The sequence below is a fragment of the Bos indicus x Bos taurus genome, chromosome 22, assembly GCF_003369695.1.
Source record: "Bos indicus x Bos taurus breed Angus x Brahman F1 hybrid chromosome 22, Bos_hybrid_MaternalHap_v2.0, whole genome shotgun sequence".
NCBI lineage: Eukaryota > Metazoa > Chordata > Mammalia > Artiodactyla > Bovidae > Bos > Bos indicus x Bos taurus.
This window is the reverse complement of record NC_040097.1, coordinates 28,273,257-28,388,301: the sequence shown is the minus strand read 5'-3', so window position 1 is coordinate 28,388,301 and position 115,045 is coordinate 28,273,257. Positions and strand designations below refer to the sequence as shown.

At 38.1% G+C, this 115,045-nt stretch overlaps 4 protein-coding genes across 6 annotated transcripts; 3 read left to right on the top strand and 1 right to left on the bottom strand.

Annotated features, from left to right (window-relative positions):
- The first annotated feature begins 3,449 nt into the window (after window positions 1–3,449).
- On the top strand, window positions 3,450–19,967 carry LMOD3 (leiomodin 3). The gene is made up of 4 exons (XM_027522403.1): window positions 3,450–3,630; window positions 4,061–4,378; window positions 7,321–8,706; window positions 19,593–19,967. Exons 2-4 carry the CDS (start codon window positions 4,088–4,090, stop codon window positions 19,617–19,619), a joined length of 1,704 nt encoding a protein of 567 aa, XP_027378204.1. The 5' UTR covers window positions 3,450–3,630; window positions 4,061–4,087; the 3' UTR covers window positions 19,620–19,967.
- Window positions 19,968–22,641: 2,674 nt separating this feature from the next.
- On the bottom strand, window positions 22,642–44,460 carry ARL6IP5 (ADP ribosylation factor like GTPase 6 interacting protein 5). The gene is made up of 3 exons (XM_027522404.1): window positions 43,725–44,460; window positions 26,025–26,242; window positions 22,642–23,578 (listed from the first exon to the last, which is right to left on the bottom strand). The coding sequence occupies exons 1-3, from the start codon at window positions 43,898–43,900 to the stop codon at window positions 23,406–23,408; spliced, it is 567 nt and encodes a 188-aa protein (XP_027378205.1). The 5' UTR covers window positions 43,901–44,460; the 3' UTR covers window positions 22,642–23,405.
- Window positions 44,461–52,610: 8,150 nt separating this feature from the next.
- Window positions 52,611–78,309, top strand: UBA3 (ubiquitin like modifier activating enzyme 3). 3 transcript variants are annotated; one of them, XM_027523612.1, is made up of 18 exons: window positions 52,620–52,685; window positions 52,871–52,912; window positions 54,737–54,857; window positions 56,274–56,354; window positions 60,905–60,987; window positions 64,179–64,259; window positions 68,742–68,785; window positions 69,125–69,189; window positions 69,495–69,650; window positions 70,679–70,781; window positions 70,925–71,035; window positions 75,654–75,707; window positions 76,226–76,262; window positions 76,349–76,430; window positions 76,776–76,876; window positions 76,992–77,055; window positions 77,140–77,194; window positions 77,528–78,309. In XM_027523612.1, exons 1-18 carry the CDS (start codon window positions 52,666–52,668, stop codon window positions 77,614–77,616), a joined length of 1,389 nt encoding a protein of 462 aa, XP_027379413.1. In that variant the 5' UTR covers window positions 52,620–52,665; the 3' UTR covers window positions 77,617–78,309. The 3 variants fall into 3 exon arrangements, with proteins under 3 accessions (XP_027379414.1, XP_027379413.1, XP_027379412.1); XM_027523611.1 differs by having other exon boundaries at window positions 70,922–71,035; XM_027523613.1 differs by lacking the exon at window positions 52,871–52,912 and having other exon boundaries at window positions 52,611–52,685; window positions 70,922–71,035; window positions 77,528–77,876.
- A 376-nt stretch (window positions 78,310–78,685) lies between these two features.
- TMF1 (TATA element modulatory factor 1) lies at window positions 78,686–111,552 on the top strand. Its single transcript, XM_027523610.1, has 17 exons — window positions 78,686–80,456; window positions 83,409–84,610; window positions 86,817–86,920; window positions 87,554–87,680; window positions 89,968–90,073; window positions 96,457–96,599; window positions 96,843–97,009; window positions 97,295–97,451; window positions 101,164–101,256; window positions 101,951–102,107; window positions 105,527–105,719; window positions 106,554–106,623; window positions 106,851–106,943; window positions 107,799–107,900; window positions 108,176–108,328; window positions 109,670–109,795; window positions 110,340–111,552. The coding sequence occupies exons 1-17, from the start codon at window positions 80,315–80,317 to the stop codon at window positions 110,481–110,483; spliced, it is 3,279 nt and encodes a 1,092-aa protein (XP_027379411.1). The 5' UTR covers window positions 78,686–80,314; the 3' UTR covers window positions 110,484–111,552.
- The last annotated feature ends 3,493 nt before the right edge of the window (window positions 111,553–115,045 follow it).

Here is a 115,045-nt window from a genome sequence, read left to right as displayed (position 1 = left end):
TTTGAGGTAGCATGTTCTGAACCTCATCAAAGGCAAAGTTTCTAAAGGTCTCTGACCCTGATCTTTAAAATGAGTGGCTTGCAATGGTGCTGTGATTCTCATACTCATTTTTTATTTATTTGGCTGCACTGGCTGTATATTGTGGCTTGTGTGCTCTTTAGTTGCAGCATGTGGGATCTAGTTCCCTGACCAGGACTGAACCCAGGCCCCTGAATTGGGAGCATGAAGTCTTAGCCACTGGACCACCAAGGAATTCCCTCTCATACCCATTTATACACCAGAATCACTTGAAGAGCTTGCCAAAGAAATGGAGATTCCTGGACCAAACTTGAGAATTCAGATTTAGTAATTTCTAATGGGGTGGGGGTCCCAGGCACTGAATAAACCTCTGTCAGAGATTCTGATCTGTGATGTCCTGTGTGACTATAAAAGTCAGTCGGTGATCCTACAGCTTGTTGCTCTCTTGGCATCATAGGTGGATTCTGATGTGAGAAGCTGCTGAGGTGGCAGCAGCAGAACATCATTAAGCGAAAGCACAGCTAAATCATCTGTGCATCAAATGAGGCTAATTACACCAGCAAAACTCTTCCCGTCAGCATATGGATGAAGTGCACCATGGAAGCAGCTGGGAGAGATGTACCCCCTTTCCAAACTCACTCAGCAAGATGGAAGTGAGCTGAGGCAGCGTCCCTTCCTGAAGTTTCTAAATCTGCATGATCATCAAAAGCATTTGGTCACCAGAATAGTAATACGAATCTGAAAGCTTACAAGCAACAATTCAGATCATTTTCTCAGGATAGCTTCCTATTTACATGTAAATGATTTTCTATTTTCTTTATAAACGTGCTCAGTTCTGTCCAACTCTTTGCAGCAACCCCACAAGGCTCCTCTGTCCATGGGATTTCCCAGGCAAGAATACTGGAGTGGGTTGCCATTTCCTTCTCTAGACAATCTTCCCTACCTGGTGGCTGAACCCACATCTCCATTGGCAAGCAGATTCTTTTTCACTAAGAAACCTGGGAATCCTATCACAATTCCACCTAAAAGCCTCTGAGTTGCTTTCTGCAAGAGCAACAAGATTTTTAAACCATTTTTGTTTATTGCCATTAATATAATGGTTTCTGTTATGAAAGTGGCTTTTATAAAATGTATTACATTTCACAGTTGCCGTTGTTTTTCTTCAGGTGTTTCTGTGGTTATCCGTGAAATATGAAACTGGCAATATTTAACGTGTATTGAGGGTTTGCTCTGAGCCATGCACCATCCTACTTAATTTATATATTTACATCAATATCTATCTGTATCCTCATTTAATTCTCTCATTAATAACATATGGTGAATATTACTCTCAGATATCTTTTATATGATGAGGAATTAGGGGTCAGTAAGTTGCCAAACATCACACAGTTACTAAGGAGTGGAGCTGTGGTTTGAATCCAGCAGACTGATTCAAGATCTTTGGCTTTTATATCATTAATTCCCAAAGTACAAATTTTGAAAGTAATTGCAAGGATATTAGTAATTTTTAAAAGAAAAAAAAAGCTTGAATTAACTAAATAAAGTTGGGGAGTATTGGGCTAAATAAATGGGTTTCTTTCACATATTATTTCTCAGAGTCTAAAAGTTCATGTGCTTTACAAATCTCTAAAAGACAATTGCAGAATATAACATTTCCAAACCTCCTTGAACACAAAACTCTTGTTGGTACAGTCTCTTTGCGTGTGTGTGTATGCGCGCGTGCGTGTGTGTGCGTGCTTGCATGTGTGTGCGTGCTTGCATGTGTGTGCGTGCTCAGTACTGTCCAACTCTTTGTGATCACTGTTCTGCAAGCTAAGCCTCGGAAATGATGGTCTGCAAATCAGTTGTCTGTAAAGTGGTCTACCTCTCTGCCCACTGAGGCCAAGCTTTTACTTCCCTTTTACAGGACTGGGTGGAAGAGGAGGTCTCCACAAAGAGGCCAAGAGAAAGCTGCCACTGTGTATCTGTTCTTTACTTTAAAAATGATCATTCCAAGTAAATGGTAAAAGCTTTCTGGGGAAAAATGTAGCCATATATATGAAAAGCCTCTTGATCTTGGGGTGTTCGAAACAAACCATTAGGGTAGAAAGAAAATATTAGAATGTCCATTTAAAACTTCTCACATGTAATTTTTTCCATATGTTTTATTATACAGATGTCTGTATATATTTAAATTCATTTATACTTGTAAACATTATATATATTCAAGAATATATTGTTTGACAATGTATATTTTATATTTATGTATAAATATAATAATATATTATAGATGATATTGAAATAGTAACACGTGTATATAATTTGCAAATAATATACATGTATTGAGGATGGGTTATAGTAATATTGAGGGGATCACCTAGCCATACATATGAAAAGCCCTAAATTTCCTTATGTTCTTTGACTTGGTAATTATACTTCTTGGTATGTATTCGATTTATCCTAAAGGAATAAACTTGCATGTGTATAAATATTTTACTACAGGGGATATTTATTGAAGAAGTGCTGTGAGCATCAAAAACAGTCCAAATATTCAATAATTGGAGATTGGTTACATTAATTATGGAATTTCCATATAAAGAATCTTAACAGGGAGTTATTAAAAATAATGTAGTAGCAGAATATATTATTGACTAGAAAAAACACATGATTTTGTAAGTTAAAAAACAGACAGATGACAAACGATTATTGAGTTTATATGCCTGGAAGGAAGGACTGACTAGAGTGATAAACCAAAATGTTCATAGCGGTAGCTCTTAGTGGTGCAATAAGGGGAAATTTTATGCTTCCATGTGTTATCCTAAGTTTTATACAATAAATGTAAATTTTTGAGTAGGCACTATATTTATGTTTCAAAATTTGCACTTATAAAAGGTATACAGTAACAAAGTCTATTTTCCTAGTCCTGTCCCCCAGACAACCCATTTCTTTCTCCAGTAGCATCCACTAGTATTGGTTTCTTGTGTATCTTTCCAAGGATCTATTGATAAAGTTTGTATGAATATATATACATACATTGTTTTTATGTTTTATGACATAAATAATAGCATACAATACACTGCTTTGTACACATCTATTATTTCACCCATGTGGGGGGTATATCTGTAGAATACATTCCTACACACTGAAAGTATGCATTTGGTCAAAGAGAGTATGCATTTTTCATTTGGATAAATATTGCCATATTGTCCTCTGAAGTTATGAAAAAGAAAATATTTTCATAATTGCTTCCAGTACTTTAATGGTTTGAGTTTTTTTTTTAATATTTCCATTTAGATCCATTTACATTTTTATCCTGGCTTAATGGATATTTAATAAGAAAAACAAATTATTTAAAATATTAAATTCCTCACTCATAGTGAAATTCAAGTGCTGCTCATCCCCATCTGTTAGATCACAGGATCTGGATGCAAATAAGGGTATCTTGCAGAGGTTCAGCTTACGCCGTGGGTGAGTAACATAGCCAGACCTCTGCTCGCCTGTGTGCTGTTTTATCGGCTTCCAGAGTCTCATGGTAGTCAAGAGGCAAGCCTGAGAGCTTGATTTCCACCTTCAAATGAATTTTTCACTTCAATAGACCTCAAGTCGCTGTTTGGATTTTTCTTCTGAAATATTGTAAGTTGCTTTCATCATTTAAATAAGAAGTGGCCTTTCCTGCAGTACTTGGGTATGTGTATGGGCTGCATGAATTTGTATAGGAAGGAAGAGAACTAAGAATGTACTCCTGTAGAGGTTTGGGAGGCCTGGCAAACCTAAGCAGCTGTACTGAAATGTCAGATGGATTTGCACAGCTGACTCAAGCTGCTGAAGAGAGGAGCATAGTAGTTCCATAAATTGACCGTCTCCAGCCAAGCCCTGCTTAATATAGTTACGGCATGAACTTAGTTGCAGTCACCCCTAGCAGCTCAGCAAGCGCCACTGGGGTTCTTGGTGGGGAGGGAAACCTCATCAAGGTGGTATTGACCTGGGATACTTACTAACGGGGAACTTCTTGAGAGAGTTTTTTCTTTTTTTAAATCTTTGTTGATTATTTCTCCTCTTGTAGTAAGATAGAAAAGTATTGAACAGAGTCATGTCAGAACATAGCAGGAGTTCAGATCAAGAAGAAATCGATGGGGAGATTGATGAAGAAGAAATCTTGGCCACCTTGTCCCCAGAAGAGCTCAAAGAACTACAGTCGGAAATGGAGGTGATGGCCCCTGACCCCAGGCTTCCCGTGGGAATGATTCAGAAGGATCAGACCGACAAGCCACCAACAGGGAACTTCGACCATAAATCTCTCGTTGATTATATGTATTGGCAAAAGGCATCCAGACGCATGCTGGAAGACGAACGTGTTCCTCTCACCTTTGTGCCAACCAAGGTAAGTGGGGATTTGTGTACAAGGGAGAAATGGCTTCCTGGCCCGGGCTGATGCGTGTCCCTGTTGTAACTGTCTTTTCTCAAGACTCCATGTTTTGTCTTGTTTTGTTGACGTTTATACATAAATCATAATATTTAATCCTATGCCAGATCAGAACTTTCTAGAACACTTACATAGTATAATTGGGAGGGGAAAAGTGGTAATTTCTTGTAAATATCTCTTTTAAAAAATTGCTGGGGGTTTCTTGTATAGGAAAACCTGTATTCTGTAGGCATGAAATTAATATTTAATGAATTAACTCATAACCCAGAAGCATTTGTCTTTTATGCTTTTTTTTGACTCACAGGACCCTTTACGATGCTGAAGAAAGCTCTTTGTCCTCCTTCTGGCACATGTGTATATATGCACTATTTCACATACAATCTCAAGTATGTCACAGTCCCCCTCAAGTTCAGCCACATACCCTGCAATTAAACCAAGTCCAGTAACAAAAAATCCATTACCACAGTGCATTGGGTATCAGTGGTGAGTTTAGGAAGTTGATCCTATTAGGCTGTTTTAAAGATAGTACTTTCTTTAAATATGTTCCTTATATGAAAACTAGAAGTGCATATCAGCATATTTTTTTAATGTTTCACTTAAAAGTGACTTGGCAAAAAGAAAACAGAGATCCTCACAGGTAAAGTCTCTTGTAGTTATGCCTGCTGATTTATTTTTGGTAGGTACATCTTGTCACATTACCATCATACTAGCTGAAATTTTAGTAAAGTTATAAACTGATTTCATGGTCAGGAGAGTTTAAACATGTACTGCACTTAAGAAGGAGAAGGCAATGGCACCCAACTCGAGTACTCTTGCCTGGAAAATCCCATGGACAGAAGAGCCTGGTGGGGTGCAGTCCATGGGGTCGCTAAAAGTCGGACACGACTGAGCGACTTCACTTTCACTTTTCACTTTCATGCACTGGAGAAGGAAATGGCAACTCACTCCATTGTTCTTGCCCGGAGAATCCCAGGGACGGGGGAGCCTGGTGGGCTGCCGTCTGTGGGGTTGCACAGAGTCGGACACGACTGAAGTGACTTAGCAGCAGCAGCAGCAGCACTTAAGAAAATAAGTTGCTGGCTTTACCAAGTTAGAGTTTAAGGTACAATTTATAGACAGTTTACAACTCGAGTAAAAGCCAATTCTACATGAATACCAATTTCCGAGAAAAACAAACTTGGGTACTTTTTTTTTTTAATTTTGTTTTATTTTTAAACTTTACAATATTGTATTAGTTTTGCCAAATATCGAAATGGATCCGCCACAGGTAGCTTAATGGTTGGCTCCCCCTGCTGAGACAAATGGGAAATGCAGAGAAAACTTTAGGTAGTTTACATGTCAACTGTCAATTCCAACCTCTGATGTTATGAGCAGTAAAATCAAGGTCTTTCTTTAATTTTAGCCTTATATTTTATTGAAATAATATTAGTTTATAACACAGGTTTCACATATACAACATTATACGTTTCTATTTGTACATACAGTATTATTCTCAGTTGCTAAGTCATGTCTGATTCTTTGCAACCCCATGGATTGTAGCCCGCCAGGTACTCTGTCCATGAAATTTTCCAGGCTAGAATACTGGAGTGGGTTGCTATTTCCTCTTCCAGGGGATCTTCCTGACCCAAGGAGGATCGAATCCATGTCTTCTATGTCTTCTGCATTGGTAGGCGGATTCTTTATGACTGAGCCACCTGGGAAGATCCATATACAGTATACTCACCATTAAAAATGTAGTTCCCATCTGTAGCTCTATAATTGGCCCCCTTTACCCATTTCCTTCTCCACAGATTAAGTTCTTGCTCACATAAGCCTCTGGGTCAAACTGCTACACCAGCTTTCAAAATGACACCTATGAGGTACACATCCTTTATGGGAAAGTGTGTAATTAATGTGTAAACATCTAACAAACATTATTGATAAGAGGCTTTTATTTTCCTTTCCAAACTAAGCAGTTTTTTTTTTTTCTAAATCTCTGGTAATTTTGTCCCCTTTTATAGCTGGCTTTGCCTCCTAGAACTTTCCTTCCAAAGGAACTGGACTGGAAAGCCTGTGCCTGAAGTATCTGGGCAGTTTTCACAGAGCTAAGCAGACAAAAAATCAAAGACAACGGTTTTGGTATATTCCAAAATATCAAACTGCTCTCATTTCCCCCACAATATCTTTCATTTACAGGGAAATTTGTTGTGCACATTATATTAGATTGGCAAACATATTAGGTATGTAAATTTTGGTTAGGCCAATAAGGAAATTACTGTGTAACACAGAGTTATTGAATACAAAATTCCTATTCAGCTGTATACAAAACAAAGACTTCAGTGAATGGATAAATAATTCCATAAGGTTTTCAAAAATAATTTTTAACTGCTTCTGGAACTGAACACTATCTTTAAAAACAATAGAGGGTCTGAAAACAAAATTAACTGGGTTTAATTTTAATACATGGGAGGAGAAAAACACAACCAAAAAAATGTGTGTCTGTCTGTGTGCCTATAAAAATTTACCTTTATTTTGGTTGTATTTGCTTATAAAACAACTAACAAAGACATACTTTGTTTCAGAAAAAAGTCTCAGTTTAGAATTATATAAAAAGTTAAAATCCCCCCATCCCTTCCTCAGTTATCTTAGTTACCTCTCTTCCTCAAGGATAACTATTAATTTGATAAACATTACAACAGTCTGTTTCTCATATACATTTACAAACACACATATATATATAGTGTGTACATGTATACATATTCATATATACACATAAATATACATGTAAACAAAAAGAATACTATACCTAGAGCTTATTATTTTTTTCACTAAGCAATCTTTTTATTATCTTCAATAGATACTGCTCTTCTTCATATTTCTTCACTGCTACGTATTCTAACCTTTCTAAATTTCTCTTTTAGGAAAAAACTCAAGAACAGCATGAAGCGATAGGCAAAAGCAATAAAAATATGTCCCAGTATTTAAAAGAAAAACTTAACAGTGAAATCATTGCCCATAAAAGAGAATCACAGGGCAGTGACAATGTCCAAGAAACAAATAATGATGATAATGAAGATGAGGGGGAAGATGAAGAAGATGATGCAGAAGATGAAGAAGAAGATGAAGGAAAAGAAGACAGTGAAGAGAGTGATCAAACAAAAAGAGGGGAGGAAGGTGAGATAAAGGAGCAAATAAAAAATGGTGAGAACACGGGCCAACAGGTAACTAGTAAAGTAACTGAAGAACAGAAAGGCAGACCAGAGGCTCAAGACAAAATTGAGAAAAAAATATCAAAATTGGATCCCAAGAAGTTAGCTCTAGATACCAGTTTTTTGAAAGTAAGTGCAAGGCCCTCCGGAAACCAAACGGACCTGGATGGGAGCTTAAGGCGAGTGAGACAAAATGACCCTGACATGAAGGAACTCAACCTGAACAACATTGAAAACATCCCCAAAGAAATGTTGCTGGACTTTGTCAACGCAATGAAGAAAAACAAACACGTCAGAACCTTCAGTTTAGCGAACGTGGGTGCGGATGAGAACGTAGCATTCGCCTTGGCTAACATGTTGCGTGAAAATAGGAGCATTAGCACTCTCAACATAGAGTCCAATTTCATCACAGGCAAGGGCATCGTGGCCATCATGCGGTGTCTCCAGTTTAACGAGACACTCACCGAACTTCGGTTTCACAATCAGAGACATATGCTGGGCCACCACGCTGAAATGGAAATAGCCAGGCTTTTGAAAGCGAATAACACTCTCCTGAAGATGGGCTACCATTTTGAGCTTCCAGGTCCCAGAATGGTGGTAACCAATCTGCTCACCAGGAATCAGGATAGACAAAGGCAGAAAAGGCAAGAAGAACAGAAACAGCAGCAGCTCAAAGAGCAGAGGAAGTTAATTGCCATGTTGGAGAATGGGCTGGGGCTGCCCCCTGGGATGTGGGAGATGCTGGGAGGACCAATGCCGGATTCCCGGACGCAGGAGTTCCTCCAGACTCCTCCTCCTCGACCTCCCAACCCCCAAGCAGCCCCCTTCAGTCGACAAAATGAAGTGACAAAAAAACCATCGCAGCCGCCGAAGTACAGGACGGACCCCGACTCCTTCCACGTGGTGAAGCTGAAGAGGATCCAGCGCAAATCTCGGATGCCAGAAGCCAGAGAGCCACCTGAGAAAACCAATCTCAAAGATGTGATCAAAACGCTCAAACCCGTGCCGAGAAACAGGCCACCCCCGTTGGTGGAAATTACCCCCCGAGATCAGCTCTTGAACGACATTCGTCACAGTAACATCGCCTATCTTAAACCTGTAAGTAGGAGAAGGGAGAAATGGTGAACACAGGGCTACAGTAAATCTCTCCCGACTCTATTCCCTGTTCGTTTTAACACCAGGACATTCTCACTAATTGTCACTAACTGAGGGAAACCCGTCAGCATTACTGGTAGATCTAAATTATTGGTTATCCTCAAAGACACAATCTATATGACTGCTGTAACCAGGATACTAACAGCCCACATTTATGAAGCATTTAGTATGGGCCACATCCATTATATGAATTAACTCTTACAATCACCTTAACAATCCTGTAAGGTAGGTATTATTATTCTCCCTGTTTTATAAGAAGGAAATTGAGGCTTAGAGATGTTAAATAACATTTCTAGAAAAGACTCAGAAGTGGTTGAGTTGACTTTGAAATTCAGTCCTGAGCATCCCTGGTCAAGCTTTTGTTCACTCCTGCCACACAGAACTGACAAGCTGAGATCCCCAGGGAACTGCTGCAGAAATAAGTAAGAATGAGGCCTAATTAGGCCAGTCATTTGTGGATAAGTGCTTCTGTAGGGCTTTAAAAAGTTCTTTTTCAGTAGATGAGTGGATACCACCTGCTATTGCAATTATACTCTTTATATTTTAGGTAGGCGGACAATAATAAATTTAAGATTAATGTCTCCATGAATAAATGGAGCTTTAAAATATTTTACTGTTATTTCAGTTTTCTTATTATGACTCACTGTTACTACTGCTGACAGACAAAAATGTTCCATTCCTTTCAGCTTAAGTTACAGAAATAAATTTTTTTATAGTCATTACTATGAGGGGATTTATAGAGGCTGAAAGTTGTGTGTCCAATGGCCACAGGTGGTTGATAATTAACTGCATTGTTTTAAAATCTAATATGTAATTTAGCCACGATATTACATTAATAAAATAGTCAATATGTTATGCCATCAGAGAGTCACAGTTTTTTCAAGATAGTTGAACCATTTCCATGTAAGCTTGTTTTTTCCCCTGCTTTAAAGAGATTTATATTCTAAGACAATACAGGGAGTTTGCTGGCAGCCCAGTGGTTAGGATTTAGCACTCTCATAGCTGAGGGCCCAGGTTCAATCCCTGGTCCATGAACTAAGATCCTTCAAGCTGTGTTGTATGGCCTCCCGCAAAAAAAAATCCACAAATATGATTGTTACTTATTCACATATATATGTATGTCCCTTATTCCCATCCCCTAGAAATACAGAATTGACAATATTTCCTTCTTCTAAATCAAAGATGACTTTCAGCTGTGACTTAGAGGGATTCTGAGTCTTCCTGTGGCAGGGGCCAGGCTGAGAGTGCTAGAGGTCACATGAGATCGGGCCGGAGATCTCTGCCTGCCCTTGGGCACAGTATCAACACTTTCTGCACCTGCTCTTCTCCAGGCAGCCAGACCTCTGCAGGGGGTGAATCAGGGTGCTGTTTTGAGAGAGGCTAGGGCTATCACTCTGTAACCAGTTGTCAAGGCAAATCCCGGCTGCCGTGGTGGCTAGACAGTCAGAAAATAGCACTGGTCCGAAAAGAGTAAAGAGAAGTCTTTTTAAAATCTGCATTAAAGGTGGAATGTAGACTCGGAGTAGACAAAAGGATGAAGGTTAGATGATCATCTGACCCCTCTCCCTGCCTTCTGAAGGAATATGAAAAAAAAGTGAAAGTGATCAGTCATGGCCGAGTCTTTGCGACCCATGGACTGTAGCCTGCCAGGCTCCTTTGTTTGTGGAATTCTCCAGGCAGGAATACTGGAGTGGGTAGCCATTCTGTTCTCCAGGGAATCTTTTCGACCCAGGAATCAAACCCAGGTCTCCTTCATTGCAGGCAGATTCTTTATCATCTGAGTGACCAGGGAAGCCCTCGGAAGGAAGATTCTCCTGAGCAAATCTGCTTTGCCTGGAGTGGGCTGAATTTCATCATCCATTTGTAATAAATACTTGTCTAGTGCTGCCATGTGTCAGGCACCATGAGCAGTGAGTAAGACAGGTATAGTCGTAACCGCATGGAGCTTACAGTGTTGGTTTTCTCATTTTCATGGTCAAGATACTCTCTGCCTTTTAGTTAACTGAGGACACTTCAGCTTTGAGTCTAGATTCTAGAGCAAAAGGTATTAAGATAAATTCATGGTAATAATTACCAAACTGCCATACTCTAGTAAGTACTACATTTACTATTTTCAATAAGTTCTTGATTGGTATCAGTTTTAAGTTGTGTGTGTGTGTTTAATGTCCACTCAGAAAGAAAAATACATAGCAAAGTGAACTCTGATACAGTTTGTGAATGGGGGTCTTGTACATCAGTCTTTGCTTTGAAATGTCTTTTATCTATTCCATGGGATTGGCATCTTCTCCTGCTTTCAGTTGCCTGGCTTGGCTTGCAATAGACATCTCTTGACATGTATCTTAGATACAAAATACCACACAACTTCATCAGCGTGGTCCTATAAAATGCTCTGCAAGAAAAATGTGAAAATGCATCATCCAGCTGACAAAAATTCACTTGACTGACATCAGTTCGCTTGGTACTGCTGCATTTTTGTGCCTTGCTGCATACATAATAAATGTCTGCTTTAATGCTGACTCTTAGTACAGTCTCTCTTAAAAGACATTTTTTTATCTTTTTCTTTTGAAATCATTTGAAATGTGTGGAAGTTTGAAAGAGTAGAAAGAATTTTTACAGACCCAACACAATTTCTCCTATTTGCTTTGTCATCCTTTAAGGGTATTTTAAATACCTCTGCGTGTGTTTAATTCCAGCAGGACACAGCAGTGGAAGTGCTAATGGTATGAAAAGCTATACTGTGCTTGTGCGGCCGCCTGCAGCCAGCTACTATAAAACACTATTGACTGTGAGATGCTTTCTGATGTAGGGGATATGGAAACATCAGAAAACGCGCATCTTAGACTCGGTGAAATATTGTAAATGCCATCTGTGGTGAAATTTCAGGATCTCAGCAGAAAAGAGCTATTTTTGGCTGGTCAAATGAGACACAGCGACACTCACTTTAAGGAGGTAAAACTAAAGATTATGGGGGTTCCCCCTCCCCTCTTGATTGGAGGACAGAGATGTTCTTTAAACCACCCGATTTTCAAATATGAAGTTAAAATTCAATTTAGAAATCTTGTCATTCTTTCTACTGATGCTCCTACCTAAAACTCTAAATGTCCATAAACATACTTAGAACTTATTTACTCTTAAAGGAAAAAAGTTTTTTTTCTCTCATTGACTTGGAGATATTATTTTTGTATTTTCTAGAGCATAGATCATGAAATACTCAGTTTATATTTTAAATTTATGGGTTTTTTTTCCCTTTTAATGTTTATTCTCTCCCCATCACATGCTTCTGGCTTGGGATTCCAGAATTGAAGTTGCTAGCAGAAAATAAAGGACAAAATCTGTATTCTTTCTTGGCTCAAGTGCTGCCTCCTCCAAGACATTGCCTGTTTAAATCATTTTAAGAGAGATGTATTCTGTGGGCCAGGTATTGAAAACTAGAGGACTTAAAACCCAACCTGCAGGCCTATTTTGTTTGGCTGGAGTATTATTGTACAAATTATAAAATATCCCGCGATAATATCCACGTATCTGGCAGCATTTGAAACATCAGATCTAGCCACATGGGCCTGAATATGCATGGCACAAATAAGCTGAATTGGTGGTGGTTTCTCCCTTGAGATAGGTAATGGACTCTCCAGTTTTAACTCAGTCTCCACCATGCCCCACTTCCTGGAACCTGGCCTTTTTCACTCATTTGGATTGCTTATTGGACTCCTGTAGAATTTTTTAGTTTATTGTGTTGTTGTGTTTAGCTATGTTTTAAAGGACTTTGTCTTATCTAACTGAATTTATTAATCACTAATTTATTTCCCTCTGAGTTGGTAACTCTGAGTCAATATGATGCCAGCCCAAAAGAAAGATGTTAGACTGGTATAGACATATCCTTCATTGATAAATATATGATTTCCTTTCAACTTAAAAAATTTGGTGGCCTGCTCACTGCCAGCCATCCCAGATGAGTATCTGTACTTGCACTGAGATAGAAATCTCATGTGCAGAAACTATATAATTTACAGAGACCAACTGCATTTATATCATATGCAATTTTTGGAAGTGAAAGTGTCAGTTGCTCAGTTGTATCCTACTCTTTGCAACCCCATGGACTGTAGCCCACCAGGCTCCTCTGTCCATGGGGATTTTCTAGGCAAGAATACTGGAGTGGGTAGCCATTCCCTTTTCCAGGGGATCACAGGTTTGATCCCTGGGGCAGGAGGATCTCTTGGAGGAGGGCATAGCAACCCACTCCAGTATTCTTGCCTGGAAAATCCCTGTGGACAGAGGAGCCTGGCGGGCTACAGTCCATGAGGTTGCAAAGAGTCGGACACAACTGAGCAACTAACACTATGCAACCTTTCGGTTCAGTTCAGTTCAGTCGTTCAGTTGTGTCCGACTCTTTGTGACCCCATGGACTGCAGCATGCCAGGCCTCCCTGTCCATCACCAACTTCTGGAGTTTACTCAAACTCATGTCCATTGAGTTGGTCATGCCATCCAACCATCTCATCCTCTGTCATCCCCTTCTCCTCCTGCCCTCAGTCTTTCCCAGCATCAGGGTCTTTTCCAATGAGTCAACTCTTCACATCAGGTGGCCTAAGTATTGGAGTGTCAGCTTCAACATCAGTCCTTCCAGTGAATACTCAGGACTGATTTCCTTTAGGATGGACTGGTTGGATCTCCTTGCAGTCTAAGGGACTCTCAAGAGTCTTCTCCAACACCACAGTTCAAAAACATCAATTCTTCTGCACTCAGCTTTCTTTGTAGTCCAGCTCTCACATCCGTACATGACTACTGGAAAAACCATAGCCTTGACTCGACGAACCTTTGTTGGCAAAGTAATGTCTCTGCTTTTTAATATGCTGTCTACGTTGGTCATAACTATCTTCCAAGGAGCAAGAATCTTTTAATTTTATGGCTGCAGTCACCATCTGCAGTGATTTTGGAGCCCCCCAAAATAAAGTCTGACACTATTCCCACTGTTTCTCCATCTATTTGCCATGAAGTGATGGGACCAGATGCCATGATCTTCGTTTTCTGAATGTTGAGTTTTAAGCCAACTTTTTCACTCTCCTCTTTCACTTTCATCAAGAGGCTCTTAGTTCCTCTTCACTTTCTGCCATAAGGGTGGTGTCATCTGCATATCTGAGGTTATTGATATTTCTCCCAGCAATCTTGATTCCAGCTTGTGCTTCATCCAGCCCAGTGTTTCTCATGATGTATTCTGCATATAAGTTAAATAAGCAGGGTGACCATATACAGCCTTGAAGTACTCCTTTTCCTATCTGGAACCAGTCTGTTGTTCCATGTCCAGTTCTAACTGTTGCTTCCTGACTTGGATACAGATTTCTCAAGAGGCAAGTCAGGTGGTCTAGTATTCCCATCTGTTTCAGAATCTTCCAAAGTTTGTCATGATCCACACAGTCAAAGGCTTTGGCATAGTCAGCAAAGCAGAAATACATGTTTTTTTCTGGAACTCTCTTGCTTTTTTGATGATCCAGCGGATGTTAGCAATTTTATCTCTGGTTCCTCTGCCTTTTCTAAAACCAGCTTGAATATCTGGAAATTCATGGTTCATGTATTGCTGAAGCCTGGCTTGGAGAATTTTGAGCATTACTTTACTAGCATGTGAGATGAGTGCAATTGTGCGGTAGTTTGAGCATTCTTTGGCATTGCCTTTCTTTGGGATTGGAATGAAAACTGACCTTTTCCAGTCCTGTGGCCACTGCTGCATTTTCCAAATTTGCTGGCATATTGAGTGCAGCACTTTCACAGCATCATCTTTCAGGATTTGAAAGAGCTCAACTGGAATTCCATCACCTCCACTAGCTTTGTTCGTAGTGATGCTTTCTAAGGCCCACTTGACTTCACATTCCAGGATATATGGCTCTAGGTGACTGATCACACCATCGTGATTATCTGGGTCATGAAGATCTTTTTTGTACAGTTCTTCTGTGTATTCCTGCCACCTCTTCTTAATGTCTTCTGCTTCTGTTAGGTCCATACCATTTCTGTCCTTTATCGAGCCCATCTTTGCATGAAATGTTCCCTTGGTATCTCTAATTTTCTTGAAGAGATCTCTATTCTTTCCCATTCTATTGTTTTCCTGTATTTCTTTGCACTGATCACTGAAGAAGGCTTTCTTACCTCTCCTTGCTATTCTTTGGAACTCTGCATTCAGATATGTATATCTTTCCTTTTCTCCTTTGCTTTTCACATCTCTTCTTTTCCCGGCTATTTGTAAGGCCTCCTCAGATAGCCATTTTGCTTTTTTGCATTTCTTTTTCTTGGGGATGATCTTGATCCCTGTCTCCTGTACAATGTCACGAACCTCTGTCCATAGTTCATCAGGCACGCTGTCTATCAGATCTAGTCCCTTAAATCTATTTCTTACTTCCACTGTATAATCGTAAGGGATTTGATTTAGGTCATACCTGAATGGTCTAGTGGTTTTCCTTACTTTCTTCAATTTAAGTCTAAATTTGGCAATAAATAATTCATGATCTGAGCAACAGTCAGTTCCTGGTCTTGTTTTTGCTGACTGTATAGAGCTTCTCCACCTTTGGCTACAAAGAATATAATCAATCTGATCTCGGTGTTGGCCATCTGGTGATGTCCATGTGTAGAGTCTTCTCTTGTGTTGTTGAAAGAGGGTGTTTGCTATGACTGGTGCGTTGCTATGCAACCTTTGGTGCCAAACAAGACAACTGTTTTAATGCGTCCAGGTTCAGTTGCTCAGTCGTGTCCAACTCTTTGTGACCCTGTGGACTGTAGTTCACCAGGCTCTTCTGTCCATGGGATTTTCCAGGCAAGAATACTGGAGTGGTTGCCATTTCCTTCTCCAGGGGATCTTCTGACTCACTGAGCGAACCTACATGTTTGGCATCTCCTACATTGGCAGGTGGATTCCTTCACCACTGCGCCACCTGGGAAGCCCAACTGTTTTATTATTCACTTAACTTTACTTTCGGCTCACTTATGTGTATCTGGACTGGTTTCAGCCAGGTGCCTAAAGATACAATTAAGTTTTTCCTTCAGAAAGATTTCAGGATAATAATTTTCCAAGCAGCTTTGGTTAGCCAAAAGACTCTATGACACATTAGCAGTCATTATGAGTACAAAAATTTAAGATGATAGACTCCTGAGTTTTCATCACTGGCCATTTTTTCTTTGCCTCATTTATTATGTCTTATTTCTTTTGAACTAAGATTTCTAGATTCTATCCTTTTGCAATTTTCTCCTTTTCCCCATCTTATCTTCTCTGTTTCAGTTATCACATAATCTAGGACAATCTCCAAATTTCCCTTTCCCTTTAAGTCGCTCAGGGTTTTCTTAGTACCTTTATTCAAAGAAAGTGAAAGTGAAGTTGCTCAGTCATGCCCGACTCTGCGACCCCATGGGTAGTAGCCTGCACCAAGCTCCTCCGTCCATGGGATTTTCAAGGCAAGAGTACTGGAGTGGGTTGCCATTTCCTTCTCCAGGGAATCTTCCCCACCCAGGGATCGAACCCAGGTCTCTCACATTGTAGACAGACGCTTTACCATCTGAGCCACCAGGGAAATCCAATCTGTCCCTTTATTCAATCTGTCCCCAAATCAAGCTTCCCGTTTCTAGATCTGTAGTTGTTGTTTCTGGTTCCAGATTTTTCACATTATCTCCATTCTCTCATACATTCAGGTCTAAAGCCCCAAATGTTTTGTTGTTGTTGTTTGGTGCTAAGTCATGTCCAACTCTTTTGCGACTCCATGGACTGTAGCTTGCCAGGCTTCTCTGTCCGTGGAATTCTCTAGGCAAGAATACTGGAATGGCTAGCCATTCCCTTCTTCAGGGGATCTTCCCAACCCAGGGACTGAACCCTCGTCCCCTGCTTGGCTGGCAGATTCTTTATCACTGAGCCACCTGGGAACACAAAAACTCCCAGAGTTCCCTTAATTTCCTTCCTTTTTTCTGTCCATATTTTTGCCTAAACAAAACAAAACAAAATACAAGAAGAACACCAAGAACCCAAACCCAAGAGAATCTTCAAGAGTCAAGGCCAAATCTAGAATAGAGCTTGAGCAATGTTACACTCTTTATGGAGGGAGTCTCCATGGAAGAAAGCAATGTAACATTTCAAACTCATCTCAAAGGAGCATAAGTGGACCAGAATTATACAGACCAGGAGCTGCCCTTCCCTGATACCAAGTGGGAAAAAAGGAATTTTTTATGTACAACTTTTTAAAAGTCTATGATAGTGATTCTCACATTTTAGCATGTATCACAGTCACCTGGAAGATAGAATACAGATTACTGAGCCCATCTCCAGAGTTTCTGGTTCAGTAGGTCTTGGATGGGGTCTGAGAATTTGCATTTCTGACATGTTCCTTGGCAATGCTGATGCTGCTTACTTGAAGGCCGCACTTGGACACTCAAAGTTCAGTGACATCCATGGCAAACCTTATCTCCTGATGCCTCAGGTTGACAGCTCTCACAGACACAGCATTAGGTCTCCTAGTGGATTCCGAGTTCCTCAAGGTAGATCTTCCTCATCTCTGTCCTAGGCACCCACTGAGGTGTTGACCCGGAACAGGAACTCCATTTGTGTGTGCTGAATTAAATAACCCCTGCTGAAACGGGTCTTCTCATCCTGCCCAGTTGCTCCCAGCCACTGGGTGTATGTCTGTGTGTGTACACTGTGTAATACTATACACACTTAACAAAAATACTATTTTTAACAAACAAGTGAAGGGGGAACAGGGCCCCCTAACAATAATGTGAGTAGATTCTTGTTTGTTGAAAGTTTTATAATATCAGATCTAGTTATCTTTTCCTTATTTCTTTTTCAGTCTTTTGTGGTCTGCTTGGAAATGACTTTTTAAAATCTTATTTAAATATTTGCCTATCTTTTTCCCTGCTTTTGGTTTATAAAAAAATATTCCATATTATAGATGAATTAAAGGCTTGGATTTTAGAAGTAAGGAGGAAGCAAGAAGTCTGCTGTTTTAGTTCTTTGCCAAGTAGCTAACCACTGGTCAGTGACTCATTCTTTTTCCCAGTGATCTGAACTCACAACTTGGTCACATTTTAAATATGTCAGTATGTCTCTGGGTTTAGTATGTTGGGTCACTGTCATGCTCTTGAAAATATTTTTATTAATCGAGAACCCATCTATGCATATATATATATATATATATATGAAATAACCTATATTTTTTCCATTTGACAATGGAAAGAACACAGTTTTGACTCTCTGTTGCAGCTTTGCACTTAATTTAAGTAACTGGCATTATTTATTTTACTGGTGTTCTTCTCTGATGGTGTTCTCCTTGGGTGACCCCTACCAAGTTGCAGTCACACCCCTCCCCTCCTGAAAGTCTGGCACGAGGGAGGGAGAGGGACTCAGAAGCACATGGAGGACCCTATGGATTGAAGACCATGCAGGCAACAGTAGCACATCCAAGGTTCTCCCCAGTGGGCAGGGTGTTGGGAAACCTTTTTGTCCAAAAGTTGTAGGCAAAGAACTGGCTGAAGAGAGTCCATAGCAGATGTCTGCAGTGGTCTATCACATGGGCAGGTGGACATGGACAACAGGAGGAAAGATATTTTTAAGTCATTATCATACAAAATCTCAGGGTCCTTTGGGCTTTAGTCAGCTTTCTCTGAAAGTTACCTTCATGGTGGATAAGTCATTCTCCTTAGATATAACACCAATTGAAACCTATTAAGAACTTGCTTTATCTTTGAGTTGTTCCTATGAAACAAAACTCAAAGTTGATTTTCAGTCAGACTTACACTACTCTTTTGCAATTTTTTTTTAAGCCTTGGAGGAGGGTTCTCCGAATAACACTGTAAAATTTAGTGAGTGTCAAATTAGTAATACATTTTAAAAAGGAAGGACTTCCCTAGTGGCTCAGATGGTAAAGTGTCTGCCTACAATGTGGGAGACCTGGGTTCGATCCCTGGGTCAGGAAGATCCCCTGAAGAAGGAACTGGCAACCCACTCCAGTACTCTTGCTTGGAAAATCCCATGGACGGAGGAGCCTGGTAGGCTACAGTCCACAGGATCACAGAGTCGGACACGACTGAGCGACTTCACTTCACTTTAAAGAGGAAAGAACATATTTGTATGTTCTTACAGTGGTGTTTATTTGGTGGTTGAGATGAGTAATGAAATCAGGCAGGTCCAGGTTCACATCTAGCTCTGCCACTTCCTATCCTGGTGACCTGAAGCAGATTGCCTGTTCTCTCTGAGCCCATCCCCTCTTTACAAGGTGGTCGTAAGATGAAATGAGAAAATGCTTTAAAAAGAAGTGTTAGCATTGATTACCAACTTGCATCACTTAATCCTCATGGTAGCCTTGTGAATAAAATACTATGATTTTATAGCTGAGAGAATTGATGCCCAATACTATGCAACTCCCTGGAGGAGGGCATGGCAACCCATTCTAGTATTGTTGCCTGGAGAATCCCATGGACAGAGGAGACTGGTGGGCTATAGTCCACGGAGTCACAAAGAGATGTACATGACTAAAGCGACTGAGCATAGCATAGCATAGCATAGCATTATGCAACTCGTAAGTTGCATAGTGGACCAGGCAGATTCTAGCACCTGCCCTCTCTTGTTTGCATTGTAAGCTTCACCACGTGCTCAGAGCCCTTGGATCTATCCCTGTCATCAGTAGACGCCCAGTCTGTGGTGGCTGTGGTTATTGTTTTATCTTGATGGGTGGGGGGCACTCTCTGGCCAGATTTTTTAATCCACTTTATACCTTTTGAGGTATGTACATTTTGCCATTTTTGCTGTAAAACACTTGAATAACTAAGATTCATTTTTCCTCCTCTTTTCAAATGCTTAAATCACAGGTGCAGCTGCCAAAAGAACTGGCATAAGAGACAACAGAATAATCAGGGGAAGAAGGAAGTCATTTAATGACTCTGGGATTAGAACTTGACGACTGCTTCAGCCGCATACTTCTGGATCCAGGTGGTGGAACTGGGAACATTGCTAAGTGATACGAGTATTTTGTAAAAGGCAGAATACTTAGCCTGTGACAAAACAGAAGCTGAAAAGGCAGGGGGAGGAGATAAACTATCCAGGGCAACATTTTTACTTCCAGTTGGTTGGAGTGACTTAGATGAAATTTAGAGTCTTCTAGCAGAAGTTAATATTTTCATAAACCTTTATTATTGCTTTCTTCTGATAAATAACAATAAATATGATACAGGTGTTAACTATTATATTCCCAGTTTTGTTTTCTTCTTCCATCCACTCTGCTGTAATTTATCACACAGTATCTTAAAGAGAACAGAGCATGCTTCACTCTGTGGAAATGTGCAGGGTGAATTGAACTCCAGGCCTTTCAGAAGTTTTGAAATTGGATAATTTGTTCATTACCTCTTCTCTGGAGAATCAGTTGCGATTTCTGGTTTCCAGCCCTGCCTATCTTTCTGTCTTGGCCATTCCCCTGTGTGTTCGGGGGCGCTCCGGAGAGGGGTTTCATGAAGAGCAAACGCTTAAGCCACAGGACATGGAGAAAACAGTGTTTCTGGAAAAAGTAACAGGGAAAACAAACCCTGCTTATATATAAAACCTTCTGTTTGCATACATATAGAGAAAATGGGAGATAGCATGCTAGTTTTGTTTAAAACAAAGGACATTATGAATAATAGATTTACTGAGCTTTGGTTTTAGCTAAGTGTGTGTGTGTGTATATATATATATATTTATTTAGTTTAGCCTGTAAATGATCTTGATCTTGTTCTCAAAAATCTTAATGAAACTTGCTAAAGAATTAAACTTGAATTCCTTATCCTATCATTCAAGGCCCTCCATCGCCTCTTCTCGGTTTGGTAATTGTCTTCTCTGCCACAGATGCTTTATATTATTTGTTCACCTTTGTTTTTTAATCTTACTATAGTTGCTTTACAATGTTGTGTATATACTATTCTTGATAAAACTTCCTCAGGCTTTTGCTGTCTACAGAGTACCCTTAGAGACTCCACAAGAGTCTTCCAGACAACTCCATCCCCAGTGTTTGTTCTTCTTTCCAAGTTCCTCGAGGCCACAATTATCTGTTTAAGTCACTAGGTGCAAAGAATCTAGAATTTTGTACTGACATGGCATGAGACTTAGAAATCAGGAAGTCACACTTTGATGCCTTTTCTCTCTCCCTCACCTGAGCAAATAATTGGCACCTGTCTTGTTTTATATAATTATAGGCGACGCATCACAGGCAAAACAGGCTAGGAGAGAATGGACTTAATGAGAACAAACAACACAATATTTGGAAGGAGAAGTCGTGGGAAAGAAATATGATGTTTCCTTTTTTTAAAGGTAATTTAGTGGAAACAAAAGTATCTGAATTTAAAGTTATAGTTTTCAATCAAGTAACTAATTTTATTTAGACTAGTCAAAGGCTGAGAGTTTTGTTTTCTCCTACTTTGCTATTTCTTTAAAGCATCCTTGGATACAGATCCAGATGGTTTAAAAAGAGCTGCGATAAATACAACTTCTAAAGTGTCCAGCATATTCTGTATTTAAGAAGCTAAACTCTGATGGGACAGAGCACTCTGAACATGTTTAAAAGCTTAATTTATATTAGTAGTTGAAGTTCTGGAAAACTCCTATGTGTTTGCTTATACAGCAACAGTATTAATAAATAAGCGAGAAATTTTACAAAGCGTTAAAAGTGCTGAAAGGGAATTTTACTCTTAGATGTCCAAAAAAGAAAAGATGATCCAAATTCAAATTTACTGCCTCGTTACATGGGTTTTGTCAAGAGACAAGTGAAGTCATTCACATGCTTTTTTCTATTCACCCACTCCCACCCTAAACATCTTAATTGAAAAATTTAATTTTAGCATTTCCATGCTAGAATTTTCTATTATAATCCTTCCAGAAGTGACAATCAACCATTAATAATTATAATAGCTTTTTTTTTTTCATTCAAGTTGTCACCTTCTCCACATTTATTGCATTTTAGTCTGAAGAATTCACCATGTAGAAAATGGGTCTAAAATATGTATAAGCCCATGTCAGGTTTAAAAAAAGGATCCTATTAGGATTCAATTTTATTCTGACTGGAGATTAATAAATATTAAAATTTTATTAACAGTATTTGAAAACTAGCTGAGTATTTTTTGCTGCACAGAAATAGGCTCATCGTTTATAGGGTTGTCACTGAGTTTCTCAGACATTTAACACAGACAATAGTCTGAATAGTCTCACCCTGCACCCCCCAAAAAAAACTTTGATAAATTTTATTCTTCATATTTAGCTAAGGGTCCAAATTCTAGACCATGTGTGTGAAATCACAGTGATATCACTGTGCTGAAGATGAAGACTGCAGGTTGGGTGAGAAATCAAAATGCAAGAAAAATCAGGAGTGGCATATGCATTGCTTCCTCTTCTAGGATGTACAAGAGTCTCTTCAATGAGTACTGCCCCAACTGTCTGCATGCTAGGGAAATCTAAATATTTTCTATTCATCTATGAAATCACTCAGCTGGCAAGGAAAACATGTTATATTACTTATTTCAAAATACATTGGGAGTAAAAAGAAGAAAGTAACAGAAAATATAAACTCATGCTATATTAATTCTAATGTCTGGCTATAAAAACATCTAGTGGTGCCAAGTGCCATCTAAAAGTTCTGTGAACTGCAGAATCAATGATCATTTTCATTCCCATTTTTAAACGTCTGTTTGCTTGGTCATCTAGAGATGGTTTTCACATTTCAAAAGATCAGCTATTACTGTCCTCTTTCTACCCCCAAGGAATTAATAAAAATGCGTGTTCATTTCTTACCTTCTAAATGTTGCAGTTAAAAACTGAATAAAAAGAAGAAAAAGGGGAAGAAAAAAGGGAAACATTATCTTGGATATGTCTTTGTCATTATAAAAACAAAAACCATGCAATAGAAACTCATTTTATTCTGATTTTTTTTTTAACAAGCTTGTCAAGAATAATACAGGCTACAGAGCTGTAACCCCCTTAAAGAAGATGGTATTAGTTTGCAACAAATGCCTTCTAATGAAAACATTAATAGCATTTCAAAAATTTACAAAAAAGTTGATAAAATATTCTCCTAAGCAGCTAGCAGCTTTATGTTTGTAAACAAAATAGAAACAACTGCTTTATCCACTGCACATCAACCAGGAGGCAAAGTGATCAAGATCATTTTTTATTTTAAACAATAATAATAAAAGCTAAACTAATTGATACCCCACATATTATAATCCTAAGGAAGGAATATTTTTAGAGGAGGATGCTGAGGGGGATTAAAACAGGATAACATCATCTCCTTTCATAGTCTTTTCATTTATTCACATTGCCTTGATACTTTACAAACTGTTTCCTACAAAATAACCATACTGTTGCTGTGCACTCCATGATTCTTTTATTCCCCTTAAGAAATAAGGGTGATCCGTTTCCAATCAGTTTACATAAACACACTGGAGATGTCGAGCACAACAGGAGGGTGGTTTCTTTTAGTCGGAGGCCTTTTCTCTGTGACAGCAGAGATGAGGACAGGGAGGCCTCTCTGTGCACGGTGCCACGGGTGGCTGAATGGTTCGTGCACCTCCTATTTCAAAAACACAAACGGAAAAGTAGGTCTGGACAAGGGCAAACCGAACTCGACTTCTGCTGCAACCCTATCACCAGGGCAGCTCCGTTTACTCCTTCATTTTACTGATATAGTCAGAAAACTTGGTGATGGTTTCCTCCTGCTGCTCCAGGGCATCTAGGACAATCCCCATGGGTGTCCTCTTCAGACCAATTTCCTCCATTTTATTCTCCAGTTTGTTCTTGAGGTTCCGGAGCCTCAGCGACGCATGGATGAACATCACTACAGGGAAGTGAAAGGTGACGGTTAGCACCAAAGCACCCATTCTCCCGCCCCACTTCGCAACTGAAATAACAACTTTCTCCATTAGCTACAGTCCAGTCTGCTTCCCTAACAGATCCACATCCCAGCTGCTGCTGCTAAGTCGCTACAGTCGTGTCCGACTCTGTGCGACCCCAAAGATGGCAGCCCACCAGGCTCCCCCGTCCCTGGGATTCTCTAGGCAAGAACACTGGAGTGGGTTGCCATTTCCTTCTCCACATCCCACAGTGGATCCTTAAACTTTATATAAAGCTCTTTGTCAGCCTAATGGACCCAAGTCCCTGTATGGATCCTTGGACTTCACAGTATTCTTTGTGTGTGCAGGAGAATGTCGTATTCAGCAGGAAGGACCATAATCTGGCAGCCACGCTCTTCCCTTCACACATTGTTATCACTGCCTTTCAGATGCTACTTAAATACCCTGAAATTCAAAGCGAATCGATGTGATTTCAACCTACCTAAAAATGAACTTAATGCTAACCTTTTCCAGAAAAGAACTTATGCTCAGCTCAGGGGTTATCTGTATTTTGTTCCTGCAGGAGGCACACAAGTGAAGTCCTCTTAGAAGGTGCCTCCTAACGGGCAGTTTTGCACAGTGTTGGGTATAGATATCTGGATAAAAAGCTATTGCACAGTGTTGGATATAGAATGTCTGGATAAAATGCTAAGGGTTTACAGACCTTACGTAATCTGGTATTCACAGAATTTACCTGATCATTAAGAATTACCTGAGTTTGTTTGTAAGAAACAGATTTTCTCTGGCCCATCTCCTGGGCCTCCTGAACTTCTAGAACCTTTACAGGGCTGGGCTCAGGAGTCTGTATTTAAGTCAACACCTTGGGTAATCTACACCAGCACTTTTCAAACTTCTGTGTGCATACAGATCACCAGAGAGAAAGCCTGTTAGATAGGCAGATTCCCAGTCTCCAGCACCTGGAGTTGAGATTGTTGAGACCGAGGTAGGGTTCTGGAATGTAACGTTTCAGTAACCACTGTGGGTGATTTTGATGTGGGTGATTTGGGGCCCTCATTTTGAGAAGCACTCATGTGCATTCTCTCCAGAGGCTCCTAGTCAAGAGTGACCACTAGAAACATTTGAGGAGCTTTCTAAAAATACAGATTCTTTGGACAGTCCTGTGGGCCAAAGAATCAAGATCTCCACGGGATGTGGCTGAGAAACATATATGTTAAAATCATCCTGGATGATTCTCACAGTCATCAAAGTTTGGGAATCACTGACCTTGTCTAATTCCCTTCTTTTATGGATGAGTGAGCTATAGCCCACATAGGATTATTGTTGTTGTTCAGTCACTCAGTAGTGTCTGACTCTGTGACCCCATGGACCCCAGCACTCCAGGCTTCCCTGTCCTTCACTGTTTCCCAGAGTTTGCTCAAACTCATGTCCATTGAGTTGATGATGCCATCCAATTATTTCACTGTCTGTCGCCCCCTTCTCCTCCTGCCCTCAATTTTTCCCAGCATCAGGATCTTTTCCAGTGAGTCAGCTCTTCCCATATAAGACAATTGGTGCAGATCACATGGCTGGTTTCCAGCAGGTCTACGAATAGAAACCTGGACCCTTGACTCTTAACTTACGATATGTTTCATTACACTGCTCTGTTTTTTACAAACTGTATACTCAGGCAGAATCACTGAAATACTGTCTCTAGCACATAAAGAAATCCTGAAGAGTATTTCAAAAATGTCTAAATTTAATGATTCAATTATTTTATCCAGTAAGGTGTGGGATTCACATATAAATATTCTGGGGGCTTAATCGAACAAACCCGAAACAAGGAATTGTTTTATTTAGTGGAATGGCAGCACATGAAATGCTTTTAAAGATTAAAGGGATATTCCTGTCACTGAGTACACTATAATTCTAATTAGATTTCCATTGATGAGACTGGAGTTGTGTCTGTTCTCTATTTCAGGCTTCAGGTGCTTGGGAATCTCAGTCAACAGTGCACGTACACTTTAGAAAATGTCTAGTTCTCATCACTAGAATTGGAGTCCATGGTTACCTATACTCTGGGCCAACTTACAACGCTTTCGACACTAATTACAATCTTCTGAGTAAGTAAACATTCATTTCTGTGTCAGCACGGGATGCCTGGCACTGAACGGTTAAGACAAATCTGGATTCCAGTGCAGACCATGCCACTACTGTATGACTTGGGATCCGAATTTGTTTTGTTTACTGTTGTGTCCCCATAAGAGCGGCACCGAGGGGGTGCCCAGTACGTATCTGTGCCATTAATGGGCTATTCAGCCTTGATCTGCTGTTGCAGAAAACTCTTGATAGTTTTGCAGACCTGCCAACGCACCTCTCAGAAACAGGTTAGGACATTGGCACTGGATGAATGGATCGACATTGCTTGATGATATAAGGCTCAGGTTCACTTACACAGCAAAGGAAATGTGATACCAAACACAAAGACCATGACTCCCCCGAACAGGGAGATGAGGAAGTAGCTGGCTAGCATGACCACCATGACAAACGCTGTGGGGTACTGCTTCTTCATCCGACGGAGGATGTCTTTATTGTGGGCTGCCCACACGAAGCCTGTGAACACCAGCACCACCACAATGCCTCCAAGGATCATGTTGAAGGGGCTCAGGAACCTGGAATATGGAAGAAAGGAGGCGCCCAGGTCAGGAGGAGGGAAATGAAGCGGGGAGGGGAAGAGCAACAACAAAGCTTACTTACCAAGCCTTTCATCTAAGTTGTCTCATTTACTCCTCATATCCGATGAGGTCGATAGTATTAAATCACGTCTCCAAGGAAGAAACTTGGGAACAGAGGTTAGAGCACGGTGGAGGGAAAATTCACAGGGAGGCAGTGTGCTCCTACCAAACAGCCCATCACATTAGAGGCCCAGCATTTCAACAGACTAGAGCCCCTTTGTGGATGGGCTGTCTTTAGCTTTCATACATCCTGGGCTCTAGTATATAACGATTGTATTTTCCGAGCTCCAAGGGTTTATTTAAATCCTCCTAGAATCTGCCATGCTAGATGAATGTGGAGTTCAGGTCACACAGTGGGCTTCATAAGCCAGTGTGCAGTTACACTTATGTCTGGACTGTACAATAATTTTAAAAACTTCTACTTGAATCCCAATATGTGTGTGTGCATGTTTAAATGCATCAACCTTTGGGTTTCTTGCTTCTCCTGGTAACAAGAAAATCTCACAAAACTAGGCCCAGTTTCCCACGTTAGCCACTGGCTAGAGTGCCTTCTCCTTTACATAGAATAAATGCTTTCCATTTAATCTCAGCCCCCACCACTATCTACGGAATCTTTGACACAGAGGCCCCCAGTGAGCTGCCATTAACAACTGTTTTTCTAACAGCTGCCTTGCCCTGGTCTCTTACATAAGCTGCCTGGCCCATGGAGGCATTTGGGTTTATGACTCTTGGTGTTAAATAGGCCACTCTAATTCTTTCAAAGGCCCAGAGTATCATTAGGAGATGGGTTATCAACTGAGATTTCCAGGCATAAAACTTCCAGTTTCATTGTTACATGAGCCAAAGGATACACTGCTGTGAATAATGGGGGAAAGCCATTTATAAAGAGGACATGTAGATGAAGTACTTCCTAAGTGAGAATGACTGGGCATTGTAGCCCCACCCACCCCCACCCCCCAAATTCTTAAAAGACATTTGTGGTCAGCAAGTATGATGATTTACTAACTTTTTACCCTCCTAGAGGCTAATGAGCATGTTGCTTGGGAAGAACAAGGAGGGGTCAGTGTGTTATCAGCGTCACTGATTTGGAAGACAGGATAATGAAAGGTGATGCCAAGAACTGACTTTCTCTGAAACAGAACAGATGAAGTCATTTCATATTGGGATTTATATTTAGGATAAGATTCCTCTTTAAAAAATCCCTTGAAATTTTTCGCTCTGATTCTGCCCCCTGAAACAGAAAACTTATTGTACTATTTAATATTTAAATAGTTTCAAATAGGAGTGAAAGTATTGCATATCTTAAGGGGTGAAAGCAGGGACATAATTAACGTCAAACTCCTTTGAAAAAGTTAATTTCTACTAAAATGCATGGAGCTAAACAGTGGTCAAAGTAGTAGCATGTAGTTTTAAATTAAACTCTATAATAATAAGTTGCTTATTTCATTCAGAACTCTTGCAAATACTTATACCCTTCCAGGCAAAAATCTCTTCAGAATAGATAATGTAAAGAAATTAATAAAAATGCAAAGACTGAATTGTAACAGTATTCACGAGTGATATTTATGATTTATAACTTTTAGAAACAATGTATATGGCCAACAATGTACTAAATGGTGACACATATAATTATTTTCAAAAAGTCAAAGTATGCTTTATCATGTGGGAAGGCAATCATAATTGCTTAGGTAAAAGCAACAATTCTCTCTGGTAGGTGGATTTAGAACCTATGTTATATAACTCAGAAGTAGAAACTTCTACAATCAGTACCTTATTTTATGATCAGAAATAAAGTGAACATACAAAACATAAAATGTAAAGATATAAAAGTAACTGCTCCCCAGCCCCGGCCTCCCTGGTGGCTCAGATGGTAAAAAATCTGCTTGCAGTGCAGGAGACCTCAGTTTAATCCTTGGGTTGGGAAGATCCCCTGGAGGAGGGCATGGCCACCCCCTCCAGTATTCTTGCCTGGAGAATCCCATGGACCGAGGAGCCTGGCGGGGGCTACAGTCCATGGGGTCACACAGAGTTGGACACGACTTAGTGACTGAGCATGCGCACAGGCTCTCCAGCCCCACACCTCTGGCTTTGAGCAGGCCAACTACAACAATCTTGCCTTGCTTCATCTCTCCAGTGATGCTGATGCAATTTCAATTCATGAGCACAGCCAAGCTCTGCCTTCTCCCACTCAAACTCCGGTTTCCGGCTCACTGTCCAGATCCTCTTTCAACTAATCTGCCCCACCCCACCCAACTCCCGAAGCTTTCCCAACATCCAGTATATGTGCTTGCCTGCGTGTCCTCTTTCTCCCTCAGTGTTTTCATTACCTAGGTCTCTTGGCCCTTTTTTCTTTTTCACGATTCTATCTGGGGTTATACCTTCTCTCCAGCTTTGACCCTAGAATTGGTTTGGTAAAGACAAAACTGTCCTTCAAGGTCTGGGATAGGACAGGGCCAAAACAAGATCTTCTTTTGCAGGTGATGGGGAGACTGGGTGGAGAGGCTTAGAAACTCTCACAGACTAACACATTTCATTTCTAGCACCAAAACCATTATGAGAGAAATTTAAAAGACTCTAGCAGTTTTACTGGGTAATAGGATCATGGGTAGTATATTCCCATTTGCTTATTTCTATTTTCATATTTTTTCAATAGTCATATATTACTTGAAGATAAAATAATTGATATTTAAAAATAAAAGCAATGGGAGAAAGTTGCCTGAAAGAGACAAACCCTTTTACATAAACTTGATGTTGACCAAATCAATATTAACTCAAAGAACTAGAGCAGAAGTTTCAAGTTTAGGAAACTCCTTTGTATAAGCTCCAAATAGGAGATGGTTGCATGCTGATGAGTCTATGTGTATGTGTGCTAGTCACTTCAGTCATGTCCAACTCTCCGCAACCCTGTGGACCTTAGCCCACCAGGCTCTTCTGTCCATGAGATTCTCTCCAGACAAGAATACTGGAATGAGTTGTCAGTGCCTCCTCCAGGGTATGTTCCTGACCCAGGAATTGAACCCATGTCTCCTGCATTGGCAGGCAAGTTCTTTACCACTAGCGCCAGCTGGGAGGCCTGGGAGATGGTTGGTTGGTGGAAAATGTCAAAGGCCTCCATCTCAGTTCTTCCTAGAATATCTATTAAAATAATAATTCACAAAGTAGAGCATATAATAAAATGCATGCCAAGTTTTTTCTATGTTTCTCGGTACAAGTGAGGTAGACCTCTAGGCTGAAAGGCTAAATCAAGCCCAGGACAAAGAACAATGAAAAATCTAAGCTGACTCAACCAATTCCAAATGTGCTTTTCACCTGCTCCTGTTGCTCATGTTCAAGAAGAGAGAACAGCAGAAAGTCCTATAGGACTGGTTTTGGCTTACCCAATGCCCAAGCTGTGATCTATAATTAGAAACCAAAGTTACAAGCTGGAAAAAATGAACAAAGTTACTTGGAGCAGAAATGATTTTCTTCTTTATTCTGCTTAAGCGCAATTCCATTCTGAGAAATGGGAAAATGCACAGCACTCCCACTGCCCTGGCACCTCCCTGTACTTGGAGCAAAATAAAATACACAGATCATCCTCCAGAGATTAAATTCATTTTCTAGTTAGTGCAGGAGTTTTGGAAACCAGTTCTTGTTTGAAATGAGTAAAGTTTTTACTCAACAGTTTGGGTTCTTAGTGACATAAATCACCATAAAGCCCAAGGACCATTAGGATAAAACTTTCATAAATATGCCACCTAGCTTTCACGTGGACAATTGCTGTTGGATTTGATAGGTGCTATTTCATTTTGGAAGTCCATGAATGAGAAAGAGGAAGGAAGGCTGGAAGCTAGATGGAAGCAAAGGAGAGAAGGGAAGGAAGAGAGGAGGGAGAGAAGAGAGAGACTGAAGGAGAGATGGAGAGATCATGATTTTCTGTCTTTGGTGAAAACAGGACTTTCCTTTACAAATCAAAAACATTAAATATGTTTTTCTAGTGTGAGTTGAAAATATATACCTACATATATATGTATCCTGGGCTTCCCAGGTGGTGCTAGAGGTAAAGAACCTGCCTGCCAACGCAGGAGACCCAGGTTTGATCCCTGGGTTGGGAAGATCCCTTGGAGGAGGGCATGGCAACCCACTCCAGTATTCTTGCCTGGAGAATCCAATGGACAGAGGAGCCTGGCGGGTTACGGTCCATGAGGTCACAAAGAGTCAGACACAGCTGAAGCAACTTAACACATGCATATGTATTCTACTCAGTAAGAAGATAAATGACAATATCAATATGACAGATAAATGTCATAGTTAAAAATTCTAGTGGAATCACTAACAGTTGTAAAAAGGCTTAGAATTCCATCACAGAACCCTGTAGCTGACTCTTCAAAGAGGAATAAGTGCAATCCCATTACACGGATGAATAAGCTGAGACCCAGGGCAGTGAATAAACATATTTAGAGGCATCCAGGAGTAGGAAAAACAGTGCCAGTTGACACAATTCATAATATAACCCATTGTGTGTTGTTAACCAGCTCCAGGGATTTCCCCCCTCAACCTTTTAGAACCCTTTTCTTCTAGTTTGGGGTAAGCAACTAAAGGTCATTCTAGGAAATCCCTCAACATTCTCATTTGTCTCTAAAGGAAGGTAGTTATGAGCGGGTGTGGACGCAGGTCCTAAACTTACCAACGTGACTCAGTTAACTATGGCTGGAGTTTCAACACAAGTTGCTAAAAGAAAAATAAAACTCTTGGCCAACTGCAGAATTTTAGATCTAGCATGGATCTTGAAAACACATCTCATTCTACACAGAAAGCATTAGTTGCTCGGTCATGTCCGACTCTTTGCAACCTCATGGACTGTAGCCTCTGTCCATGGAATTTTCTACACAGAATTAAGGTAAGAAACAGGTAAGTTAATAAATTTGTCCTGAGGCTCCCAACTGCAGTGCTGGTGATAAAAGTTTATTCAGAGATCTTCAGATTGACTCAAAGTGCACATTTGTTAATGCCTGCCACGCTGTAATGCCAACAAGAACCAAAGAGGCAGTGAAATATTTTCTGAGCAACAGAAGCAGCTTTGCACTGCGTTCCAATTTTCTAACCCCCAAAAAGCTATTTTTGTAGTTTGGTTCCTGAGGAAGCCTGACTCACTAAGAAAGCGGGGGAACCATTTACTCACAGTGCACTTCTCTAAATTGGTGATATTTTTCTGAGGTTCTGAAACAACCAGAGGAGTCACTGCAAATATGAATCCACCCATCCATTTTCTTGCTTCCTAGTGCTCTTAGGATAAAAACAGGATTCTTTCCACACTCTACATGGCCCTGCAGGCTCGGCCCCTGCCTGCCTCTGCAGCCAGGGCCACTGCGTACCGTTGCGTAGCTGGTATCTGGGACAAGGGTGCTGAGCTGAGGTGGGAAACAGGAGCCTGAAATTCAGGCCACGCTTCACCTGCCAAACCTGTGCTTTGCCTTACACTGCCTCCGCAGGAGGAACAGACCATTTCAGTCATCAGTATGAGGGATGCCTAAGGGCTATAGCATCTCTGCCTGTCAGCTTTCTCACACCACTGCCTCCTGATTTTCCGCACCATCCACTGGGGTTTCTGTCTGTCTCTAGAGCCCACTCAACCCCTGGTCAATCCCAAGCCTAAGCACAAACCATTCTTTCTGCCCGATTCCTATCTCCTTCAAATGTCAGCTTAATCAGCTTTTCCCTAGTCTTTTGAACACATCCTAGCACCATCTGCCTCTTCTTCACAACCCCTAAGGTGATACATAACTGTGTGTGCTCAGTCACTTCAGTCATGTCCGACTCTTTGTGACCCTGTGGACTGTAGCCTGCCAGGCACTCTCTCCACAGGATTCTCCAGGACAGAATACTGGAGTGAGTTGCCATAAATTCAGTGGTGATTTGATACTTATTTGAATGAGTATCTTATGAATGTCTCTGTCTCCCACTAGAGATTAAGCACTATGAGGGCAGGGACCATGATATTTTCTCCCCAGCACTTGGCATGACACTTGGCACAGAGCAGGAATTTGATAAATGTTTGTTGAAAGAAAGAAAAAAAAAAGTAGCACATTTTCCTATTATTTAAAGTAAGCTCAGCAACTTTGTATCGTCATGAAATAAGTGATGTGAGATTTATCTTGAACAAATTGCTCTTATTCCTCACTGTACACTAAACATTACTGTAAATATAGTCCCTGCTTTTGTACCTTCACAGAGCTGTGATGAAAGGAACAAATGAAAAACTAGAAGTAGGAAAAACTCCTATGTGATATAAGAAAAGATCAGATGAGATCACAGGACCCTTGGGCTTGCTGCAAGGAAGACTCTTTTCTAAGTTCTGTCTCTAGTGCTGGCTGGGGGCCAGGAGGAGGGCAGGTAGGACAGAGGGAGATCCATCCTCCTATAGACCTGCCTACGTAGGCCCCCTTGCTCTCGGATTCCACAGATAACCCCAACCATCTTCTGTGGTTACTTCCCACAGGGCTTTCTTCCTGGCAAGAACTATCTCTGATTATAAGGTATAAACGTATTAAACGCACAAATCAGTTTTGAGTAAACGTGATCAGTGTCTCCTGTATCTCTTGATCACAGGCAGTTAACATGGGCAGAGTTTGGTCTCTTTTGTCACAGAAAGGTCAAAGTAACCTAACCTTGAGATTCTCCTAATCGACTGAATCAGCCCACAAAATTTATTGCATACTCGCTGTGTACTGAATATTTGTTACACTGTGTGTATTGGTATCATCAAACTAAACACATCCTGATGATCCACTGTCTTGGCAACAGTTGGCTTGTTAAAAGTATCCATTGTAAGATATACTTTGGGAACCTCTGGGTTTTCTTCTGTGTTTATCAAGCTCATTGCTTGTTTTATTTGTATTAAACAACAGCTTGAACCTAAGTTAGAAGCTATAAGTCTCACCTCCCACAGCCGTGAAGCTTCAAATAGTCACTATACAAGGGATTAGACTGCAGCAGATCCTTTTAAAAATATTTATTTATGTATCTGTGCCATGTGGCAGCATGCAAACTCTTAGTTGTAGCTTGTCGGATCCAGTTCCTCAACAGGGATCAAACCTGGGACCCCCACCTTGGGAGCACAGAACCCTAGCCACTGGATCACCAGGGAAGTCCCAGAAAATCCTTTTTAAACTTTTATTATGGCAAATTCTAAAGGTAAAGAGAATGGTGTAATGAACTTCATGTATACTGATCACTGCTTTCAACAATTAGGAACTCATGGTTAATCTCATAATAATGCTTTAGAACTCAAGTGGAAAGATATTTGTTTAAAAACTGTTCTTTCTGAATGCTTTTAGTTGAGGTAACTAAATTGTCACATGGCAAGTTCTTACAGCGCTGTGGAGAGAAGACAGTTGTTTGGACAAATGCTAATGAGTCTGGTGACACATAAACTCCCCTCCTACAAGCAAATCCTTCTTTATTTATCTTCCACTAACCCTGGAGAAGGAAATGACAACCCACTCCAGTATTCTTGCCTGGAGAATTTCACGGACAGAGGAGACTGGTGGGTTACAGTCTGTGGGGTCGCAAAGAGTAGGACACAAGAGACTAACACATTCACTTTCAACCCCAATTTCCGCATTCCTTTGTATTTCCTGGAGACAAGGAGGATTTCACTGATGGGATACAAGGGGTATTCATAGAAGCAGAAGCCAGAGCCTCATTCTTCCACTTGGGATAGGCTTTCTGCCTTCCAAGTGTCTCCATTTTGTGAATGCTCCCTGGGAGAAAAGACCAGGAAATCCTATCTATTTATATGGGTAAATGTTCCCAGAACTGAAAGATAGCCTACAGGTTTTGCTTAAGATCACAGACACAAAAGTGTTTCCTGAAACAAGAAGCCAAGCTCACTACAAGAGACAGGATGGATGTTCTAAATATTCTGAAGCTGAGTCATTCATTTATCCAAATCAAAAATAAAAAAGTCTAATGGCACTGCTCAATTTGGTAGATGTCCAGTTCACCTTTTAGAACTGCATTTCCTGTACAGAGCTCTCTGCCCCTAGTAAGCTGACTGAGAGCTTTTGCCCTCTTAGAAAGAGATAAAAAAAAAAAAAGATCAAAAAATAAATAAATAAATAAAAGAAAGAGATCAAAAAGAACCCCAAATCCATTTATTTATTTGCACATTTACCCAGAATCATTGTAAATCCTTACACAGGGAAAGGAGATAGAAACTACTAACACCAGTCTGGCAGCAGTAGGGGATTTTTTTTTTTTAAGGGTATATGGGGAGGTGTTGAGAAAAACAAGGTTACATACGTAGTGTCAGAGAAGATGATCTAATGAATTCTTATTTGATGAGGAATTTTCAGATTAAAATTTTACTGAGTGTTGACAGACCTCTTCAAGTTCTACATTTAGAAGAAACACATGCCCTGCCAGGGAAAGACATGGGCCAGCATGCCATGTGCAGTGCCTCAAGTGCAAATAAAAGCATGTGGGAGGGCAGGAAGAGATGAGTTCTGGGAGGACTGGGGAAGGCTGGGTGGACTTGTACTCCCACGGGTATCATCGAGGCATCCACAGTATCTGGGATGTAGCAGGTGCTCAGTAAATATCTGTCCAACTGAGTAGAAAGCATCTGAGCTGCAAGTGAGCATGGTTCCACTTAATAATCCTTTCTCCATCCACATACTCAGTGCCTCTCCCACTTTTTGACACCTGTGAGTTTTGCGATTTGGAATCATTAATGTACAGGGGAGATCAGGTTAAGTCAGGTTGAAAACGATGTGTGTTTATATATGCGTATGTTTCTGTATGCTTGCTATACTCGTATAAAAATTGATTATTATGTTTTCAGCATCATCTTGGTGCCTCTCTTGACTAAAAGTTTTAAGGGCAGGAACCACACTGTCTAATTCTCCACTGTATCTCCTAGCATAACACCTGAGATGTTGGTAAGGGATTCATTCTCTTAGTGGGATGAATAAAGGAAGCAACACAAGTGAGAGAAATGCAGAACTGGCTTTGAAGCTGAAAAATTTCAGGAAACATTTCCATTAAGTTCAGCATAAACAGATTGCAATTAATTCTATCTGCAAAGGTTTTAATACATTCCTCCCCATCCAAGGACTCTCTGATTCTCCTCTTCCTTTACCAACTAGAAACTTAAAAGGTATGAACAATCTGCCCATTTCTTAAAACCAGTTGTTGGTAGCTACCAGCCTACAACATATAATGAGACCACGCTCATTTTGAAAAAGATTACAGTTTAGTCTTTTCAGATAGATACCAGCCTTCCAAAAACTCCTTACCATCCCAAGCAACTGAAAGCAAAAAGTGGTTAACTCTAGTTTCTGCCCAGTGGTAACACCTCCATAGACCATACAGGGATGAAGTACTTCAGCTAACAAAATATGAGCTGATTCACTCACCAGCTACATTATGTTGCCTTAAAAGAGAAGCACTAATGTACATCATTAAGAATAAAGGTGCCTTTCTGGCTGGAGACACAGCAGAGGCATGTACATATTCACACAATCTGTGTGCGGTTAGTACTTCTGAGGCCACATCAGAAAATATGTGTTCTAATGGCAGGGAGTATTTGTGAGAGGGAGATAGGCATGATAATACAAATGTTGTGAGTCAGGCATGCTGTTGAATTTGGTTAATAAGGGGCTTTAGAATATATGCAATGGCTTAATGGACAAAGTATTTCAATTATACTAATAAACCAAGCTTCTATTAGCAGCTTTGGTTCAAATTAGCCTCGTGACCTTTACATCTATGAAAGCTGTGGGGTTTGATGGGATCAGTATTTTTTTTAGCTATCTTTCTTTTATTCTCTCTCTCTTTTTTTTTTTTAGTTTTTAAATTATGAGAATATGATAACATGTACAGGAAACTTGGAAAATATAGAACAAAGTTATATATGGTCCCACTATATAAGTAGCTAAATTAAGATTTTTAATTGAAATTTTAATATCAAACTCTCAAGAGTGAATAGAATGAATATACAGAGAAGTAGAAGGATACACAAGACCTGAAAAGCACCATGAACCAATTCAACATAATTAAGATTTATATAATTTTCACACAATGTTAGGATACAAATTCTCTTCAAGTTCCCTTAGACTATAAACTAGGAGACACTGGAACATATCCAGGGATATAAAACAAGGTGCAAACATTTCATGGCCTAAAGGTACTGAAATTATATAGAGTCTATTCTCTTATCACAGTGGGATTATGTTAGAAATCAATATCAAAAGATGTTTTAAAAATAGTTCCGCAGCAGCACATATTTTCAAGTTCAATGTGACATTTACCAACAGAGATCTTTGACTTGGCCATTGAAAGCCTCAAAGTTAGAAGACTGAAAAAAACACAGAGGGTGATTGCAGAGAAGAAAGCATTTAAATGAGAAAGTAATATCAAAGATACTTTAAAACCTCCAAGTATTTAGAAATTAAATGTCCATTTTTAAATGATGGGTAAGAATTGATGCTTTTGAACTATGGTGTTGGAGAAGACTCTTGAGAGTCCCTTGGATTGCAAGGAGATCCAACCAGTCCATCCTAAAGGAAATCAGTCCTGAATGTTCATTGGAAGGACTGATGCTGAAACTGAAGCTCCAATACTGTGGCCATCTGATGTGAAGAGCTGACTCATTTGAAAAGACCCTGATGCTGGGAAAGATTGAAGGCATGAGAAGGGGACAACAGAGGATGAGATGGTTGGATGGCATCACCAACTCGATGGACATGAGTTTGAGCAGGCTCCAAGAGACGGTGGGGGACAGGGAGGCCTGGCATGCTGCAGCCCATGGGGTCGCAAAGAGTTGGACATGACAGAGCGACTGAACTGAACTGAAATGATATCTAACAAGCCATAACAAGGAAAATTAGAACATATTTGTAATATAATAGGGATCAATACTTCTCAGTTTCAACTTAGGAGACATATCAGAATTACTTGGGGCATTGAAATAAAAAAAAACACAGATGCCTGAACCTAGCCAAGAACTATACACCAAGAATCTCCAAAGGTAACATCTGGGCTTATAGGTTGATTTATTTATATTTTCTTACTCTTTCCTTTAAACCAGATCAGATCAGTGTTTTTTTTTAATTGTAATGCACCTAGGACTCATCTAAGAGTTGTGTTAAAATATAGATTCTGACCCAATAGGTCTGGGATGGACCCTGAGATTCTGCATTTCTAACAGCCTCCTAGGGTAAAAAGAAAAAAAATACTGCAGTTGCATGGTCCACAGTTTGGACAGATTTCTCTAGCAAATCTTTTGGCATTCTTTTAAGCACATGGATGCCTGTCTACAACTAGACTGTATCATATACTTGGTACTTAAATTGCACATGCAATTAGGTTATGCCTTTGCTTTTCACTTTGAAAACAGAGAGAGACATCTATTGCTATAGTCAACAGAAAAAGAATATCCAGTGCTGAGACGTCTCCTGTGAAGGATGGAGAAGGTTAAGTCATGTCCTTTTCTATCTTAGACATTGTTTCTTTCTTGTTTTAAATGATGCAAAGTCATGTGCAACAGAACACACATTCCTCAGCTTGTTATTCATGCTTCTTTAACTCATTTGATCTCTTCTGGAGTGATGCCTGCATTTCAAAAGGAAACTCAGCTCTTCAAGGAAGCAAAGTTTTCTAAGTAACAGAAGTTGCAATTACTAAAGGGTAACTATCAACCTAGAAGAGTGGGACGGGGAGGGAGATGAGAGGGATGTTCAAAAGGGAGGGAATATATGTATACCTATGGCTGATTCATGTTGAGGTTTGACAGAAAACAACAAAATTCTGTAAAGCAATTATCCTTCAATTAAAAAATAAATTTTTATAAATAAAAATAAAAATGAAAATTTCTACAGTAATCATCTAATACTTCTGCTCAAGAGAATACACAAGTTGGGAGACTTCTAAACATGTCTGTAATCTAGGATTTCATAGAATAATAGCAGTTAACATTTGAGTGTTATCATTTGCTAGGCCCTAGCATCCCAGGGACGGGGGGAGCCTGGTAGGCTGCTGTCTATGGGGTCGCACAGAGTTGGACATGACTGAAGCGACTTAGCAGCAGCAGCAGCAGTGTGTTTTATATTAATGAAGTCATTTGATTCCTATTCTATAGCAGAAAAACTCCAGGGCAAGTGGACTTTTGAACAGAAAGTGGATAAAAGTAAATGCCATAAGTCTATCAAAAAATAAGACTGAGTCTGTGGAACCAGTAGAGTCTTCTAGGCAAAGCAGAAAAAGAATGATCACATAACAAATACAATAAATTAAAGCTAATGATCAAAGCTGAATAAAGCTTAAAATCCAAGCCAAATCTAATGTTTGAAAAGTCAGGAGCCAGGACCTAATGTCAAACTGCTCTGTTCTGTCCTTGTGAAACTCTGTTTTTGTAATTTATTATAAGGCAACTTGCTTTCCAGGTGGCTCAGTGGTAAAGAATCTGCCTGCCAATGCAGGAGATATGGGTTTGACCCCTAGGTTACTGGGAAGATCCCCTGGAGAAGGAAATGGCAACCTACTCCAGTTTTCTTGCCTGGGAAAACCCATGGCCAGAGGAGCCTAGTGGGCTATAGCCCACGGGGTCACAAAGAGTTGGACATGACTGAGTGACTAAACAATAGCAACAAAGATAAAGCAACTTGCATTTAGTAAAGATGATGTTGAAGAATCATCATATTTTTCTTGGCAAGAGAGCAGTGGTTCTCAATTGGGGTGATTTGGATCCCAAGGGGACATTTGGCAATGTCTGGAGACATTTTTGATTGTCACAGCTGAAGGGGAAGGCACTTTTTTCTTTTATTGCAAATTACGTTTTATGAATAAAACAAGTACAAACTAATGTATCAATATGCACATAGCAGAGAGCAAAGATGGTGCTAAGCAACCTACAATACACAGGACAGTCCCCTACAACAAAGTATTCTACCGTCCAAAATGTCAGTAGCACCCAGATGGAGAAACATTACAGAAGGGCATTTCACTGCATTTGCAAGGGCAATATGAAGTAATCAAGAGTCTGATTTTTAAACTTTGTAAAGTTGAATTTTTACACCATAGCAATCCTAACCAATACGCAGTGAGCACTTTCAGCAACACCCCCCGTTAGTCTCACTCCAGGAGCATGTTGCTGTTACGTGCTGGCTGTTGCTGTGTGCTTCGAAATAATTTATTCCATTAAGTAGGTTAAAAGTTGCCCCCACCCTCATGTTGAAACCTTATGTTCATTTATTTATGCTTTTCACTCATCAGCTAAGCATCTGCTATATTCTTGGCCTCAGGGATCCAGAGAATAAAAATAATGTTAAGCACAACAACAAGAAAACCCGCCTCACAAACAAAACCCAGTCTCTGGCCTCAAGGTGTCAAGAGCACAGAGTGATGACAAGTGAACAGACAACCTAAAACTTGTGGGGTAAGTACCAGGCAAAATATAGACACAAAAGTGGGGAGGGAGGGAGAAGGGAGACTGTCTCCTCAAAGAGATGGTACCAAAACCGAGTCCTGTAGGAGAAGCAGGGGTAGGTGAGTAAGTTGGGGACTGGTGTTTGGGTCGATGGAGCTGCTGGGGTAATGATGGTGCCTGTGTTTCTCTGTTAGTCTATGATAACACTAACAGAGATAAAAATAATAATAAAACTCCAAAATAAATTTCTTGGAGCAAACAGTAGGGTCCAGACACTGTATTAAGAAACTTGCCTATATTAACTCAGATAATCCTCACAAAAGCCCCATAACACAGGTTCCGGGAATAGTCTCATTTTACAGCTGAGGAAACTGAGGCAAAGGGTGTTTCAAGTGACCTACCCAAGGTCACATGGCTAGTGACTGGTAGTTGGGATTCAAAATTGACTTAACCAGGCTGCTGCTGCTAAGTCGCTTCAGTCGTGTCCAACTCTGTGCGACCCCATAGACGGCAGCCAACCAGGCTTCCCCGTCCCTGGGATTCTCCAGGCAAGAACACTGGAGTGGGTTGCCATTTCCTTCTCCAATGCATGAAAGTGAAAAGAGCAAGTGAAGTCATTCAGTCGTGTCCGACTGTAGCGACCCCATGGACTGCAGCCTACCAGGCTCCTCCGTCCATGGGATTTTCCAGGCAAAAGTACTGGAGTGGGGTGCCATTGCCTTCTCCGAATTAACCAGGCGCTAGTGCCTAAATTCTTAACTACTATTGTCTACTATGTGAAGAGACAGACGATATGGCAATTGCCCCTACCAGGTCTGCTAGCTAAGACTTAATTAGCTTAAGTAGGTCTGTTCAGACTTAATCTGAAAGGCAGAACAGATTCCATATATGAATGGAAGTCATATGCCTGGGAAACCATGCTATTAGGATGAAGACCAAACTTTTCTAATCATGAATTACCAGGCCATGCCTGATCAGGCCCTCACTCACAGATCTGTCTCTATCTTAAGCCTCTGAATCTCCATCTCAGTCTGGGCAGCCCCTTCAGTCGTTTTGGAGCTAGATGATATCCACTTTGTTCGCCCCCTCCATTTCTGCAATGTTCAAGAGTAGCTTCACTCTTTCCTCACCCAGGCCAGTTTTCAACATAGGAACATTCAGAGTTGAGGCTGAAGCCCTCCAACAATGACCTGATGGCCTCTCCCATGCATCAGCGGGCAGCACCACTGAAGAAGACCCTTCAAACACAATCCTTTCCCCAGGAAACACCCCAGCCGTATCTTCACACACACACACTATACCAAGATGTGATGAGAAACCATCAGATACAGGTAAAGGATCCAGGTGAACAGCCTCCAGTACTGTTCTGACCCTCCCATCTACTGACGTCACAAAAGAGAAAATTTCTCTTTAGAATGAGAAACACATTCCGGAGTCAGCTAAGCTCCCTGACCCTGAAGATATTTGTTATTTTCCAGCTTTAAGACACTCTAACCTCATGACTCAGAGGAAGGTGGAATAGTAGATAAGAGCACAAGCCTGGGATTGTGACTTTGGGCTGGTCATGTAATCTCTCTGAGCCTCAGGTTTAGTAATAATATCTCATCTCATTGGGCTGCATTATGTGGCAAAGTATCTGGCACATGCAGCACTCAATAAATGTTAGCTTTTATTATAATTAAATTATGAAGGAAGAAATGAGCAATCTGGAAAGAACTATAGGCTGTGTGTTTGCAGATGCATAGAAAACAGTTGAAGATGTCACAAAAGATTTTACTGGGGTACAAAGGAAATCCCACACTTGACATACCATCTTCAAAACAACTGACTAGCCTATATCTTTTGTAAGTTTTTAAAGATAAGGATAATAAACAATGAAATAGCTACTTTGCACTTTGACTGCCAATCTACAGCTCCTGCTTGAAAAGGGAAATGAGAAGGGCCAACATCCCAAACTGCCTGAGTTAGTGGGCTAAGACTTCACAATGAAGGAGCTATATTTAGTCAGCGGCTGCCCCTGGCATTCATAGTGAAAAATGAATGCCATCAAGGTAGCAAGGCTACTGCAGCTTCTGTCCATCTGGGCAGTATATCTTTTTGAAAAGCAAGTTTTTTTGTTTTGTTTTCTGTACATTCGATTCGTCTGTGTCAAATCTTGCCCAATATCTAAGCCTTTGGGGGGGTACCTAAAAAAAACAACAACCCTAGCTAGATCATTAGATAAGATGCCTTTACAAGGGAAAAGAAAAAGAAAACAAAACAAGAGATGTAATCCTATTTACCTATGATTTTTTTAAAGACTTTTTTTTATTGCTCTGGGAAATACACATTAAGCATGAAGCTAGGGGAAGGGTTAGAAGGCAGCTGATCCAGGCCTGTCCCACTCCAACTAATTTTAACTTGGCAGAGTGTTCAGATCCCAGTGCCCTCCTCACACCAAGCTGTTCTGAGTTCCTTAAGCAACACATCATGAGGATCTGAGTAATTGTCTACAGAACCCCACCAACGAGAGTCCTTTTCTGCAAAGGGGCAAACAGCCTGAACCACAACCAGAAATTATGGACTCCTTTTCTCTCCCCTGAGCTGGGTATCAGGTCCTACAGCTTCTCAACAACTGTCGCATTCTCTTTGGCCAGGATTCATGTGTGATGGATCTTGGTGTGCCTGAGCTTGGTACAGAGAAGTGACTCAATAAATAAGCCAAAGAACAGTAAACCAACTTCAGGAACCACCCTATTCATCCTTCCCCACACCTTCCAAGTTTAGATTTTTCCTTTCTCCCAGGCCAGCTTTCTTTTTCCCTGTGTTCAAGTTCAAACAGAAATGTCAGCCACTTCTTTAATGACAAGTGAATTCCTTTATAAAGTCTGAGGGTGGCTTTTTCTTTAAAGATGCATAGGATCAGCAAGATGTAGAATAGCACCACCCCGTCTTGCAAAACGGAGAAGGTAATGGCACCCCACTCCAGTACTCTTGCCTGGAAAATCCCATGGACGGAGGAGCCTGGTAGGCTGCAGTCCATGGGGTCGCTAGGAGTCGGACACGACTGAGCGACTTCACTTTCTCTTTTCACTTTCATGCATTGGAGAAGGAAATGGCAACCCACTCCAGTGTTCTTGCCTGGAGAATCCCAGGAACAGAGGAGCCTAGTGGGCTGCCGTCCATGGGGTCGCTAGGAGTTGGATACGACTGAAGTGACTTAGCATAGCATAGCATAGCATCTTGCAAAAATGACTGAAGCATTACTTAAAGGATGACCTACAAGAAAAAGTGGTTTCTAGAAGAGCAGGTGTTGGGTGAAATCGTATATAACACAGGACACTTAATTTTAAGACCGGGTGCGAAGATAAAGTGACCATCTCTGGCAAGTCCTGGAAGAAAAAAAAAGAGCAAAAGGGACGCCGTTTCTACACGGCAGACTTCGCCCCATACTGGGAGATGCGCCACCAGGCTACACCCACCCTTTTGCTCCCAAGCTCAGCTTTCTCGTACAATGTGGCAGGCGCTAGGCCGAGAAACCCATAAAGAGCATCGCTTCTCTGATGTCCTTTTTACACTAACACCCCAGAAGGCAAGTTCGGATCCACACCCCGGGGCCCCAAACCTTCCAGGACGGCGTCCGCCCCAGCCAGCTGCAGGGTAAGGTTACACCACTTTCCTCTTTCTTCTTATTTTTAAGAGACAGGGGAGCAACAAATAGCAACCACAGCAAAAGAGTAATCGGGAAGGAGGAAGAAAAAAAAAAAAAAAGTCATTTTTTTCTTGCTAGAGGTTGGCAATATTTCCGCACCCCCTAGGACTCCTTTCACGCTTCAGCCCGAAGCGCGGAAAAGAAAAAGGACCCCAGATTGCTGCGGCCTCGCCCTGCGAACAAGTTTCCACGGGTTTGCCCGCCTGCAGTTATCAGGGCAGGAGACCTGCGCGGAGAGCGTTTCCTCATCCCGGGATCTTGCACCCAGAGCCCCCTCCGTGCTGCCCGCGATCAGTGTCCGGGAGGGGAACCCCACTTACCCCACAACGGAAATCATCATGGCAGCCACCACTAGGTAGTTGGTCTGGTAATAGAGCAGGTTGCTCACCACACGGTTGTTCCATTTGGAAATGTCCCTGAAGTCCGGCCGGGCAAAGCGGTCAGAGCCTGGGAAGAAATCGTCCCAGGCGCGGAGAGGAGCGATATTCACGTCCATGTCTAGCGTCCCACCTTCTTGTTCTTTGCTTCTGGAATCTGACGGCGGCGGCGCGGCAAACGATCAGCTGAGCCGGGTTAAAGTTGACGAGAGGCTCTGCCTCGGTCGGCTCTACGGTTGGCGGACAGTGGAGTAAAAGAAATTGGGAGCGGACGGGCGTTTCTTCTCTTCTTTACCTCTTGATTGGTTAGCAGCAAGCGGTTGGTTACAGGAAAACAGCACCCCCCCGCCACCCTGCCCCGCCCGAAGCAGAGCAAAGTGGAGATGAACTGACAGAAAGAAACCAGCGGAAATCCTCTGGCTGAAGTGAGGTGGCAGAGCCTTCCCTGGCAGTCTGAATACAAACAACCTTCTTTAAAATACCCCTTTTGAATGTCTAACCTAGGAATGTCGTCTGGACTTTAGGGGAAATTTTTGCAGCTGTTCAGATGCACCAATCTGAGTGAAAGGGAGTGGAAGGCAACTGTAGTGTTACTGAATGATGAGCTGGTTTTGAAAGTTAAGTCGTTACTAACCTTTGCACATCCAAATGCAATTCACATGTTTTCTGTTTCACTATGAGTCACCATAAGTGAAATCAGATTGGCAGAATGGAAAAGAAATGCGTGTGTAGAGCGGAACGGCTGGTTTGCTTTTTCACTCCTCTTCTTTATTCTCCATCTTTGTTTGCTGTGGGCAAATTTATACACCTACTGTGCCGTTCTAATGAAGTGGGCAGTCAGATCACTTCAACCCTGAGCTGAGCATGTTCTGTTTGAAAGTAAGCAGTGATCTGCAGTATACTGATTGTTCTGCTCTCCAGTATTTTCTGGGCAGAAACATGGATTCCACTCCACAAGTTTTTCTTACTTTTATCCTAATTTCTGTGCACAGCTCTAAAGGAGCATAGTATTTTAATAGATAATGTGGTAGCTTGGTATCCCAGCCCAAAGAACTGCCAAGAGATGTAATAGTTGTAAATTTCCTTCTAAGGGGTTCCAAAGAGTCATCTTTTTTCAGTTAAGGGAGTGGTTGATAAAGAAACCTCCTGTTATCAAAATGCATGAGAATAAAGTATTTTGGTTAATAATAGATCATGTGATTTCTAAGATGCTAATGTCTAAGATAATGAAATCTATAAACCTGCAAGTGGTGCTGTTTTTAAAAATTGAATTCATTTTCCTTCAGTTCAGTTCAGTCCACTCGCTCAGTCGTGTCCGACTCTTTGCGACCCCATGAATCGCAGCACGCCAGGCCTCCCTGTCCATCACCAACTCCCAGAGATCACTCAGACTCACGTCCATCGAGTCAGTGATGCCATCCAGCCATCTCGTCTTCTGTCGTCCCCTTCTCCTCTTGCCCCCAATCCCTCCCAGCATCAGAGTCTTTTCCAATGAGTCAACTCTTCCAATGAGGTGGCCAAAGTACTGGAGTCTCAGCTTTAGCATCATTCCTTCCAAAGAAACCCCAGGGCTGATCTCCTTCAGAATGGACTGGTTGGATCTCCTTGCAGTCCAAGGGACTCTCAAGAGTCTTCTCCAACACCACAGTTCAAAAGCATCAATTCTTCGGCGCTCAGCCTTCTTCACAGTCCAACTATCACATCCATACATGACCACAGGAAAAACCATAGCCTTGACTAGACGGACCTTTGTTGGCAAAGTAATGTCTCTGCTTTTGAATATGCTATCTAGGTTGGTCATAACTTTCCTTCCAAGGAGTAAGCGTCTTTTAATTTCATGGCAGCAGTCACCATCTGCAGTGATTTTGGAGCCCAAAAAAATAAAGTCTAACACTGTTTCCACTGTTTCTCCATCTATTTCCCATGAAGTGATGGGACCGGATGCCATGATCTTCGTTTTCTGAATGTTGAGCTTTAAGCCAACTTTTTCACTCTCCACTTTCACTTTCATCAAGAGGCTTTTGAGTTCCTCTTCACTTTCTGCCATAAGGGTGGTGTCATCTGCATATCTGAGATTATTGATATTTCTCCCGGCAATCTTGATTCCAGCTTGTGTTTCTTCCAGTCCAGCGTTTCTCATGATGTACTCTGCATAGAAGTTAAATAAGCAGGGTGACCATATACAGCCTTGACGTACTCCTCTTCCTATCTGGAACCAGTCTGTTGTTCCATGTCCAGTTCTAACTGTTGCTTCCTGAGCTGCATACAAATTTCTCAAGAGGCAGATCAGGTGGTCTGGTATTCCCATCTCTTTCAGAATTTTCCACAGTTTATTGTGATCCACACAGTCAAAGGCTTTGGCATAGTCAGTAAAGCAGAAAAAGATGTTTTTCTGGAACTCTCTTGCTTTTTCCATGATCCAGCGGGATGTTGGCAATTTGATCTCTGGTTCCTCTGCCTTTTCTAAAACCAGCTTGAACATCTGGAAGTTCACGGTTCACATATTGCTGAAGCCTGGCTTGGAGAATTTTGAGCATTACTTTACTAGCGTGTGAGATGAGTGCAGTTGTGCAGTAGTTTGAACATTCTTTGGCATTGCCTTTCTTTGGGACTGGAATGAAAACTGACCTTTTCCAGTCCTGTGGCCACTGCTGAGTTTTCCAAATTTGCTGGCATATTGAGTGCAGCACTTTCACAGCATCATCTTTCAGGATTTGGAATAGCTCAACTGGAATTCCATCACCTCCACTAGCTTTGTTCGTAGTGATGCTTTCTAAGGCCCACTTGACTTCACATTCCAGGATGTCTGGCTCTAGGTGAGTGATCACACCATCATGATTATCTGGGTCGTGAATATCTTTTTTGTACAGTTCTTCTGTGTATTCTTGCCACCTCTTCTTAATATCTTCTGCTTCTGTTAGGTCCATACCATTTCTGTCCTTTATCGAGCCCATCTTTGCATGAAATGTTCCCTTGGTATCTCTAATTTTCCTTAGACCATTTTCCTTAGACCACCAATTTTCAAAAAAGTTGGAAAGTGATAAAATGTATGTCATACAATGTCTTGAAGACATAATTTGATTTCCCTGGATAATTCAGAAGGTACTAAGGAAATTTCAGTGACTAAGAAATTAATCCTGCTATTGGTGTTTAGAAAAGTATGGTGATTGGATAGAATTAGTGCTAAGATATAACATTCAGTTTAGTTCAGTTCAGTCACTCAGTCATCTCCAAGTCTTTGTGACCCTGACCCCATGGACTGCAGCACGCCAGGCCTCCCTGTCCATCACCAACTCCCAGAGTTTACCCAAACTCATGTCCATCTAGTCGGTGATGCCATCCAACCATCTCATCCTCTGTCATCCCCTTCTCCTCCCACCTTCGATCTTTCCCAGCATCAGGGTCTTTTCAAATGAGTCAGCTCTTCATATCAGATGGCCAAAGTACTGGAGTTTCAGTTTCAGCATCAGTCCTTCCAATGAATATTCAGGACTAATTTCCTTTAGGATGGACTGGTTTGATCTCCTTGCAGTACAAGAGACTCTCAAGAATCTTCTCCAACACCATAGTTCAAAAGCATCAAATCTTCTGCACTCAGCTTTCTTTATAGTCCAACTCTCACATCCATACATGACTAGTGGAAAAACCATAGCCTTGATGCTTTCTGAATAGTGTTTACAATGTGAACGTGTTCCTGAGCTTTCACATTTTATTGGCTCTGGAAAAATGGGAAGGTTTAAAGTTGGAGCAAAATTAGAGTCCTAGCTCCTTTGTTGCTGGTGGGTGATTTTGGAGAAATTACTTAATTTCCTCCAACCTCAGTTTCTTCATGTGTAAAGTGGGTGCAATAGGAACATCTGCCATGTAGGTGAAGATAAATAAAATAGTGGATGGGAAGTGTTTGAAGTATAGTGCTTGCTCACAGTTAGATGTTACTGTTTACTTTTTTTATTTTAAGATGCCTGATATTTTGGCAATTTAAAACATATGTTTTATTTGGCTGGGTCAGGTGTTGGTTTTGGCAGGTAGTATCTTCGATCTTCATTGCAGCACGAGTTTGTGGCATGTGGAGTCGGTAGTTATGCCATATGAAAGCTCTTTGGTTGTGGCATGTGAACTCTTTGGTTGCAGCATGTGGGATATAGTTCCCCGATCAGGATTGGAACCCAGGTCCCCTCCATTGGGAGTGTGGAGTCTTAGTCATTGGACCACCAAGGAGGTCCCTACTGTTACTGATATTAATCATAATATAGGACATGATTCATTTGTACGGTATTGACAGGGCTTTAATCTGAGTTGTTTTGTATGCTGCAATAGTGAATGTTCACTGACCCTTCTCTATCTTGTTGCAGTTTTATTTCTATGATTGTATTCCAGTAGCCTGGAGAATCCCAGGGATGGTGGGATTCCCAGAGCCTGGTGGGCTGCCGTCTATGGGGTCACACAGAGTCGGACACGACTGAAGTGACTTAGCAGCAGCAGCAGCAGACTTGATGGCAAAAAAAAGAAAAGGTTGAAAATTTCACTGTGACGCCAACAGATAAAATCTGAGTCTTTTCCAAGTGAAACAGGTGAAAAGAATGCAGTCTTGCTATGCCTTCAAGGATCTTGCTATGCAGTAGAGACTTAAATACTGGACTGTGAGTATTAGATAGAGGTGTGCCAGTGCTTGGTGCTCAGTTACAGGAAGTCAGAGGGTGTGAGAATTCCTTGGGGCTCGAGAATTTCAAGAAGCAGCGCTGTGGCCAAGCTGAGTAAATGATCTCCGTTAAGACCAATGTAGGAGCCCCAGTAGGACCCCATTAGGAGCTGTGACCAAGAACTTTTACCGTCCAGTTGCTTAGGACTGCATGACCATAAGCTGTCAAGTGTGTTAATAATATCATTACTCTTTGGTCATAGGCAATTGACATCCAGTAAATATTTGTTCAGCGTTTTTTAATTTATTTGTTTAAACTTTCAAAGAAGTTTAAAAATAAAGAAATGAAAAAAGTTGGATAGAGCTCTGTATATAGCATGATCCTTTTCTTCGTCTCTCCTAAAATAGTAACCATGCTTCTCTCTCTGGTTCAACTGTGAGAGACTTTTTTTCCCACTACACATTTCTACCTTTATCATAAAATCATTTAAAATAAAAATGAACACATATGGAATCCTTACTTTATTTCTGGCTGTTTGAAATGCTCTACTTTAGTAACAGCTCTTTGTCACTATATATTTAGGGGGATGGGATTCAACATAGAGGCCTTTCTGGGGCTTTTATGTCCAAATCTTTGCTTCTAGATAGGGCCACCCAGAGTATTGTCTGTATATAAATCATAGTGGATAATCTAAATGTTTGTTATATATCCCATTTGAAATAAGGTAAATCTGATGTAGGTTTTTCTTGCATGTCTCTGTTACTTTCATAATTGGCAAGGACAAGTGGCTATTTCTTATCAGTCACGCTGAGCCAGTGGGAGTGCCTGGTGTCATCTATCAGAATACCACCACAGTGAGTCAGGGTGTGAGTCCCAAGGCAGGAGCAGGGCCAGATGACCTCTTCCTGGGCCAACTGGCTCAGATGGTGAAGAATCTGCCTGCAATGCAGGAGACCTGGGTTTGATGCCTTGGTTGGGAAAATCCCCGGGAGAAGAGAAAGGCAACCCACTCCAGTATTCTTGCCTGGAGAATCCCATGGGTAGAAGAACCTGGCGGGCTACAGTCCATGGGGTCACAGAGAGTTGGACTCGACAGAGCAACTAACACTTTTTTCATTTTCCTGTGCCAGCAGCTTCCTATTCCTGGGCCTCAGCTTTGTCCTCATGAAATGGTAGGTTTGAACTATGTGGTCTCCAAGGTGCCCCTTGGTTTTTATCATTTGAGAGGGTTGTGATGCTCACTGCCATTAATGGAAAGGTCTCCTAAAAGCATTGCTGGAGACCCAGCACACATGAGCCTGTTTTGAAAAAGGGGTTTAACCTTAGTAGTTTCCGTCTGTAAAGGAGTTTGGGAAAAAAAAAAAAAGTTTTCGGTTGATGTTGAGACATGTGACATGGAGAGATGCTGCGGGACTGCGGGCTGTGAACTCTGTCCCTCCATTGACTGTCTGGCACTGACTTTCAGCTCAATGAATGTTATTGAATTAAACTCGATTGGGGGATAATAAAGAACAAAGAGGAAATTAAATATTATTTATTAGCAGCTACATTAACTGAGTGCTAACCAGGCTTTATGCTTTCCATTTCAGCGATTCTCAAGCTTTATTTTGCACAGAATCATCCTAGGTTTAGTGAAGGTTGCAGGTAGGGCCTCAAAATTTGCATTTGTAGCAAGTTCCCTAATGATGCTGATGTGGCTGATCAGGGACTATATTTTGAAAACATGATAGATTTCATTTAATTTCAGTCTTACAAGGTGAACATTATCATCCTCAGTTTACAAATGAAGACACAGTAGTGCCCAAAGTCTAACAGTTAATAGGTGGAGAGTTAAGGATTTAAATAAACTGTCCTTTCTGACTCAAAATCTCATTCGTGTCCTGCCCCAAGAAAGGATATATGCATGATGTATGTATGTGTGTGTGTGTGTGTGTGTGAGTGTGTGTGTATATATATATGTTTTGCTTGTCTGTTTTGAACATGGTTGTTTCTCTCTATCCAGCCATTCAGACACATAGGAACTCAGGTGCGTGTGTGTGCAGACACACACAGACACACACACACCCCTATGTATCTACCTATATGTCTGCAGATCTATCTCTGACTCTGGAAAATAGTGCAAAATTCTGTCACTGTTTATCTTTAGGTGATGAGATGCTTTGCATAGCTGTGAAAAGAAGAGAGGCGAAAAGCAAAGAAGAAAAGGAAAGATATAAACATCTGAATGCAGAGTTCCAAAGAATAGCAAGGAGAGATAAGAAAGCCTTCTTCAGCGATCAATGCAAAGAAATAGAGGAAAACAACAGAATAGGAAAGACTAGAGATCTCTTCAAGAAAATCAGAGATACCAAAGGAACATTTCATGCAAAGATGGGCTCAATAAAGGACAGAAATGGTATGGACCTAACAGAAGCAGAAGATATTAAGAAGAGATGGCAAGAATACACAGAAGAACTGTACAAAAAAGATCTTCATGACCCAGATAATCACAATGGTGTGATCACTCACCTAGAGCCAGACATCCTGGAATGTGAAGTCAAGTGGGCCTAGAAAGCATCACTATGAACAAAGCTAGTGGAGGTGATGGAATTCCAGTTGAGCTCTTTCAAATCCTGAAAGATGATGCTGTGAAAGTGCTGCACTCAATATGCCAGCAAATTTGGAAAACTCAGCAGTGGCTACAGGACTGGAAAAGGTTGGTTTTCATTCCAATCCCAAAGAAAGGCAATGCCAAAGAATGCTCAAACTACCTCACAATTGCACTCATCTCACACGCCAGTAAAGTAATGCTCAAAATTCTCCAAGCCAGGCTTCAGCAATATGTGAACCGTGAACTTCCAGATGTTCAAGCTGGTTTTAGAAAAGGCAGAGGAGCCAGAAATCAAATTGCCAACATCCACTGGATCATGGAAAAAGCAAGAGAGTTCCAGAAAAACATCTATTTCTGCTTTATTGACTATGCCAAAGCCTTTAACTGTGTGGATCACAATAAACTGTGGAAAATTCTGAAAGGGATGGGAATACCAGACCACCTGATCTGCCTCTTGAGAAATTTGTATGCAGCTCAGGAAGCAACAGTTAGAACTGGACATAGAACAACAGACTGGTTCCAGATAGGAAGAGGAGTACGTCAAGGCTGTATATTGTCACCCTGTTTATTTAACTTCTATGCAGAGTACATCATGAGAAACGCTGGACTGGAAGAAACACAAGCTGGAATCAAGATTGCTGGGAGAAATATCAATAACCTCAGATATGCAGATGACACCACCCTTATGGCAGAAAGTGAAGAGGAACTCAAAAGCCTCTTGATGAAAGTGAAAGTGGAGAGTGAAAAAGTTGGCTTAAAGCTCAACATTCAGAAAACGAAGATCATGGCATCCGGTCCCATCACTTCATGGGAAATAGATGGAGAAACAGTGGAAACAGTGTTAGACTTTATTTTTTTGGGCTCCAAAATCACTGCAGATGGTGACTGCTGCCATGAAATTAAAAGACGCTTACTCCTTGGAAGGAAAGTTATGACCAACCTAGATAGCATATTCAAAAGCAGAGACATTACTTTGCCAACAAAGGTCCGTCTAGTCAAGGCTATGGTTTTTCCTGTGGTCATGTATGGATGTGATAGTTGGACTGTGAAGAAGGCTGAGCGCCGAAGAATTGATGCTTTTGAACTGTGGTGTTGGAGAAGACTCTTGAGAGTCCCTTGGACTGCAAGGAGATCCAACCAGTCCATTCTGAAGGAGATCAGCCCTGGGTGTTCTTGGGAAGGAATGATGCTAAAGCTGAGACTCCAGTACTTTGGCCACCTCATTGGAAGAGTTGACTCATTGGAAAAGACTCTGATGCTGGGAGGGATTGGGGGCAAGAGGAGAAGGGGACGACAGAGGACGAGATGGCTGGATGGCATCACTGACTCGATGGACGTGAGTCTGAGTGAACTCCGGGAGTTGGTGATGGACAGGGAGGCCTGGCGTGCTGCGATTCATGGGGTCGCAAAGAGTCGGACACGGTTGAGCGACTGAACGGAACTGAACTGAAGACTTCTCTAAGTGTATTTAATCATGATTTTAATTACAAAGAAGCCTTTAAACCCACGGGAGCCTCGCACAGCCAGCCCCAGCAGCCCCGCTTCCTCCCGCAGTCCCCGCCCCTCTTCACCGGCCCCTCTTGGCCGGTCCCGCCCCGCCCCGCCCCCTCGCTCCTCCCACCGTGGGGGTGCCTGGGAAGAGGCGGAGAACAATATGGCGGATGGCGAGGAGCCGTAAGTACCCGGGCTCTGCAGGCGCCCCGGGCCGGGCTGGGTTGTGAGAGAGCGCGGCGGTGGGCGGTCGCCGCCTCCACCCGGGGTCCTCCCACCCTCCGCCCCGTCCCCTCGCCCCCCATCCCCTCGCGGCGCCCAATGTGTAGCGTGATGCTGACCCTTCTTTTATTCTCTCTTTCTTTTAGGGAGAAGAAAAGAAGGAGAATAGAGGAGCTGCTGGCTGAGAAGTTAGTGCTGCCGGGAGGCCGGGGCCCTCTCCGGGGGCCCCCGCCTCCCTTCACCCCAGGCCTAGGGGACCAGCCGCAGCGGGCCCGGGGGGCTGGGAGGGGGGGCACCCGGAGCGCAGGCCGCGCGGCCTCATCCCCCGACCCCCGCCCGCAGCCCCAGGGGCCCGGCGGGCCCTCCCGGTCTCTGTCTCGGGCGGGCGCTGGGCCCGGGTACCGCGCTCAGGGTCCGCGCCGGCCCGCCGGGGTGCCTGACCGAAAGGTCTTGCGGAAGGACCCTTGCGCCCCTCTCTTCCTCCATCCCAGATTGTCAGAGCCGAGACTTTGTGAGAAGGGAGTCTTATCAAAACAGATGAAACGGACGATTGGCCGTTTTTTGGCCTTTCGAAAACACTGAGACAATAGTATTTTTGCAAACTTTCGATGAGAACTTAAAGTCTGGTATCGTACTAAGCACTTCAGTCATTTTTGCAAAATCATTGGTTCTGAAAGGAGAGTGTTGCCTCCCGAGAGCTTATATTGTCCATATATTACACACCTTATTTCATATCAGATGCCTAGTTTTGTGGTAGTGAGACAGGTTTAAACGAAGTGTGTTACACCCCGGGCAGCATCACCTATTTTTTCTTCCTCCTTACTTGGGACAGGAAGAAAGTGCTCTAACAGTGGGCGTGGTGAGTTAGTCATTTCTGTGGCAGTCCCCAGTAGCAGGGCCTTAGGTATCTCAGAAAGTTGAATTTCAATCGCAAGAGGACTTGGAAGAAGTTTTGTTTCACATTTCTTCCCACCTTTCATTTCATTCCACTTTTGCTTAAAATGACAGCTACAATTTGAATGTTTACTATATACCACGTATTGTACTAAGGCCTCTATGTGGATTATCTCTATCATTTTGACGTTAAGAAGTAGCTACAGACAAGCTATAGATGAGGTTTATGGCTGTCCAGTAATCTGCTGAAGGTCACAATACTATTAATTGTGGAACCAAATCCAGCTGTGACGTCAAACCCTGTGGTCTTTATTGCTAGGCAATACTTGGTCCGTTTTGTAAAAATTGGATATTACTAAATATGTTTGAAGGTAGAAATTGTGGGGTTGTAGGAAATTTGAAAATTAAAAATAGTTATAAGGAAACCTGAGTCTTGCAATGAATAGAAAACATATTTTGTTAGAAGAGTCCCTCCTTACTAGATTGTATGTTCTAAAAGGTTTATAGATGGTATTGCCTACCTGTGACATAATTATAATCTGAAACATTGCCTGTGTTTAGTGGCAATAGAAGCCACCTTATAGTCCTAAGAGATTCTTTTTTGAAAATTAGGACCTCAGAGAAAAATGTGATGTTTCTCTCATCAGAAATAAGTTATACCTTTCAAACTTGGAAAGGACACATGAGTTATGTTAGATGTCAAGCATTAGGATTCTGGAAGTGGAGGGATTTTTTTGGTTTTTGTATTTTCTTGTAGCTTGTATTTTCTGTTCCAAGGCTCTTTATAGAATAGTTTGGGCAGTTTGCAGTGTTTAGTAAGTTCCAAATGTTTAGAAAGCCCATTTCTCGCTGATAGATCAGTATCCCAAGTTTGATTTTAGGTTATTGTAGGAACCCAGAAACATATTGATTATTTCCTCAATCTGTTCTTACCTTTACATAAACTATATAATAGCAAGAAAAGACAATAAAAGCATAAGCGTAACTACGTTGAATATTACCCTTTGTATTTGAGAAGGTCTGGTGTGGTTACCTTTTCATTTGGGGAAACCATATTAGTTGTAGGTGTGGCTTTTTCATACTGATCTTTGCAGCTGAATTTACTGTGTTCTGTGCAGAATGGCTGTTGATGGTGGGTGTGGGGACACTGGAGACTGGGAAGGTCGCTGGAACCATGTAAAGAAGTTCCTCGAGCGATCTGGACCCTTCACACACCCTGATTTCGAACCGAGCACTGAAGTGAGAAATGTTTATTTTTAAATAACTGCTCTAATAGTTTTATGTTGCAAATATAATAAGATGCTTCCTTTTTAATTTACTCTTATAATAAAAATACTAATAGAATTGTGTAAGTTATCTTGAAATAGTAAATAGAATATTTGCAACTGATTTTATCTGAATAATATTTGAGTTATTTTCACATTTTTCAAATGTAATATGTTAATTTTTAAGAGTAAAATAACTTCATAACCTCACTTAAAATTATGTTATACTTCATTTAAAATTCCAGTTTAAAATTACTTTTGAGACACACCTTTTTAATCCCTGCTATGAAAAAATTTAACTTTCATAGAGATACAGATGTGCTTGCTTAAATTTTGAAGTTTATTTGAAATGAGTATCTTTACTTAAAATTGAATATAATTAGTTTTGGAATTGAATATAATTAATTTATATATAATTACTTAGAATTCAATATAATTAATTGCCTGTTAAAAAGTATAAAAAATACGTGACTGCTGTATCATAGAGGAGTAGAATTTGGAACTGGTAGTTTTTGACTTAAAGCAAATGTTCAATTAGAGACAACTTGTTTTTTTTATTATGGGATGGGAAATATTCCTTTGCAGTACATTTTTTATCTCCTTTTATGTTGATGAAGAGATACTGTTTTGAAATAGAAGTATTGTGCTGCTCCTGAAGATAAGGTGCAGACTCTTAGGTTTGACTCGTCTTATCTGAATAACCTGAGTAATCTTGGACAAAATTGACAGTCTTCTGTATTTCTTTGGATAATCCAGCATATTTTCTCACGCTTCTGATTTTCTTTTTTTGCGGGGTTGAGGCAGGGAGCTAATAATTTAAGATTCTTGTGTTAAGTGGTTGTTTCAAATCATATTTCTGCTGATAGGCAAAAAATAAGAGTTTTACCTGTTTTTTCTTCCTGCCAACTCCTGTTTTGTAAGTGTAACGAACTCTATGGAAAAGCAGCTGTTATTGTTCTTACCCCTTTTTTTTAAAGACCTCTAGACAGCTTGTGCAGTGCTTGATCTTCAGTTCTTACAATTTTTACACTTTTCTGTTTTTAAGAAGTCAATTAAATAATTGAGTATGATGCTCTCCTTTCAAAGTTAAAAAAAGAGACAACTCTAGGCATATTTTTTCTTGTTAGAAATAGTAGCTTTTTAAATTTCAACCAATAAAACTCAATTTAGCAACATTAAAGTTGGAACTCTCAGAAATCATTAGGGTTATACAATTTCTGGTTCTACCTTGTTCATAAATTTAAATAATTTACTAATTTCAAAGGCTGCTCTTTATCTTCAGTTGCATTTTTCATGGAAACAGAGAAACTCTTTTATAGTTTGTTGCTTTTTTGATGGTACTTATGGTTTTTATGAACTAGATTTTAATATGCCTTTTCGTTCTTTACAGTCTCTCCAGTTTTTGTTAGATACATGTAAAGTTCTAGTCATTGGAGCTGGCGGCTTAGGATGTGAGCTCCTGAAAAACCTGGTAATATATATATAAAATATGTACTTTCCTTCTCTATGATAATTAAACCTTTTTCCTTTTCTGTCATTTCTTTATTATGATTGTTAACTGTTTCTCCTGAGCCTTTGTCGGATAAGTTTAGCAGGTCAAATTCCAGATAGTAATTAAAATGATGATGTAACTTAACTTTTTAAACCCTAAAGTCCTTGGCTATAAAGTAATGATTGATAGACATTTTTATTTCTCCTTTCTTCTCTTCTTTTTATCCAGCAAATTTTTGTGTTTCCTCTTGCAAAGTGCTCATTAATTCAGAGAAGTAAATAGCAAAACTGTTAATTCATATTTCACATGTGATTTCAAAGTATTTATTATTTTGTATGTCCCTTGGAATAATCCACTTAGGTGAATAGGACTCATTTTATAGAGAGTAAGACACAGGTTCAGGGATGTTAAATGACAGGTTTTTTCTGGATTATGGTGTTGTGCCTGGAATCTAATCCAGGCCATCAATTTTTAGTCAAGTATTTCACTGAACCATTGTGTCATTACATGATCTAATCATACAGTAATTTTTTTAATAACCATATGGTAGTAGACCCATAAAATATGGGAGAGCTAAACCTTTTTTTTCTAGTTTTGGTCAGTCTGTTTTAAAAGAACATCATTTCAAGAGAGGGTACTATTTAGTGAAGCTATTCCTAGGTATTGGATGGAATCCATAATTTGTTACTTAATTAGTTTCATTGACTTCTGATAACTACAAAGTAGATCTTTATAAGATTTTATCAGTTTATTTAACAAAAATGGTTAGGGGAAGATTGATTTGGAGCTGTTGTATGCTTGCCTTCTGATTAGTATGTGGAAAAGTGGAAATGGTAGAGCATACTCCTTAGAAAATGAAGCAGGTAACAGCCAGATGAAGGATCTAAATAGTCAGCCTTGGGACCTAAATTTAAATATAAATAAGCACATTACTTTTGCTAGGAAACACTAATGTCACTCCTAGTGAGACTGCAAAAACTTAATACACTTCCTGGTACTTAGTGCTATGCTTGGTTCTGTGGGCATTGCAGATCATCATGATGTATGTCCTTAGTGAATTTGAAGTATTCACACAAAATAAATAGCCGTATGTATCATATAGGGCTTACCAGATGGTACAGTGGTAAAGACTCTGCTGGTCAATGTAGGAAATGCAGGAGATGCAGGTTTGATCCCTGGGTTGGGAAGATCCCCTGGAGAAGGAAATGGCAACCCACTCCAGTATTTTGCCTGGAAAATTCCATGGACAGAGGAATCTGGTGGGCTACACTACATTCCATGGGATCACACAGAGTTGGACACGACTGAGTGCGCGTGGACACACACACACACACACAATGTGCCCTGTGAGAGAGAGAGACACATACACACATGATGTGCCCTATGAGAGAGAGAGAGACATACACACACAATGTGCCCTGTGAGAGAGAGACACACACACACACACACATGATGTGCCCTGTGAGAGAGCGAGACATACACACACACACACACACACCATGTGCCCTGTGAGAGAGAGAGACACACACACATGATGTGCCCTATGAGAGAGAGAGCGAGACATACACACACACACACCATGTGCCCTGTAAGAGAGAGAGAGACACACACACACAATGTGCCCTGTGAGAGAGAGAGACACACACACACACATGATGTGCCCTGTGAGAGAGAGAGACACACACACACACACACAAACACACACACACATGATGTGCCCTGTGAGAGATACACACACACACACACACGATGTGCCCTGTGAGAGAGAAAGCAAGACATACACACACACACACACACACACACCCCTACCATGTGCCCTGTGAGAAAGAGACACACACACACACACACACACACACACACGATGTGCCCTGTGAGAGAGACACACACACACACACATGATGTGCCCTGTGAGAGAGAGAGTGAGACATACACACACACACACACACACACACACACACACCCCATGTGCCCTGTGAGAAAGAGACACACACACACACATGATGTGCCCTGTGAGTGAGACACACACACACACCATGTGCCCTGTGAGAGAGAGAGAGACACACACACACACACACACACACACGATGTGCCCTGTGATAGGATGCCAAAACAGTACTTTATTAGATACAAATACCCTTGCAGCATAAGAACCAAAGGATTTAGGAAAGATACTGTGGTTTTCATAGGTATTGTATACACAAATCTCCTAAATAGTTAGCTTTTTCCATTTCAGAGCTGTTACTTGGAAATGTGATAGATACCAGTTTAAAATGTAAAGTAATTAGAAGTTAGATCTGAGGAGTAGTCATCAAGCAACTTCAGAAGTGGCTTGTTATTCAGTGCATTGTAATAATCTCTTACATAGAAGAAAACTGGGTTTTCAATTTTACCACTTGTTACTTTGCTTGTTTCACACATAGATAACAAGAGATATGCATGCATATTTTTTGAATTAATCGTAAGCCACCAAAGGCTCATTCTAAAATAAAGGACATGACATTAGTATTATTGATAGAGCAAATATTTATTGAACCTCTTTCTCTATATACCAGGTACAGTTTTATATGCTAAAGATATAGCCTTGAACAAAACAGGCGTTTGTATGCTGAGGGCTTTTGTTTTAGTGGAAAGAACAGACAAGTGAACTATGTTGTATGTCAGATGGTAATAAATGCTTAAATGCTGTGGAGAAAGGAAGGATGTAATATAGCCTGGCGGGAGGGGAAAGGGTTCACAAAAAGGTGCTATTTGGGCAAAAAGGTCAGCAAGAACATTCTAAGCAGAGGAAGTATCAGGTGCAAAAGCTGTGAAGTGGGAACATAACTGTTATGTTCCAGGAGGACACAGAGGTCATTGTAGCTAAAGCAGAAGTGAGGAAAAGGAATTTTCTAGGAGGATGAGATAACAAAATGAGCTTGGAGTGAGTCATGAAAGGCTTGAGGTGCTGCTGTAAGAACTTTGCCTTTTACTCCCAGTCAGAAAGTCATTGGAGGAGGTTTAAGTCTGTGAGTTGACTCCATACAACTTTAACGTGGGTCGCTGTGGCTGATGTATTAAGAAAAGTCAAGAGGAAGAACAGAGCAGAAAGCTGAGAGGCTGGTTTGAAGGTTGTTGAAGTCGCCTAGGTGAGAGGTGATAGGTAGTCCCTTAGAAGAGGGCAGTTGTACTGGAGGTGGTGAGAGGAGGTTGGATTATGGATGTTTTGAAGATTAAATCAATAGGATTTGCTGGTGGATTGGTGTGGGACATAAGAGGAGTCAAGGCTGACATGATAAGGTTTTTGCTGTGAGCAGCTGGAAAGATGGAGTTGGCTTTCACTGAAGTGAGGGGGGCTGGGTAAAGAACTGATTTGCTGGTTTGGGTCAGCAAGGGTGATTGGCTTTGGTTTTGGAAGCTGTTAAATTTCAGATATTAATATCTGTTAGACGATGGTTTACCTTACAAGATGGTCTGAAATCGCCATAAGTAACCAGAACTAGTAAGTGCAAGGGCGCCCCAAATTCTGGCCAGTAAATGAGGAGGGAAACTCTTGAGTGAGTAGTGAATGGGAAACCAATTTTTAAAAAGTGTTCAAATTCTTGTGAGTGAGGTGACCAGGTGAAGAAAGTGTTTCAAGGAGGCGAAAGGATCCGTATACCCTGCCAAATACTTGAGATGGGTCATGTCAGAGAGTAAGGGTTGGTGATGGGAGGTCACTGGTGACTGACAAGTGTGGTTTTCAGTGCAGTGAGAGCTTGTTGACAGCAAGTGCAAGAGAGGAATTTGAGAATGAAAGTATGGACAGCTCTTACTATAAAGAGGGCAGAAAAATGGTGAAATTATTACCAGGTGATTCAATTTGATTACGTAAGTAAACTGACCATGACCAGAGACGCATAATTGAGTCTTGAGACCTATTTTTTTTTTTTTAATCTGCTAGTAAGTTTGAACACCTTGTACTGTTAAACTATGTGGCATTATCATTGAAACACAAGAGTTTTGTTGCTTTTCTCTAGCTCTTTGATTGCTTGCTCTTCATTCTCCTTTTAAGGTATTTCTTCTACATGTCCAGGGTGTATATATATATGTGTGTGTGTGTGTGTGTGTGTATGTTTATAATCTTACAGTTATTTCTGATTGGCAGCATGCTTACAGTAATATAAATCTTGTAGGAATTACTTTCAACAGTATTCTAGAAAAGAATAGCAACTATAGTTAAGTAGTAAGAATAGTAAAATTAAAATATCTAGCAGCAGCAGCAGCAAAACAAACTTTAACAGATGTGTTTATGGGATTATGAAACAACCATAGAAATTTTGAGTTATTCTCTTTGGGTTATGGATTATTTAAAACTGAGTAGCTACACTTTTTTGACCTTTATAAGAACCCTGAGTTTTATATACCTTGTATGACTCTAACCATTGAATACAATTGTGCAGAACTTATTACTGAGAACTTGTAGATTTAAGACCATTGAAAAGAAATTTAAAAATTACAAATGTGATGAGCCTTTTGCTTAATTAGATTTTTTTTTTCTTTTATTTTCACAGGCCTTGTCTGGTTTTAGACAGATTCACGTTATAGACATGGACACTATAGATGTTTCCAATCTGAATAGACAATTTTTATTTAGGTGAGTTTTAATATCCTATTTTAAAATTGTGGTAATCATTCAAATTTGAGTACATTTTCAGTTTAATAAAAAACTGCTGAGAGGATAATGCTAATTTTGTTAAGAACTGTCACTCCTGTCTTAGGTAAATTTTGCAGGAAAATTTTGGGCATTATGGCAAAAATAGTTCTGTAAACAAATACATGTTTTTGTTGATTTTAAAGAAATGTCCAAAAGGTGAATGTGATCTTTGGGATGATTGTGCCTTGAAGACACCGAGTTCCACTCTTTGCCTCCTGTTGATTTCATAAAAGAACAGTAAATATATATTAGGCCCTAGTGAGATATATTGGTAGAGACTTATGAGCCAAGACTTGAGGGGTGACTCTGGGGCAGTGAAGTTATGACACAGTTTGAACTTTTTATAGAAGGTGAAATAAGATGGTGAGTTAAGGAGAAAAAACCCAGGAGCAAGTGAAATGGAACAGAGAGGGATAATTACCTTAGGTATAAGTGAAACGCAGTAAACATCTAAGAGCAACTTATGTGGAGTGACTTTAAATTCTAGAAGTAGTCCTTACATGGAGATCTGAGGAAAAGTTCGTTAATGAATAATACTATGTAGTGTTTAGGGACTTGAATGGCTTAGATAAAAGTGTGTATTTGTTACTCAAAGAATTATACGGATGGGCTTCTCTGGTGGCTCAGATGGTAAAGAATCTGCCTGCAATGTGGGAGACCTGGGTTCGATCTCTGGGTTGGAAAGATCCCCTGGAGGAAAGCCTGGCAACCCACTCCAGTATTCTTGCCGGGAGAATCTCCATGGATTGAGAAGCCTGGTGGGCTACAGTCCATGGAATCACAAAGAGTCAGACACGACTGAGGGACTAAGAATGGCACAGAGATAAGGACTTTTTTCTCTCTCTCTAGTGATCATAGAGTACTGACAAAAGGTGCTCAAGTAGTCTGAGCAGGATGCAGGATGAGGTTAGGTAGCAGAAAAGATAAAATTAACTTTGGGAAAGATCTTAAACAGGTTGAAGGGTGGGTTAAACTAAGTCAAGTTAATGAAGTATTGTAATTGTAGGGTGAACCCTACATTTAACTTTTAAGGTTTTCTTTGTATATTTTTTAAGCCCTTGATATTTCTCTTCTCTTGATAGAAAAAGTATGTGGGCCCTTTCCAGTCGGACAAATATTTAGTGTAGGACTGCTCTTGAAATGACACCACCAAATTGATTGGTTATTGATAATAAGCTATGCCCTTTAATATAGGGCTGAAATAATGATTGCAGATCATAGTGACAATGAAGATTTGTGAAGTGCTTAGGATATATTAAGTACTTTCTGAGCTCTTTATCTATACTACTTAATTTAATTTCAGAGCAAACCCCACAATAGGTTCTTGTTTTCCAGGTTAGGCCAAGATACCTTGCAAGGATGACGTGTTGTTGTTGTATAACAGTGCCATTCTTGCAAGGATGATGTGTATGAAAGGCCATTTTACTCAAAATACAGTTTTTCGGAGGAGCAATTGAATCCCCTAATTCTGGGATGGTAAAGTAGCAGTTCCCACAGAAACCATCTTAGAGTTCTTTTTTGGGGATCAATTATGAAAACACATATAATACACAGTCTGAAAGATTCTTGGAACTATTTTATCTACTCCGTATACCTAAAGAGCTCTGTCTAGGGTAGTTGGATGTAATACTGAAATCAAGTTGCTTGACTTGTGCTAGAGTCTCTTGTAATAACAAGTTTGGACAAAGAATAAAACTCTTACAAGAAGTTTTGAGTCAAAAAAGCATTCTGCCTTATTGGAGAGAAGAAATTTGACCTGTTAAAGCATTTTTTAAAATTCCTATTTTATTTATTTTTAGCATTTTATTTAGCACCAAAAACATTTTGTGTTGGGATATAGCTGATTAACAGCGTTGTCGTAGTTTCAGGTGAATAGCCAAGGGACTCAGCCATATATAGACATGCTGCTGCTGCTGCTGCTGCTAGGGCGCTTCGGTCATGTCTGACTCTGTGCGACCCCATAGACGGCAGCCCACCAGGCTCCCCCATCCCTGGGATTCTCCAGGCAAGAACACTGGAATGGGTTGCCATTTCCTTCTCCAATGCATGAAAGTGGAAAGTGAAAGTGAAGTTGCTCAGTCGTGTCCGACTCTTAGCGACCCCATGGACTGCAGCCTTCCAGGCTGCTCCGTCCATGAGATTTTCTAGGCAAGAGTACTGGAGTGGGGTGCCATTGCCTTCTCCGATACATGTTAAAAATTCCAATTTTAAATAAAAAACGATTTCTAATGTGCACAATGACTGTTTAATTTTCATTTATTTTTCAAGTGTTTACTCTGTGCTTAGCTAGGAAGGAGTACAAAGAGATAAGAGTATGGTAACTTTCTTCGTTGTTCATAGTCTGGTAGTTATGATGGACCTATGTATATAACCAAAAATCATGTTGTGAAAAAGTAGTAATGAAGTGCTTATTATGTATACCCGAGGGAGTGATTTATTCCCATGGAAGAATGAGAAAATATTAGGAAAGAAAAATATCATTCATACTGAGATTAGAAGAGAGAACTCATGTCCTGTCCTGTCTGTAATTGTGGTTATTATCTAGGAGTAACCTTTTGAGGTCTTTTATTTTTACCTTCTTGAAGATAGTGGTAACATTTGCAATTCTAGGTACTGCCTTTGAAATTATTCCTTCAAAAAACATAGTTATGGCTGCTTATAGGATTCAGCATTTACTAGTTAATTAGCATACATGGGAAGAAGGGGAAGAATGTATATGAACATTCTTGCATCTTTAGGATCCCTTGATTATTTTTCTGCCAAGACCTGCATAGTAACACCTTGAAGTTCTGGGATTCAGGGCAAAGACATGGAAATCTATGGATCTGGGATACTTTTTTCCGTCTGGGAAACATGCTGTTGTTACACTTTAACTTAAAAAAATTCATGTTTTCACTGAAATACTTAATTAGACTTGTTAGTACTTAAAAATACTTAATTTGGAATATCAACAAGGGTTTACATTTAGTGTTGAATGACTCATTATTCACCAGAAATACTTAGGTAAAAATATTCCTTCTAAATAGCCTCTAGATAAATTCACTGTGGATATTTTTATGTGTGAAAGTAGATTATGTAGATAACCTAGATTTATATCATGAATAATAATTTAAATATAATTTTTTCTGTAGGCCTAAAGATGTTGGAAGACCTAAGGCTGAAGTTGCTGCAGAATTTCTAAATGACAGAATTCCTAATTGCAATGTAGTTCCGTATCCTTTTGACAAATAAGTTACTCAATACTTAACTATTTGAAGCTTATTATTTTTATTATTATACAAGAGATGTTTAACACAGAGAATACAGATAGGCAGAAAAAATCATCAGCAGCAGTAAGCTTATTACTGACATATCTTTTGGTAACACTTTGTTTTAATGTCCTTTCAATCTTTTCTTTTCAGGTTATATAAAATGTTTTTTGCCCTAAATTAAACTTAGGTAGCAAGTACCTTCATTTATTTGCCTATTGTCTTTAATTTAAATTTCAATTGCATATGTCCTCGACTAGACTCTTAAGTTTGTAGGCTGGATACTGGTAATCTTTGTATCGCCTTACCATAGCAGGCAAAGTAAAGAGTCAGTATATTATTAATCAAATGGAAAGTGTGTCAGAATAAATATATTTTTATAAGAAACATGTTTTAAAAAAGGATTATTCACACTTTGTTGATTCCCATACCTTTAGATCCAGGGAACTTTTAGTATTTTATAGAAACTTAGGAAATGGGATTTGTTATGTTGGAAATACCACAAGATACAAAAGTTGACATACACAAATACTAGCAGTGAACACATGGAAACTGAAATTTAAACTACAGTGCCATTTATAACCACTCAAAGGAGAAATCTAACAAAATAAGTATGGGTCTTGTATGCTGAATATTGCAAAATGCAAATGAAAGAAATCAAAAGTGATCTAAATAATGGAATGATAGTGTTCAAGAACTGGATGATTCAACATAGTAAAGTTGTCACTTAGCCCCAGATTTGTGTACAATTTGTATACAAGTTTCTATCAAAATTCCTGCAAACTTTTCTGTTGCTCCAAACAGGATTATTCTAAAATGGATAGAGCTAAGGATTATCTAAGACAATACTGTGAAAGAATAAAGTTGGAGGAATCACTGGCCAATTTCAAGAGTTGTTATCCAAGTACAATAATCAAGACTGTGGTGTTGCCAAGGAGAGAGTATAGACACAGATCAGCAGGACAGAATAGAGAAACCAGAAAGAGCCACATGCAAGTATGCCCAATTTATACTTGACAGAGGTGTAAAAACAATTCTCTCTGGGAAGGACCATCTCTTCAGTAAATTGTGGTAGCAAAAAAAAAAAAAATGCATCTCAAAACTCAAATTACAAAAATAAACTCCAAGATAGATCATAGGTTAAGTATAAAATGTAAACCTGTAAACTTTGGAAGATAAGAAATAGCTTTGGGATGTAGGGTTTGATAAAAATCCATAGACCACATCAAAAGAATAATCCATAAAAGGAAAAAAAATGGTAAATTGAGTGTCATCAAAATTAAAAACTTGTGCTCTGTGAAGGATCCTGTTAGGATGACAAGATAAGCTACACACTAGGAGATACTTATGAAGTAGGTATCTGACAAAGGATTCATCAAGAATATATAAGGAACTCTCATAACAGTAAAAAGCAGTTAGAAAATGGACCAAAAATATGAAGGGATATTTCACTAAAGAAAATAGTAAAAAGCTCATGATAAGATATTCAGTATCACTAGCTTTAAGGGAGATCCAGCTTATGATCACAGTGAGATTACTACACACCTTTTAGGATAGCTGACATAAAAATAGTAGTGAATGTTTGCAAAGATACAGGAAAACTGGAAGTGTAAAATGATAGTCATCTGGAAAATAGTTTGGCTATTTTTAAAAAATTTGAATATATACTTTCCATACAACTCAGCAGTTTCATTCCTGGGCATTTACCTACCACCTGTATAAAAACTTATTCTCCAACGTTCGTAGCTTTATTTGCAAGTAGCCAAAAACTGGCAACAACTCAAACATCCATCAGTAGCTGAATTGTTAACCTGTATTACAGTTATACTGTGTATACAATATACAATTATTGTACTCAGTACAATAATACTGAGCAATAAAAAACTAACTAATGAGGTGCAGCTTGGATGGATATCAAGAGTATTATGCTAAATGAAAAGTGCTGGTCTCAAAAGATCATATACTGTATGATTGCATATAACCTTCAGATACCAAAATTACAGAGATGGAGAGCACATTAGTGATTGCCAGGGATTTGGCATGTTGGAGGGGACAGATGTGACTGTAAAGGGGCAGCTGCTGCTGCTGAGTCACTTCAGTCGTGTCCAACTCTGTGTGACCCCATAGACGGCAGCCCACCAGGCTCCCCCGTCCCTGGGATTCTCTAGGCAAGAACACTGGAGTGGGTTGCCATTTCCTTCTCCAATGCATGAAAGTGAAAAGTGAAAGGGAAGTCGCTCAGTCGTGTCTGACTCTTCGAGACCCCATGGACTGCAGCCCACCAGGCTCGTCCGTCCATGGGATTTTCCAGGCATGAGTACTGGAGTGGGGTGCCATCGCCTTCTCCGAAAGGGGCAGCAGGAGGGAGATATTTGTGGTGCTGTAAGAGTTGCGCATCTTAATTGTAGTTACACAGATCTACATGTATTTAAATGACAGAACTTAACACACACATTGTACCAGTGTCACATTTGTAATTTTGCTGTGGTACTGTAGTTTATATGATGTAACCCCTAGGGGAAACGGCATGAAAGAAATACGGGACACTGTGTACTGTCTTTGCAAAAATAAAAAGTTTAAACATGCAAATGCATGTCCTTATAGAGAGAAAGAGAAAAAAAGAGTGTGTACACTCTTTTGTCTGTCTCCCTTGTTTAGATCTGGGGAACTTTGGGTATTTTGTAGAAATCCAGGAGATGGCATTTCTTGGTCTGGCTCCTGGGTCTCCTATTTTTGTTCCGCTAATGTTTGCTCAGGTTCTCTTTTGACTTCGTTTTCTAGCATACCTCTCGTTTGCCTGGTATTCAAAAGGAATAAGGGTGTTGGTGGGTGAGGGCTAGAATTGAACATATTTCTTTATTTGTAGGACAGAATAATAATAATAAAAAAATCTAGAGCACACATACTATGTATTGTCCCTCTTTTCCATTTTGGTTTTATTATTTTTTTTTTTTCTGTGATCTTTTTAATATGTTGTTGGATTCTGATTGCTAGAATTTTGTTTAGGATTTTTGCATCTATGTTCATCAGTGATATTGGCCTGTAGTTTTCTTTTTTTGTGGGATCTTTGTCAGGTTTTGGTATTAGGGTGATGGTGGCCTCATAGAATGAGTTTGGAAGTTTACCTTCCTCTGCAATTTTCTGGAAGAGTTTGAGCAGGATAGGTGTTAGCTCTTCTCTAAATTTTTGGTAGAATTCAGCTGTGAAGCCGTCTGGACCTGGGCTTTTGTTTGCTGGAAGATTTTTGATTACAGTTTCAATTTCCGTGCTTGTGATGGGTCTGTTAAGGTTTTCTATTTCTTCCTGGTCGAGTTTTGGAAAGTTGTACTTTTCTAAGAATTTGTCCATTTCTTCCACATTGTCCATTTTATTGGCATATAATTGTTGATAATAGTCTCTTATGATCCTTTGTATTTCTGTGTTGTCTGTTGTGATCTCTCCATTTTCGTTTCTAATTTTATTGATTTGATTTTTCTCCCTCCATTTTGGTTTTAAAGCCTGCAATGGATGATTTGTTTTAGGGGAGTGTAATTTATGTGTTACTAAATGAAATTGCTCCATTAGAAACAATTAAAAAAAATGTTTTTTTGCATACTGTTTTTTGTGTACTGTTCAGATGTTAAGTACTATGATTCACACTCCTAGCTGGTTTTGAGTGGTGTTCTCTTGGCACCCTCCAGGCTGGGGAAAGCCTGCTTATATGGTCAGGTTGGGTAGAAAGAGAGAGACTTGAAGAACTGAGTTTAGTGAGAAAGGAAGAAAATTCACCCTTCCCCCCAACAAGGGGGAAAAATCAATAACAAATCATTAGCACCTGAAAAAGCTATTGGAAATATCTGTGTTTTCTAAAAATTAGTTTTGCAGTAACTTTTTTTTAATTGCCTATGTCTGACATATAAAACTAAAAATTTAAGGTGTACAGTGTATTAATCTGTGCAGTAGGTTAACTCCTAGAATTCGAATCCCCTTTGTAAGTGGGAACTATAGCATACCCGTTCCCTTCACTAAACAAATTTTTATTGCCTCTGCTTGATGCTGATGGGTGAAGACACACATTCTATTTTCCCAGAGTTTATGGTTTTACATAAGAATTGCAGCAGAGTAGAAAGTATATGGGGGGTCGCACAGAGTCAGATACGACTGAAGCGACTTAGCAGTAGCAGTACCAGCAGAAAGTATAACAGAGATACAGTTATACTGATATGGAAGCTTGGGGATGAGAGAAACTATTCTATGTCATTAGGGGAGAGGAGTGTTTAGAAAACAGTTTTTTTAGGAGGTAGGATTGTTTTCATTTTATTGGATTCCTTGAATTCCATTGCTTTGAACACTAATGATTTATGTCTTGTTTTAAATATACATTTATAATTTGATCCTGTGGCATTGTTGAATTCATCTTACAAATTAAAAATTTTTAGCAGCTTAAGTTCCTTTACTTATACTCAGACATTTCAACAAGATTCAGGATTTTAACGACACTTTCTATCGACGTAAGTTTTCCACTCGAAATTCAATTCTCACTAAATTTTTGTATTTTTTAGTTGCTCTTTACAGATGGCTAGCTATTTGATTGCTATTTCTTTATTTGCTTTCATTTCTTGGTGTTGGCTTTTCAGGAATATTGTTGACTGAAAGGATGGCAAACTTTTTAAATTCTTAGTTGGCACCATTAGCTGCGTTTTTATATGCTGTTCTGAGTAAGGATTACTCAAGGATTGGAAGCTGTATGTTTATTTTATAATGAAAAATGTTTTTTGTTTCTTAGAAATTGTGAATCATTTTGTGTGGCTGCATTTTTAAAAACTCAACTTGCATTTTTTTTCTTGTAGAATTTCATATAATTGTATGTGGACTGGACTCCATCATAGCCAGAAGATGGATAAATGGCATGCTGGTAAAAACTTAGTGTTTTTACAGTTCTCTGAAGTTCTTCCTGCTGCTCTTAACATACTAAAAATGAGACTTTGTGTCATATTTTTGAAAAATCAGGGTTTATTCAATTTTCAGTAATAGATGTAGTTCATTGTTTATTGCCAGTCATTAATTTGCAGGTTTGGATGTAAACTGCTACTAATGTAATCCCTTGTTTGGTGTATTAGTATTTAGTAATGTGATTGACTTTTAGAATTGTTGAAAGCATTCTCCCTTTTTGAATTCTTATCCCCCTCTCCTTTTAAACCCTTGAAACAATTTTCCTAGATATCTCTTCTAAATTATGAAGATGGTGTATTAGATCCAAGCTCCATTGTCCCTTTGATAGATGGGGGGACAGAAGGTTTTAAAGGAAATGCCCGGGTGATTCTGCCTGGAATGACTGCTTGTATTGAATGCACGCTGGAACTATATCCACCACAGGTAATCACAAAAGCACCCCGCATCTGTTTGATAGTATCTTGGGGTGAAATAAGGGTTGCATTATTAAGATTAGTCAATATTGAGGATTTTTACTTAGGAATAACCATATTTTAAAAGGCATGCTAAGAAGAATGGTGATGAAATACGAAATTTTGCTCTATTTAAGGAAAGATACAGACATAATGTATCTTCCCTGATGGCTCAGTGGTAAAGAATCTGCATGCAGTGCAGGAGACTTGGGTTTCATCCCTTGGTCCGGGAAGATCCGCTGGAGAAAGAAATGGCAACCTACTCCAGTATTGCCAGAAAAACTCCATGGACAGAGGAACCTGGTGGGCTCTAGTCCATGGGGTTGCAAGAATTGAACACGGTTGAGTGACTGAGCACACATATACATAGACTCAATATCATCATTTTGATACTGTTCTGTTCTCATAATTCATTTCTATTAGTTTTTTATTTAGAGAGTAAGGATCAAGGGATCAGTTAGAAAGTTATATGTTGGGATAGAGCTGTAATTTGTTTTGTTTAGTTTTTGCCTGTGTTTCAGGTATATAAAGACACCAGAGATGAGAATGATATTTCCAAAGATGAAGCTCTTTAATCTGCATTTCCACTTGAAAGGGCATTTAGAAGTCTGATTTATGAATAATTTTATTAGTTTTTATTTGAAATTTATTTGTTTTGGTTAATTTTATATCTTCAAGTTTAAATCTTAAACATAATAGGGTACTCATATTTGAGAATTTATTCACTCCTATTCTTCCCATGTTCTAACAAAGCTTAACTTTATATGTTTTTTTAAGTGTAGGGCAAACCTATTTTTTTAGAGAGATCAACCTAAGTGAAGTGACTTAGATCAGCTGTGTTAATTTCAGAAGCATTCTTAATAGTATTAAATATTTTGTTTCTGTAAATGGAAGGCTAATATGAATTATAAGAAACTTTACAAACTAGATCATAACTAGAAATTACATTTTAAAATAATTTATTTAAAATCCACTAAAAAAGGCAAACTGTGTTTTTAGGTTAATTTTCCCATGTGCACCATTGCGTCTATGCCCAGGCTACCAGAACACTGTATTGAGTATGTCAGGATATTGCAGTGGCCTAAGGAGCAGCCTTTTGGAGGTAATAAACCTAATTTCCTAATTCAGAATTACATAAGGTACTTGTCTATATTATTTATTTGGACATTTACCTTAAAAATAAGTTGATTTATGTGTACATGTTTCTGTCTTCCATTCCTTTTTTCCCCTCTTTCCTGACAGAAGGGGTTCCATTAGATGGTGATGACCCTGATCATATTCAGTGGATTTTCCAAAAAGCCCTGGAAAGAGCATCACAATATAATATTAGAGGTGTTACATATAGACTCACTCAAGGTAAGTTAGTGAATTTTCATTAATAACGATCTTAAGATGGTCCCTTTTTCAGAGGATGTGATGCTTTGGGCGAAATAATTGATAAGTGATTTCAGATAATACTGTCCCTTTGTGATTCAGTAAAGGTGCTCTGGAAATAACCATTTCCAGCTGCCCCAAATTTGTTAGAAGGAAACTGAGTTTACTAGAATTATAGCACTTTTTAACTTGGAGAAATTTAATCATTGAATCTTACTTACTTAGGCTTGGAGGAGTCCCTGAGTCATCCAGGGCAAGCCATTCTTTCACTTTATATCTTTTGCTGAAAGAGCAGCTTATCCATTTCTGGGGCAGTCATTTCACATTTGGACAGTATTGTGAAGACAGTTCTTCTATGTATTGAAGAAAAATCTCCATCTTTTTCGTGTGGGCTGGATATTGTCCCAGTATGCCATATGCTTATGCCATATGTAAATTTAATTCTCTTTCAAGTAATAGACCTTAACATATTGAACCCTCCAAATTGTTATCACTCCCATCAACCTTGCTAGTTCCTTTAACCCATCAACATGTTTCCATGACTCAAATTCCCATCATGGTATTTTCTTCTAACCATATTTCAGTTATCCATACTTTTCTGAACTATCCAGGTGAGAATGCAATGCTCTAGGATGAGTCTTAGGATACACTTCTGAGCATTGATGCAGTTTTAGAGGAGGCCAGGGTTTTGTATTGTTTGTTTGTGGTTTACATTGATGCTATACTTTTGATTCCTTCAGGTTACTGTCTGCTAAAATCTGGAAGTTTTTTTCACATATGCAATTGCTAAGCCATATCCCACTGCTACAGATTTGGCAGTTTTGGGGGATGGCATTTTTTTTTTCCTTTATATTCAAGTATAGGTCCTTTTAAGTTTATTCTTAAACTCATCCTGCTGTTTGTATATATATGTATTAGGTTGGTACAAATGTAATTACAGTTTTGAACTGTGAATTTTAAATCATTATAACTAGGGTCGAACACATCTTTATTAATCAAAATAGGAACCATTATTAATCAACACATTTTTGCCAATGAAAAATAAGTTTGTTTATTCCTATAGTATAAAAATCCATGCTTGGGGATTTGACGAACTCTTGGAAAGCGTTTTCTGCTGCCTGCTGGTTGTGGAAGCATTTTCCCTGCAGAAAGTTGTCAAGATGCTTGAAGAAGTGGTAGTCAGTTGGCGAGAGATCAGGTGAATATGGCAGATGTGGTGAAACTTCGTACCCCAGTTCGTTCAACTTTTGAAGTGTTGGTTGTGTGATATGTAGTCGAATGTCATGGAGAAAAATTGGGCCCTTTCTGTTGACCAGTGCTGGCTATAGATGCAGTTTTCAGTGCATCTCATTGATTTGCTGAGTATATGTCTCAGTAATGGTTTCACTGGGATTCTGTAGTGGATCAGATGGGCAGCAGACCCCCAATAGTGACCATGACCTTTTTTTTGGTGTGAGTTTGGCTTTGGAAAGTGCTTTGGAGCTTCCTCTCAGGGCAGCCACTGAGTTGGTTGTCACTGGTTGTCGTATAAAATCCACTTTTTGTTGTACATCACAATCCCATTGAGAAATGGTTCATTGTTGTGTAGAATAAGAGAAGATAATGCTTCAAAATGATGGTATTTTTGATTTCCAGTTAGTTCTTGAGGCACCCACTTATTGAGCCTTTTTACCTTTCCAGTTTGCTTCAAATGCCAAATGACCATAGAATGGTTGACATTGAGTTCTTTGGCAGTTTCTCATGTGGTTGTAAGAGGCTTAGCTTCGTTGATGGCTCTCAATTGTCATTGTCAACTTCCAGTGGTTGGCAATGATGCGCCTCATCTTCAAGGCTCTTGTCGCCTTTGCAGAACTTCTTGAATCACCACTGCGCTGTATCTTTGTTAGCAGTTCCTGGGTCAAATGTATTGATGTTGTGAGTTGTCTCTGCTGCTTTATGGCTCATTTTGAACTCAAATAAGAAAACTGCTCTTATTTGCTTTTTGTCTAACATCATTTCCATAGTCTAAAATGAATAGAAAATAAACAGCAAGTAATAAGTCATTTAGTAAAAAAACATAAAGTGAGAAATGCACATTAAAATGATGTATAACATACTCACATTTATTGAGAATGTATTCCAACATCAAATGGCAGATTTCAACACTGCAAAACCAGTTACTTTTGCACCAACCTAATATGTTCTTTATGCCTGTCAACTTAATGTATTCTTTTTAGCTTCATATCACTTGTTTTGATAGTATCTTTTATCTCTTTTCCAAATACTTAAAAATTTTAACTAGACTAAAGTGGCTGAGAACAGATAAAACTGAATCATGCTTCTGGTCAGGACCTTTTTAGATTTATTCCCTTCTGTTGATCATATGTTCTTGAGTACTTCATGTTTCTGTATCTTGTTTACAAGGATGTCATGAAAGACCTTTCCAGATGATCTATTGAGGCTTATCTTCCACATTCCCTTGGCTCCAAAGCTAGTAGTCATGGTAACTAAATGAGGTAGTCTTGTGACTTGTCTCAGTAACAATCCGAACACTGAGTTTTAGTGACTAATGTTTCTTAATGTATCTACTCATAGTTCACCTTTCCAAGAATTTTGTCCAAGATGATTAAGCTCACCAGAAAGAGCTTTGTCTTTTTGAAAATCTGCCATTTCTCTCCTGTAATTATTTCCTTATGTTTACTGATGTTTTAGTACTGTCATTTGAAAATTCTATTCTTACACACTACTTGTTGCATTTGTACACTCATTGTTCTAACCTGCTTTGTGTTCCTGGAGGACACCAAGCATGATCCCACCTTAGAACTTTAATAACTCTTGATCCTTACGCCTGGAATACTCTTCCTTAGATTCCCCTCAGGGTTGGTTGCCTGTCCCTCAGGTATCAACTTAACGATTTCCTGATCATACCAACTGATAATGACTTATAAACCATTCACTATTTTACCTTTTTATAATTGCTCAGAATTCACATAGCCTTATTTTCCTATATGAAGAATATTTCATCCTTACACTCTGATTCATCCCTGTTCTGGGACCTTTGCCGCTGCCATGTACACAATTGCACTTTCCCCAGGTCATTGCATGAATGGGTCTTTTTCATGGTTTAGATTTCTATTCAAATGATCACCTCCCCAAGGAGACGGTCTAATGGACTCCTCCATCACTGTAAGATATTTTTTTTTACTGCTCCTCTATACAGCACCTAGAATGGTATCTGGCATATAATCCACATTTATTTGCTGATTGTTTGAATTAACAAATGAATTCCGTTTGTCCTGATCAGGAAGTGCAAACTCATTTCTGTGTGTAGTCTTATTTATCCTTCCATACTTTTAGCAAGGCTTGGTGTATAGTTCTTAGCTTGATGTTTGAGGGCCTTGACTAAGAGTAGAGAAGCCAAATTGGAAGTGGAATCCAGATTTTTTGAGGGCTAAGAGATGTCCAGTCTTTTATTGGGCAGTGTGTCTTCAGCTTCTCACTGTTTGTGACAACCTGTTTCTCCTTCCACTACATCCTGCTCTTTGTGGTTCACTGGAGAGCTTCCAGGAATCGCCAGGAGGTTAGCTCCTCCCTATTTCCTCTTTTCTGAAATTGCACATAATGGTCAGATGGTCAGAATTAATTTTTTAAAACAGCTTTCCAGCTCCTTAACTATCTTCCTTTCACATCTTCTTAGATATTTGCCTTTTTTCTTAAGTTTGTAAAACCTGACCTGCCAACACCTAGTATCTTGGAAACACATCTTTCAGGGCTCTCTCACAGTCTGAGATAATATAGCTACTTTTATCAGAATTTTTGTTTTCTAAAATGAACAGTACAAATATAGTTAAAGAATATTTATTTTGTACCTAAAAAATGATTTTAGGTGGGGCTTTGGTCATTCCTAATCTGTGGATACTAATATGAAAAAAGTGGGGTAGAAATAGAGAACTGTGTTTAATATTTTGTATAGTCCATGTTGTAGAGTGAAACAAAGTGTTTAGGGGCAGTTTTTCTGTATGTCTTAAATTTTTGTGAATAGAATGGCTAAAACTAATAGATGAAGAAAAACTAGTTAGCTCTTACTCCTCATACTTTACTCAAACCTTACTGAGGATAGTATAGTATACTGTATCAGTTAAGACTATGTACATTAGGGCAGATCTGGGTTCATATATCACCCCTATCTCTTACAACATGTATAGCTGTGGATCTTGTTCATTTCTCGCAACCTTATTTTCCTTATCTTCAAACTCAGAGTAATAAGACTAACATGATGTTATGCAAATTCATTGAAATTTTATTTAATCTTAATACTCTTGGAGCAAAATAAACACCCGAATATTTAGGAGTTATTAATATATGATTGTCACATCTTTATATGAAACAGTGTGAAGAATTATCTTTCCTACTATAACTTAGGATTCTGAACATGCTGTTAATACAAAATAATGTGAGTGCGAAAGAAGATTGTTTCATGGTTAAACTTAAGTCTATTTTCTGACCTAAAAGCCTGAAAAATCAAGTAATGGACATGATATTTAATAATAATCGTTGTCTAATTTAAGATACCTACTTTTTAAAAAAAGGAATAACCATATTTTAATTAATATATTTTTAGGAGTAGTAAAACGAATCATTCCTGCAGTAGCGTCCACAAATGCAGTCATTGCAGGTGAGGAAAAATGGCCACTACTTAATTTTATTTCCTTCCCTTCAGATTTTCAGTACCTAAGTTGGTATTTCTGCAGCTACATGATCTTAGAAAACTAGTGTTTTGGGGATTTGATTATCTTCTTGGGTGGATGGTTGTATAATTAAGCTGCCCCCAAAACCACAAGTTACTGGACCTTGTATATATCTCATCTTACATTATTTCATACATAAAATGCTCTATAATAAGACATTTTAGTGCCATTTCTTTTTAAGCAGTATAACAGGCTACTCAATTTGAAGAAGAGGGAAGAAAACTTGTAATGTTACTTTAAAATGTTACTTTATCATTTGGATTATACAAAACAAATATAAAATGTTATATTTTCAGTTTTTAAAAATAATAGTGTTTTTGTATGTATTTTTCTATTTGTAATCAATAGCTTTGTAAATTTATCTGTTCTGATTTATAACTAACTTCTGTTTTTAAATGTCTAATTTTCATTGAGTTAAAGCATCTTTATTTTCTTTCCTCTTTAGCTGTGTGTGCCACTGAGGTTTTTAAAATAGCCACAAGGTAATGAGTTTCATTTTTAGTATGTATGTAAGTCTGTGTTTTGATCTGGCTCAGTTATATAAAAATGAACACTTTTTTCATTACAGCGCATATATTCCCCTTAATAATTACTTGGTTTTCAACGATGTAGATGGACTGTACACGTACACATTTGAAGCAGAGAGAAAGGTTAGTAGTAGTATACTAATGAAAGCTTTTTTGATTATGCATACTTTGATTTTTAAATATTAATTACTAGTTGGAAATGTGAATGAAATTTCCCACACCCTTTGTGAGTATTTTCTGACCTCCAGAACCCTATTTACTATATGTCTTTTGTAATAGAGCCTAAAATAAATACTGTGTAGTGAAATAATTTAGGAAAAATGGCCCGTTGGGAAAAGCAGGTTTAAAATATAAAAATTTGTTCATAGGAAATGAAAAACTGATGATAAAACAACTTGATTTTTATTTCATCATTATAATTACACTGTTATTGATACATGTGTCACTGTGATTTGTGTTTATGTCTAGGAAAACTGCCCAGCTTGCAGTCAGCTTCCTCAAAACATTCAGTTTTCTCCATCAGCTAAACTGCAGGAGGTTTTGGATTATCTAACCAATAGTGCTTCTCTGTAAGTGTTCAGGACTTTTGTTATGTTGTAGAAAAAAATGTGTGATTTTAAAACTTTAAAAACTAGAATTGTTTTTTTTGAAAAATGATTCTGATTTTTTTTTCTTACAATTTAGGCAGATGAAATCTCCAGCTATCACAGCCACATTAGAGGGCAAAAATAGAACACTTTACTTACAGGTGATCAGTGTTCAGTCACCTCCCCCCCCAAATTAAATTAAAAGTTTAATTTCACTTAATGTACTTTACATTATTGTTTTCTAGTCAGTAACCTCTATTGAAGAACGAACAAGGCCAAATCTCTCCAAGACATTGAAAGGTATTTTAAATGAGTGTATTTACTAATGCTAATCAATTTCTTCTGGTTTTTTTTTCAGTAAAAGTAATAAAGGCCTATTTTAGATTTCCTCTTAATGCTTTTGAATGGTAATACCATTCTAATTAATTATATCTTAAGAAACATTAATAGAATTAATTGATCTTTGAGTAGAGTTAAAAAATCTGTGTGAAATCAAATATAATATTACCTTGATTAAAGACAACTGGATTTTGATGTTTGTTCAGACCATACTTTGCTATAGTTTGTGAATGTGTTATCTCTTTTCTTGAGATGTTTTTTTTGCTTGGGTTAATTTAGCTTTTTTTCTTTTAGAATTAGGACTCGTTGATGGGCAAGAACTGGCAGTTGCTGATGTCACCACACCACAGACTGTACTATTCAAACTTCATTTTACTTCTTAAGGAAAATAAATCTGCACTTAATAGAAAACTCATGAAAATATTATACTTTGTGGATGCTAAGAAATATAACTGATGTCATTTTTAGCATTAATGTTGCTGGAATTTGACTTTTTAAAATATGAGCCACTTTTTTAACTTTATACCTTTCCCTTGAAGACAAAATTTTGGGGTTGGTGCTTGTGAGCATTTTCATTAGTAATACGGAAAATGGTGCCTGGGGAGGGAGATTAATGAGCAAATATATTGCTTCTTTTAGAGGAGGAGACAAATACCCTCTTGTATGAGAATTTGGATATGGTCAAAGAATGCATTCTTCAGTTTTCATTTGAGCACCCACTATACAAAAAGATGTCCCTTAAAAAAAATAAGAAAATTAAGTTTTAAATAACATTAAATACTGACATCTAGAGCATATGTTCAACATAGCCTACTTCTTGCTTGATTTAATATTAATTGTGGCTGTCCAAATGAATATTATTGCAAAATTACCTTGTCCATAATAATTTGTAAACGGTATATAGCTGAACACCTGTGCATGGAAATAGGAAATATTTTCATGTGTTTACCTTCAGTGCCATAGAGGCCAATATGCACATTAAAGCCAAGACATGGATGTTTAAAAGAATTTAATGTTTAAACCATTACCACTGATGCTTTCACATTATTTATTAATAAAAATCATATATTGTCTAATTTTCTCACTGAAATTTTAAAAATATATTTAGTAAGTAGTTCTGTACTGATGTAGAAATAATTTTAAAACATGTAGCGGAGTTGCTAATACAAAAATTTTATAGTACTTGAATTAGTACTTTAGCAACAATAAATACCTACTGATTTAATTTGCTCTGGCATAATAATGTAATGAAATGGAATGACTTAATTTTTATATTAGGGCCTCTTGAAATGCTTTTTCCCCCTTCCAAAAGTCTAAGGCTTAAAACAGAATTAAACACAAGTACTGAAAATGAGTTTTAGTATCTTAGTGTGGGAACATATAGTACATGTTGTTTTTGATTTTTCTGGCAGTTTTCTGTTAAATGCTTTGTGACTATGTGTCACTGGGTTAGATTTTCATTTATTTTTATTCTTTCCAGTTCTATATTGACAAGTAATTTGTTTCATTATAAAAACATGGTATAAATTCATACGATTTCCTTAAAAAGTTACACATTGAGTTTACAGGTGCTGTATACAGATTGAGCTTACAGGTGCTATATACAGGTATAACGGTAATTCTTGTGTAAGTAGCCTTGTGAGAATGTGATATTATCTTCATCTGAGAGCTGAATAGATTTAGAAATTTAGGTCATTTACCTCAAACTACACAGTTAGAAGTCTTGGAAGGGTTTCCAAGTCTAACATGACACTTCCTCAGGCTAGTTAGCTAAAGTTGTTTGAAATTACATTGAGTTATTTAGTACTACTTTGTACATTACTGAATTGTAAAGGTTTCATTATGCACATTTTTACAGAAGTTAGATAAAATTATGAGAAGATCATAACTTCTCACAGGCAGAGTTTAAATCTGGCTAAAAAATAAATAAAAATAATTCATTTATGACATGGTTCCTTGCAGTGGGGTAAAATACTCATTAGGCAAAAACAAGTGAGAGTGGGAGTGTAATTAGAATAGTGGGGACTGTGACATCCTGGAGTGAAAATTGTCAAAAGGGGCAACTGCTCCAGCTGACTGTTGCATGTTGGTGTACATATTTTTCAAAATCAGCTGGAAGTCTGGGTTTTTGTATGAAATCTTTTACATGTTGATAGAATTTTAACATGGTGGCCTAACCAAACAGCTGCTGACTAGATTAGGGAGGCCACCAATTTGATTTGTTTGATGAGCACATGCAAAAAAGGTGTGTTTTAAATAATATGCACGGTATAGAGTACTAGTCTTAATGCTAGTTTGTTTCAACTGTAGCTGAGAGTCGACCTGTATTGTGAGGAGGAGATTGTGTCTTGGTCTAATTCCTCCTTGTGGAAGATGGCTTTTTATTTTCTCGGATCAGGTGGGCCGAGTAAGGTCTTTTATACGATGAGCAGTATTTTTAGACAAACCCAAAGTTACTCTTTGAGGCCGAGTTAACACAACTGTTTAAATATTTGAGAGAAGGCTTTATGAAAGAAATGCCATAGCCAACTTCCCTATTTTTAATGGCAATGCGCTAGCTCTTAGTACGAGAGCTGTTTTACAGGAAGGAACCCACTTGAAAAAACCTGCCTATTCCTCCCTAAGGCATCAGTCTCTGCTGGTTTAGCCACAGAGTTTATCCCGGGGCGAAGAATTTTCGCTGTACGCCTGGAACCAGTTTCAATACGAAGCGTTCCGCGTTCCTCGGTAACTATAGGCGAGCCTGCATTCCCGGAAGTGACGTCAACATTCTTCAGTTCTTCCGTCTATGGGCGGAACTCCGGACTCCCGGAGTTGCCGGTTGTGTACGTGGAAGCAGCCAGCGCCTGCGCAGTTGGACCTGTCGTCTCAGCTGTGTGGGAAGCGGCGAGGGTAACATCTCGGGCTCGGGGGAGATCTTCGGGGTCATGGTTTCCCACTGACAGGGCCCGCCGAGTGGAGAAGCAGGCGAGGCTCTCCGTGCACCCTCCCCCGGGCCCCCGACCGTCGGCCTTTCCCTTGGCCTTCCCGCTCGGTGCTGCCGCTGCCACCGCCGCCAACGCCGGCGGTTGGGGAGGGGAGATGAGCTGGTTCAACGCCTCCCAGCTTTCCAGCTTCGCCAAGCAGGCCCTGTCTCAGGCCCAGAAGTCCATCGACAGGGTCCTGGACATCCAGGAAGAGGAGCCGAGCGCTTGGGCCGAGACCATTCCGTACGGAGAGCCAGGTAAGGGCGCGAGCGGCGGCGTCCCTCTATCCCGCGGGCGTCTCTCAAGAGGCCAACAGGTGAAGCGGGGGGCGGGGGGCCGGGCTCCTGCCTGTCGCTGAGCGACGGACTCCTGCGCGTCCTAGCCCCCAGCACGGCCCCGAACGCTGCTTTGGCCTCTCAGTTGAGCTTTGCTGTGGTCCCGAGGGAAAACCCAGCCCCGGGGTCCCTCCTTTCTTGTGGCCCCGGGTTGGGGGCTGACGGGGACCCGATTCCGTGCGAGTGGCCCCGCGCCCTCGCTCCACAGACCACGGAGCACAGTCCCCTCTCCCCCTCCCCCGAGCCCCGGTGCGCTGCGTGCTCCGAACCCCGGAGGAGAACCCAGTATCGAAATCGGTCCGTAGCGACGGGAAGAACAGTCGCAAACACTTGGCGAGCAGTGCGAGTTCGCAAGCGCTTCCTGTTCTCTGTTATGACCGTCTCTCCTGGGACGGCTCCTCGGGTTCAGGTGCTGCCCTGAGTGTGGTACCGAGACGCGCGGTCACTTCCTCTCGGCCACTCCACCAGGAGGAGGGTCCGTGGGGGCGCGCCCGGCGGTTGCGGCTTGCTGCGCAGTCTAGTCCATCAGAGTCCGGTCTCTTTCTCTGAGACCTTGGGCTTTATCTTTCAGGGATCTTCAGTTGTTTTTGGCGTTAAGTCTAAGGAACAGTTTATCCTTTTGGTGTGTGGCGTGAAGATTGGCCCCTCTTTCGGAGTGTGAATCTCTAAGAGAAAGAATAAATTATTCCTGACTACTTCTTTCTGGTTTGTTTCTAATTTTACATAATTGAGAAGTCAGGACCTAAATTTGAGGTACCTCATTTTAAGATGGTTTGGCTCAAGTGTTTATGTCATCATCCTGTTAACTTCAGTCCTGAATATTCATTGGAAGGACTGATGCTGAAGCTGAAACTTCAATATTTTGGCCACCTGATGCGAAGAACTGACTCACTGGAAAAGACCCTGATGCTGGGAAAGACTGAAGGCGAGAGGAGAAGGGGACGACAGAGGATGAGATGGTTGGATAGCATCACCAACTCAATGGACATGAGTTTGAGTAAACTCTGGGAGTTGGTGATGGACAGGGAGGCCTGGCGTGCTGCAGTCCATGGGGTCGCTAAGAATTGGACACGACTGAGCAACTGAACTGCGTAGGACCTTGGTGGGAGTAGCTCAACTTCCTTTTTGTCGGGCTACCCCACATATTGAATGACTAAACTTTGAAAGAGACAGAACATTAATTGTAAGGATACTTCTTTCTGTGTATCAGAAAGAAGTTCTGTTCAAGTTTACCCGGGACTTGAATCCTGTTCTGTGATTCATTTTTTTAAAAAAAATAGGTTTTCCAGAATAGGTTTAGGTTTTAGTGAAATGCTATAAATGTTCACTGATCACCTGTGTTTTACGTTGCCATCACTAAAAGATGACCAATGATTATCGCATAATCATAATCACAAGTGAATATCGCATAACTCCACGATTTGTGTAAAACTTTATCCAGCTGGGAAATTTGAGTTCTATCATTCATTGACATAATTTAATAGAGCATTTTATCTTGCTCATTCCTTTGTATCTTTAATTTTGTTTTTCACTTTTTTCCCACTGTTCTGCTGTACTGAATAAATGGATATAATACTATACCCCCAAGCTAAAGTTTCCTACATACCTCCAAAGTCATATTAAATTAGGATAGACTTTAGTTTCAGGCTTGACAGCTTTTAGGAGCTTTTAGGTACTTGTGCTCTGCCCAACAACTTCTAATTGTTCACAGTATGTGATAAATTCTGCTCAGCCACTTTTGAATTTAGAAATGGGTGACTTTTTTTCTTAAGAAATGCTTAATTTTAGCAAATATGACATTTTTGTTTATCATTGTATAAATTATGTTAAAAATAATTTAACATTATTTGTATGACTGACACAATTACTTTTTTTTAAGAAATGCTTAAAAGTATTTTAGCAAATATGCCATTTTTTATCATTGTATAAATTATGTTAAAAATAATTTAACATATTATTTGTATGACTGACACAATTACCTTTTTTGCCCAGAAGATGGTTATTTTCTTCCAGGTTTTTTTTTTTTTTTTTTAAATCCTAGTGTAAACTGCTATCTTTATCAAAAAGCAATAATTCTAAAAATGCAATTCTGAAATTCATATGAATTATTATTAATTATCAATTATTATTATTATTAACTAATTATTAACATAATTAGTTCTACTAATTATTAACATAATTTAGAGTTCAGCAAGAGAACAAAAGTTTCTCAGGGAGTGGGTTTGGAGAGTGGGATTTGGAAAGTGAGTTTGTCATTAAGTGGGTGGAAATGAGTTTGTCCTTTAGAAGTTACTGTTCCCATTAGTTTACTTTGATCTTTGATAAAGAATGTTTGTCACAAGTATTTTGGGTTCAGTGTTGAATGTTACTGTCTGTATAGCTGATAATGATGCTTTATCATTGATATTCTAAGAATAGAATTAATATGAAACTAACTATATAGAAGGTAGATTCTATTTTTCATGATTCCACATGACCTGTAAGTGAAGATACTGCCTATTATTGTGAGATGCATAGTATGTATTTTGGACTTGGCATGGATTATTAACATCTACCATTACTTTATTAATTTGTTGTAGGAGAGAATAACATACTTGTTTCTGGCATATGCCAGGTCCAGTCTTTCATGTTTGTTCCTAGTTCCTCTTGGGCAAATGCATACCAGTTTTCATCTTTATGGCCCAAAGTTAACCGATGAACTAATTAATTATGTTGTAAGTGAGGAGTGTAACAGATACAAATTATAGGTTGTACTTTGTAGAATTTTAAAAAGACGTATTTATATTGACTTACAATAATTATTGCAATTTGCATACTTTATATGTGTGTCTAAAATTTTCTTTTTTAATTTTTTTTTTTTTTTTTTTGTCAAAGGAATAAGTCCCCCTGTCAGTGGAGGATGGGATACTTCAACCTGGGGGTTAAAATCCAACACTGAACCTCAGAGTCAGCCAGTAGTCTCTCCTAAAGCAATTACAAAGCCAGTTCGGAGAACTGTGGTAGATGAATCTGAAAATTTCTTCAGTGCCTTTCTCTCTCCAGCTGATGTCCAGACCATTCAGAAGAGTCCAGTGGTATCAAAACCACCAGCTAAATCACAGCGACCAGAAGAAGAAGTGAAAAGCACCTTACAGGAGTCCTTGCACACTGGACAGTCAAGAACAACTGAAGCCACTGAGTCAAAAGTAAAGGACTCTCCTCCATGTGTATCCAAGGAAACTCTGGCAGTCAGTACTCTGTCACCTAAAACTGAGGATAAGCACGAAGAAACTGTTACTAAAGAATCTGATACGAAGGTGCCAACAGTGCATTTGAAAGTATCTGAAAGTGTTATGAATGTGAAAACAACTAGGGAAAATGTATCTAATATGTCTACACAGCCTCTCACAGCAGAAACCAAGGACATGGCTTTGGAACCTAAGGAACAAAAACATGAAGACCGACAGAGCAATACACCTTCTCCTCCTGTTAGTACCTTCTCGTCAGGTACTTCTACCACTAGTGATATTGAAGTTTTAGATCATGAAAGTGTAATAAGTGAGAGCTCAGCAAGTTCTAGACAAGAGCATACAGATTCAAAATCAAGCTTGCACTTGATGCAGACATCCTTTCAGCTTCTCTCAGCATCTGCTTGTCCTGAATATAATCGTTTAGATGATTTCCAAAAACTCACTGAGAGTTGCTGCTCATCTGATGCTTTTGAAAGAATAGACTCATTTAGTGTACAGTCATTAGATAGCCGTAGTGTCAGCGAAATCAATTCAGATGATGAACTGTCAGGCAAGGGATATGCTCTAGTACCTATTATACTTAATTCTTCAACTCCAAAGACCAAAACAATTGAATCTGTTGAAGGAAAACCTGAAGAAGCAAATGAAACATTAATTATGCCCAATGAGGAAACAGAAATGGAAGAAAGTGGACGAAGTGCAACTCCTGTTAACTGCGAACAGCCTGATATCTTGGTTTCTTCCACATCAGTAAATGAAGGACATGCTGTCTTGGCTGAGGAGGCTGAGCAGCCTGAAGCTTCAAGTCAGCCAGAGGCACCTTCTGAGAAGGAAGATGTCTGCAAGGTAACTCTAAGAAATGGAAGAGGGTTTTTTGATATGTTCTTCAGAGATTAAATCATTGGTTTATTTTTAATGTTCAGTGATGCCTAATGATTTGTCTTGATTAAAAAAGACAGGCCTTTTGCCATTTAAGTGTGGTGTTAAGGATCTTAAAGATGAAGAATTATTGACGCTATTTGAAATTTCTTCAAGGCAGCTACGGTAACATAAGTTGATATTTCAGTATAACTGAGCATAAAAAATTCCCATCATAGGCCTTTACTGTTGAGTTCTTATCACCTTAATATTGTCTTTTGCTATATATTCTTTGTCAGTTTGTAAAGGACTGTCTTCTTATGTAAACAGATGCCTTCAACTCCTTTGCAGATAGAAGAGCACAAGCAAATCTAAATGTTACATGATTTTTCTTACACCAAACATTTTTTGCACGTTCACATTATTTGTAGGGAGATCTTAAATGAAAAAATTTGGTTTCAGATCATTGATGTTTTTCTGTTATTAATTGCCTCATCTTGTTTTCTTGTTTATGTTGTTTTTGATATTTCCTATTGATAGCTGAATGAATAAATGAAAAAGAGAAATGTCCAAGGATCAAAGGTGTTGCTTAGGAATGACAAATTGCTTTTACCTAGTAGATGAAAAAACTTCCCAGGTGGTGTTAGTGGTAAAGAACCCTTTTGCCAATGCCGGAGACCTAGAGATGTGGGTTCAGTCCCTGGGTCAGGAAGATCCCCTAGAAAAGGGCATGGCAATCCACTCCAGTATTCTTGCCTGAAGAATCCCATGGACAGAGGAGCCTGGCAGGCAAAAGGAAAGTGGTGTAAGTTTTTTGATATTAAGTCACAGTTTTGTTTTTTTCTATGATTTTTAGGTATAGAAATTGACTCTAATCTGGCATCTTTAGTAGACTCCTCTGAGATACAGGATATCTTGAAGAAATGTTCTCTAAGTGTCATGTATTTGAATTATTTAATGTACAAAAAGTACCAGATTCCGTTAACTAGGTTTAATATTTTTCACAAACAAAATGTCTCTAGCTATAATAGCAGTTTCAATTCCTAGAAACACTATTTATTATTAAGATATTTTTGAACCATTCTTAGGAGGTCAGTAATTTCTAAGTTAACCTAGACCTAAATCAGGTTAGGACTTTATTTTTTAGTACAAAAGGCACTGTTCCTCATGCACAGGTGTATTACTGCTTCAGTAAGCCCTAAGGAATTAGATAGTCTGATCATTTCTTTTTGCTTGGCTTTATACTGATATATTGGAGAAGGAAATGGCAGCCCACTCCAGTGTTCTTGCCTGGAGAATCCCAGAGATGGGGAAGCCTGGTGGGCTGCCGTCTCTGGGGTCTCACAGAGTTGAACATGACTGAAGTGACTTAGCAGGAGCAGCACCATACTGATATATTCTGGAGATTTTAAAGTTACGTGCCTATGGATTTTCTAAAATTACTTTTACTTTTTTTTTTTAAAATATTTATTTTATTTGACTATGCCAGGTTTTAGTTGTGCCATGCAGACTTTCCAGTTGCAGCATGTGGGATCTAGTTCCCTGACCAGGGATCGAACCCCGGCCCTTTGCATTGGGAACATGGAGTCTTAGCCACTGGACCACCAGGGATGTCCCTAAAGTTACCTTTATTTTTTAAATGCAGTGTATCATGCTAAAAAGTTTACACATTAGGGTTAAAAAATAATGTGGAGAAGCAAACACTTGTATGTCCACTACCCAGATAACATAGAGAACATCAGTAGAGGCTTTGATCTTTTTTGATTGCATCTAATTTCCTCTCTTCTTTTACTGGACATGTCCACTCTTCCCTACATTTTTGTTATTACAAATTGCTACAAATGTTCTTGTACAGTTATGCAAGAGTTTTCTCCTCTGAGGTACACCTAAAAATAGAATTTTCTACATGAAAGGTTATATAGATTTTCACCTAGATACTGCTTGTTTTCCAAAACATTTTACCAAACCACCAGCTATCCAGCTTTCTGGTTGTACTACTGATTTATACCATCCTACCCACTGTGTATGAGTTCTTGCTGTTCTATGTCCACTGTGTTTTTTTTTTTTTTTAATTCTTTTTATGAAACAATGCTGATTTATTATAGTGATTAGGTGACCTTTACAGTTTTTACCTGCATGTAAAAATGATGTTTTAAAGTTAAATGTTGGACTTTTGTGTATTCTTCTTATCTAGACAGTTGAATTTCTGAATGAGAAACTGGATAAAAGGGAAGCTCAGTTATTATCTCTTAGTAAAGAAAAAGCACTTCTAGAAGAAGCTTATGATAATCTGAAAGAGTAAGTACAAATATGAGTAATTTTATTCATTTTGTATTGGCCCATGCACTTGGTTGTTACTTAAATATGTTTTTTAAATTGAAATATTTTATATTTTAACTTATTTATAATTACTGAAAATTGAATAGCATTTCAGTTCTACCCTTAGAGATTACTTTTCTCCTCAAGTTATCTTACTTTTTTACCAGTGGCACTGAAGAGGGGTGTTTTGTAAAACAATAACAGAAAAACTTCTTCCCTTTTAGTTATTAATAATCTTTTAGTATTAGAGATTTAAAAGGTATATTTAGAGAAAACTTAGATTACAGTTTAAAAAAAAATTGAGCATTGGTTTGCTTTAAGGAGGTGAATAGCAAAATGTTTCACAATAAGATTCAGAAATAACAAGTTTTATTTATCTTTTTCTAATTTTTGCACATCAAATATTGGTGACATTTTCAATTTCTAATGAGTTTTCTTTGAAATGTTTTAAAATAAGCAGGTAATTTTTCTCTTAAAAGTTAACACTCCTCAAATTAATCTCTTTTAGTAAGGTGCATGTTGAAGAGAATGTTGTTATTTTTGGGGGGCAAACTGAGCTCAATTTTGGAATATATAAACATATTTTCAGTCTTACTATTATTTTAAATTTAGTGAAATGATCAGAGTGAAAGAAGAGAGCAGCAGTATTTCTTCCTTGAAAGATGAGTTTACTCAAAGAATTGCAGAAGCGGAAAAGAAAGTTCAGCTAGCCTGCAAAGAGAGAGATGCTGCTAAAAAGGTAATGGAAGTTTAAAATAATATTAATCTAACTCTATAGAGACATATATTTTTGAGGAGTGCATTAATAATATTTTGGTATTGGGAAAAAAAGTAAGATTAAAAGAATACCATGGAGCATATTAACACTTAAATTTTAGATTTTTCAGTACCTTTAGAATTTCAGATTTTTGATACTTTAAAAAAATTAAGCAAATATTTGTTTGTACACTTTGTGTGTAAAGTCCTTGAAAGGTGTGTAGCAAGGATCTTTAGAATAATTTTTATGAATTATAATTCCATCAAAATAAATAACACTTAAATCTAAATGGTACTCTATAAATTTTTAAAGTTATCATTATTCTCGTTTGTTATTTTCACTTCCACCTCAAACATACACACACACACACACACACACACACACACTCTCAATCTTTCAAGTTAAAGTTATTTTAAAGTAAAAATTCCTAATGATTAGTGACATTGAATGTTAGAATAAAATATTGATTTATTCTAATGTAGGATTCTCCACCTCAGCATTGTTGCTATTTTGGGCTGGATGATTTTATATTGTAGTGCACTGTCCTGTGCATTGTAGGGGATTTACCAGCATCCCAGGCCCATATCTACAAGATACAGTATTGTCTTGCCTTACCCACCTGCCATCCCAGTCCCCCCTCAATTATGAAAATTGAAAATACTACCAAATGTCCCCCAGGAGCAAAAATACTCCTGGTTGGAAACCATTGTTCTAGTTCTTATCATTTGGAGCAGTTTAGAAATATTTTCTTGTAATTAGAATAAATATTTCTTATAATTTGGCTATTTCAGAAATTGGTAACCAATAGGTTACTAATTATTGCTTGTATCTCAACTGTTAATAGTAGCATTTCTTATTAGGTGCCTTTCTAAGCTTGTTTTCCCCTTTCTTGACCAATGTTAATTTATAATTTTTCTGTGCATATTTTTACAGAAAAGAAATACATGATATACTTCTGTCTGCTTGGCTGATTTAATTAGTGACTTCCAATTAGTATCATTTAAGACAGTAACAGTAACCTGAGACTCTTAACTAACTTAATTCTTCTTGTTCTTGCTCCATTCAATCTGAATACAGTACAAAAAGTAGATTTTAAGGAATGTTTGTCTTCTGTAGTGCACTTTGCATTGTAGATCTAAAATAGATCCAAACCAGTTATATTAATAGGTGGAAAAACCTTGGGTCCTAAGTTTTTTAATACATTTTATGTGTACTGCCATGTATGAACTCCCTGCTTAGGATCCATTGGAAATTTAAAGGTGAATTGAATTACCTTAAGTGAAGAGTTTGCCTTCCTAGTTTGAAAGACAAATAATATCAACAAACATATAGTAGTAGGTGGATGAATAAGGATTTGAAATGGCATCGTGGAGGACGGATTTTAATCAGAGGAACTGAGTGTTTTGATGGAAGGTATGATATTCTTCCTGGACCTTGATGGATGGAATTTTGGCAGTTGAAAATGGACAGCAGTGCTGTTGATAGTTCAGAGCATAAGCTTTAGGGATTCACAGACCTGGGTTCAAGTTATAACTCTACCTCTTTATAGCTTTCTGACCTTCAAAGTTTGCTCAAGCTTTCTTAATCTTAATTTTCTTACTTGTGTAGTTGAATAGTACAAATTCCTCCCTGCCAGGACTGTTGTAAGGATTAAATGATATTGGATACAAAGTATACTTTAAATACTTAGTATATGTTAGTTGATTTGAGCTGTTGTTTAGTTTCAAAGCATTGTGAAAAATTTTAAATCATAGGACACTTTATATCACCATTGTTTCAAAAGATAAAATATCGTAACATGTTTCTATTAAATCTCTGCTTAATTAGATTGAACCTTATGAAGTTATGTTTTTTTCCTCTCACTTTGCAACATATTTTAAAGTATGAGGATGAGGAATACTCACTTTAAGTATCAGATGAGGAAAAGAAATACAGTGAAAAATGGAGATATACTAGTTGAATGTTCCAAAAATAATGTCTCAACTGTAGAAAATATGTGTAGAGATACTCAAAAAGGGTGTTGAAAGTTAATTTACTCTCATTTACATTTCCATATTAAAATCTGCTTATGTCTGAATTTAAGTTTTCTATGTCATTTTCAAAGCTCTTTACTTGCTCTTGATTAAACAAGGTAATATAAACTCAGGTTAACAAAACTTACGGATTGTTACTGAAAATGCAATTAATTGAATATGGAAAAAATGAAAAATATGCCCAGAATGAAATTAATTCTTTATGGTATTTGTGTTTTTTTTTTTTTTTTAATTAGGAAATCAAAAGTATAAAAGAAGAACTTGCTACTAGATTAAATAGTAGTGAAACGGCAGACCTTTTGAAAGAGAAAGATGAGCAGATCCGAGGGTTAATGGAAGAAGGTACGTAAAATATTCAGTCAGTTGTGAAAAATATTGAGACAATAAAATACTTAACATGTGACTAAGTGCTGCTTTTTCCTAATGTAAAAACATGGGAAGCAAGAAAGGTTTGGACTTAAGCTTCAGAAGTGATAGATAACAGTTGATGGAAGAATGTGGAGCAACATGTAGAGAAGTAGAACTATAATGTATGTAGCTTTGTTTCTAGGGAGTTAAACCCAACTCTGTGAGAAATAGAATTTTGTGCTTCCCTAAGGAAGCTTGTAACAGGTTTTAGAGCCTTGATTTAAACCAAGATATTTGAAAGTTCTAATTATAGAGTTTATATAGTATCTGAATCTCTAGCTTGGGTACTATATGGTATCATTCTGTTGTTCTGGAATTTGATAGTGAATTTTTTCTTAAATTCCTATTTTAATTTTTCAATTATTAAACACTTTGTATATGAAAAGATTTATAATTAATAGGGTTATAAAAATTAAAGATTCTTCAGGAGATTAAACATTGCAGTTGGACATTGGAATGTCATAGGAAAGAAGGTAGTTTTCGAAAAGATGGTTAAATAAATTTTTCTTTTTCTTAAAGTTTTTTTAGTTATAAAATAATGCTTGCTGCTTCCAGAAAATTTTTAAGTTATAGGAAGTATATGAAGAAAGAGAAAAAAGATCATAATCCAGTTTTATAAGGAATTATTAATTTGTTTCCTTTTATTGCATTTTTAATATGTTTTTAAACATAATATCATATATCTAATTTGCAGTGTTCTTTCTTTTAAATTTCCTTAAGCCATTAAATGCACTTTGATACCATTATTAATGACTGTATTAAAGTGCATTATATAGACATATTATATTTGTTTTTCTTTTCCTAATGTTATGTGTATATTTCTAAAATGTTAATATTACAAATCATAGTGGGATGAACATTTCTGTACTTAAATCACTGCATTTAAGTGAATTTCCAGACTGAGAGTAATTGGAACTAATCACTTCATTTGAAATAGTTTTGTCCAATTCTTCTTTTTCATTTATTCAGCTTATATTTAACAGCTAGTTGGTCAGATTCTGTTTCATATAGACAAATGACAAATGTGTAATAAATGACACATTCCCTCTCCTTTAGGCACTATAATTTAATGAGAGGGAAGTATAGGTACAGAGATAATTAAAAACAATCTAAGCACTAAAATAAAAGAAGGAAGAGTTGATTAAACATATCCCAAGACATCTTGCAGTCTGTTACTATTTTCTGTTACAGCATTAGAGACTGAGGGGAAGGCTAAGTACATGGTTTCATAATTTTAAAAAATTATTTAAAATATCAATATCAAATTTCACTGTGTTGGAATTTATTAATTTAATTGGGGAGTGAGCTGATGTTTTCTTTTGCTTAATGAACTTCAGAATGATTTCATATAGGTGTATTCACATACTGCTCCTGTATACCCTAGAGGTATTTTTAAAGTCATAGCTGAAGAGAGGCAAGTCTCAAAGCTGAGTACACTACAATGAGTATCTGATTACTTCATTAACTAGAGTCATTGACTGTTAAGATCTAGCTATACCGCCTCCATATCTTTCTGCACATGCATATACTACCCTTTTGCCTAACCTCTTGAACGTAGTTGACAGATATCGTATCATTCCACTCCTAAATTCTTTTTTTAATCCAACTTTGCTGTGCTGTACTTAGCTGCTCAGTCATGTCCGACTCTTTGTGACCCTGTGAACTGCAGCCCGCCGGGTTCCTCTGATCATGGGGATTCTCCAGGCAAGAATTCTGGAGTGGGTTGCCATGCTGTCCTCCAGGGGATCTTCCAAAACCAGAGGTGGAAGCCAGGTCTCCCTCATTTACTGACTGAGCCACCAGGGAAGCCCTTGAAAGTTGCTCAGTTGTGTTGACTCTTTGTGGCATTCTCCAGGCAAGAATACTGGAGTGGGTAGCTATTTCCTTCTCCAGGGGATCGTTCCAACCCAGAGATCGAACCCAGGTCTCATGCATTGCAGGGGGAATCTTTACCGTCTGAGCCACCAGGGAAGCCCAAGAATACTGGAGTGGGTAGCCTATCCCTTCTCCAGTGATCTTCCTGACCCAGTGATCAAACCGGGGTCTCGTGCATAGCATGAGATTCTTTACTGAGCTGAGCTACCAGGGAATAATCCAACTTTGTTGAGGTATAAAAGTTGTGTATTTGTAAGGTGTACAGTGTGACTTTTTTATATGTATATATTGTGAGATTACTACCACAGTGAAACTAAGTAATATATCAGTCACTTCACATAGTTACCATTTTGTATGTGTGTGATGAGAGGCTTTAACATCTACTTTTTTTAGCAAGTTACAGGTTTATAGTGCAGTATTCAGTTCAGTTCAGTTCAGTCACTCAGTTGTGTCCAACTCTTTGCGACCCTGTAGACTGCAGCACGCCAGGCCTCCCTGTCCATCACCAACTCCTGGAGTTCACTCAAACTCACGTCCATCGAGTTGGTGATGCCATCCAGCCATCTCATCCTCTGTTGTCCCCTTCTCCTCCTGCCCCCAATCCCTGCCAGCATCAGAGTCTTTTCCAATGAGTCAGCTCTTTGCATGAGGTGGCCAAAGTACTGGAGTTTCAGCTTTAGCATCATTCCTTCCCAAGAACACCCAGGGCTGATCTCCTTCAGAATGGACTGGTTGGATCTCCTTGCAGTCCAAGGGACTCTCAAGAGGCTTCTCCAACACCACAGTTCAAAAGCATCAATTCTTTGGTGCTCAGCTTTCTTCACAGTCCAACTCTCACATCCATACGTGACCACAGGAAAAACCATAGCCTTGACTAGACGGACCTTTGTTGGCAAAGTAATGTCTCTGCTTTTGAATATGCTATCTAGGTTGGTCATAACTTTCCTTCCAAGGAGTAAGCGTCTTTTAATTTCATGGCTGCAGTCACCATCTGCAGTGATTTTGGAGCCCCCAAAAATAAAATCTGATACTGTTCCCACTGTTTCCCCACCTATTTGCCATGAAGTGATGGGGCCAGATGCCATGATCTTCGTTTTCTGAATGTTGAGCTTTAAGCCAACTTTTTCACTCTCCTCTTTCACTTTCATCAAGAGGCTTTTGAGTTCCTCTTCACTTTCTGCCATAAGGGTGGTGTCATCTGCATATCTGAGGTTATTGATATTTCTCCCGGCAGTCTTGATTCCAGCTTGTGCTTCATCCAGCCCAGCGTTTCTCATGATGTACTCTGCATAGAAGTTAAATAAGCCAGGTGACAATATACAGCCTTGACGTACTCCTTTTCCTATCTGGAACCAGTATGCTGTTCCATGTCCAGTTCTAACTGTTGCTTCCTGACCTGCATACAGGTTTCTCAAGAGGTAGGTCAGGTGGTCTGGTATTCCCATCTCTTTCGGAATTTTCCACAGTTTATTGTGATCCACACAGTTGAAGGCTTTGGCATAGTCAGTAAAGCAGAAATAGATGTTTTTCTGGAACTCTCTTGCTTTTTCCATGATCCAGTGGGATGTTGGCAATTTGATTTCTGGTTCCTCTGCCTTTTCTAAAACCAGCTTGGGCATATGGAAGTTCACAGTTCTTGTATTGCTGAAGCCTGGCTTGGAGAATTTTGAGCATTACTTTACTAGCGTGTGTCAAGAGTGCAATTGTGCGGTAGTTTGAGCATTCTTTGGCATTGCCTTTCTTTGGGATTGGAATGAAAACTGACCTTTTCCAGTCCTGTGGCCACTGCTGAGTTTTCCAAATTTGCTGGCTTATTGAGTGCAGCACTTTCACAGCATCATCTTCCAGGATTTGAAATAGCTCAACTGGAATTCCATCACCTCCTCTAGCTTTGTTCGTAGTGATGCTTTCTAAGGCCCACTTGACTTCACATTCCAGGATATCTGGCTCTAGGTGAGTGATCACACCATCGTGATTATCTGGGTTGTGAAGATATTTTTTGTACAGTTCTTCTATGTATTCTTGCCACCTCTTCTTAATATCTTCTGCTTCTGTTAGGTCCATACCATTTCTGTCCTTTATCGAGCCCATCTTTGCATGAAATGTTCCCTTGGTATCTCTAATTTTCTTGAAGAGATCTCTAGTCTTTCCCATTCTGTGGTTTTCCTCTGTTTCTTTGCATTGATCGCTGATAATTTATAGTCACTATACTGTAAATTACATCTCTAGAACTTAATTCATTTTGCATAACTGAAACTTTGTACCCCTTGGCCAACATCTCCCCATTTCTTCTACCTACTAGCCCTTGTTGACCACCATTTTGTTCTCTGTGTCTACAAATTCAACTTTTTTGTATTTCACATTTAAGTGAGATCATCTGTATCTATGTCTGGTTTATTTCATCCTCTAGATTCATTCATGTTTTCACAAATGGCAAGTTGTTTTTTCAAAGCTAAATAATGTTTATATCTCTCTATAGATTTATCAATCTGTGTCACATTCTCTTTATCAGTTTATGCATTGACTAAACATGGATTATTTCCGTATCTGGGCTATTGTAAATAAAACTGCAGTGAACATGGGGATGCAGATCTCTCTTTGAGATCCTGATTTCATTTCTTTTGGATGTATACTCATAAGTGAGACTGCTGGATCATATGGTCGTTCTATTTTAAAATTTTTGAGGAATCTTCATACTGTTTTCTATACTGGCTATACCAATTTGCATTGTCACCACTGTTACTCAAGGGTTCTCTTTTCTTCATATCCTCTCCAGTATTTATCTTTTATCTTTTTGATAATGGCTGTCCTGACAGGTATGAGATGACGTCTTACTGTAGTTTTGATTTTTATTTCCCTGCTGGTGGGTGAAGTTGAGCACCTTTTTCTATACCTTTTGGCCATTCGTATACATTGTTTGAGAAATGTCTCTTCATGTCTTTAGCCCATTTTCAAAATTGGCTTTTTTTTATTTTGCTATCAAGTTCTAGGAATTCTTACATATTTTGGATATTAATTCCTCATCAGTGTATGGTTTGCACATATTTTTTTCCATTCTGCAGATTATCTCTGTACTCTGTTGTTTCTTTTAATGTGCAGTAGTTTTTTACTTTGATACAGTCTCACATATCTTTTTTTTTTGCTTTTGTAGCCTATGCTTTTGGGATCCTAGTCAAAAAGCAGTTCCCAAGACTTATGTCAGAAAACTTTTCCCTTTTTTCCACTATGTTTTCTTCTGGTAGTTTTACAGTTTCTGGTTTTATATTTAAGTCTTTAATCTATTTTGAGTTGGTTTTTATTTTTGATGTATGATGCTATAGTGTTTAGTTTTTCTGCATATGCATATCCCAGTACCATTTATGGATGAGACAGCCCTTTCCTCATGGTTGTACTCTTGACATCCTTGTTGAAGATCACTTTTTAAGCTCTCCATTTTGTTCCATTGGTCTATATGTCTGTTTTTATGTCAGTACCATACTATTCTGATTTCTATAGTTTAGTATTATGCTTTGAAATTAGGAAATTAGGAAGTGTGGTATCTCCAGCTTTGTTCTTGCTCAGACTCACTTTGGTTGTTTGAGGTCTTTTGTGGTTGCATATGACTTTTAGGATTTTTTTTTTTTTTTCCTGCTGTTTTTGTGAAAAATGCCATTTGGATTTTGATAGAAATTGCATTGACTCTGTAGTCCACTCCTCAGTTCTTCCATCTGCATCTCCCAAGGGCAGTTTTTCTTGACAGGCGCAACATTGTCATCTCATCTAAGAAAATCAGCATTAATTCAGAAGTGTATTCTAGTGTGTATTTTGTCCTTTATCTCAGTTGTCTCAAAAAATGACTCTCATGTCTGGTTATTTGTTCTGCCCTAAGATCCAAAGTTCATTGCATTTGGAAATTATATTCTTTTAGTCTTCCTCCAATCTAGGATATTTTTTTCATGACATCAAAGATTTTGTGGAGTCCAGTCGTCCTGTTGACTACCCCCCCTGTTTAGGAGTTTGTCACTTTCTTCATGGTTAAATTCAGATCAGATTTCTAGTAAATATAAAAGGTGATATTGTGCACCTTCTACTCCATCACATCAGTGGACACATAAGGTCAGGCTGTAGCACAGTTTAGTGATGTCAGAATTGAATGTTTGGTTAAGATTATGACCAGATTTCTCTGTTGTAAAAGCATATTTTTTTCCCTTTGTAATTTATAGTATGTGGGAATGATTCTTTAAGACTGTAAATATTTTGTTCCACACCATCCTTCTACTTAGTAATTTTAGCATTCATGTCCAAGTCACTGATTCCTGTCCAAATCACTTTAACATTAACTGTTACAGCATTGTGATTTTAAAGATATTCTGTCATTTTCTGTCATTGGTTAGAGAAAACATTCTACGCACAGTCTTAGCGAATCATCATTATTTGAACTTATACTTTTTTGCCATTGCCAGGAGAGAAACTTTCAAAACAGCAGCTGCATAATTCTAACATCATTAAGAAATTAAGAACTAAAGACAAAGAAAATGAAAATATTATTGCAAAGCTGAACAAAAAAGTTCAAGAGCTTGAAGAAGAGTTACAACATTTAAAACAGGTGAATATTAACCATTCTCTACGTATATGTTGCTGTTACTTCCAATATGAATAGTTGGCCATGACATACCTCAATGAATTATTGAGGTATGTCATTTGGGAGGAATTTTCAAGCAAGTAAATAGTGAATGTTAAGGTTTTTCTTTGTTATTATTGATACAATGCTTGAGATTCCTAGAACATGGTTATTGACTGTGGTCTATTTTTTTATTGAAATATACCTTTTTCTCTTTTTATAATATAGGTCCTTGATGGCAAAGAAGAGGTTGAGAAACAACATAGAGAAAATATTAAGAAACTAAATTCTGTGGTAGAACGCCAAGAGAAGGACCTTGGTCGACTTCACATAGACATTAATGAACTTGAAGAAAAGAACCGAAGTATTCAGGCTGCTCTTGATAGTGCATACAAGTAAGAAAATGAACAAATATTCAACTCACTGAAAATCAATTACCAGAGCAAGAAATGGAAGAAACACCTTTTTTTATTACCTGATCATTAATAACATATAAACTTTCTGGTATATGGAGTTATGACTGGTTAAAGCGAGCTTCACAGAGTCCTTGTAATCAGTGTTTATTACGTGGTAAACTTCCTCATTCTGTAGAGCTCATGGAAATCTACATGGAAACTTAACTTGGTCATGTAATTAACTGTATATTATTTTAAATTAAAAACTATCTATCTATTTTTAAGAGAGCTTACTGATCTCCACAAAGCCAATGCTGCAAAGGATAGTGAGGCCCAGGAAGCTGCTCTGAGTCGTGAAATGAGAGCTAAAGAAGAACTTTCTGCAGCACTGGAGAAGGCCCAAGAAGAAGCCCGTCAGCAGCAGGAAACATTAGCAATTCAAGTAAGCGTTGGATGATAAATTAGTCTTTAAAAATCTTTGTGCTTCTGCAAAATAAAGAATCCATTAGTAAATTTGAATAAAACCTTATATAGTGGCATATGTGTTGCATTTCCTTTATAATCTTATTGGGCACTTCTCTAAGAATACTAGATTGTGCCAAATTTAATTAATTGTGTGTTTTTTAAACTGTTGTTAAAGTAATGCTTACATTAAACCAGTATTGCTTGTTATTTTCATGAATTTCAAACTTATTTGAGAGTGCTATGAAAACTAGGGACATTCTTAACCAAAAGAATGCATGTATGCAGATAAATACTACACATTGCATATAATTTCCGGAGAATCTGTTTACTCCTGAGCTCATTCATAGCATCTATGGGAATCCATGGACGTCAAATGAAGGAGTAAAACCAACATTTGTCAGACTTTGTCTTATAAAATCATCAATTAATTGATATTTGGGTTATTTATACTTTCAAATTTTATTTATTTTATTGAGGTATAGTTATTTTATAATATTATATAAATTTCAGGTGTATGTCATAGTGATTCACATTTTTTTAAAGGTTATAGTCCATTTTTAGTTATTATCAAATACTGGCTGTGTTCCCCTTGCTGTACAATATCATTAGCTTATTTATTTTATATGTAATAGTACCTTTTAGTCTTGTACTTCTGATTTTCCCCTCCCTTGTTTTCTATTCCCTCTGGTAATCACTAGCTTGTTCTTTAAATTCATGGGTCTGTTTCATTTTTGTTAAATTCACTAGTTTTGTTTTTTTTAGATTTCACATATAAGTGATATTGTACAGTATTTGTTTTCTGTCTGACTTATTTCACTAATCATAGTACACACCATCCCTGTTGCTGCACATGACAAAATTCCGGTCTTTTTTATGGCTGAATAGTATTTCAGCTATATATATATCACACCTTTTTATCCGTTCATCTATTGATGGATAGTTAGTTTGCTTCCATATCTTGGATATTATAAACAGTGCTGCTGTAAACATTGGAGGGTGTATATCTTTCCAAATTAGTGTTTTCACTTCCTCTAGATATACACCCAGGAGTTTTTACACTTTTAGGTTATTATGAATAATGCTGCTCTAAACATTAATTTACTTATTTCTATGTGACCATATGTTTTAAATTCTCTTAGATATATACCCTTGGGTTATATGTTAGTCTTAAACGTTTAACTTTTACAGGAACAACCAGACTTATCCACAGTGGCTGAACCATTTTACATTCCCACCAGCCATATATATGGGAGTTTCAATTTCTCCACATTCTTGCCAGTATTTGTCATTGTCTTTTTTTTTTTTTTCATTGTAACCCTTTTAGGGGTGTTATATGGTATCTATTATGGTATTGATTTATTTTCCCTTAATTATTAATAATGTTGAGCATCTTTTTATGTGATTATTGGATTTCTGTCTCTCCTTTGGAGAAATTTATTCAAGTATTTAAATCCTTTGCCCTTTTTTATATTATCATTTTTATTGTTCATTTGTGAGAGTTCCTTATATATTCTGCATACTAGACCTTTATCAAATGTGGGATTTGTAAATATTTTTCTCCCACTTTCTATGTTGTCTTTGACTTTCTTCAGAGTGTCTTTTGATACACAAAAGTTTTTTAATTTTGATGAGGTCCAGCTTACTTATTTTTTGTTTTGTTCCTTGTGCTTTTGATATCATATTTAAGAACCTCTTGCCTAATTCAAGATCATACAGATTTTCACCTATTTCCTTCTATGATTTTTATAGTCATAGTTCTCACATTTAGGTCTTTTGCATGTGAATATCAAATTGTTCCAGCACTACTTGTTGAAAAGACTATTCTTTCCTCACTGATCTCAATGCATTTTTTATTTAATTATACATGAATATGTAAAACATTTACATGATTCCAAAGTGAAAGCTACATAGCAAAATATACTAGGGTAACATTTGCTGCCAACTTAGTCCCTCCTCATTCCCTTTCTTTGCCTATAAATAGCCATTTTACTACAGTAGGTTTTTTTTTTCAGTGTTTCTATTTGTAAATGCAATAAATTCCATATCTACATTTATTTATATTCCTCCTCAATGTGTGTATATATATACACATACACTTATACACATGTTTATTTGTACCTCTTTCATCTTTTCTACATAAAATATAGTTTACTGTTTACTGGAGAAGGAAATGGCAACCCACTCCAGTGTTCTTGCCTGGAAAACTCCATGGACAGAGGACCCTGGTGGGTACAGTCCATGGGGTTGCAAAGAGTCTAACACAACTGAGTGATTGAGCACACATCCTTTCTCCATAAAATATAGCTTTCTATTTGGTAATATGCCATTTTATAGATTGCTTTATGTACTTAATAAAACATCCTGGTGATCATTCCATGGTAGAGCATAGAATTTTTTTTTTTAATTTCTTTTTACAGTTTTGTAGTTTATCATTCTGTGACTATACCATTCAGTCAGTTCCTATTAATGTATATTGGGATTGTTTCCAATATTTTGCTGTTGTAGATCACACCATGGTCCATATACTCCTGTGTTTCTGCTGCTCCCTCACTGGGATAGATAAAATATTAATATTTTAAATTAAAAATACATTGGGACAATAATAATTGAGAGAATTGAGATAAAGAGTGCATGGGGTTACCATTCAAACATCACCTTTTACAAGTACTGTCAGTTTGTGTATTAATTTCTTGTCTTTATCTGTATATACTTTTTTTTTATAATTTGATATCATTTATATGGGCTTCCCTGGTGGCTCAGACGGTAAAGAATCTACATGCAATGCAGGAGATGCGGGTTTGATCCCTGGGTTGGGAAGATCCTCTGGAGAAGAGAATGGCCCCACTCCAGTATTCTTGCCTGGAGAATTCCATGGACGAAGGAGCCTGGCGAGCTATAGTCCATGGGGTTGCAAATAGTTGGACATGACTGAGTGACTAACACTTTCACACTTTTTTCATATTATTTTATAGTTTTTTTCATTTAAGATTAAATTGTACACTTATGCATGTTTTTTGTGGTCATATTTTTATTGGGCATATTCCTGTTGTATCAACATTGGCAAAAATAAATTACTGCTAATGGGTATTTGCAGCATTTCTTGTTTTGTTTTTGTTAGTCTAGCTGACAGTGTAGAGAATATTTTTGTATGTTTATAGATCTGTTTCTATAGAGTGAATTCTCAGGACTAGGATGATCAGATTAAAGAATGTAAAAAGTTTGATGATTCTTTCAATATCTTGCCATAATGCTTTCTGCAAAGGCTATAGCAAGTTTACAACCTGTGCAGCTGTGTGTGAATATAGCAGCCAGTTTTTTAAGCTCATATAGTTCCTATCACATTCTGCCTTACACTGAAAACATTCATGGATGCACTGTGTTTCCTCCTATATTGTATGTCAGTGTCTGGACCTTGTACATATGTATATGTTCATGTGTGTATGTGTGTGTGTATGTGTGTACACCTATTGTGCTTTCATAGGTACATATTGAGTACATGTGGTTCAGGGATTGCCTGAAGAATGAGATATGTGATATTGCATGTAAATGCTCATGGATAGCATAGAATATTATATATGAATCATAAGTCATATGTAATCGTAAGTCAACACAACACAAAAGATAATAGCAGGAAGTTAGAGATAATATTTGACGTTGGTTGTGATAGTGTGTTGGTTCTCTTCGTGCAGGTGGGGGACCTTAGGCTGGCACTGCAACGTGCAGAGCAAACAGCTGCCAGAAAAGAGGATTATTTACGCCATGAGATCAGTGAACTCCAGCAGGTACTTGTCAGAGTTTCCCTAAAATACAAATCTTGAGATGTGTTTTTCTAAAAATAATAAATGAGTTAATTGGGTAATGTTCTTCAAGTTGAGAAGATTACTGCCATACTCTTCATTTTCTGTATTTTTATGTGGTTTATGTGAATAAAATCAGAGTGGGCACTTCAAAAATGTATAAGAAAAAAACTAATTTTCTAGAAAGTAATTTTATCATGATAGATATGTAGTATTTTGAGTGTTTTTTTTTTTCATTTGTAATGGCTGATTGATTAATTATTATCAGTCTTTGATTACTGTGGGGCAGAAAGCAATGCCTAATTTTTATGCTACTACTCTGTTGATGTCAGTCAGTGAAGTTGTGCAGGAGAAGGGGGAGAAAATTCCACTCATATTGATCTTCCTGTTTTATAAATACTTAGAAATATTTAGAGAGGAGGCAACTACTAAGAAGTTTGGATGATACTCTTTATTACCTGAAGGTAATCAAAGGCTGTCATTACATAGAAATGCTTTGAAAGAAGCACATACTTAGTTACTCCATTATGCAACTTAACTATAACTTAAGGATTGAATAGTTAGAAAGTAATAGAAAACAAGTAATTTTTTCCCGAAATCTCTCATAAAGTTTGTTTGCTAGCATTTTTAGTGTTTTTACTGCTGTCAGTAATAATGACTTAAGAATGTCATAATTCAGAGACTCCAGGAAGCAGAGAATCGAAACCAAGAACTGAGTCAAAGTGTTTCATCAACAACAAGACCATTGCTTCGACAGATAGAAAATTTGCAAGCAACTCTAGGGTCCCAGACGTCATCATGGGAGAAGTTAGAGAAGAATCTTTCTGATAGACTTGGTAACTGCTTTAGTTCTTAAGCTCAATGCAGTTCTTAAGCCCTTCCATCCTGTTTTAGAATTAGGGTAATGGCATGAAATTGAAATTCACTGAATCTGATGGTTTTATTTTGTGTCTCACTTGTAGATTTTGACCTCTTCTCTCTTACATTTATTTTCTAATATCTTAACTGACTCTTTTCAAATCATACCTTACATAATGTGTCAGGTACTGTCTAAAATACTTTCTTGTCATTCTTTTGCTCATTTTTACAAACTTTTGCACTCTATTGTTTCCTCGTCCATTGCTAAATCTGACGTTGTTTTAGCTTGTCGGCGGTAGTGTAGGAGGTAGAGATCGAATATGATTCTAGTCAGTGGTGGAATTCCAAGAGCAGAGATAGGTCAAGTTAAATCAAGTTCAGATTCTGGTAGACAGATGCTATGAAGTCTTATGATTCCAAATTTTGCTTCTTTACAAAAATACCCTGTGCTGTTAATAAAAAGAATTTTTTTTTCCCAAGATACTTACTCAAGCACAAACAGGTAGAATATGTATATATTAGATATCCCAGAAGCTAGCAAATGGTGAAAAATTCCTGTTTCTTTTCTATGCCTAAAATTAACTGTAATTTGAGAGACATCATGGTGTAGTGATAAAAGCCAATGTGAATGGGTGTCAAAACATTTGGACTCATGGCTTTTATGGTTTGTTTTCAATCATCCAGCCAAACACTCTGGAGCAAGTCATGTACCTTCTCTGGACTACTCCCTGTAAAATCATGAGGGGTGAGCTAGATTAGTGGGTTTGAAACACTGTTCACTAGATCTCTCGTATGTCTTAGTGCTGGCTGTCATGGTGAGAGGGAAGCTCGATAAGTAACGTGCTGGGCTTCCTCCAGGCTGCTTTAATGAAAGTAGTGCCTCCTTTGACTACCCTTTTTTTTTTTTCCCTTGTAGCTTCATATAAGATTTTGTCTGAAATAGATTCATCTGCTTAAAAAGAAAAATCCCTAAACAGATGAACCTTCATCTACTGTTTAATTTCTAGATACAAATTTTAGGTTGAAAATTGAAGCTAGAAGCAGGTATTTCTGTGGCTTTTAAACTGGAGCCTACACACTCTCGGGGATGTATGGTGTTGTGCTACAGTGTAGGCAAAGCCACGGGACAAACATTCTTTATAATGCTATAAATAAGAGCATAGATACAGTATTGAAAAGAATATATAATGTAAAACAGAGATATGACTGGGTCTATTTTAGTGGGGAAAATTATGAAAATTCTAGCCTTGGTTAAATCTCAAAATTTTATCCACTATTTTTTTTAGTTGAAAATTTCAATTGAGATAACTAGATTCGTATACAGTTATAACATATGCATAAGTGATATGGAATGGCCCCTTGCACACTTTCCCCAATACTCAAATGTTAATGTTTTGCAAGATTGTAGTAGAATATCACAACCAAGATATTGACATTGAAACAACCTTCTGATTTTATTCTAATTTGCCCAGTTTTACTGGTACTCACTTGTCTATATATGTGTGTTTATGTCAGTGTGTGTATTAAGTTTTATACAAGTTGACCACGTGTAGGTTCATGTATCTGTCACTACAGTCAAGATATTGAATAGTTCTAACACCACAAAGACCCCTCATTTTGCCCTTTAAAACTATACTACCACCCTCTTGGCCTTCCTTTCCAGTCCCAAATCTATGGCAATCACTAATCCTCTATTTCTAAACTTTTGGAATTTCAAAATGTTATATAAATAGAATTGTATAATATGTGACATTTTTGGGAATGGGCTTTTTTTGCTTAGTATAATTCCCTGAAGATTCATGCAAATTCTTATATATATTAGAGATTTAGTCTTTACTGGTGAGTATTTTTTCTGTGTTTATATGTAGCATATCTTATTTGACCATCTACCTAACAAAGGATGTCTGGGCTGTATCTAGATTTTGTCTGTGCAGATCAAGCTGTAATGAACATTTGTGTACAGCTTTTAGTGTGAACTTAAGATTTCATTTCTCTGGATATATGCCCACGTGTCTAATTGCTGGGTTGTATGTCTAGTTGTGTGCCTAGTTCTTTAAGCAAATGCCAACTATTTTCCAAAGTGGCTTTGTCTATGAGAGTAATCTAGTTTCTTTACATCCTTGCCAGCATTTTCTTTTGGTGTTTGCCCCTATTTTTTCTTTTAGTCATTCAGACAGGGGTGTAGTGATGTCTTATTATGATTTTAATTTGCATTTTCCTTGTGAAAGATGTTGAATGACATTTTATGTCATTTTATATGCTCATTTTCCATTAGTACATCCTCTTCAGTAAACTGTGTCTGTTGCCCGTTTTCTAATTGGACCATTTATACTTTAATTAGTGAGTTTTGAGACTTCTTTATGTAATCTAGATACTAGTCTTAGATAATATGGTTTGTATTTATTTCCTCCAAGTATGTAGCTTGTCTTTTCATTTTTTTCACATTAAGCAAAAGTTTAAAATTTTGAGGAAGTCTGATTTATCAGTTTTTCTCTTTATGGCTCATAGTTTTGTGTTAAACCAAAGTACTCTTTACCTATCCTTGGATCCTGAAGATTTCTTTGATTTTTTTCCTAAAAATTTTATGATTTTTAAAAAAGTTGAAGTATGGTTGACTTACAGTATTCTATTAGTTTCAGGTGTACAGTAGTAATTTGACACTTTTATTTTAAAAAAATTTTATTTATCTATTATTATTATTTACTTTACAATATTGTATTGGTTTTGCCATACATCAACATGCATCCGCCACGGGTGTACACGTGTTCCCCATCCTGAACCCCCCTCCCACGTCCCTCCCCATACCATCCCTCTGGGTCATCCCAGTGCACCAGCCCCAAGCTTCCTGTATCCTACATCAAACCTGGACTGGCGATTCATTTCTTATATGACATTTTTATAGATGATACTTCATATTAAGTTTGATGAAATATTGGCTATATTCCCTGTGCTGTACATTACATCCTTGCAGCTTACCTATTTTATACTTGGTAGTTGGTACCTCTTAATCCCCTTCACCTGTTTTGCCCCTCCCCTCATTATATTTTCTTTTGCTTTTAAGTATGTAATCCATTTGAGTTAATTTTCATATATGTTGTGAAGATTAGTTTGAGGTTTTTTTGATCCAGCACTGGTTGATTCACTACTCTGCTGATACATGCCTCCACTTTCAAATTAAAATATATTGGTGAAAAAAATGGTAAAGCACCTATAAATTAAGATTTTTAAAATTTGTCTCTGTAGGCAGGTCTGCCTTACTCAGTGAGTACTTAAATAGTTTTAAGTGTGGCTATCTGCATCATTAGAAGTTTGAAGTCAGAATCTGTTTGGTATTATTATCTTGGCCTCTTGAATATATGTATATATGATTGAAATTTCTTACTTATCCTACCATCAGGTGAATCCCAGACCTTGCTGGCAGCAGCAGTTGAGAGAGAACGTGCGGCCACAGAAGAACTTCTTGCTAACAAAATTCAAATGTCTTCCATGGAGTCACAGAATTCTCTCTTAAGACAAGAAAATAGTAGATTTCAGGCTCAGCTAGAATCAGAGAAAAATAGGCTAAGAAAACTAGAGGATGAAAATAATAGGTGAGCATGTTTCTTGAGTGTTATTCTTGATAGTTTCTTGACATTTTAAAGCACTTAAAAAATATGCTGTTGGTGTTTAACTTCATCGCACTGAGAACTGGAAATACATACTTGTAGTGTTTAAAGTCAGAGTCATTAGTAATAGGATGTGGAACCAAGTTAGGTGTAGGATTCACTGAACCTTGTATAGTCTCTTGAACATGTGTGGCATGTTCTGAATGTATTTGCATTTTCTAGGGAAAGGATTCATTGCTTTAATCAGATTTTTTTGAAGGAGTCTGTAACCACAAAGTAGTTGAAGACCACACACTGGAGGTATTTGTGTATGACAAGGGTTTAAGCATTGTTCCTCTTTCTAAACAAACGTCTGGGCTCTTTGGAAATCACAAGCTGTAATGTCTATCTGTGTGAAGTTAATTAAGGCTGTGAGGATGGGTTTTATCCTGTGAGTTCTTTGGAAGTTTTACTTTTTAAAAAAAGTAGTCAGGGAAAAATGATTTATAAAGTAAAGAATATGAACTTCTGCAGACATTTTTGTAGAACTCTGTAATGCTTTTGTAGAATCTGAACATACTAATGTTATGAAATGGTGGTATTCAAAATTCTATTTAGGAAGTCTCTTTTTAAATGAAATCTTAGCCCAAAGAACCAAAAAATACGCAGACATGGTAGTTTAGCTTCTGAATAAAACCCAGGTAATCTGGAAAATACAGTTGGAAAATCAAGCTGATAATAAAAATGACTACTAAGTATGTAACTGGAGGTAAAATAGTAGTATGTTTTTAATAGTCTGTACTATCATCTTTTTTTGTTTAATTCCCTTTGGCTTAATAGGTACCAGGTTGAATTAGAAAACCTAAAGGATGAATATGTAAGAACACTTGAAGAGACAAGGAAAGAAAAGGTATTTCTATTAGTGTTCACTTACCTCTTAGAGCTTCCATTAGAGAATGGTTGGGAATGGTAGCAAGTTAATGAAATGACAACATGAAATGGGTGATGTTTCTGCTTTTGGTACTTGGGTCTTTAGTAGTAGAACAAATAAGACTGTATACATTATATTCCTAATTTGGAGATTGACTTATGATAACTTGGTTTCACAGAAATAACCTGACTGTCTCTCTCCATTAGACACTGTTGAATAGTCAGTTAGAAATGGAGAAAATGAAAGTTGAACAAGAAAGGAAGAAAGCAATTTTCACTCAAGAAGCAGTAAAAGAAAAGGTATTAAATTTTGTTGTTTTCTTTTTTGATGTAACCAGTTAGTAGCTGTTGGGATTAGTCATTGTTTTGTAATTCAAGCTAAACTTTATAAATACCATTTCTTAACATCTAAAGTCAGTAGAGTGATGAATTCTAGTAGTATAATCAGTGTTCTCCTCAGAGTAGATCCAGAGTGACTTGAGTTTATACAAAGAGATCTGTGATTTCTAGGAGATGAATTATGGAACGTCTTGTCCCTTTTTATTTTGTGGTCTCTCACTGATACTGATGCACCTCATTTGGCCCATAGGCACCTGGGAATGAAACTGGTTTGTTCACTTTGTTTCTGGTTAATGAAGGCAATTTTTCTAAAGTGAGTTTCCTGTATTTAAAGGATGGGAGTATACTCAGTAATTAGCATAATATGTAAAAACCACCTATATGTACATTGAGACTACCTTCTGAATTTATTTGGTCTAAAATACAGTAAAAATAAAATGGATAAGCCAGAAACATTACAGTTTGTAAATCTTGGTAATCTTATTCTAGAGAAATATGTTTAATTGGTGGTATGTTATATAATATGAAACAGTTCATGTAATTTCTCTGTTAAAAACATTCACATTTCATAAAACATAAACCAAATTATACTGTAGAATATAAATGAGTCTTGTAATGATTTGATCAAGTTTTTCTATACTTTTAAATTACTAAATAATTGTGCTTTTGATAAGACTTCAGAAATCATATCTGTAACCATTTTAGGAGGAAATTAGAATGAATCTTTGTTGTCATTGATCCTAGGAAAGTTTCTTGCTTTTTTATTTGCCATTTTACCCTTTAATCTGAATTTAATTTTTTTCTTTACACCCTAAGGAGCGGAAACCGTTTTCTGTTTCTAGCACTCCTACAATATCACGTTCAAGTTCAATAAGTGGAGTTGATATGGCAGGCCTACAGACATCTTTTCTGTCTCAGGTGATGTTTTATTTTTTGTATGCATTCTTAAGTTGAATAATGAGAGTGTGCAGGATAGTAGTTTGGCTCTCACCATGACCTTGGCATTCTATGAACAATTTATCTGCATTTTTGTAAGGGAGTGCTAATTGCACTGAGGAAATAAGAGAAAATTTTCTGCCTTTAAGAAAATCGTAGACGATTTAAAGCAAGAACTGTCCTAACTATTTTGTTTGCACCTTGTGCATAGTCTATAGTAGTTGAATAACTGTATGTACTTTCTTTAATTAACATAGGATGAGCCTCATGATCACTCATTTGGACCAATGTCTGTGTCAGCAAATGGAAGCAATCTTTATGATGCTGTAAGGATGGGAGCGGGATCAAGCATTATTGAAAATCTACAGTCTCAGCTGAAGCTAAGGGAAGGAGAAATTTCTCATTTACAGGTATTATAAAAATGAAATGTGCTATACAAGGAAATGAAATTTTGAGGCCCAGTAAGTTGCATCCTTCATTTCTACCTGCTTTTTGAGCAAATTGAGAAATAAAGTGATAGTGGCCTATGAAGCCCCAAATAAATCATGTATATTAACAATAAAGGCTGGTTGGAGAACTTAGCCAAGGATGAAAGTCAGATGGGTCTGAGTGCCAGAATTTGGGAGACTGTCACAGAAAATGATAGGCTAGAGTAGGCCTCCCCACATGTGATAGGTAGCCTGCCTCAGTAAGACTTAGAGGCATCTAGAAGCAGAGAGCTCCTCGCAGGCAGCTTTTTCCAGACATGACAAAAGCTAAGTTGCTGCGCTGAGCATAGCCATTTAATTCTTCCCAGATTCACCTCGTATATAAGTTACTCCAGCTCCCCCTCTGAGGAAAGAACAAAGGTGATGAGAGAGATTAGAACTGTAACCTGCTATACAAAAAAGTAAAGAATTTGAGTGGGACATCCTCCTATCTCATCTTGCTTTTCATAAACTTAATGTGGTGAGAAATGTTAAAATATTTTACTTACCTGTTTTCATTGTTAAACTTGATACACTCAAAAGTAGAACTTTCCTATTCTTATTTTATGATTTTAGTTAGGTGAAAATATAACTCTTATTAAAGAAGATGTCCTTGAATTGGAAGAAAATAGATCAGCATGATCTTAATACCTTTTATGTTTATGTTGCCTTATGTAACGCTTGAGAGTGCAAACAAACTTCTTTGGTAATTGATAAGTTCTTACCAATATGACCTACACAGTTGGCACTACATTAAAGTTAGTTTTTGCTTCCCTGGTAGCTCAGTTGGTAAAGAATGTGCCTGCACTACAGGAGACCCAGGTTTGATCGCTGGGTCGGGAAGATCCCCTGGAGAAGGAAATGGCAACCCACTCCAGTAGTCTTGCCTGGAGAATCTTATGGACAGAGAAGCCTGGCAGGCTGTGGTCCATGGGGTCGCAAGAGTTGGACACATTCTAGGGGCTAAACCACAGAATAACAAATATATTGCTATTTCCTTAGATTAGAGAAAAATATAGAGTTGCATGTTACAAACAGATTATTAAATTTTCTTTAGTTCTTTCTCTCTCATAGTAAATCTAAATCCTGTGAATGATATACCTCTGAGGAAAGTTGAAACCCTTTTTGTGCCACTGTTTCCTTTTATTTAAGAAAGAGCTTGTTCTTGGTTATATATTCACATATCTATTTCTTAAAAATCAGCACATTATATATGTTTATATTAGTGGGATTATTAAACAAGATATATTTTGATTTAAATCACTCTCTGGTAATGTGCCTCAGCTAGAAATTGGCAATCTAGAAAAAACACGCTCCATAATGGCTGAAGAGCTAGTTAAATTAACAAATCAAAATGATGAACTTGAAGAGAAAGTGAAGGAGATACCCAGACTTCGAATGCAGCTAAGGGTAAGTATTCTTCACTCTTATTTTTAGTTACATGCACAGTGGTTTTTCACAATCATGTTCAGTCCAAGCATAGGAAAATAACTAGATTTCATTTGGCCAAGGCTTTAATAATCCTGAACTTTTGCATGATCTGAGTAATATTTTATTGATTACTGTTAAATGTATCCTCACAATTAGCATATTTGGATTGCCAATTGCTGTTAACCTATATATGAGAATATCTTTTGGGGTAAATGCCAGATAATACTTAAATTACAGGGAACCAGACACTTAAATTGCATCAAATGTGCTGAAATTAATGGGAGAAAAGACAGATTAAGCTACATATGGGGAGAATTGTAGATTTAGTGAAGAGATAGGTTAAGATTAATAGCCATCTAGTCTAGTATTTTTTTTTTTTTCAGTCTTTTATTCTAACAGACTAAAGTGCAAGTTTAATTTTTACGAGAGATGACTATATACTTTTATTTAGATTGTAGTGTCTTTACTGGTGGCTTATTTATGATAATATAAATAAATATTAAAGATTTTCTGTATTTTATAGGATTTGGATCAAAGATACAACACTATTCTGCAGATGTATGGAGAAAAAGCAGAAGAGGCAGAAGAACTTCGATTAGATCTTGAAGATGTAAAAAATATGTATAAGACTCAAATAGATGAACTTCTAAGACAAAGGCTCAGTTAACTTCTGCAAATTACATTCCCATCAAACTGAATGTAAACATTTAATATCTACATGCAGATATCCAATAAATTCTTTTATAGAATTAGAAGGTGGAATTTACTGTAGTGTTAAAAAATTGAAAAAATTCTTTTATAGTGTATAGTAATATTTCCAGTTAAATTATTTTGTGCAATATTTGAACTTTATTTTTAAAACTATTCTTTAAAAGATTTATTTTTTAAAAGGTCTTTTTTTTTTTTTTTTTGCCTTGAATAGCACAGAGATTTATTACTTTATCCTCATATCAGTATGGTTAGAGAAGGAGAATGGTTCATATGTTGTATTGTAGATATATAACTAATTGTATCTATAATTTGTATGTTTTTGTATATATTGAGAACATTTAAAGAGTTATAGTAACATTGACACTTTGAAATCTTTCGCACTTAAATCTTCAATATATCTTAATTGTGATTCATGAAAATGGACATTGTTTTCAAGTAAAAAAATTACTAAATCTGCAGTTATTAAAGTTTTGAAATAATTTTTTTTCTTTAAAAAAAGTCTCTGAAGTTTAAAAGGTAAATAATTAAAACTTACAAATTTTTGTGATCTCAAGTTTTATTTCAGTCAGATTTCACAATTAAGTCTGTACAAACTTTGGTACCTATTTGGAGAAAGTTGTAGCTATTCAAAGTTATCTAGGCATAATTGAATAGTGGAAAAATCTACTTTAAAAGATTTTGTGATAACTTCATTAACATTTTAGTGGTTTTTGAAGAGGTATTGTTTTACTACCCTATAAAACGAATCAAAAGAAATAAAATTACTAATGTAATTTTCTTTTTAATTGTTCACATTTTGTAAAGTCTTATTTTTGGCACATTAAAAGTAAATGTTGACAGTCATAATAATATTCATAACAAAATAGAGAAATTATAGGAGTTAAATTTGACATTTTGCAGTTTTCTGTAGTTTATCATTTAATTTTTTTCTTGGACCTTTAAAATAAAAAACTAATAGCTGAAAAAATAGCTATTCCTTCTCAGCTGTGTTTTAGACTTGTGAAATATTTTGATAGATTTTATTACTTAAAGTCATTTAGATGCCTTTACTTGAAAATAAGAACTCTGACTTAGTTTTTAGTTACATTTTAAACACTAGAACTTTAGAGTATAGCTAGAAGTAAGCCATGCTGAAGATTGTGGAATGCTTTTCAGGGCAATTCAAGTGACCTCATTTTTGTTCTTTTTGGATTCAAGACAGTATTTCTGTCATTGGATCTCTGATTTGTAGCATTAATAAATATTCTGTCAGTGTGAGCCAAATTCATGACATTAATTTTCTATATTTTAGCAGTAAAAAGCAGTAAAATAGCTTTTCTTTTTTTTAAATTATTATTAATATTAAGGGGTTGACAATAACAAAATTGATAGCAATAGGAAATTTACAAAATTAGAAAATACGGGAAATACAACTTGCAAAATTCTATCAAGTTTTTGAAATCAGAAGTTTAGGGATTATGAAATTGTTCTTTTATGGTATCCATTAATGAAGAGGGGAAAAAAACCTTCAGTGGAGAAAAGATTGAGATAAAATTGCTTTACTTTTTAATTTTATAATATTAAACATTCTCTTTTCTTAATCCTTATTAATAAAATCAATTCAACTTAAAATTTTATGGTGTTTTTAGTTTAATTTAAAAATGGCAGCAGCTATTTAAGTCTTTGACTGTATATTACCATATATTGTTCTTTATCCACAAATTAATAGCTGATATTTATACTGAGTTTGTTTCATTATATGTTTAGATTTTTCAATACATCTATAAATTGAGAAAGTGTACCAATTGCTTTCTTGAAAAACTCCACTAAGTGGCAGAATACCTATTGGATATTGGTTGCTGTATTTTGCTGTTTGTCATTAAAAATTATCTATCCATATTCTAGAAAATATTTGTATTTTAATAGATAAGAAAATAGTTTGCAGTCAGATGTTTCCATTCTTGAAAGAAAATAGATAATACAAATCATAACAATGTTAAGAATATTAAAAAAAAGAGTAAAAGGTATGAACATTGTCGTTTCCATATAGACAAGTAAGCACAGATTGTGGGCATCCTTCTAACTCTTGGGAAGCTAAATTGAGAGTGCCATTTCTTTCTTTTTCTTTGCCTCTTTTTAGAGAACTTCCAATTGTATAGTGTGTAGCATGTGGGGATGCATCAAATCTTTGATTTTTAAGATATTCTAAATATGGGAAATTTCTGACCTAGGGAAACATGTAGTTTAAGTAAGTAAAAAGAAAAGTTCAGGAAAATTTTTCTCTTATAATCCTTCATTTGGCACTTATTAATTGAAAATTTTATTTAAATAATTTAAAAGTATGTGATTTATAATATATAGAAAATAGACACTAGAAAAATAGAAAATGACTATAGATACTTTATCTTGTTTTACTATTCTTTGTTTAGTATGTGTACATGTATGTTCTAATGTATCATAATTTTTCATTTTCATTTGAGTCTAATTTCCCTAATTTTGTTCACTTTTAAAATATAACAACTTTAACTTCATATTTTGTAAAGGGCTAAAAGTATGATTTAAAACTACTTGATATTATATTTTAATTGATACTATATTTTAATTCTAAATGAAAGATAATGTAAATTAATAAGCATGATTCTGATTTGAATAAAGATTTTAAAGTAGTAATAATGTATTTCATTTTTAACATGATTTAGAGTGGTCAGTATCAATGAGTGAAGACAGTTCTGTTTTATGAAGATAGATGACTATATAACTTTGAAATTTTTATTTTAAGAAAATGAGGGTAAGTCCAGATTTTTTATGAGTTATTTTACTCAGAGTTTTATAAGAATTCAGCATAGTTTTCCTAATGAAGATATGTTTTTGGAAAATATAATTGTAAGAATTTACCTTCTTGTATAATTACTGTAAGGATGATTTGTGTCTTTTTAAGGTCTTAAACTGTATCAAGATATTTTTCTAAAAGTCTTTAAAATATTTTTGTATTCAAATAACAGATATAACCAGTATCAGTTTAGTCAGTCGTGTCCGACTCTTTGCGACCCCCTGAACGCCAGGCCTCCCTGTCCACCACCAACTCCCGGAGTTTACCCAAACTCATGTCCATTGAGTTGGTGATGCCATCCAACCATCTCATCCTCTGTTGTCCCCTTCTCCTCCTGCTCTCAATCTTTCCCAGCCATTAGGGTCTTTTCAAATGAGTCAGCTCTTCACATCAGGTGGCCGAAGTATTGGAGTTGCAGCTTCAACATCAGTCTTTCCAATGAATATTCAGGACTGCTCTCCTTTAGGATGGACTGGTTTGATCTCCTTGCAGTCCAAGGGACTCTCAAGAGTTTTCTCCAACACCACAGTTCAAAAGCATCAATTCCTCGGCACTCAGCTTTCTTTATAGTCCAAATCTCACATCCATACATGACTACTGGAATAACCATAGCCTTGTCTTAGACGGATCTTTGTTGGCAAAGTAATGTCTCTGCTTTTGAATATGCTATCTAGGTTGGTCATAACTTTCCTTCCAAGGAGTGTGTCTTTTAATTTCATGGCTGCAATCACTATCTGCAGTGATTTTGGAGCCCAGAAAAATAAAGTCAGCCACTGTTTCCACTGTTTCCATCTATTTGCCACGAAGTGATGGGACCAGATGCCATCCATGTTCTTAGCTTTCTGAATGTTGAGCTTTAAGCCAACTTTTTCACTCTCCACTTTCATCAAGAGGCTCTTTAATTCTTCACTTTCTTCCATAAGGGTGGTGTCATCTGCATATCTGAGGTTATTGATATTTCTTCTGGCAATCTTGATTCCAGCTTGTGCTTCTTCCAGCCCAGCGTTTCTCATGATGTACTCTGCATAGAAGTTAAATAAGCAGGGTGACAATATACAGCCTTGACGTACTCCTTTTCCTATCTGGAACCAGTCTGTTGTTCCATGTCCAGTTCTAACTGTTGCTTCCTGACCTGCATACAAATTTCTCAAGAGGCAGGTCAGGTGGTCTGGTATTTCCATCTCTTTCAGAATTTTCCACAGTTTATTGTGATCCACACAGTCGAAGGCTTTGGCATAGTCAATAAAGCAGAAATAGATGTTTTCTGGAACTCTCTTGCTTTTTCCATGATCCAGCGGATGTTGGCAATTTGGTCTCTGGTTCCTCTGCCTTTTCTAAAACCAGCTTGAACACCTGGAAGATCACGGTTCATGTATTGCTGAAGCCTGGCTTGGAGAATTTTGAGCATTACTGTATTAGTGTGTGAGATGAATGCAATTGTGCAGTAGTTTGAGCTTTCTTTGGCATTGCCTTTCTTTGGGATTGGAATGAAAACTGACCTTTTCCAGTCCTGTGGCCACTGCTGAGTTTTCCACATTTGCTAGCATATTGAGTGTAGCACTTTCACAGCATCATATTTTAGGATTTGAAATAGCTCAACTGGAATTCCATCACCTCCACTAGCTTGGTTCGTGGTGATGCTTTCTAAGGCTCACTTGACTTCACATTCCAGGATGTCTGGCTTTAGGTGAGTGATCACACCATTGTGA

What these genes read in the sequence shown, in the direction of transcription:
- TMF1 (XM_027523610.1), top strand. Translation starts at nt 80,315, where the DNA reads ATGAGCTGGTTCAACGCCTCCCAGCTTTCCAGCTTCGCCAAGCAGGCC. An exon ending in CATTCCGTACGGAGAGCCAG is followed by an intron (nt 80,457 to 83,408) that starts GTAAGGGCGCGA and finishes TTTTTGTCAAAG; the next exon opens with GAATAAGTCCCCCTGTCAGT. An exon ending in CTAGAGGATGAAAATAATAG is followed by an intron (nt 105,720 to 106,553) that starts GTGAGCATGTTT and finishes TTGGCTTAATAG; the next exon opens with GTACCAGGTTGAATTAGAAA.
- UBA3 (XM_027523611.1), top strand. Translation starts at nt 52,666, where the DNA reads ATGGCGGATGGCGAGGAGCC. An exon ending in CACAAATGCAGTCATTGCAG is followed by an intron (nt 75,708 to 76,225) that starts GTGAGGAAAAAT and finishes TTTCCTCTTTAG; the next exon opens with CTGTGTGTGCCACTGAGGTT. An exon ending in TCTCTCCAAGACATTGAAAG is followed by an intron (nt 77,195 to 77,527) that starts GTATTTTAAATG and finishes TTTTTCTTTTAG; the next exon opens with AATTAGGACTCGTTGATGGG.
- LMOD3 (XM_027522403.1), top strand. Translation starts at nt 4,088, where the DNA reads ATGTCAGAACATAGCAGGAGTTCAGATCAAGAAGAAATCGATGGGGAG. An exon ending in TCACCTTTGTGCCAACCAAG is followed by an intron (nt 4,379 to 7,320) that starts GTAAGTGGGGAT and finishes TTTCTCTTTTAG; the next exon opens with GAAAAAACTCAAGAACAGCA. An exon ending in ACATCGCCTATCTTAAACCT is followed by an intron (nt 8,707 to 19,592) that starts GTAAGTAGGAGA and finishes CTTAAATCACAG; the next exon opens with GTGCAGCTGCCAAAAGAACT.
- ARL6IP5 (XM_027522404.1), bottom strand. Translation starts at nt 43,900, where the DNA reads ATGGACGTGAATATCGCTCCTCTCCGCGCCTGGGACGATTTCTTCCCA. An exon ending in ATGATGATTTCCGTTGTGGG is followed by an intron (nt 26,243 to 43,724) that starts GTAAGTGGGGTT and finishes TCCATATTCCAG; the next exon opens with GTTCCTGAGCCCCTTCAACA. An exon ending in TATCACATTTCCTTTGCTGT is followed by an intron (nt 23,579 to 26,024) that starts GTAAGTGAACCT and finishes ACTTCCCTGTAG; the next exon opens with TGATGTTCATCCATGCGTCG.